The sequence below is a fragment of the Fistularia commersonii genome, chromosome 20 (assembly GCF_037954325.1).
Source record: "Fistularia commersonii isolate RoL2024-O1a breed Wild chromosome 20, RoL_Fcom_v1.0, whole genome shotgun sequence".
NCBI classification, from domain to species: Eukaryota; Metazoa; Chordata; class Actinopteri; order Syngnathiformes; family Fistulariidae; genus Fistularia; species Fistularia commersonii.
The window spans coordinates 10,361,086-10,476,227 of record NC_141303.1 but is presented as its reverse complement, the minus strand read 5'-3'; the positions used below and the strand labels follow the sequence as shown (position 1 = coordinate 10,476,227).

The 115,142-nt window shown below is 40.6% G+C and overlaps 10 protein-coding genes and 1 long non-coding RNA gene across 17 annotated transcripts; 2 read left to right on the top strand and 9 right to left on the bottom strand.

Moving 5' to 3' along the window:
- Positions 1-577: 577 nt before the first annotated feature.
- Positions 578-3,303, bottom strand: LOC147222899 (delayed-rectifier potassium channel regulatory subunit KCNS3-like). Its single transcript, XM_086167117.1, has 2 exons — positions 3,184-3,303; positions 578-2,621 (listed from the first exon to the last, which is right to left on the bottom strand). The coding sequence occupies exon 2, from the start codon at positions 2,615-2,617 to the stop codon at positions 1,106-1,108; it is 1,512 nt and encodes a 503-aa protein (XP_086023243.1). The 5' UTR covers positions 2,618-2,621; positions 3,184-3,303; the 3' UTR covers positions 578-1,105.
- A 954-nt stretch (positions 3,304-4,257) lies between these two features.
- LOC147222898 (uncharacterized) lies at positions 4,258-8,734 on the top strand. Its single transcript, XM_086167601.1, has 21 exons — positions 4,258-4,280; positions 4,354-4,421; positions 4,502-4,588; positions 4,665-4,783; positions 4,859-5,044; positions 5,126-5,224; positions 5,302-5,469; positions 5,544-5,646; positions 5,824-6,044; positions 6,241-6,394; positions 6,463-6,680; positions 6,764-6,878; positions 6,944-7,143; positions 7,216-7,330; positions 7,397-7,566; positions 7,645-7,739; positions 7,811-7,941; positions 8,016-8,205; positions 8,270-8,411; positions 8,484-8,577; positions 8,645-8,734. The coding sequence occupies exons 1-21, from the start codon at positions 4,258-4,260 to the stop codon at positions 8,710-8,712; spliced, it is 2,766 nt and encodes a 921-aa protein (XP_086023727.1). The 3' UTR covers positions 8,713-8,734.
- Positions 8,735-12,871: 4,137 nt separating this feature from the next.
- zpax1 (zona pellucida protein AX 1) lies at positions 12,872-17,144 on the bottom strand. The gene is made up of 20 exons (XM_086167600.1): positions 16,977-17,144; positions 16,807-16,905; positions 16,581-16,705; positions 16,320-16,463; positions 16,136-16,213; positions 15,898-16,062; positions 15,726-15,822; positions 15,444-15,661; positions 15,213-15,369; positions 14,936-15,144; positions 14,747-14,864; positions 14,483-14,682; positions 14,301-14,415; positions 14,064-14,233; positions 13,905-13,996; positions 13,703-13,833; positions 13,448-13,637; positions 13,236-13,377; positions 13,012-13,141; positions 12,872-12,945 (listed from the first exon to the last, which is right to left on the bottom strand). The coding sequence occupies exons 1-20, from the start codon at positions 17,086-17,088 to the stop codon at positions 12,872-12,874; spliced, it is 2,766 nt and encodes a 921-aa protein (XP_086023726.1). The 5' UTR covers positions 17,089-17,144.
- A 1,685-nt stretch (positions 17,145-18,829) lies between these two features.
- Positions 18,830-20,472, bottom strand: ttc32 (tetratricopeptide repeat domain 32). The gene is made up of 3 exons (XM_086167382.1): positions 20,327-20,472; positions 20,038-20,204; positions 18,830-18,962 (listed from the first exon to the last, which is right to left on the bottom strand). Exons 1-3 carry the CDS (start codon positions 20,440-20,442, stop codon positions 18,835-18,837), a joined length of 411 nt encoding a protein of 136 aa, XP_086023508.1. The 5' UTR covers positions 20,443-20,472; the 3' UTR covers positions 18,830-18,834.
- A 3,672-nt stretch (positions 20,473-24,144) lies between these two features.
- Positions 24,145-31,799, bottom strand: LOC147222895 (uncharacterized). Its single transcript, XM_086167330.1, has 8 exons — positions 31,435-31,799; positions 30,740-31,035; positions 28,953-29,483; positions 26,821-27,396; positions 25,776-25,901; positions 25,223-25,321; positions 24,882-24,957; positions 24,145-24,790 (listed from the first exon to the last, which is right to left on the bottom strand). Exons 2-7 carry the CDS (start codon positions 30,909-30,911, stop codon positions 24,902-24,904), a joined length of 1,560 nt encoding a protein of 519 aa, XP_086023456.1. The 5' UTR covers positions 30,912-31,035; positions 31,435-31,799; the 3' UTR covers positions 24,145-24,790; positions 24,882-24,901.
- Positions 31,800-31,918: 119 nt separating this feature from the next.
- On the bottom strand, positions 31,919-40,546 carry laptm4a (lysosomal protein transmembrane 4 alpha). The gene is made up of 7 exons (XM_086167329.1): positions 40,269-40,546; positions 37,205-37,325; positions 34,943-35,019; positions 33,925-34,047; positions 33,504-33,599; positions 33,197-33,295; positions 31,919-32,765 (listed from the first exon to the last, which is right to left on the bottom strand). The coding sequence occupies exons 1-7, from the start codon at positions 40,395-40,397 to the stop codon at positions 32,691-32,693; spliced, it is 720 nt and encodes a 239-aa protein (XP_086023455.1). The 5' UTR covers positions 40,398-40,546; the 3' UTR covers positions 31,919-32,690.
- Positions 40,547-42,335: 1,789 nt separating this feature from the next.
- LOC147222893 (uncharacterized) lies at positions 42,336-45,750 on the bottom strand. The gene is made up of 5 exons (XR_015107694.1): positions 45,604-45,750; positions 43,532-43,607; positions 43,272-43,345; positions 43,074-43,185; positions 42,336-42,983 (listed from the first exon to the last, which is right to left on the bottom strand). It is a non-coding gene; the product is annotated as an uncharacterized LOC147222893 (long non-coding RNA).
- Positions 45,751-48,607: 2,857 nt separating this feature from the next.
- pum2 (pumilio RNA-binding family member 2) lies at positions 48,608-64,754 on the bottom strand. 6 transcript variants are annotated; one of them, XM_086166715.1, is made up of 23 exons: positions 64,613-64,754; positions 62,575-62,938; positions 60,888-60,956; positions 59,113-59,218; positions 58,754-58,941; positions 58,471-58,643; positions 57,925-58,219; positions 57,742-57,838; positions 57,499-57,600; positions 57,210-57,355; positions 56,098-56,218; positions 55,875-56,015; positions 55,225-55,530; positions 54,760-54,984; positions 54,355-54,622; positions 53,390-53,519; positions 53,140-53,274; positions 52,891-53,028; positions 52,231-52,356; positions 51,921-51,992; positions 50,898-51,019; positions 49,234-49,426; positions 48,608-48,880 (listed from the first exon to the last, which is right to left on the bottom strand). In XM_086166715.1, the coding sequence occupies exons 1-23, from the start codon at positions 64,636-64,638 to the stop codon at positions 48,749-48,751; spliced, it is 3,675 nt and encodes a 1,224-aa protein (XP_086022841.1). In that variant the 5' UTR covers positions 64,639-64,754; the 3' UTR covers positions 48,608-48,748. The 6 variants fall into 6 exon arrangements, with proteins under 6 accessions (XP_086022841.1, XP_086022843.1, XP_086022842.1 ...); XM_086166717.1 differs by having other exon boundaries at positions 53,146-53,274; XM_086166716.1 differs by having other exon boundaries at positions 55,225-55,527.
- Positions 64,755-64,802: 48 nt separating this feature from the next.
- On the top strand, positions 64,803-66,684 carry LOC147222891 (rho-related GTP-binding protein RhoB). The gene has a single exon (XM_086166722.1). It carries the CDS (start codon positions 65,230-65,232, stop codon positions 65,818-65,820), a length of 591 nt encoding a protein of 196 aa, XP_086022848.1. The 5' UTR covers positions 64,803-65,229; the 3' UTR covers positions 65,821-66,684.
- Positions 66,685-69,888: 3,204 nt separating this feature from the next.
- LOC147222890 (apolipoprotein B-100-like) lies at positions 69,889-84,216 on the bottom strand. The gene is given in 27 exon segments (XM_086167599.1): positions 69,889-71,031; positions 71,217-71,726; positions 72,021-75,904; positions 76,037-76,410; positions 76,555-76,670; positions 76,757-76,932; positions 77,049-77,221; positions 77,382-77,583; positions 77,689-77,819; positions 78,270-78,422; positions 78,676-78,881; positions 79,167-79,334; positions 79,446-79,649; positions 79,734-79,907; positions 79,986-80,202; positions 80,333-80,544; positions 80,645-80,791; positions 80,878-80,992; positions 81,085-81,535; positions 81,611-81,696; positions 81,924-82,048; positions 82,314-82,466; positions 82,857-83,004; positions 83,140-83,285; positions 83,389-83,501; positions 83,713-83,748; positions 84,162-84,216. Coding segments are annotated over 27 exon segments (9,618 nt in total).
- Positions 84,217-88,598: 4,382 nt separating this feature from the next.
- On the bottom strand, positions 88,599-104,979 carry apobb.1 (apolipoprotein Bb, tandem duplicate 1). Of its 2 annotated transcripts, none has more exons than XM_086167327.1 (29): positions 104,916-104,979; positions 104,052-104,264; positions 103,249-103,281; positions 103,036-103,148; positions 102,789-102,934; positions 102,539-102,686; positions 102,274-102,426; positions 101,851-101,975; positions 101,645-101,730; positions 101,117-101,561; positions 100,919-101,033; positions 100,600-100,746; positions 100,298-100,509; positions 99,804-100,020; positions 99,537-99,716; positions 99,213-99,407; positions 98,928-99,095; positions 98,628-98,833; positions 98,240-98,422; positions 98,028-98,158; positions 97,721-97,931; positions 97,452-97,624; positions 97,121-97,281; positions 96,932-97,041; positions 96,464-96,837; positions 90,262-96,288; positions 90,069-90,180; positions 89,788-89,974; positions 88,599-89,700 (listed from the first exon to the last, which is right to left on the bottom strand). In XM_086167327.1, the coding sequence occupies exons 2-29, from the start codon at positions 104,104-104,106 to the stop codon at positions 88,705-88,707; spliced, it is 11,409 nt and encodes a 3,802-aa protein (XP_086023453.1). In that variant the 5' UTR covers positions 104,107-104,264; positions 104,916-104,979; the 3' UTR covers positions 88,599-88,704. The 2 variants fall into 2 exon arrangements, with proteins under 2 accessions (XP_086023453.1, XP_086023454.1); XM_086167328.1 differs by having other exon boundaries at positions 99,804-99,999.
- Between the last annotated feature and the right edge of the window lie 10,163 nt (positions 104,980-115,142).

The window sequence follows — 115,142 nt, the reverse complement described above, 5'->3', positions numbered from 1 at the left end:
GATTTCAAGTGTAAATGACTTCTCCGTCCGCTGTGTGTAAAAAAAAAAAAAAACAAAACTGGACTCCGAGTAGGAAACACCGGGTCCTCATGGACTCCCATCTACTAAAATCCTAAGCTATTAAATTAAAACTGTAGGTATTAAACCAAAAGGAACCAAGTCCACCAAAGAAATGGCTTCACATAAAACATTTCAGTGCACTCAGGGAGGGAATGGTGAACCGCATCAAAACCTCCAGGTCCCCTGCGGATAAATTCTATTTCCACATTGTTCCTTCTGGTAGGACAGCGGTTCAGCCAAGCAGAGACAATAATACCGGACAGAAAATCAATTACTTTTAAGATCCGCACTGACTATACAGGTAACATTTCTCTGGGTTTTCGGGACATTCAAATTCAAAGAAAACATCAACAGTCATTTTTATCAAAAGTTTAGAGTAACACTCCTTATTATTCCATCCATCTTCCACCGCTTATCCAGAACTCATAATCATTGTCTGCAAAACACACGAGAGGTACTTTATGTTTCCTTTCACTGGGTCAGTTTTATTATAACGTACATAGATTACCCCCCTATAAGGTACATTGCATGCCAAAACAACTGTCAAAGACACGGTGAGCGAAAAGGGCCTCGGCTCATGTCCATCAGCAGTATTTCACAACTGGTTATATTACCCTCTTGTAAAATGCACTCGGTTTTCATGCAGTTTGTGGACCAGTCAACTTCCAGTTCACAGTGTTATTGTCATTTTAGACTTTTGCATTTGCTGAACTCCCTCTCTAAACTTTCAGCAGGCGGACGAATCAATACAGGACATTACTTTGAAAAACATTAACATTATGGCCTCCTACATGCATCATTGCAGTTTTCTCGAGCGGAAAATGGGCTTTCAAACCTTTGAGCAAGGTTTAGGTTATTCCCTTTAGATCTCGGAGTTTTAGCAACGCTATAAATTTCAAAGGCTATTCCCTTGTAGAAAAAAAAAAAAAAAAAAAGTATGGCGAGAAAGAGATCGGTCTATGAAATTTCAGGAGGAAGACGGTGCAGGGAAAGATGGTCCGAGATCGCCCTGAGCAGCGCACGAAGACAGGGAACGGAGTTTACTTTAAAAACAGGAATCTGATTTTGCTGCCCCATTTTCACTTGTGTTATTATCGTAGACCTCTATATCCTGGAGACTGGAGGCATCTGTATCGTCTCCATGGCTGCTTGCACTGTTCCTGAAGGCAAGGCCTCCAATGAAAGGATACACACTTTCAGTGAACAAGTCTCTGATGTTATAATGAGGGAGTTCTGGGTCTTGTCTTTCAGGCTTAGTGATACACTTCCCTTCCATGGCTTTGTTTCTTTGATAGTACTTTGAAAACTTATTGAAGATGATCGTGATGGGCAGAGCCACCACTAACAGTCCGCAGATAATACACAATGTGGCCACTATCTTGCCTGCAAATGTCACCGGGCAGGTGTCCCCGTAACCCACCGTTGTCATAGTGATGGTGGCCCACCACCAGCCTGAAGGAATAGTGCCCAAATCTGTGCTTTCCTCCTCCTTCTCTGCAAAGTAGATGAGGGCTGAAAATATGGAGATCCCCACAGAGAGGAAGAGAAGCAGCAGACCCACCTCGTGGTAGCTGTGGCGCACGGTGGCGCCCAGCGCTCTCAGCCCGATGGAATGGCGAGCCAGTTTGAGGATTCGTAGAACCCTCATGAGCCGCAGGACCTGCACCACTTTGCCTACGTTTTCTAAGTCCTCGTTCTCCTCTGCGCTCTCCTCGTCGGCCGTCTCCAGCGCCAAAGTGGCGTAAAACGGCATGATGGAAGCGACGTCGATGATGTTTAAGGGGTTTCCGAGAAACTTCCTGCGGGAGGGAGCCACAATCAGCCGGATGACGAACTCTGCCGAGAAGCAGGCGATGCAGATTTCCTCCAGGATGGCGAGCACGGGGTCCTCGATCGGCCGGTCGTTATCGTCCACGCGCTGGAACTCCGGCATGCTGTGCACGCACATGGCGATGATGGAGGTCAAAACCACACTGAGAGATGCGACAGCAATGACCTTTGAGGCCCGCGAATGACCCGGATCCTCCAGTCTGAGCCAAACGTAGCTCCTAACCTCGCCACACCAGGCCCCCTTAAACATGGCCAAGTCTTTGTCGAGAGCCGACAGCTCCTCAAAGGAGGAGTCGAAGCTGGGCTGCCTGTCGTCGCTTCTGACGTCCCAGTCTCTGTCTTCGATGTACTCCTTCTTCTCGTGGAACCAGTTACTGCAGCAGGAACTGAGGTGGAGCTCCTGGATGCCCCAGTACTCGATCTCTTGACTGAAGGAGAAGACACAGAGCTCCTCCATCATGTGGATGCGTCCTGTGTGGTAGAAGTTGAGCACACAGAGGAAAACCCTGGGATTCCTGTCAAAATAGTACTCCCTTTCTGCAGGGCTGTAATCGTCACACAGCTCCAAGATCGCTGCCTCGCTTTGACAGTGCAGCAGACGTGCCAGGCGGGTGTGAGGAAAGCGCAGCAACGTGTCTTGATCCACCTTATACCGCACCCCTCCCACGTTGAGGTGGACCTGGTCCTCCTCCGTCCCGCGCTGGTGGAGGATTTGTCCATACCCCATGGTCCTGATGACACACCAGGAGACATTACTACAAGAAATGAGGGCGATTTAATGGATTTTTTTTTCTCCTTATTTATTAAAAATGCCCCCTGCAAAACATCTACAGTAACCCTCACAAGTGGAGCTGATACATGGCCAAATGACTCTCCAGATAAATTTGACCGCTCTGTTTGTTGAACACATTAGTCCTCTGAAGGGGGAAAAAAAAATAAAATCAATACCACAAACAGGAAATGGACTGTGCTGTGTGAGAGGAGAGGCTTGCAGTCCTGTCACTTCTCAGACGGCTCAAGTACAGGATTTGTACAAGAGGCATCGCATTACAAGACAAACTAGACGAACTTGGAGGAAATGAGGGGCAACAAGTTGAAACTGGACCTGCGCATCATTCACAGAGCTGTTTAAAGAAAGGGGATCGTTTTCAGACGTGTTTTTTCCCCCCCTTCTTCAAGTATTAAGGACGCGGTAAGCCGACATCCAAGCAACATTTTGTTCCTACCAAATTCTAGTTATCAGCCAATTTTCTAATTTCAATCAAAAGTCTAAATGAAAGGGCTGCGTCCTACCTGCACTTGGGGTCTTGTTTTCCATGAAAATATCCGGGCTTGGAGCTTTTACGTTGTTCTTAAATTGTGCAGAAATGGGTCGGATGGAGGACGGCGCTGCGGCGGCTCCGCGGACGGGACATGAAGAGCAGAGGCGGGACGAACGAGTCGACGGCAGTTCGCTCCCTTTTACAGCGTGCAGGGAGGGGCGGGGGGCTGCAGGGATGTCTGTGCAAAACACGCGCTTCGTGCACTTTTCTTCGGAAATGCATCCGTTTGTTGTGCTTTTTTTTTTTTTTTAATTGAATGCAACTGTGCAGGGTTTGTTGATGTTTCTTTTGAGGAAATCCGGTGCAAAAAGCATTCATTCTTTGGAGGTGAACGCAACAATTTCGCTCTCTTTCGATCTTTTTTCTTATTAAAATGCAAAGATGTTTGGGTGTTTGGTGGCTGCAATACTTCAAAAATATCAGAAGTCGTGGATCTTCTGTTTGTTTGAACTTTCTAACTCGGATGGGCAACTTCTTTGCAAAAAAAAAAAAAAAAAAAACACGGAAAGAAAGAGATAGATCACCTTTTTCTATGTCAGCTGCTCTCTTCACGGATCGCCTGCACTATTTTAAATAATTAAAATCTACCATACCTCTATGTATTTTGTGTTTCTGCAGCTAACCGTCATTCCTCCATCGGCCCCTGGTCTCGCTATAAAACCAGCCTTCACCAACTCCAAAATGCATTTTGGTTTTAATCTATTCAATATTCTCAATTCTTTTCACCCATGTTTCCAAAATAGCTCATTTTTGAGAAGGGATTTCCATACAAAAATGTACAGAGACATATTTTACAAGCATCTTCCTTTGGTTTACTGATTTGTTCAAAGAGGAGCTGAGGCTGACAGAAATGAACATAGAAGTCTCTATTTTTTTTTGTCACTTTTTGGAGATTCTCATCACATCTTAATTGTCTCCACCTGTGCACGGCTGTATTTGATGGGCCGCAACTTTCCTCGGCCATAAAGTCTGTTCCCTTCTCAATCCCCCCTGAACCTTGCTGAATCGGGCAGGCTGAGGTCACTTGGCTCCCGCTGTGTGAACAATGGGACAACTATTTGAACTGAGGTTAGTAAATTTATTTTATTTTTTTTTTTTACATTTGGGTTCTCATTAAAAAGAGAAATTAAATTTCTTTCAGATGGCTTCTTCTCCTGATTGCAATTGTAAACACTGGGGCTCTACAGAATCCCTCCACGCCGCCTTTGGGTGAGTGTTTCCTATTATTTCAATCAACAGTCCTACATGGACAATTGTGACTTTGTTTCTTGGCTTTTGTTTTGTCCCAGATATCCAGTCGCAATGTCTTGGGAATATCTTGCGTGTGGATGTTGGCCCTCTGGAAGGACAACGTCTTGATGTTATGGCTGTCACCAGTAAGTTATGGTGACCTTGCTTTGAATCTTTTTTTTTTTTTTCCACTTTTTCCTAACTACCTGTACTTTTCTTTAGATGACACAAGTATTCCTCTTACATCAAAAGTGGCATCGAAGAATGGCTTCAGCATCCTTTACCAGATGGATAGTGCAGTCATTTATGCCTCCATTCAAAATTGTTTCGCTCACAATGTGGTAAAGAGCAGGTTTAACTTTCAAACAGATGCCCTTTAAAATTTGCAGCGATATCAGCCTTGCTTTCTCAAATAGGATGATAAAGAATTCACAACGGTCTTGCAAATTCGCTTGTATGGCAATCAAGTGGAAGAGGAGGAGGAGGAGGATGATTATGATGATGATGATGAGGAAGATGAAGAAACCTATCAGGTGGCTGAGACCTGTAGTTACAGTGACTGGGCTGCCACAGAAATTCTCTGTACCCCCAACTTTGTGGAGGTAAGGGCTGCAGAAGAGCTTGGTCAAGTATGATCACTACACAAAAGGAAAGCTCAGTTTGAACTCTGGCTGAATTTCTAGGTGTCTGTGGACAAGACGGTTCCAGAAAACTCTATTCTTTTGAAAAACAGTGTCGAGGGGCCTGAATTACAGCTGGATGGCTCTCAACAAGCTGCTGAAGTGAGATGTGTTAATTTATTGCCACAACAGTCCCTTTCCACAGAATTCAACATGATAATTTACAATCTTAAACGCAGGTACGCCTGGATGAAGGATTCCTAATCTCAACATTAGTCTTCTTAACACCTGAAGAACGGGTCATGACTGAGATTGATGCCAAAAGAACTGGTTATGGAGTAGGAAACACACCATCAAGACTGATTCTGAGAAGTTCAATGAACACCCATGAATTAATGACAAAAGTTGTGAGTGAACTGCAGTTTAAAGATTGGGTGTGCAAATGACTAGCTTTCCACTTAAAACCTATAATATGTTGCAGAAAGGAGGCGTGCCTATGACGGTGCTCAGAGCTTCTGTTATCTTTGAGAAGAATCAATTTGTAACGCTAATTGATGCTGCAGCTGCCTGTCCAGTAATGCAGGGTAATGATTTTGTTTGACCTCACAAAAGTGACCACAAGGTGTACAAGAGCTTTTTGACAAAGCCATGGCCACTTGGGCCATAAGTGCATAATTCTCAATCAGTTTGTTAAACTTTTACTGCATGCTGCACTAGAAAAGTCTCTAGTTTCAGAACTCCCTGTGTTTTGTCATGTACAGGAAGTGTGTTCTTCACACAAAACATGATCACCTGGTACTTGCCCCGGCATATTCCCGCACTGATTTCATCCAGCCGCTTCAAACTGTTAGCGGTACATGTGGGCATTAACGGAATGAGGCTTGAACCTGCTGAGCTGAAGGCCAGACGAGTCTCCTTGTATGGGACTGCCCGGCATATCATCCTTGAAATTCCTATTGGTTCAGCTGGTGGCTACTTTAAGGTAACAGGCAACCAGATTTAGCAAAATTAGATTACTAGATCTTGTAACATCAAACTCATACAGCTCCCTTCCACTGGCTTTGACTCTTATGAACATAGGACTTTTGTTAAAACCCTTCAAATGCACTCAGTGCAGCAAGTGTTTCATAAAATGTAACTTCATACACCCAAATGTCTTTTACTGACGTGCCTTGCAGAGTCGTGTTCAGAATGGTCAGTACTACAATACGTACACGATTGAACCCATGCTAGAGCTTTACTGGGTTGAGGACACCGGCAAGGACATGAAATACAAAGTTCTCCTTCCAATTACTACACCCTTACTGTCTCCATCACTGCAAGTTCACGATGGTGAGTCTCTCTGTAACTTTGTCCTTAGACGGTTCAGGTTCCCCCAATTTTCTCCTCTCTCCCCACAGACACTATGCCAGTAGAGCAGAAGTTTAAAGTTCGAATTGGCCCTTTCTGGTCGGATTCGGTAATCCATAAGATTACCTTTCCATTTACCGGAGCAGTCTTATCTGTGGAAGAATGCAACCTCAGAGGCTTTAACGTCCAAGAGCACTGGACCCCTGATGGCACCTCTAAAATGTTCACACTTGAGGTCCCCTTCAAGGACCAAATTGTCAAAAAGGAGGTTTGTGTATTACAGGGGTATCTTGTGTACGGCGAGGTTGCTGCTTAATGCTGGCCGTTTTGTCTTGCCGCTTATCTCGACAGAAAGCTGGGGAGATGACTGTCTACTCTCTTCACCTTACCTTCACCATGCTGGTTTTGCCGGACTTTTCAACCTTTTTCGTCACAGGCTACCTGGAAGCAAAATTGTTGGGCACAGGTCTGGATGTCTTTAATTTGCCAGCTTAATTAAAATCTAGCTAACGCAATTTTCCTCCCCTGCAGTTTCACCTTCGATCACTGGGAACTGTGATCAACAGAACTTCCATGTTCTGGTGAAATCTGGAGCAAAAGGCTTTGACTTCAAAACTCTTGTGGGGACAAGTCTTCTGACCCCAGAACTGGCTCAGCAGTATCGCTTCAAGGAAAATGGAACACACTTCAGTCTCACTGTGCCATCTTCAGCCAACGATGTCGTATTTGTGGTAACGTGCGGAGAATGAGTCTGTGTATATCTAAAACCCTGTCCCTCCCTGACAGTTTCTCAACCCTTCCAGGGAATGGAGTCCTCATCGATCAGGAGCAGAATTGACATCAGCTTGCATAATCTAGAAACCCAAAATCCCATCGCAGACTTCTCTCTGGCTTGCGATTTCCCCTTAAGCTTCACAGGTTGGTGTGAGACAAAGCAGCCTAATATTCAGAGGCTTCCACACGCTGACTTGTGGTTCTGTTCAGAATGTTTACCAAATGGAACCATGACAACACTGGCCGTGAAACTGGAATCTGTTCCCAGTCTGAATACCAGTCAGCTCACACTCAGGGATCCCTCATGTGGTCCTGTATACAGCGACGACCACTTTGCTTATTTCGTCTTCACAGGCCACTCATGCGGGACAACCAGAACGGTAAATATCTGCAATTTTTTTTTTTTTTTTTTTTAGCCATGAAAAGCTTTTTGATCTCACATGTCTTTCTCACCCCAGTTTTCATCCAGTGGCATGCTGTATGAAAATGAAATCTCCCTGCCAGATGAACTTGAAAAACTGCAGGCGGAATCCACAAAAGAGCCTGAATATGTGTAAGTTTTGAAAACGCTGTTTAACTTCAAATACACGCTTGGATCACTAAACTGACTAAACTTTCTTTAAGGATGAAAGTTTCATGCCTCTACGACATAAACACCAACCAGGCTGTAGCCCTCCACATCAGACCCCGCAGGAATGAGCCACATGCTGAAAATGGAAAAGGGGAGCTGCAAGTTGACCTGAGACTCTTTTTAGGTAAGTGACATTTTAAAGGAGACTGTTTTTGGACCTGAACACTTGTGTGCACATGTATGTATTCTCTCTTTTAGATGACTCCTTCAGTGAGTTTTATAACACTGAGGATTACCCTTTGGTGAAGTACCTGCAACAGCCGCTATATTTTGAAGTAGCCATGGCTGGGTTGACAGACCCTGACGTATCCCTGGAGCTGGAGAACTGCTGGGCAACTCTGCAAAATGACAAGACTTCTCAACCCAGATGGAACCTGATCATTAACGGGTACTTTGTCTGCCTAGATTAAAACTTGGTTTCTGCAACAGTTCATTGAAATTGTCTCTTCCAGCTGTGCAAACCCCGTGGATCCATATCCAGTGATCTTCCATCCTGTTTTGGTGGATTCCAGAGTTAAGTCTCCATCCCATTTTAAGCGCTTTGAGATCCAGATGTTTGCTTTTGCTGAAGATGAACAGAATTTGGATCGTCAGGTAACTTAATAGAATAGTTTACTTACAAAGCTCCGATAGTGCCGGGTGAAGTAACATCTGGTCTGTTTGTAGCTTTTCGTCCACTGCGACGTGGTGGTCTGTGACCCCCGAAACCCACTGGCCGACGCTTGTAACGCTCAGTGTTCAGGACCTGACAAGATGAAGGGTAAAATAAAAATTCAACTTTGGGGTTTAAAAACAAACTAACTTTTTTTTTTTTTCCCTCCCCTCAGTGCAGAGACGTGCTGCGGATATGCCTGGATTGTTCCATGTATCTTCAGGACCCATATTTACAAGTTGAACCCTAATAAAGAAGTTTTAAAACTTAATTTCCGTTCCTGATTGCTGAATGTCAGGCATTTATCAGAACAGGTTGAAACTGAGCAGGCTTGAAATGGCCAATACTCAGGCCTTATCCTAGATCAGATGCCATTTAAAGGTAATAGGGGGAACAATTGGTTTTATATAGAAGTTGTAACTGACTATTTGTTCAAGAGTTGCTCCTTAAAAGTCAAATAGCACTTCAAAGATGGAAATTTGTCTTGTGGAAACTCTTAGCCTGCCAAGCTTTGGTAGGTAATGAATCGAACACATAAGGGAACAGTACTTTTGGCTAAAGTACTGCATTTGATGACTGTAACTTAGAGGAGAGCCATTGACAGCCAGCATCTCTTAATCAATGACCTGAATTAACTTTCACATCCACTGGTGAAACCCTTTTAATCTCTCACCCAGAGACACTAAAACAACATGGACTAAGGTTATGTAGTCTATGTTGAGGAAAAGCATAATTTCAGAATCTCCAAAATTATCAGTTTGATTGCTGCTGGAAGTTGTGAATCCTTTCTTGTGTTGTAACAATGCCTGGAAAGCTGTGGTGATGACCATTGTAATAGATGCTGTCCTGAGTAAATGAGCATGACTAAAGATATATCAGTTTGCCTTCAACTGACAGATCTTTACTGTCATGCTCACTTTCCCATAATATCGACTGCAGCATTTTACTGGGGGATGTAGTGGCTGTGGTTGCACTTCAAACATAAGGAATGAAATAGACCAGATGAACAAAATCCAAACTGCAATTAAGATATCAAGGCAAAGATATTTGCAGTATGTAAAGCAGTTTCCCTGACACAGGGCCCGCAACCCATGACTCTTTCATCCTTACACTGCGGCTCTGAGTGGCTTGGGAAAATAAATTATAAATATTTAAGTTATTTAATTTGTGTTAGTTCCTTTTTTTTAATTTGTGTTCTAAGTTGGAAGATTATTGTGATCTTGAAATATTACAATAAAATTATTTTTCGCCACTCATAATAAACATCACACTTGTGGAAGCCGTTAGTTCAGGAGCAGAAGTCCCATTACCCAGGTAAAATATTTATGAAGATATTTTCCAAATATTTCTTTTTTGTTTACTGACAGTGATTTTTTTCCCAATTTATTTTAAAATTCAGGTCAAGGCTACGCTACACGCTCAAAGCTCAAAATGTGTTCATTCCAAAAATAAAATTGAATTTTCTCTGTAGTACTTTGTGGATTTCATAAGCAACACACTACACACTTGTTTATACAAAGTGTAAAGGTAATAAAAAGGAATATATAACAGTGGTACCTCTATTTTAGATGTCAAAAATTATTTCCACCTTGAACTGTCATACCTACTGCAAACCTCACAGCTCTCATACATGTCCTGCACCCATCCAATGTGCTTCTCTACCACTCCAGACATCCTATTGAAAGTAGCAAAGTTCCTCTCTGTGTACCCTATTGTATGCTTTTTCTAGATCTACAGTTAGGCCCAGAAATATTTGGACAGACAAGTTTTATTTTAGCTGTTTGTGAAAACATTCAGGATACAATACTATAATCAATATGGGCTGAAAGTGCAGGCTCACAGCTGTAATCTGAGTATTCACATCCAAATTGGAACAAGGGCTCAGGCATTACAGCTCTTTAATACGTAGCTGTTTCTTTTTCAAGGGACCAAAAGTAGTTGTACAATTGACTCATAAGGCTGCAAAAAAAGGCTGCATGGGCTCTTCCCTCGGTTACCTGTCATCAATAAAGCAGTTAAAAATGCCTTGAGTTGATTCTAGGTCTGATGTTTGCATTTGGAACCTGTTGCTGTGAACATATGCGGTCCAAGAAGCCCTCAATGGAGGTGAAACAGACCAGGTGAAACAGACCATCCTGAGGCTGAAAAAAAAGAAATCCAGACAGATAGCAGAAATGTTAGGAGAGGTCAAATCAACAGTTTGGTACATTCTGATGAGCTTGGACCTCAAAAAGACAGAAGCAGCCGGATGAATTATGAAGTGTATCGGGATGTACTTTCTGCTAAGATTCAGCCAAATGCAGCAAAGTTGATTGGATGGACAATGATCCAAAACATACCGCAAAAGCAACCCAAGAGTTCTTTTAAAGCAAAGAAGTGGAATATTCTGCATTGGCCGAGTTAATCACCAGATCTCAACCCAATCGAGCATGTATTTCACTTGCTCAAGACAAAACTAAAGACACAAGTTTTACACTGGATTCCTGTCACAACCCAGCACATCTATCTGGGCCTCGGACTTGCTCAAGTAGACACTGTCCTGTGCTGCCCCGCGGCTACATTAGATCTGGGTCTATAGATATATATACACAAAACAATGACAGGTTGTCATAAAGGAGTTTTTACACCTTATTTCTTCAAACTTGAGCTGTCGGGTTCCAAATACAGCCTTAAAAAACATTTAATAGATCAATGTCCAGGAAGTAAAAATTGAGGCTAAAATACATTTCTAATGCTACAAATTGACTACAAAGAATGAATGTAACATTGTGAGGCATCAGAAAAAGCAAATGCAGATGTCATTTGGAAATGATGCACTTGAGGTATCCTTGAAAGTTTGTGCAGCATCTTCAACTTTCGACTTTTCCCTTCAGGGGTCACCGCAGCGAATGAACCTTCTCCATCTGACCCTATTCTCTGTATCCTCTTCTCTCACACCAAATATCTTCATATCCTCTCTCACCATGTCCATAAATCTTCTCTTTTGGTCTTCCTCTAAACCTCCTTCTTGACAGCTCCAGCACCAGTCTACCAATATATTCACTATCCCTCCTCTCTACATGACCGAATCAGCTCAGTCTGGCTTCTCTGACTTTCTCTCTTGATCCTATCCATCCACATCCCTTCCAAAGAGAGCCTTAGCACCTTCATCTCTGCGACCTCCTGAAATCCAACTTCTTTCTCCACCTGAAATCTCCACCGTAGCCTTACTGTTCCACCCATGTTCCTCCTCTCATTCACATACATATAATCTGTCTTGCTGCGACTAGCCTTCATTCCTTACCTTTCTAGAGCATACCTCCACTTCTCTAGATTTTCCTCAACCTGTTCTATGTTCTCACCGCAGATCACGTCATCTGTTAACATCACGGTCCATGGAGATTCCTGTTTGACCTCGTCTGTTAGCATGTCCATCACCACTCAAAACAAAAAGGGGCTCAGAGCTGATCCCTGATGAAGTCCCATCTCCACCTTGAACTTCTTTTAAACCTACAACACACTTCACCACTTTCTCAGCTAGCATACATGTCCTGCACCAGTTTACATACTTCTCTGCTATTCCAGACTTCCTTCTCTTGGCACCCTGTCATGCTTTTTTGGCCTTCAAAAACAATGCAGCTCCCTCTGTCAGCATTCTAAAAGCAAATACTGCATCTGTGGCTCGCTTTCTAGGCATGAAGCCATACTGCTGACTTCTGTCTAGTCTACACTACTTTCCCAAAACTTCATTTTGGCTCATTGCAAGATCCCTGTTCAATAATCTAGCCAGAAACTCTACTGCGGCCCCTCCAAGACACTGCCATACCACCAATCATCTTCTGCTTAGCCTACACTCAGGGTAAGGGAGGATGCTGGAGCCTATCCCAGCTGTCTGGCAAGAAACTGTACATCTTGGACTGGAAATTTGTAACATACATGTTAAATTGAGCTTAGAGTATTACCTGATGGTAGGTAACAGTGCTGTTACAAGTTGCAGGAGAATGTTGGGCATTTCACCAGAGTGGAAAAATTGTACCACAAAGACCTTTTCTTGAGTCTGTCCTTACAGTTTCGCTCTTATCTCACATGATTGACTGTGCCCCAAATGAAAAAAGGGTTTGCACAAGCATGGGTAAGAACTACTTGTGCCCCCCCAAAATAAAAAAAATAAAAAACCCGACAAGTGGACTACTTCTAAGGAAGTTTGTGCAACCATCTTTTATACACCACACACACTTTCTTAAAGTATAACCCCCCCCAAAAAAAGGCATTCCAGCCACATAATTAACCTTTCTACCTGACTGTAGACTTTGAAAGTCACAGCTTTTCCTTGCACCATGAACTTCTAACAGTCAAATTTTGAATTTGACAAAGGCTTAATACCCAATGACCAGATAAGGCAGCAAGAGTTGAGTTAAGATATTTATTCAGGTTTCAAAAGAATAATGGGTCCGGAGGAGATGTGCCGTTGCTGACTCAGGTCTGGGTTTCTTCGCTCTGTAAGAGAAACGAAAAAAATTTGGCCGAAAGGTATTTAGTTGCCATGCGCACATGTATACCTACGCCTTTTAGTTCCTTTCATGCCCCGATACTTTTGGTCACTTAAGCCCGAAGGACGTATACACTGGCCACTGCAGGCACCAGTTGCCTGACTGTCTGGGTCACAGATAACCACATCACAGTGGACATAGATCTGTCAATGGAGGCAAAAAAAAAAAAAAAAAAAAAAAAAAAATTATTAAGGGATCTATAGTCCAGCTCTCTGCTGTTGTTGATCTGTAGCAGACCTCATCTTTCAGAACATCTTCTCCTTTGGTGAAGGTGAACATCTTCACAGAAAAGTGTTTGACGTGAGATGGAACATTGATCCTGGCATTTGCAACAACAGGATGGAAGACTGTAACGTAGCTGTCATCAGGGTTCTCACACCTAAGGGGCAGAAGAGTTATGAATCGAATGGTCATTTGAAGCGTTATAAAGACCCTTCCAGGATCATTACTTGTCTATGATCAGATCCCAGCTGGGCAAAGATGCACGGTCCTCATTGAGAGTAGCCCAACAGTTCTCCAAGACAAGTTCCAAGTGAGGGTCTGAAGTCTGCATTAGTGCCACCTCAAAGTAAAGAGGCTGCTGCAGGAACTTTACAACTGGATAGTCCTCAGCTTGATAGAAGAGTTCATATGATGAATCTATAAAGAAAGGGTTTTTTAGTGAGTGTCCAGAACAAAGTACAGTTTAGTCTGACAAGTTTTACCTTGAGCAAGCTGCATTTGTACCACAAGCAGTCCTGAACCAATTTCTGCTGCAGGCTCTGTGCTTCTAGGCTTGTAGCTGAAGCCCACGGACTGAGTGTCATTGACCATGTAGACACAGTAGATGGTTTGCCTAAAACGAGTGCATGTTATTAACGCCCAAGCCATTTATTCCATAAGCAAATTCAAATTAAATCTTCCTACCTATATGCTGGATCAACAGGTGATGTGTAGGACCTTCCTTTGTCATAAGACATGCTAATCTCATTTTTGTACACCATGTAGTTTTCATTGAACTGAAATGGTGAGAGAGAAGTGTGATTTTTTTTTGACTAAGGCGCTTAACTGAGATTTGTTACTTACGGTTCTGGTAGTGCCACAGGAATCTACACTGAAAGCAAAACTTGCGAAGCGAGAGTCACTGAAGTCTGGTGTGCAAGACTTGTCGTTCAGAGTTAGCCAACTTGGAACCAGATTGGGCACAGATGCCACCTTCACAGCCACAGCTGTCACGGTTCCATTTGGGTAGCATGCTAAAGGACACAGTGAGAGTTAGATGGCTGGATAGAGGTCTGTATTTTTTGTCTTTAGATGTCTTACTCGTTGTTGTCAGATGGAAGTTGCAGCTAAGATAAAGGTCCGCAAGCAGCCAGTGATTGTTGGGATCCAAAAGCATCAGGTCAAGCCTGGCTCTTACAGAGTCAGAGGTAATTAGCTGCAATGACAGGAGTAAAGTTACTCAGCTTATAGTTTCAGAGCTTGTGCAAGTCATATTCACTTACCTCATAGGTTACATCTTCAGCAATGTGGGACACAACAAGGCTGAAGTGTGTGTCATTACCCCGAAACCTGTAGGCCTGAGCGAGTTCCGGTGTGAGCTGCTGAGCACCAACCATGGTCTGGAAATTTTTTCCTTGGCTTCCATATCTCACACTGATGTAGAAGTAAGTGTCATCACAAGTACCAGTGATGGCTGGAAGAACTGAAAGGAATCCGATTTAGACCCAAGAAAAGCTTTGGCATCATTCTGTCAGTCAAAATCTTACCAACATCCTGCAGAGACATCTGCAATTCCATGGCATGAGAAAAAGTACTCTCCTCAGGCAGGATGATGAAGCCAAAGACCAGGGGGAGTGTATAGGTGGTGACCAGGAGCTCAGGATTCTGCCAAGTAATATGGCGTAAGACTTTAGTGGCACATGACTTCTAATGGATTAGAGAAAAAAAAAACTTACATGTTTAAGGACTTCTTCTGTGTCAAAGGGAACCTCCAGAGAGAAGCTCTTTGTACCACCAGGTGAGAGGTGCTCCTGGATTAAAAAGCCTCTGGCATTGATTTCCTCAAGATCGAGCACTCCCGTAGAGAAGGTTATGTTCTTGAGTACCACATCATGCAGAAACGTGCCCAAGTGAGTTCTGAAAATCTTATCCTCTATGCTGGTATCTGGGGGGGGGGGAAACTGAAAGTTTAACCTATAGTGTTAAAACTTTTTGTCTAGAACAGAAACTCACAGTCTGTGTCTTTGAGTGGCTGAAGCATCAAAGGTGTGGTAATCGGGAACAAGACTTTGTATCTGGTATCTTCTTGGGTGTTCTCCTCCCTCCACAGCATCTCAAGCATGGGCTCAATAGTGTAGCTTGTATGGTACTGGTAATCTGGGGCATGGCTCTGAAATATTTAAGTTTTTAATGACACGCAGATGCTAACACTCAAAACTTGCATAACCAAGTTAGACGTCAAACCTTGTTGTAACCGTCAGGAGATCCCACTGGTATTTCAATGACTATGTGAAATTCTGTGGCAGAAAGTGTGTAACCCCGCATAGCCATTTGAGATTTATCCAGCCTCTGTCCATTGATGCCCATGTGAGTTTCTATCATTTTAATTTTGCCGTCAATCAAGGGCATCACACGCCGAGGAATGTGCCAGGAGATCAGATCCTCAGTGAAGAGGACGCCATCTATTGCAAGACAGATGTCAGATGATATGCAGTTGAACCAGTGTTTTAAGCCAGTGATACCTACCTGTAGGACAAGCAGCTGCCAAGTTCATGATTGTCAAGCCCTGTGCTGACTTGTAGTAAGTGCTCACTCTGAGGATTTCCATGGGGACACCAGCCACCTAAAAGTAATGATTGTGTTAATTTCATATTCTTTTAAAAAAAAAAAAAAGTTCTCCAGAGTGTGCATAGCTTACATCCTCAGAATAAGTCTCCGCTGTATTGTAGGGGCTTCGCACAACCAGGCGGTTTGAGGTATTCATTGCACTGTATCCAGCTTGTTCAGCCTCCCTCTGGACCATCACCACTGGTTCAGGGGTGTAAAATGTCATCTTCCAGATACCATGCTCTGGACGGGAAGGCTGAAGCCAAAAACACACTTCTTATCCTCAAGTTAAGGAAAGGTGCTAATGCAAGAATTTATAAGTCACATACACCAGGAATGGTTGAGGCGTCAGAAAGCTGTCCCTTCACGTCAGTTTGTACTTCAGGTGAACCTATGTAATGGGATACCTAAAAGGAACAGGTTAATTAGACAGACACCATAGGGTCAGCATGGGTTGATTTTATATCCAAAAAAAAAAAAAAAAAAAAAAAAAAAAAAAAAAAAAAAACTTACTTCCATATAGTTTCGGTCACACAGAATCTCCTTGGAGGCCCATTGAGCATAGGTGCAGGTCTGTGACACATCATGACTGGCAATTTTTGTCTGACCCTGGCTGTATATCTTGAGTCTCAAGTCAACCTTGAATGTTACATCATCCTACAAAGTAGAGTTGCAATAACTATCAGAGCTGGTTTTGTAGTTAGTGCAAAAGTTATTTAACACCATCAAGACTTCTGAAAAATTAAGCTTTGTGATTCTCCCCCCCCTACATACTTTGTTGTTTGTGTAGCAGCCCATCAGAGATGTGTAGATCCTGGTGTTACCCCATGGGTCAGACTCCATGCTGTAGCCACACTGAGCAGCCAAGCTGGGGGTCAAGAGAATGTGTTGTGTGCCATCTAGAGAAAGGAACAATGCAGAGGGGTCAGGGTCACTTTGCCATTACAGTGACTCTAACCTCCTCCCACACCGGGAAAAAAAATAAATAAAAACCCCTCACTGATTGCTTCTACTTCCAGCTGGTTTTCCTCTGCCAAGCCCTTATCCAGTGACAGCCTCATGAGATTACCAATACAATCAGTCTTTAATCCATTGTTGGCTACAAAGAGAGGATATTGTTAAACACATAAAAATGTAGTCTTCTAAAAGTTAAATGTTGTTAAGTCTCACCCATTTGCAAATGGCCCTTTATATTTGGCCTTGCATGGCCCAAGATGATCATTGCAGCCATCAAGTTCCATAATAGACTATAAAGACAAGACAAAGTTAGACAACAAAGCATTTAGTAGCAATTGGGGGGTGGTTTTCCCACTTACATGAAATCCTTTCTCCCCATTTTGGAGGCCATCAAACCTAAAAAAAAACGACAGGTATCCAATCACTATCAGAGGTTGGCACAGGCGTTTAAGCACAATCTCTGAAGTGAAGGAGCTGACTGCTTTAGTGAGATGTTGCCAGCTGTTTTATACGGTGTTTGATTAGAACACACAGGTGATGCTGGTCAGTCCAACCCTGGCAGCAGGTGTGGCCACTGTGTGGGTCTGTGGGTTTTCCACATATCCAGTTATACTGATACCCACTTATTGACCATGTGTTCAAATGATTAATTAAGTAATTCGATAGATGGAGAATGTGTTCAAGAATAAAACAGGATGTTTCATGGCTTCCATTGTTTTGCAACCAAATGAAGAGAGAAATTTTCTGTGATCACTGAATGACCTTATATTTGAACAATGGGTTCATTTTGAAGTTGAGAAAGTCATCATTACTGATTAATTCCAGGCAGTAATTTTGGCTTGTTTATGGTCACAATCCTTCCTAAGTCATTAACAATTTTTATTGAAATTAAAACTCAAGGTTATTCATTATTTTTACCTACTTAGCCCAAGTCCATAAGTTTTCAGTTTTCATGCATACACTCAAAAAGTGATTTATTATTCATAGCCCCCTTTTTCACCACTAAAGGTCAATAAAGGAACAAACGATGAAATGATTCAAAGAGAAATTGGTGGTGGGCCATCAGGGCCTGCAAGGTGTTTTCTGCTGGCCTAAAAAATATCTGAATTACAGACTGATTTTAATATTTTGTCCATGAATACTTATTAAATAATTCCAAAAGGTCTGTCCGCTTCCTTTCATAGCTTTCTCCCTGGCTGTGCTGCTTCCAGACATGCATTTTCATATTAAAGCATTTAACCAATCACATTTCAGCCATTATTTGCCCTTCCAGATAGGGTCAAAGTAAAAGAAATCTGCCTGGAGACCTGTAGAATCAGATTAACAAAAATAAGTGTCGATGAAACTGTTGCTTCAAGCAATCAGATTTTGGGTTGCAACACCTAGAAGGTTACGGTAACGTCGGCGTTTCACATGCCCTTTGATTGGATAGTCAGAGTGTACTAGCCAGAGCTAAAAGGCTGCCTCTGAAAACAGATGCACGCACAACACGTATACAGTTGTGTTAAATGGAGCACTACTTAAGGCCGAGGTGTGAAATGCACGGCCTGCCACTGACAGAAATGAACGTCAGTGTCAGCCATCCTCCCAGCATGGCATTTTGTCTGTTTTAACTCTTGAATTTTTATTGGTCTGTGCTTTGAAAACTAGGAAGTCATTGACTTTTAGCCAGTCATTTTTTTTAACATTTATTGTCTTATAATTTGGTTTACTTCGACCTTTACCATTTGCTGATATGTTTAAATCTCCTTTTTTTCATTTTCCATATTTGATTTCTGAACAAGGTTTACACTGGATACTATTCTTGACACAATCTTCTGCATTTATCCAAGCTTGGGACCAGTTCATAAAGACACTTTATAGGGGCCTGTGCCCCCACGAGGCTGCATTTTGCTAATATGCTTAAATAATTGCATTTATTATTTGACTAAAATTATATTCATTTATTTGACTGAACCTGTTGAATAGCAGTTGTAAAACTAAATAAATAGCATACAAGCTGGGACACCTTTTCTTATCCTACTGCACAGAAGAATACACGAAAATAATGGCTCTACAGTCCGTCAGTTGTTCAGTAACCCCGCTTTATTTTGTTTTGTTGGTCCAGAAGTGTCTGCTGAAGGCTCAATTTGGCATCTTCAAAACCTGGATTAAGTTTTAATGCCTCCTGGAAGTCACTCTTCGCATTTTCAAAGAAACCTGTAAAAATACATAAAGTAAAGACATACATAGACAATGAAGAAGAATTTATGTCAGATACTTCGCTCCAACATCAGTATGATGAGAGACGGCCTGTTGTAAAATTTCAAAGATGTCATTTCGATTTGTACAGGTTCGGCGCCATCCAGTGTCTCATCAGAGAACACATGCAACCAACCCCATTGTATGTACCCTCTTGTCTAATATCCTGAAGGTGTGACAAATATAAACACAGGAAATCTTGGTTGAAATTTGAACACATCTCATTTCTGGGTCTGAAAGAAAGTAAACACATCCGGTGTACAGTGAAAAGTTACAAATCTTGTAACTTCACTGGAGGATTGGACAAGATGATAACGATGCTCAAGATGACACAACATATTTCAAAAAATGGGCACTTGCAGTTGTGTGATTGTGTTAAAAGTGACAACAAAGTTTTTTAATTACTGACTTTGTATACGGGAATTTTATTCTTTACATTATTTCTAATTTGATACATTTATTGCCTACTCTTTAAATGATTTCTTTTGTCATTATATTGAATTACTTACTGAATTAGGAAAAAATAAACAAATTGTTTGCTTAAGATCGACACAAAAAGGAGGCAATCACAAGAAAATTACCTTAAAGAATGAGAAGATATTTAGAAAACAAATTTTGACAGTAAATATTTCAAAAAATATTAAATGTAAATAAGATTAAAGTCAAATAATTTGCACATGGGATGGTAGGGTTGATTTCAATGCCGTATATTGTTACTTGGCATCATTTGAAGTCATAAAAGAGAAAAAAATTTAGATTGAAAAGAAGACGGAAGATTAGAAGATTGGGAATTGTGATAAGAGTAAGAATAAGAACAACTTTATTTATCCTGAAGGAAATTGTTGTGCCAGACTTACAAGAAAAATATAACAATAATAAATAGTAGAAAATTGTATAAACAGTAAGAAAAAAAAATGTCTTCCCTATTTTGCTCTGCTACAAATTAGGTGGCAGAGCAAAGGTGGTCTGTTGCTTTGAATGTTACTTTATTGAATAGCTTTGCTTTCAGCTCTCAAAGCTTGCTAGTCCTTACCAAGTCTATAGTGTATGAGTCCTCTGTTGTAGAGAGGTACTTCAAACTGGCTGTCAGCCTGGATTGCAGAAGTGAAATCTTCTACTGCCTTACGAAAATCCACTCTCAGGTACTTTATTTGTCCGCGGTTGTTATAGGCGGTTGCCAAATTAGTGGCATCACAGACCCTGTGAAAATATCACCCAGTATAAGGTTCTCTTTATCAGTGAATACATGGATAACAACAGTAACACTGAGTTCATTTTCGGAATTGTAACGATCAAAACGTGTCCAGAAACAAAACCTATACCTGGAATTAGTGCAGGAGAGGATAAAATTCGTGTACAATTCTTCTGCCCGTTTGAAGTGTTGTTGTTTGAACTCAGAGTTTGCATCTTGAAGAATTTGTAAATTGTCTTCCGCCATATTGCGCAGCGTCGCAGAGACAGGAAATGACGTTATCCAATCATTACTCAAAACGTCATAACTGGGCGTGGCCTCTATCAGATCGAGGCAAACTTCTCCTCTTGACTTTTCCCTTCAGGGGTCGCCACAGTGAATCAACCCTCTCAATCTAACCCTATTCTCTGTATCCTCCTCTCTTACACCAACTACCTTCATATCTTCTCTCACTACGACCATAAATCTTCTCTTTGGTCTTCCTGGAGACCTCCTGCTTGACAGCTCTAATTCCAGCATTTGTCTACCAATGTATTCTCTATCCCTCCTCTACATGACCCAGCCATCTCAGTCTGGCTTCTCTGACCTTCTTTCCAAAACATCTAACATGTACTGTTCCTCTGATAGACTCATTCCTTATCCTATCCATCCTGGTCACTCTAAAAGAGAACCTTAGCATCTTCATCTCTGCGACCTCTGCCTCCTGTCTCTTCGTCATTGTAACTGTTTCTAGTCCATACAGCATCGCTGGTCTCATCACTGTCTTGTACATCTTTCCTTTCATTCTGGCTGATAGTCTTCTATCGGCCCTGACACTTTTCATCAATCATTCCAACCTGCTTGAACCCATCTCTTCGCCTCTTTTCCACACTCTCCGTTGCTCTTGACTATTGGCCCCAAGTTCCTGAAATCCTCCAATTTGTTGATCTTCACTCCCTGGAGCCTCACCGTTCCTCACCTGGTTCCTCTTATTCACAAACATATACTCTGTCTTGCTGCGACTAACCTTCATTCCTCTCCTTTCCAGAGCATACCTCCACCTCTCTAGATTTTCCTCAACCTGTTCTCTGCTCTCACTGCAGATCCCAGTGTCACCTGTAAACATCATGGTCCATGGAGATTCCATGGATCCACTGCAAATACGAAGGAGCTCAGAGCCGATCCCTGATGGAGTCCCACCTCCACCTTGAACTTCTCTGTTACCCCTACGGGACACCTCACCACTGTCTCACAGCTAGCATACAACCATGTTCTACTTTTGTGAATCTATTTTTAAGAATATAAGGTACGTTACGGCAATATTTTTTTCAAGTTTACATAATCTATATATCGTGAAAATACTGTCTAAGATCTTACCTTTGTGTGGCATTAAAATGAAAAAGGACCAGAGCCGCAAAGAGAAAAAGGATTACTGACCAATTTACAGACTGGGGCGCAATTATTTTGTATATCCCACAGTGCGGTGGTAAAAAAAAAAAAAAAAAAGTGTCCCAGGGTGTAAGTTATTTATTTAGGTTGAAAAAAATCTCAACATCAATGCAGCAGAGGAACATTATTGCAGTTATTAGTATCAGTATTGTTGTTGTTGTTGCTGTTGATGATGGTGATAACAACAGCAACAACAATAATAATAATAATAATGATAGGTAGCAATAGTGATAGAATCACTTCTAGTCTTCTCTGCAGTCGTGGTAGTAGTTGCAATCAAATTTGTGGTTGGTAAAGGGGTCTTAGTAGTACGACCACACTTACTTACTATGTCAGTGTGTACTTACTACCACAGGTAGTAATAGCTGCTAGTGGCAGACTTGGCGGGTGCGTCTTATTTTTAACACGTATATATATTGTGAGTGTGACCACAATACAAATGTGTGAGGAGTTATTGTTGTTGTGTTTTTGTCATAATTATCTATAACTGTGAACAATAAGCATGTACTTTGGACCACAGCAGATCACAGAATGATGCCCACAAGATACTATCATGGAAATGTTTTCTTTTGAATAAAAAGGGGTATTAAGACATCTGTCACATCATTTCTGGGATAATGTTGACACTTGCAGAGGGGTAGTTACACAACAATGACGAGGCTCTAAAGTGGAAAAAGTGAGAAATTCTCCAACACTCTCCCACATGAAGAAGTCAAATGTTCTGGTGAAAAATGACACCTTACGGAACCAGAGGTCATTTGGTGGTCAGGCACTTCCTTTTTGTACCTCATTTGTCCTTTCAGTTTATGGATGATCTGGAACAAATTAAACAGAGTTTGACCTGTGGAAGGTGATGTGGGACATTGACTGTAAACATTCCTGAGAAAACAAGATGGAAAAAGCATTCAAAAACATATAGTGGACATGTGTATATACATAAATATATCAAGTAAAACTGACTCAAATTTTATCCTGCATGACTTCAACACTGAAGGAACTAACTTACCCATAAAGTGTTTTGGATCATTCATTGTTGTCCTAAACAACTTTAACCGGAGTCGCCTGACCAGGAATGCAGTTTTGCACTCTTTATGTGTCCTCTCCATCTCACAGTGGCATGTGAGCCCCATTCATCTTCTTCCATTGACACACCGGTGGGCTCACCTCACTGACCAACTGTGTGTGTGGTAACCATGAAAGCCACTGAAAGAGCAAACAAACATAAAACAGCTGTCTGGTAAAAGGAAGGGAGGGAAAGGATCCAAACCAGACTAGAGGTAAATGTTGGCGTGTTGACTCACTGCCTCACACAGACGTAGCAGACACAGAGACTCTGTTGTCTATGCTTCTTCAGGCAAATAAGCCAACTCATTTCAGAGGGAATATGATGATCTGCTGTTTTTTCTCAAGGATGTAAGGTGGTACTAAGGTATTATCATCACAGTACGTTGTCGTACTGGGAGCCATGGAATAAAATGAGACTGTTAATCTAGTTTAGTCAAATTGCTATCCTTATTACTTATATACTTCCAAGAGCTAAACACCTCCGCGTTAAGAGGGCCAAGGCATGAGGCAGTCGTCTCCCCCTGACCGCCGGTATATGACCTGTTGGACTGTGTTTGTAAGTTCTAACACATTGTTAACAGAAATGTCAAACCTCTACCATCATGTTTACCTTTCTATATTGGCACCCAAATACATATAACATAGAACCTGAAAGTTAAATAGAGAATCTGATATTACACTTCTTCTACAACTACTAAAACATTTTTGTGATATCTCAGACCTTTGAAATCTGTTATAGAATCTGCTATGAAAGAGTGTAACTGAAGGCTACTGTTGTGTCCTATGTTAACTGAATGATAAGAGCACAAAGCGTAAAATGCATTCTGCCACTTAAAAGCATGACAAAAATGTAAAGATGGTAGATTTTGTTGGTGTTGATATTATTTTGTAGTCATTACTCTCAAACTGGTGGTTTTGCGTTCCTGGTACCATTCCCATCATTATCCAAAGTGTTTAGGATTTTAATAATCATAACTATTCAATAATGCATTGACAGCTTTCCAAATGGCTTCAAGTGACTTTCAATTGTAACCGTTTTTTCACATTCTCATTTAAACATTTTCAGATAATAGTTTGAATATGGCAGTTTGTTGTGTCTGCCATTCACAAAAATGTCACAATAAATCTTGCACGATGGTTTACACTAAATATCAGGGATACAACAACTGATAGTTTAAGCTTTTAGGCTTATGAAATAAGACGAGAAAGAATATTTTACATCCCCCTTTTGTTCTGTGATTGGGCCATTACTCATACTTTTCATTGATCAAGAAAGAACTGAAAAATGTATCTAAATTATGAATCACTTGTTCATTTGTCAGTGTTTGGGTATTCCTGCAGAGGGTGTCTAATGTGTGTAACTTATGTGTGTGCAACACCTTCAGAGTTAAGGAGGGTTGCAGTGAAGATTTAATAATGGCAAGCAAACTTCTTTGTAATTATTTTATTGTCACATTTTTATCCTGCAGGAAAAACAATCATCGTCCCCCAAACATTATTGGTCCACTTAAAAGAATCACATACACAAGGAGACAGTTGCCCCTTTTTACCTTAACAATGTTGAATCAACAAAGAAATTATTTATTAAAAAGTGAGTAAATAAAAAGGTTAATATTCAAAATACTTGTTTCTTGTATGGTTTTAATAGCTAGATTCTGAGAATCTCTTCAATATCTATCACTTTTGTGAACTAAATCCTTCTTTTATATACAATATGCCTATTTGAACAAACACCAAGAATAAATGATATATGGCTAAAGAAACCAAGTAACCAAGACAATAAGAAGTAAGTAAAGACAATAACATTTTTTGGTTACTATAAAACATTCACTTCAAGATTGTATAGAGAAAAATGTAGCTTTTACAACAATAAAAAAGTCAGACAGTTGTGCATTTAATGTTAAAAGACCCAGGTGGAGTCTGTAGATACTTCAGTCTCAACTCTGTAACTGGAGGTCACAGAGGTTTGGCTTGGTTTATTCTTCGAGGATTCACTTAATGCACACCTGAATTTTGCAGAATAGAAACAGTAAAGTGAATGAAACACCTCCATGCTGGAAAAGTCCATGTCTCCCTCTGGAAGCAGACCACCTATCTTCCTCTGTAGAAGGAAAACAAACAAGTTGTAAAACTGTGTGGTGGGTGAGAAGGATTTACTACCAGTCCCTTAGAAAGCAACTGTTAGCACTTACCTCTGTCTTCAACTTCAGCTTTAAATTTGGCCCACGATGTTCTCCAGACGCTCCATTCTCCCGGACACATCAGCTAGTGAGTGTAGTTAAGGAAACCCATTTATCTGCACAATTAAACCTCTGGAAACTTTCTCAGAAAAGAAAAAAAAGCATGCACAGATGTTTCAAACTTTACCACCAGGATCGCGGTGCCAGAAGTATTTCAAGAGTAATTTTAAAGCTCTGTCAAACATGCTGAATTTTGTTCCAATATAAATGCCGATATAAATTTTTAAATGATCAATGGAGGTAAAAGGACTGTTTACAGCAAGTGATTTCCATTAAACAACAGAAAAGGATATATTTTGCGTTTAGCTGCTGGAGAGCAGCCTGTGTCTGTTTCTGGAAAGCCAGTCTGGCTTCACATTTACAGGGGTCCTCCACCACTTCTACCTTGACCTCTTTGCAAAGAGAAAACATGTCACATTAATGTAATGGATTATTTAAATTCACAATGTCCCCATGTTCAAAAACGATAAATAATTTAAAAAAAAAAAACCTCCGCTAAGCTGCTTTCCAAGAACAAAGAAAGCCATGAAATATCAAGAACACATTTTCACAAGCTCCTGAAAAGTATCCAAAATGAATTATTATCACAATAACCACTTTGCCACAACTACGTTGGATTTAAATGGATTCAATTCTATAACATTAAACAGTTATTGTCCCTCAAATTCTGAAGTCAACGGTGAATAAGAGATTCAGTGATGATGCACTGATTCGTTGTGATGGTGTGAAAGCACTGTTATTGAAGTAGCACTTGCACATTTCCTTGGAATCTCTGTATACATATTGAGCAGCATTAATATCACAACAGTCAATTTTGCTGCAGGAATCCATACAGTAAGATCTTACGTTTCAGAGAACATGTTTTCTTGTCAGCATTCAAGATATAACCATTCCGGCACTTGCAGTAAAAGGAGGCGTTGCTGTTGATGCATATGTGTTCGCAGTCGTGTCCCATGGCACAGGGGTCCAGACCTAGAATAAGCCGAGATTAAGGGATGATGCTGTCAAGGTGGCAGCATTGGTACAGTTTCATGGGCTGTCATACAGCATTCCATGCTAAGTAAGTTGCGATGGCCAGTTTCGATTCTGTTTGAATTATAACTTGCTCATGAGGTAAAAGAGATACTATTGGGAAACTCTTTTTGCGTTTGATGTCACATACACTGGAAAACCCAGTCAAGTCATACACCTTCACCACATCTCAGCAGAGGTCATATACAAAATGCTTAGGTACACTGTGTTGGATAACAAAGGTAAGATCACAGAACCCTGAACACAACAGATATGGCACAAAAAACAGATAATCCATGAAAAATAAGGTTGTCAAATGGCTACATGTTTGCAAACAGAACCATATTTGTCCAAACCAAAGCAGTTCCATCAAGACTTCAGTCAATCAGAAGAGATATTTCAAGGAGTAAACCGAACAAATTTTACTTGCAACAATGATTTTTGGATGTCCTAGCAATGCAGAATTTGACAAATAATGTTCATCCATCCTTACAACTGTGCTTTCCTAATTTGGTTTGGAAAGAGTCAGGTTCTCATCTGGTTAAACTTGTTGAAATAAAACATTTTCAAAGCAGACTCTGTGGTGATGCTTTGCTGATGGCATTTTTTTTCCCGTTACACACACTGATAAACACTGAAACGTATCCTGCCTCAGGTTTAAATTTGCAGCGACGATCAAGATTATAGTGGTGACATGTGTTGCCTATGTTGGGGCTAAAACATCTGCCACTTAATTTTCCCCCCTGAAATTAGATTTTTAATTCTTTGGTGGTATTTTATGTGGTCCTTACATTGAAAACACCCCCATAAACTGTAGGTGCCTCTTATCAAGGAACATAAACAAGGGTTAATAAAGGGGAAGGTCTCCTCTTTGGCCTACCGCAAAGGGTCTCACGAAACTTGGAGGTGAGCTTCTCGATGACGCCATAAGTCTCTACGTAGAAGACGTGGTCATCCAGGGGCATACTGGCCATCAACTTCAGGGATTGTATGTCAGCACGGTCAACACCAACAGCATAGATCTCTATGCCCGTGGCCCGGGCTGCGGCAGACACCTCCTCCACCTGGTCTTGAGGTCTTCCATCTGTTACGATGATGGCCACCTTGGAGATTTTCCTGGAGCGCGGCCGGGCTCCGGACTCCTCAGTGAAAGCTTCATTCATGGCGGTCTTGATGGCGAGACCCGTCATCGTGCCGGCCGCAAGGGGCTCGATGCGGGTAATAGCCTTCTTCATGTCAAGTTTGTTGAAGTGGTCCTTCAGTAGGAACTCAATCTTGACTGTGCTGGCATAGTTGACCACTGCTACTCTGGTGCCGTCAGAGCCCACATCGAGTGTGTCGACCATGTCAGCCAGGAATATCTTTACCTTCTCAAACTCAACTGGACGCACACTGCGGGAACTGTCAATGATGAAGACCAGGTCCAGGGGACGGCTCCTGCACTGAGAATCTGTCTCTGGTGATCAACCAAACCATGGCAGGATTGAGTCCATTTAGCAGCAGTTCATTACACAAAGAGAAACAATCATGCTTTGAGGAGTGAGGGATACGGTTCACCAGGAACAACTGTATCCAAGGAGAGCTTCTTCACACAGTTTGAGATGCACAGGGAACGTACGAGAGGCAACAGACAAAAATGATTTTGCATCACTGCCATGACATAATCAAAGGTTGGGAGATGATACTGTATGGCTTTAGAAGAAGACATACTGTATTCATTCTGTGGTCAACAGTCCATCAGACTTCTTATTGGATTTATCCTTTCATCGCATTTCCCTGTATGAAAAGGATGCCATACAAGAAAATCCAAGGTGGGAGACAGCGATAGGACTGATCGGACTGACTGGGACACATAGATGTACCAGTGGTTTAGTCTCGGATCTTCATTGCTTTTCAAGAAAAAAAAAAATCAAGTACAAGAATAACCCTCACTTTAATTTTGTTTACAATCTTTTAAGATTTGAAGATTTATGACTTTTAGCTCATGATAAATAATGGCAAATTATTCTAAATAAAAGCCCATTTTTATTCAATATCTATATAATATATCACTGGAACAGAAAGTAGTCATATAATTTATTCCAGTGCTGAAAAGAATAGTTGAGCATTATAGGATAATTGTTTATATGCTTGTTGTTGAAAGATAGACATGCAGACTCATACCACTGTCATATCTATAATCTTTGTTAATCAAAATGCTAGTAACTCATACAAGACTTTTTTTTTTTGCTTACACGCTGGATAGGCATGTAGAGTCAAGAAACAAACCAGCACATTTTCTGATTCCCTGTAAACCCCCAGAATGCTGCTTTTGCACCTTATTACAATTCTTTTCTTGCACAGAAGAAATCAAAATATATGTGTGTAATAAAGTAGTTGGTCATACTACTCGAAGTTAATTTGTAGCCGTCAGATAAAGACTGTTACAGTATCAGATATTGTATTTTAAGGAAAGTAATAAAATGCTAGTCATACTCCTGAATCATCAGTTTACATTGTAATTTTATGGACACTGTGGTACATGATCCACACCCCACAGTCATCGTTACAGTTACATTGGGGGAATACCCAAGTTTCAAAAGTTAGTGATGACTATTAACACCAACATAACCATTGTAAGGAACAAATTAGATGTGAAAGTATTCATGTGTCACAAGATGTGTGGTAGAGGGTCTCTCAGAGGAGTCGGCGTATACAATATATCACAAGTATTACTGAATGGAAATACATGGTGTCTCCCATAAACATCCGATCTTGCTTCATCAACGGACATTTGGCAACATCATACAGCACATGGAGGGGGAAAATATTGTACTATATTTTATGGTACACAATATTTTATCACATATTTAGTACCACTGAGTAGTTTATAAATGGGCTGTATAAATTAGAAAGAAGCATAAGCTCATTGCACGATAGGCACAACTATTTTAGTGGTTCTTTTATAGTTCTAGTCTTTCTCAAGGTAAAACAGAAAGCTCGGTAAAGCAAACCTGACTAGTAATATTCTACCTGTCTCCACAGGACTGATGGTGGTGATGAAGCCGCTTTGGGTACTGACCGGTAGCATCACAGGAGTGGTGGTCTCCACTGCCGGCCCAGTGGTCACCACCACCGGCATGGTGGTAGTCAGGGGTGCCATCGTGGTTGCCGGCAGAGTTGGTGGCGGGACTGGCTCTGTTGTGTGTTGCACAGTTGGAATGGACGTAGGCAAGTATGCCATGGGAGTTGTTGGCACTATGGGATCTGACCTTGGAGGACAAGGGCCTTTCAATTTGTAAGGCAACAAGCCTTTGACCGCATGGTTGTGGGGATGGTAGGGATGGTGTGCTAAAGGTGGAGACAGGCCTTTGTAAATGTAGGGAATTTGTGGTACCACATGCCCTTTGAATCTGTGGTGATAAGGAGGGATGGGCACGGGGGGTCTGTGGTAAGTCACTGGAGGAGATAGAGGAATAGGTCGATACACTACCCGTGGAGGGATCCTTGGTGGCTGGTAGTGGTAGTGAAACCCTCCTCTATACGTGTAATCACTTCTGTGAACTACAGGGCCACCAGAAAGGAAAAGTGATAGAGATCATTAGTAGGTTGAAGGCAGGTAAACAGGAGGACTGTGCAAGGTGATATTGTATACTTTTTGAGTTGCAGAGAAATATACAACAATCACTTCTGCTTTCTTTCGAGCAGAGACACATGATTAGTTGAAGAATGAGTACATGTCTGGTAAATTGGGTTATTTTCAACAAGCTGTTGGCATACAGATCTTGTGAAACACCCAGTCAAGGTATAGAGTTCATGCATTCTGTGGCTGAGGAATGCCTAAAATCTGGTGTTGCATGAGTCAATTACTGAGAGGTGAGAAATACCTACTTAAAATATAATCTGCAAGAATTGGTAACTGGCAATTTATCTATCTTGGTATGATTACCACTGATGACAAGATACCAAGGGTTGGGATGTGAAGCTGTTGTAGACTTAGCTTTTCTGTAGTATTAAAATCCAAAATTTACTTATTTCTTTTAATGTGACTATGTTCTTAAGAAATAAAGTAATTCTATTGGGCTCCACCCTGACAAACTCTGACAGAAAAAAGTTCATCAGTTTAAAAAATGCATCCCATATGGTAATTTTAATCATGAGCCCTTTCTTGTCACATTAATCATGAAAACTTTGCCTGTAAATGAAAACAAGAGAAAAGCAAGGTCTATATCCTGCAATCAGAAATCACCTTTTCAAGTTTTCGAGTAAATAATAACAGACACACACACACACACACACACATTTTATATATATATATATATATATATATATATATATATATATATATATATATATATATATATATATATATTTACACACATATGTGTGTATGTGTGAGTAAATGCATACATGTACTTCTGCTATCATTGCAGCTGCTGCATCTAATTGTTGAGGCTGGTCTAGGAGCTCCTTCTTGCTTCTTTATTTACAAGTATGCATTATTTATGTATTATTGCTTCCTCAAAGATGGGGTCAGACCCACAGGACACATCTTAAAGAGGAAAGAAACCATTAATGGATTTGAAATTGAAATTAAAAAGAAATTAAAAAGCCAAGCTTGTCCATCAAATCATAAGTTCATTGCCTTTGAGATTGTTATCAATTCAGAGATTGTTCTCAACACAGTTATCTCTAAGTAGCATTAATAGGAAAAACTCAAACTAGGACACCTGTATAAGATGTTTTACTATCATATATCAGAGGGAGAAACTGCTCTATCATAAAACATGAACTGGTTGTGAGCTGTTAAAGGGACGTACTTGCTGGGTTGAGGGTCCTGGACTGGGGTCGGCCGTTGCTTCTTCTCTGTGCCAAGCTCTGTTCATTCATGACCTGGGGGTCTCCGGTGTTCAGGTGGTGATAGGTGGCCAGTGCCTCCGCCAGCAGCAGGGAGGTGCTGCACAGTAGGCTCCACACCGAACACTTCATCATTGCTGCAGGCTGCTCCGCTGGTCCAGACTCGCTGGTAGTACCACCACCTCAGCAATATGAGGGAGCCTCAGACCGACACGTCAATCAGGAGGTGGGGCTTGATCTCCGGGTCCCAGGCTGATCCCTATTCGGAGGTGATGGACAGTTACCTCCTTCCCTGCACCCTTTTCTGCTGAGGAGCTGCAACTTGGTTTTCAATTACAACTCAACATTGAGAAATCATAAACAATTTGAACAGGTTGCAAAAAAGAAAAACAAGTTTTACTGGTATTTGCATCACACACTGGCCTTCACATAAGAAGCAAGCCTTCAAAACTTTTAACTGCATTTTTAAAAGTAATGTTTGCTAATTTTCAAGTGATTTTCTTTTAACTTCAGGTAATTTATTGCTAATTTTCAATTCTATAAATTTGCATAACCTTTTCGTAGTCAGGTTTTTGACTAAGACCAATAGAATTATCCAATAACCTGTTTAAATGTTTTTGGTTTTATATAAGCATGGTGATCCTGAGAGACTCCTGACCTGATGCAGACTGTGCTTGTACATGAAAACATCCCACTCAAGTCAGAAATGTGTTTTTCTTCTGTTGAATATTTGAGCTTCACTCTGAAGAATGTTGGAAGGAATTCACTTCCAAGCTGTTGTTTCTCAGTGGGCATGAGTTGTAACTTCACTGGTATTTTGAGGCTTACTGCTGGTGTTAGTTTTTAAAAGATTATCTTATTCATTCCTTTATTGGAGCCATTAGCTGTAATGCATCTGAGAGCCATTGGACATCTCAACAGGGGATATCTTCAGTATTCCGCAAGTGACACCAACACTGTCTAGATGTTAACAAAGAACAGAGGGCAGAGATTTTTATCAAATGTCACAGCAGTCCTTTCACAAAAAACTTTTGACAGGCATATTAAGAATGAATAATAATGGATAATGGATACTGGAATTCATGATATATCACTTAGTGCTCTCTCTTTTGTCGTAAGAAAATGAGCCAAAGCAAGAAAAATGTTCTCAAACATTTATTGGGAGTCAAATGATTTCCCACTAAGATGAAATCATAATACAAGTAAAGTAATGGGCAGGTAAATTAGCATGCATCTACTAAATGCTCACAAGACCTTTGATGCTCCAGATGTTCAGGCAGCATAGAAGCAGAGAGAATGATCCGTTGTCAGCGCCCACTGCTTCCTCTTCCCTTCGTCGTCTCAGCTGGAACTCTAATCATTAGCTTTGCTAAAAAGTGGTGGTCGAACATCAGAGCAGCAGAGTGTGACGAAAATGTCAGAGGCTGTGTTAAACTGATTGACAGCAAAGCTAAATAAATAAGACAAAAAAGTGCAACAAATTCCATTCAAAGGTGAGATGGAATAATCTAAATTCTTAATTACGGGCAGGGAGGACATAACACAATTCAACAATCAGAGCTATAAGAACTGGATTGTCATACATCAATCTAAAGGTAGGATGGTGACAAATTGCTGAAAGCACTTTGAGCAATTTAATTACATGTATCCCTTAATAAACCACAAAAATGCTCCGGTCATTCATTCATTCAGTCATTCATTTCACATGGATCTCTTCAGTCTTCCCCTTGTTTTCCTTTCATGTGTCCTGGATGCTTTACAAAAGCTCTAAACACAGTAAGAGGGTAGAACAAAATATTCAGATGCCTTATACACATACATGTTAGATCAGAGTGGGCATGTTCTGAGAGGGTTATCAAGGGAATGTAGAAATGTAAATGGTTTTGAGTGTGGGAGCGACAAGAGCATAGCACTTTAAGCAGGCATGTAAGGGGGAGGTGGCTCCTTCTCTGGCATCTTCATTGCCATTTCATAAGTAGGCAAGATATACTAGAAAAGAGAAAAGCAGCCAGTGAGAGTAGTGCTGAGCAAGATGAGAATAAGTACAAGGTATTCAACAATATTATGAAAGCAAGCTTTCCATATTAGGTACTTAATTTGGGTACTTAAAATCATATCTCAAGATATATGACAAGTTATTTAATTCCACGTAAATGTAAACGCTTGTATGAAACAAAAATGACTTTTCACCTTTTTGCGACTTATTTTCAGATAAAGCTTTTCCCGCCTTAATTTACAATTACTTTACAAACACGACAGATAGTTAAAAATAAACCACAATAGCGATCATGACCAGAAGACCGACTTAAGTGTCCGGACATACTTTGGTCAATGTGTGGAGGACATGACCTCTGCTGGCCTGATTTTGTCATAACACAGTGCAAGGCCAGACCTATGGTATCTGTGGCACACTTGCATACCTGAGGTGGTGTCTCAAAGGCAGGATAGACCGCAATCTCTGGCATGTTCCTATTGTTGATGTACTTGTAGCAGTTCCAGACGCAGTTGATCAGATATGCCTAGATAGCAAACACAGAGACAGTCTATGAGACTGATCTGCCAGTAATGTTCCTCACTGCTGTCTTCATTGAACAAATAGAAAATACACCAGTCTCAGATAATTCTGTTCATTCAGCCCCTTTACATATGACCGATTTATGAATAATATAATCTAAGAGAATCTTGAGCCAAAATAATGAAGGCAATTCATATATTCAGTACTGTTACCTTAAGGATAATGAGGAAGGCAAAGAAGACAAGCACAAAGAGCAGCAGGCAGCTGGAGTCCAGGGACAGCAGGTTATCTTTGTAGGGGAAATCCGGCTGGGGAAGGTAAGTGAAAAGGGTCATCTAATTAGTGAAGTTTTTTGTGCAAGTTCATCTCCTTGTCATAGTCAAATCTCATTCAAATTATTATGATTTTACAGTATTTTGCAGACCTAAGTGTGAAGCTAACTGAATAGTTTGTTGGGATTTGAATAACTGCTGAAATTACTTTGTGACTATGCCATAAAAGAATGATTCCCAATGTTTTTAACCAAAACAACACTTACGTAAAACACTTGATTAAAACGACACGTTGTTGAACAAGATTCGGTTTCAGAAATGTTTAAGTTTCAGTGACAGCAGAAGCAGGCCGAGGACTAACCAGCTGGTCCAGGTAGTCCTTGATCCGGGGCAGGTAGGTCAGAGAACTGATGGCCACCAGGCAGCTCAGAGCAAAGTCAAACAGTTGGTAGCAAAAAAATGGAATGAGCCACCCATCACGATGCTGGTAAAAACAAGAACATGGGATACAAAGTTTCATGACTCCAACATCTTTAACTGACCAGATGCTGATATTCCAGATTGTTTTGTAAAAAGGACCATGTTGATTGTTTTCAACATAATCTCTACATGTTAGTGATCAGTAAGCAGCTTGTGATTATCTGAACAAATTCTACAACTGGCACAAAGGAGTTGAAGCAAGCACTGTAGTTTTGCTTTGTCTCAATATTGTATTCTCTAAATATGATAAATATTTAAATCATTGCTTAAAAATGCAGAGAATAAGTTGAAAACCAGCTATCAGGTCCTTCACTTGGTTTATTTTTCAAGTCACTACTGGTACACTAGATGTTTCTCCTGCTAAAAGCATTTTTTCATTATCTTGACAAAACGTTACTGTCCATTCTAACATTAGTGGCTCTGTATCCCCACAATACTGTGACCACAGGATTTTCGCTACAGCTGCCTGGCAGCCCTACAGTACAGTGGCACAGCTACAGCGCAACTCTTGCACAGACTGCTAATATACACTTGCACCAGGCTGCATGTAAGTGTAATTCTTTAACTGTGTTGTCATCTTAGCTAGAGGCTTTAAGCAGAACTCCCTCAAAAGCCTATCAAACCTTTCATTCTTGATGCCATCAGACAGGCCTGCGAGGTAAAGACAAAAGGCAGTGAGGACACAACACTGAGTGCTAAAGTCTCAATGAACATTCAGTTTCACTGGCAGTGTAGAAAATAGGGTTAAGCTGCTGTGGTATTTCCTTTCACATCTTATTTTTCTCCAAAGCAACACACAACATTTTCATGTATAGATTTGAAAACAAGAGAATGCTAAAATATAGTTCAAATACAGCAAATAATGTCCAGACAGAAAACAATGCACTATGCATACTTACAGTAATGGCTCCATACACCATCATAGCACTGATAGTGAGCATCAGCAGAGAGATGGCAAATCCAACGCAGGCATTCTCTGTGAGACAATAACAGACATTGGTACATGAAACAAATACAGGCAGATACTTATTACATTTTTAAAAAGTAAATACTTTAGTTACACTGAATTGGTGTAGACGTGTAGTTAAACAGAAAAGCCTGCATTCACTGGAGGCTTTTTGTTTATGCAGTTAACACTGTTTTAAAGGCAGTTCTGGGAAGTGTTAAGCCTTCTAAAGGCTGAGCAGCATCAATAATAAGGTAATGAAAGCTAAACTAGGAAAACTAAAAGTCATGTTTGTCATAACCATTTCATCTCCCCCAACTCAGCCGATAATTTCCAAAATGTTCCTGCCTGGTACACTAGATATGTGTCTTGGAGAATTATGGCAGCACCTAGACACATTTCTATTCCATGTCAGCAAGAAAGTGCCGAAAAGTCAAGTTAGATATCAAAAGGCAAAAAAAATCCAGAAAAGTTAATAAGAAACAATCTGAAAATAAACAAAATTACAATGATAAATATCTAATTGATGCCATAGCTATGATAAGAGAAAATATGACTGGTTATGTTAAAAAATCTAAAGGCATATTTTTAATATTTACAGGCATATTAGTATGTTTGTCTGCATTACATTTGTGTGAGGACACAACTCCTTCCCACCTTTTATGTTTGAGCTGGGACTTGAAGAGCTGAAAGGAGCCCTTCATTTGCCCACTGAAAACACATGCATTTCAATGTTTGACTCCATCAGTGAACTGTCATGCTTACAAACAGTCCACTCGAAGGCAGATGCCAAGCTCACAGGCTCAGATTAATCTTTTCGGGGCAGCCTATAATCCACAAGCCAGTCCAGACTTAGATAACAAAATACCGAGAACCACATTTTTCAGTCTTTTTTTTTTTTTTGATTGACAAAAGTAAATTAATATAGGATTAACCAACCACAGGACCATCTTTAAATATCTATCAAATATTTTGGTGACTTTCCCTTTAGGGTGTTTGGTTTTACTTGCCAGAACATTTTTTTTTTTTAATTTTATTTTTACATGCAACTTCCTCTTTTACGAAATGCACAGGGCTTCTTTCCTTATCACCACAGGGACATACTGCAAGTAGCAGCTGTGAGCAAAGTAAGAAAACAGCACATCCTCAAATTAACACCCATCAGTACACCCTGTGCTATTCACACACTCTTCATGCACACTACAGTTGTCAACCCTTTTTTTCCTGTAAAAAAAATATTACCACACCTGTCATAACTTGGTAGAAGACGGCATAGATTTTCAGTAAAAGTATACAGTGATGTGATTTTATGCTTAAAGACAGCAGCTGGTTATATGCTGTACACAATAACAGGAACACTTTATTTCTTAAATCCTAAATAATACTTAATACTGACTCCAAGAATCAGCCCAGAATTTGTACTTCTAAACCGAACTTCACCACACAATTTGGTCATTTTTATGTAAGCTTTACATGTTATGTAACAAAAACCCTGCTATCCCCCAAGGTCTGACAAATCAACCATAATTGGAGGAAACTACTTTAACTGGATAGAGTAACAAAATAGAATTTACCCACTCTCATAATACAAACATTAAAATATGGTTCTTGGTGGATTAATTACTGGATAGTGAAGTAAAATTAGCACAACTAATAATAGGTAGTAAAAACAAGGCAATGAGGTCACCTGAATGCAAACATTGTGTCTGAGGGGTGTGGACAATCTTCATAACCCTCTGTACTGGTCCTGGAAAAAAGGCCTTGAAATGTTTCTTCATATTGAGTCATTTTTTTCTGACAAATGAAGAAGCCTTTACCAACTCAACAAATAAAGTCATGAGGGAAAAAAAATCCCTCATGTCATCCTGCCTGCCCTGCCCTTACACAAGCACAAACATCTGGGCCCAATAAAGATCCCAGAGGAAACACAACGTGTCATCACACCAAAAACATTTCAAAACACTGGGACACAACAAAGTAGTGTTGAGTTGTTGTCATGGGAAGCTGTGTTCCCTGCAGAGGATGGATCACATGTTCAACCTTAGCATAACCACAACTCAAATGAATGAAAACAGCAAGTCTGTCAATAGTATTAATACCTGATGACTAGGATGGAATGTGACCATCGTCCTAGCACAGGTTTTCACAAGGGCCTAACAAACCAACATGTGAACTCTGTGATGTCTTATTTGCTTGACAAATAAAATAAACTTACCAGACATCCTGTCAGATGCAAAATAATGGTCAATGACTTCATACTGCAAGTCGATTGTTGGGACATTTTCTGGATGGGTCACTGCTACAGTCAGCAGAATACCCATCAAAAGGTTCACCACCTGAGGTGGAAAAAGGGAGCAACTTTTTAAAAATACATTTTCATAGCTGTAATACACGTACTTCAGGTCCAACTAAACATTCTAGTGACAGCTTAAGTATTTCATCACAAAATAGCAATCAAAACTTTTATACTTTTCTACAAGGAGTGGTAGTTTCCTCCCCAAAAGCACACTCAGTTTATAGTCACAACTTTTGGCAATAATCAACGATTAGTTACTTTATCACTGACCACCTTCACATCAACCTGAGATCAGAAACCTGATCATATAGTTTCAGAAAATAAATTATGTGACGCTGAGTATGCTAAAATAAAAATGGTTGCTGTGGCATGACAATATTTCATCTGTGGTTCTGACTTGCAGACTACAGGGCTGGTATAATCTCAGCAAAGCTGCATATTCTAAACATGAAAAACAGGTTAGCAATGATGTGAGATTCAAAATTCTAAATAATTGAGGAAACAGTATTGTATTGCTAACAAAATGATTACATTAGCAGTTAAGACAGACAAAACCACCAGTGGGTTATCTATTAAATTATGTAAAACACACATTACTAGGTTGCAATACAGAGAATCAATTGCTGAAATAAGGTGGATAGGTTTGACCCATAATGGGTGTCGGACAGCAGTACTGCCAAGAACACGCCAGCCTAATATGGGATCATTTTCACTTTTTTTAAGTTGGCAAATTATCTCAAAATAGGTTTATGTATTATGCTGCTGGGATTTACGAAAATCCAGATTCCTATGTGTTCATGTAATCACAATATATCAAATAGGGCTGCAACAAGGCTAAGCAGCCATGCAAGATAATGAAAATGCAGGAAATATCAAGCTTCTAAAGAACCCCCCCCCCCCACACACACACACACACAAATGCACAGAAATTACCATATGGCTGCTATAAATGGCAGAACTGACACATTTTGATACATGTAATCCACAAAACACTTTTCAATACTTGGAAACCTTTACATTATCTGTGGAATTTAATACATGTCATTAAGTTATTTTACAGGCTTGCCCTCCAGCACCTGATGAAACTGCTGTCTGCTTTCACAGCCAGCACAAAGGTGTGGAGGACGTGATCATCTTCCTCTCACTCAAGACCCTGTCTCATCTGGAGAGCGCTAGAAGAACCACGAGTCATTTTTTTTTACTTCTCCAGGGCCTTCAACACCTTCCTACCCAGCCTCTTGAGAGACAAGCAGCTGTCATCAGAATCACCGAGGACTCAACATCAGCAAGACCAAAGAAGTGGTCTACAGGAGGAACTGGAGGAGACCTGACCCAGTCATCATCCAGGGTGAGGAGGTTGAGACTGTGGACAAGTACAAGTACCTTGGGGTCCACATAAACAATGAACAATAAACTGGACTGGATACAGTCTACAAAAAGGACATAGTGGGATGTTCTTCCTGAGGAGACTGGGGTCGTTTGGTTCTCTGTCGTGAGCTCCTCAAGACCTTCTACCAGTCTTAGGTTGCCACGTGCTCTTCTTTGCTGTGGTGTGCTGGTAGGGTGGTGCCATAAATGGTGAGGTCAGCAGGCTCAACAAACGGGTGAGGAAAGCCTGCTCATGGGAGGATTGAACATGGGGCTGTTTGAAAACAATGGCTGAGAAGACAGTGAATGACAAACTTGGTGCACTACTGTACACTCCTTCTCACCTTTTGCACAATGAGCTGTGGCTGATGGGCAATTCATTCAGCCAGCCAATCATCCCACCTTAGTGCAGAACTGAGGACTTTAGACACTCCTTTGTACTCACTCCCATCAGTGTTCTTGTGTGGCAGTTTTTATCTATTTTATCTTTTGTTGTCTCTGTCCTATTCATTTTTTATTGTCCTTTTTATGTCTTTTTGTTACCTGTCTTCTTGCCCTGTGCTGCTGTGGCATTCGAATTTCCCCAATGGGGAATCATTATAGTATTATCTTATTTTATCACACTTTACTTAGGAATTTAATTAACCTGCAATACTATATTGTTGGTATTTTCCAACTGTTCTAACCTGAAATTTCTATGTTGAACAAACACAGGCGAAATTATACTTAAATCCTGAACTTGATGTGGTGTTAAATAGCAAATCCAAGTCTCCGAAGAAGAGCTGGAACATGAGTTTTACTGAAGATCACCTGGATAGCCCCTGAGAAGCTGCTTGATTTTTTGAAAATTTAAGAGGACCCCTAAATGTGAGCTGTAACATTGCATGTGGCAAAGTCACAGTATTCTGAGACACAAGTGAAAACAACCACTGTGATGAGCGGCTTTAATGCGAGTTGTTGCTTGAAAGACAGAATGCGAAGAGAAAATATGAATGTGTCTTTTTTTTCTACATACCAAAGCACAAGGTTTCCTTCTATACTTGGCATTATATTACTAAAATTGTTAACATTCTTGTTCTGAACACAATATGCTAAGAATAAGTAGAAAATTGTGGAGAACACCTTACCATTACAACACGGTGTGATATGAACGGACTCATGTCACTCAGGTTAACGTAATTTATGGGCCAAACATCAAGTTATAGACACACACACACATATATATATATATATATATATATATATATATATATGTGTGTGTGTGTGTGTGTGTGTGTGTGTGTGTGTATTACATAAGTGATCTATTTCCTATCGATGATGTCAAGAGCTAACAAGAGCTAAGCGAAAAAACGAACTGCTGGCCAGACCTGAGACATTAGCAGGCTAATGCTAGCACTGCAGGCTAGCATTAACGTGGCACGTAGCGGTTTTTAGAATTAGTCAAACGTGACTTTTGGTCGTTCAAATCTTACAAACATAAATCGTAACCCCATTAACTATAAGACTTTGGTAAATCTGTCATGTCGACATTCGTTATTCTACTTTCGATTCCAGCAAACTTGATCCAACGGAAGCGAACGTTAGCTTACTAACCCCTTTCAACCATTTTACGTACCATGTACCATGTTCCCAGAATGATGGTCCCCGTTCGGACATGGCAACATCCACAACATCTGGTGGTGTAGAGTCTATCCCGGCTCGGCTTAAAATGATGCATGTCCTCTACTAACGTTGGGAGAAACATCTGGGAACGATGGGGGGGACAAAATATTTTCGGCAGTCAGTGAACGAACACGAAGGAACGCCCACCACCCCTCTAGCCTCACGACTTGGCGGATAAAAACAAAAGCTCTTCCGGTACAGACTTGACGGTGTAGAAACCTGTGGAAATTCGATTAAAAAAATCGCAATTCATTAAGAGACATAATTATGATTATATTATGTCGCACTCAGGGTCGCGAAGGATGCTGGAGCTTATCCCAGCTGTCATCGGGCGAAAGGCGGGGTATACCCCGGACTGGTCCCAGTCAATTGCAGGGCCACATACCAAGGCAGGCTGCATTCACTCACTCATAAGGGGCAGGAGTCTAGGCTGCTGCAGGAACCTGAGAGGTTTCGGCAAGATACACTCTGACTCACCTCAATGCAAGGCTCGGGCTCTCGAACCAGGCTTCTCGAGAGAGCTTGGGTTTATTACCACTCTGGAGTTGCCCCCGATGAGAAGCGCGGGGCAGGTGTGGGGATAGTGATTGCCCCCTTGTCTTGACGCCTGCATCTTGGGGTCAACACGGTGGAAGAGAGTGTAGCCTCGGCTTCCAACTGTTGTGTGTGCCTATGCACCCAACAGCAGTTCAGACTATCCAGCCGTTTTGGGGTCCCTAGAGGGGCTGCGAGAGAGCACCCCAGTCTGGGACTCCCTTGTCTTACAAGGGGACTTCAACGCTCATTTAGGCAGTGACAGCGACCGCTGGAAGGGCGTGATTGTGGGGAGCAATCTGAACCCGAGTGGTGTTCTGTGACTGCTCGTCATGGACTGTCCATAACGAACATCATGTGCAGACAAATAGGTGTGCACGTGTGCACTTGTCACCGGCACACCTTAGCTCGCAGTTCAGTGATCGACTTTGTGGTCGTGAGGCCGCAGATTCTGAACACACGTGTGAAGAGAGGGCCCGGAGCTCTCAACTGATCACCTGGTAGTGAGCTGGCGCAAATGGCAGGGGAGGATGCCAATCAGACCTGGCAGAGCCAAACCTATTGTGAGGGTCTGTTGGGAACCTAACAACCCCTTTGACCTAGTTTCTGCTGATCAACTCTTCCATTTGCATAGCAAGCCATCACTAACTAGACTCGCCCACAACCCTGGCATATACAGTACATGTATATATATTCGGGAACTCCCCACAGCACATTAGAACAGAAGAAGCCTCTTGGATGGGGGGTGAAATGACTTCAAGGGAAGAAATTCAATCTTGTTACAACAACAAGATTTCAAATTTCAAAATGACCTGGATGACTGATAATCTCCACAGATATGTCGCTTCCAAGGTCTCCTCAATCTCAGAGAGACACTTTCTAACAAGATCCAAGGGACTCTGGGGTGTGCTCTCGTATTTCCGGGAGTGATCTTGCCAAGTTAATCACAAAGCTCCTCGGTGGTGGAGGCCCGTGGGTGGATGTGGTGAAGCTGTCATGGCTGACACACCTCTGCAGCATCGCGTGGAAGGAGGGAGGCAGTCCCGCTTGATTGGCCACTACAAGGGGATCACACTCCTCAGCCTCCCTGGAAAAGTCTATGATAATAATAATAATTATTATTATTATAATAATGATAATAATAATTATGATTATATTTTTATAATGATATAATTTCTTCTCTTGACATTATCATTGTTATTATTATTGTTGCTGTTGTTGTTTTTTTATTAGGACGTAGTCTGAAATGTCACTGACATAAACTCCACATACCTGTTTTATCTGTTACTTTGCCATGAAACTGGTGTCCTAAATTTGGCAATGTCATACTGAAAAGCAAATCTCATTTGGAGGATAAAAGTTTCTTGGCTTTTTGCAACAAGGGTTGGTTGTGGAGGGGAAAGGCAAATACAATTAGTGTTCCTGCCGAGGGATGAATGATTCTATGACTGACTCTCTAAATGAACGATGTTCATAGGTAGGAACAGCACCTTTATTATCATCACATACTTACTTCTTCTATGGATTAATTTGAGTATTAGTCACACCAGGTAGTATGATGTAAAATGTCTATTAGAAAAGACATACAATTAAATGAATATTTCAAAGTGTAATTACAATCAGACAAGAAATACAGCAATTTTATCATATTTCAATTATATCTAAGCTTATTTTTAAACCTGGAGAGAGGGTTTGTAGAGTATTTAAGGAACAAAAACAACATTTCAAAGACACACTAGATGAGGATCAATAGTTCAGCAGTACATTTTTTAGATTAATTGTGTTTGAGGGCAGATGAGTCAATAGTCATTCCTCTCATGGGTGAGGCCTCCTCAGAGGCCTCACCAAATCTGTCCAGCTTCTGCTCTCTTCACTTCAATGGCTTATAGGTGTTCTGGCCCCGAAGGCCAAGATCACCCACGTTATCCAGTTGAACACTTCAAAGAAATATTGATGAAGCTGAAAAATCTGCCTTGAAACTGAGCACTCCACACTATGTGTTAGTGACTATAATAAAAAGAGATCTTTTGAGCAAGTATGTGTTCTCTGTTTTTTTTCTTCTGCCACTTGTAGATTAATAATGTTGCCAATAGTACAGCGATTGTCCCTCCAACAACTCCTCCGGCAACAATACCTGAGTACATAGGCATAGATTAGATTGTTTTATCTTGGGAGGAAATATTCACAGTAGGTTCTCTTTTTAAATTAATAATCTGTGGAGTACCTGTGAGAATTTCTTTGTTCTCCAAGAAGCTCTTGCTTTGCGCAAAGATGAGTCTTGATATTAGCTCTTTATTATGCCAGTGAAAACCTTTAGAGACAGAGTCTGAATATCCCTGGGGAATAAAGGAAAAAAATTACAAATTTATTTTGTGCTCTGTGCACTTGTTACATTGCAAAGAAATAATGAGAACCAAGGTACATGTGGAGTCTTCTGGGTTCCACCTCCCTCGCCTGCTGCCAACATTTGGCTGTTCAGAGTTTCTTTGATGTCGACTGAAAAAGAAAACAGCATACTTTTATCAGTTTGATAATGAAAATAATATACCCCCCCCAAAAAAAAACACCCAATGAGCATATTGTGTTTACATTTTTATATAGTTTACATACCCCCTGCACTGTTACATGGGTTATGACAGTATTTTAATTAACAGTATTGTCATAATGCATCGTGCGACTTACCTTTATGTGAATAATTCTTCAAACCAGATGTAGAGTCATTTAGGCCCGGTTCTGCTCCCGTTAACTCTTGCGAAGTCTATGTACATTAAGGGCATTAAAGAGACCAGACTTGGAGAAAACATGTTAAGAAGGAAATTGCTGACAACTTGGATACAATGTCCAGATTAAGTGGTTGTAAAAAATAATGAATGTTATATCATCATAATCAGCAATAAAATGCCAATTGAGAATGCAGCCTTAAAATGAAATGTCTTTATGCAAAATCTTGGCAAGGGAGTAGAAGAAATGATAACTATTGATTAATTAATGCTGAGTTATACCTTATAAGAGCAGAGGTAAGAACATGCAAGGAGACTACATCTACTAGGGATCAGCTCTGAGCCCCTTCTTGTTTGCAGTGGTGATGGACAGGCTGACATATGAGGTTAGACAGGAATCTCCATGGACCATAGTGTTTGCAGATGACATTGTGAACTGTAGTGAGAGCAGGGAACAGGTTGAGGAAAATCTAGAGAGGTGAAAGTATGCTCTGGAAAGGAGAGGAATGAAAGTTAGTCGCAGCAAGACAGAATATATGTGAATGAGAGGAACCTGGGTGGAACAGTGAGGCTACATGAAGTGGAGATCAAGAAGTTTGAGGATTTCAAGTACTCAGGGTCAACAGTCCAGAGCAAAGGAGAGTGTGGAAAATAGGTAAAGAAATGGGTTCAAGCAGGTTGGAATGGGTGGAGAAACGTGTCAGGGGTACAGTGGGATAGAAGACTATCAGCCAGAATGAAAGGAAAGGTGTGCAAGACAGTGGTACGACCAGTAATGCCGTAAAGGCTAGAGACAGTGACATTGATGAAAAGAAGGTAGGCAGAGCTCGAGGTCGCAGAGATGAAAATGCTGAGGTTCTCTTTGGGAGTGATGAGGATGGACAGAATCAGGAATAAGTCCATCAGAGGGACAGCACATGTTCGACGTTTTGGAGAGAATGTTTTGCCATTAGGCATTGCAGGTTTGTTTGTCACAACCTAATATCAGCAAAAATATTGTGCTAAAAAAAACAGAATGAAGAGCAGTGTAATATGCCTGGTGGCAATCATTTTTGTATTCTTATCATTTCAATAAAAGTGTTACTTTTAGACATCGGAAAATTTGTACAATTTTTTTTATGCATTTAATCCATGTTACAGACTTATTTATTAAAAATGTGCAGGAATACATGTTTTTATTTCTGACAGCTGAAGTTCTGGGTACTTTGACGTTTCTGTGGCACCTGCTTCAACCTGGGGGGGAGTCTGTCTACAATTCAGTGTAATTCATTATAATAAAAGGGATGTCTGGTCAAATTTAATTTGTAATTAAGGAAAAACAACAGCTGAATAAATAACAAATTTAAAGACACAAAGATGACAGCATGGAAACTGATGAAACACAGAATGCAGTATAAAGCGTGGAACAACAACAACAACGAAAACAACAATGACAATATTTATGTCACTTATATATATCCTGCTAGTCAACCATGACAGGATGGACACGTTCAACCTTGACACAGGATTGAGTAACTTGTTTTTTTTTATATATATCTGAGACAACATAAATGTGAAAAAAAACATACAGCAGTTGTAGTGGTTGTTTACCTGCAGAATTTTAAAACTGTGGTTACCTACTATCAAATAACATTCCCAGAAATTGCCTTTTAAAATGCGTGTCACTGAATAAAATTCAAAATTTAGTGTTTTATTTGAGAAGTGTCCAGTCGAGTAAAAAAATAGGAGAAAAAAAATATTATGATTGTTTTCTTCATAATTATGGTGAATGCGGACATCGAAGGCGGCACACGGAAAGAAAGAGCGGCTTAATCGCCAGAACTCCGCAGGTGCACGGAAGCGACCCGACCATGGCGTCTCTGCAGAAACCCTTTTTTTTTTGCTTTACTTTTATCTGCATGAACACCCAAGCTGAGGAGTGACGTTTAAAGACCATAGGAAAGGGGTAACTAGGGTAACCTCTACCTTGATAAACACAGAAACAACTGTTTAAAAGTATCAATCGATACAAAACGTAACTTGATAAAGACTTACCGTTTTGTTTAATTTGTACACAAGGGCTGTTATCAAAAATAAACTCTGCAATAGTTTCCCCATGTCTTCAGTCACGAGTTTGTTCGCGTCAAACGCAGAATATCGGTAAGTATAAGGCGAGCCGATGACTAATATGATTGGTGTCTGCACAGGTACATGGGAGAGGAACCCTTAACCGGTGACGCATATGGAAATACTGATATACTAAAGCCACACCCACACTCAACCCATAACTGACTTAAAATACCAAATATTTTCTCTCATTCTTTATGTACATTTTTTTTGTTATACCATAAAGTTGATGCACATGGATTCACACATATACTCAAAGAATAATTTCTCAAGTTTGATTTAAAGCATCCCTGATCAGAAACCTTAGCCGTTGTGCCCTCAGATTTTCCAAGTAATTAGTTTATTGCACTGTCGAGTATCCGTGCTTATGTGGTGTGGATATGCCACTGGGGTCAAAAATGTGTCGACGGCTTGATGCCAACTTTATGAATAGAGCAATGGTAATAAATCATTTAAATATTGACATAGGTGCCCTGCAGAGTTCAACATGACCCGTTTGGCATGGTAAGATTCTAAATAAAAACATTTCTCTTGTATTTTGATGGTGATCCTCACTTCTTGTTGTTGCTGTTGAGTCAAAATGAACTCCTGGGTGGGCAAACTGCATAATGATGTCTTCGCTAACCCCCCCCCCCACCATCCAAATCTCAAAACACAAGTGGTCACATTTGCATATATCTTTTCGGTAGTTTTACCAGTGGTACTTTAACAGTCTCGACCAGATCGAAAACTTAAAAACCAGAGCAACACAAGACAAATGTTAGAAGAACAGTTTAATCATACATCGTCACAATTCTGCTTCCAAAAATGAGTTTGTTTTCTTCATCTAACATCTGGAAATGTACATAAGGCCACCTGAAAATGTACATGACTTTGACAGTGTGACAAAACTCATATGTTCATATTTATATAATTGACAATATTTTACATTGCTTTTGCTTACAAGGTAGTAGCTGTTCCAAAATACAGCACTCTTCTGTACAAAAATAATTCTTGTCTTATCCTGTGAAGTTTCCATTGTAGCAGAGAGGACTCGATGCAGCCTCTTATTTTTTTTCAAATAATTTTTAAACTGTCACACACCAGAAAGACTATTAACAGTGATGGTACAGCTCCCGTACAATAGAGGCTGACCACCCCACAAGAGATTAAAACAAAAACCATGCCAGATTGAGAAGCCATGTTTTTTTTCTTCTTTAAAATAACACTTGATCAAATAAAACTGTATACATTATATTCAAGGGGTAAGGAGTGATGAATATACACACATCAAAATGCACATTTTTGCCTTTTTCTCCCCACAAAGTGTAAAAGACATCCCATTTACAGCATAAACGTTTACAAATGTACAACTGTACAGACGAAGTAAAAGCATCACTACAAAATTTGCAAGGCCTGTCAACACCACAACTAGACATTATTTGAACTAATATTCTTACACTTATTAACTGCACATATACTACATGTATTCTACAATTATTCATATGAAGCAAATAAGCCATCACTACGAGCATTACAGGTGAGTTGTATAGCTTTAGATGGCCCCACCGACCTCCACTGATGCACTTGCACACCCAACAAAATGAAGGGGGGGAGAAAAAAAAAAAAAAGAGGAGGAAAATAAAATAAAATAAAAAATTAACCATTCAAACATCCCTTTCTTCCCCGGTAATCCACTAATAGTAATTCATTCCATCTCAGGTACGCACACAGCAGGGACGAGCACAACTTCACGACATTTTTTTGGACTACTCTGACCTTCAGGCGGTGGGGGTTCCATCATTGCTGTAAGCCCCCAACCCAAAAGCAACATTTTACTAATACATAATGATGCTACACTTCACTAAACTACTTTTATGCAGGAGATGATTATTCAGTACATAATGTTTTCTAGGGCAGTGTTCATCTCAAAACTACAAGACAGATAAGATGTTACACAAAACAGAAAGAAAAAAATAAATCATTCCTAGGATTAAAACCTGTCACAGCATGCCAATGCATACCCCACTCCCACCCACTATCCCACAAAAAAGCCCCACTACAGTCATTTAATAATAATACCAAGATTCAAGCCCACTGTACAACCAAACCTCATGCTCTGCTTGTATAAGTTAATGGAAACTTATCTTGCATAAAACCAGAGTACCTGGATATCATCTGGATGATGGAAGAGTAATACAGCTCAAATAGGAATCTGTGGATGAAGCAGCTCAGGCCATTCAGTCTGTAAAATTTAAGTACCAAAAATTGTTCGGACAGCTAGCTGCTGGCTAACATGGCAATCATGTCATCCACTTAGCCTGGAAATACGAGGCAATTAAAAAGGCAAAAAAGCCACCATTTGAAAACACTAACCAGAACTATTGTATTGATCCCCAAAGGGAAGCTTGCAAAAAGGTCTTCAAAACCCCTGGGTGACTGTGGCACCTGATGTGTATTACTCACATGTGGACGGATGCATTTATATCCATCCATACTATGCAGTGCTATTTGAAAACTAATTCATCAGCTGCTTAGGCATGGCAACGCACTTTTATTGTGCATGGGACAATATACAAATATATATTCAATTACCTGGGATTATTTAGAACAGCTGACATAGTAGGTCTGGTTACAAAAGCAAATGGATTTTTTTAAAGGATCACTCAGTTTAGCCTATAAAGTCACTTGCTGGTGTTAATTGTAAGAATTGTAAATTTTAGCAATTTTCTTTCTACAGAGAATTTACAAGGTAAAAAACTAAATGTACAAGATAATATGAAAACCAGTCAGATACATCAATTACATCATTAACAACGGGCTTGTGCTTTACCCAGGAAAATAGGCCTGCTGACTGTGCCTCCCCTGGGGGCCCACACTAGGGATGTGGGCTAGGGGTGGCAGAGTGGCAGGGATCAGTTGTCACAGCATTCTCAGATGAAGTTGACTTGTCTTTTCTTTTTGGTAATTCCTCAAAAGTGGGTTGACAGAGGGTGTTAAAGACTAACCCCTATGGCTAAGGCGCATCTCTCATAGAACAGAGGGTTTGGGCGTCCAACTCCTCTTCTTCATAGGATCCAGTATGTCAATGCACCTACATGAGGCCATTTGTGGGGCCACCAATTGGACCCAACTCAGATCCACTCTTCATGTAGTATTTTTCAAGCTTGGCAAGAATGTGCTTCCCGTAAGTGTACTTACGCAATGTGGCAATATGAGGTCTAATCTGAGGAGGAGAAAATGAAGGGCATGAGAAACAGGCTCTTACTGGTATGTCAGTCTATTATGAGGGTTGGTGGTGATTACTATCTTGGGGAAAAAATATGCTAATACAGTACAGTTTCAGGTCATATGACTTATTTCTGTTTTAAATCCATTAAGTCCTTTAATATTTTTTCCAATCATTTCATCATTTTCATTAATCAGATTTTCATGTAAAAAAATGAAACCTATAAAAAGATAGCAAGAAATGTTACAAGTATACGCTTTGGGATGAAAAAATACTTTATCTATTTTAATCCATATTATTAGAACTTTTTTGGATTTAAATGTGTCTCTATACTATTCTAGTTCACCAACCTTGTGCATGATGATTTTCCGTTGAGCAGGTTCCGCCATGTCAATCATTCTTTGTACCACATAGTTAGCATACTGGTCCTTCATCATGGTATACAGGGCACTGTGAGGGCCATCTTTCTGGCAGCACACTTCATCTATCAGCAGAGCTCTCTCAGCACGTGAAGAATGGATCACACACTTCTCAACAACGTTACTGAGAGGAGATAAAACAGAGGAGACTTTGATCACAAATTCATAAATGATTAGAGGAATCCTTTCAGTATACTAGAATTATTCTATCTCTCGACTATTTCCACACTGTCTTTGGGGCCCATGAGATTTGTTCTTACTAGTAGCAGTGACTGATTGTAAATATTTTAACAGCAATATATTTCAATGATACGTATTATCTACATACAAAGTCTCTATTAATCAGTGATCAAACCTCAATGACTTAAAAGTGGTTGAGAGCTCTTCTATTGTCATAAAATGTTGTCCTGCAAACAGGAATAATAAGAATAATTGTAAGAAGTATTGAGCATCACCATCGAGTTAATTTATATAATGTGTGCAAATCAAGGCCCATGGGCCACATCTTGCTCATGAATTAAATATTCTTGGCTTGCATAATAATAATACCTCATTTCTATTAGAGCTGGCCCATCGGTATATTGCGCGCACCACCATGATACTACAGGTACCACAATGCACTGCCATTGCGTTGGCATGTCAATCTAAGGCCTGTGAGTAGGAGTAGGAGCTTCAGCAGCCTTATGGACCTACTCACCTGTGTCAACTTTCAAATACCAGTTTCCCCAAAAAATGGCTAAACAAAAGGTAGACTATAAAAACAGAGGTTGTCATTGTCATGAAAACATGTCATTGAAAACTTGTTGAAATGAGGAAGAGCAGTCGTCTCCGGAACCGAACGTTCCCGGCTCCTCCTGGTGTGACGAAGTGTTGTTGAGCAAGAAACTGAACCCCTAACTGCTCCTGTGGCGCTGATGGACAGCAGCCAACTGCTCACGGTTCATCCATGATGGGTTAAATGCATGGAACGAATTTAATAAAATATAAATAGCAATAGCAATAATAACAATAATAGCAATTATTCAAGATTATTATTATAATTATTAGAATATGTTGCATTTGTGGCCAATTGCTATCCCTGCAACTTTCCTCACAGTAAATTCAAATGAAAACATTTTACTACAGGTAAACAACATAGATATAATACCCTTCAAGGAAAAATGTCCTGTCTAATGTCCTGTAATTGCAAGAGAAAAAATAATTATAATTATAATTATTAAAATATGGCTTCAACATTTACCAGTTCTTTAAATTTTGGCCGACTGAGTATTTGAGTTTGACACCCTTGATTTAAATCAATAAATTCTGACCACTTGTCTTTCCCTTCAGACTTCAATTTTAAACACAAATAGCTGATATTTGTTGACTGATTGTCAATATTTCTTCAAGAAATGATCTTTCCAGGAATAAAGTCAAATTTTGTGCTGGGTATATAGTACTCAGAGGTGTGAATAGTATGTGACAAAAAAGGTTTCCAGAGGTAACTTCATTCTCAAAAAAAATGTACATTTACATCCTGTTAATCAAAAAACAACAGCAATAGTTTCACAACCCAGAAGGCCGCAGAACAACCATCAAATTTGTTCTTTAATTACCTTGCAAATTTATGTTGGCTCAGAACAAGGACTTTTCCACGAACTTCTGCAACTATCTTGCTCTTGTCTTCAGGTCTGCCATGCTCCAAAACATGCTGAATAACGTAGTTACCATATTGATCCTGTAGGAGGCAGTGCAGATGTCAACTCAACGAACAATCATGTCATGTTTCTCTACAACAAAGCTCCTGCATGACACCCTTTAGTCTGATTGATTTTCATGCACTACATGTCACTGTTTGACTTGATTGGTGTGAGATAATCATGCATCACTAAAATGATAGGTAGATGAATGAGAGACACCCCCATCTGTAGTCTTACAAATACCATTTACGTCATCACTGCGGAAGGTCAGACAAAACAGATGCTGCTGGTTTGATAAATTACTGACCAGGCAACATAACCAATAGCATCTTTGCCCCTTCAGAAATGGGTGATAGACAGTTAGCGGTGTTTTAATACGACAAGATGGAGACAAGGACTCACCTGACCAAGCAACAAATTACACCACTCTGAACTTATCAAGTGAAAGCAGTCATTTGTTGGGTGGGTGATGAGATCTCCACCTGTATCTTTTAATATTTGCCTTCAAATGCATTTCCTGTCAATCTGTTTTACATGAATGTTTAGAATTTTGCTCTTACGTAAGAATTACAGTCAAGAAAAATTCAAGTGACCTATGAAAAATTAAGTAACCCAAAAACTCTACTATTAGTTAAGCTTCTATGAAATAACTCAGTACAATGTAACGTAGAAAAAAGGGCAGATTAGCTAGGATATGCTGTAGGCAAGGAAGAGGGCTCATCAGACAGCAGGAAAACCTCATTAATCCTTTGAGGCATTAAGCAAGAAAGGGGAAAAGGCAAGAAAGGAGCAGCTCAGTAGGTTAAGGGAAGGCCTGTATAGTTGGGAGGGGGAGAACGACCTAAATGTTAAATCAGATTCTTTACAAAAGAAAAGAGTAAAAAGGAGAGAGGAAGAAAGCACAGGGACATCCGCGAGAGTGAGGCAAATTGCTCTGACCTTGAACAGTGCATCGCGGGACACTGTATAATATGTTTTGGGTGTCATCTCCAATGATACGCCTTGATATTTCTAGATGGAATAAGTGGGGGGGCAGGGTGGATGTTTAATCACATATCAGATGCAATGATAGCTAGCAGTAAAATTACATTATTCTTACACTTGGCAAACCGTGACTACAGTGGAACAATGACAGCATAGAATATGAACAGATGGAAGACACATGCAAATTCACAGGACAAGCACACATTTACAACGACCAGTCACATTTAGTCAACAAAAAACATTCTTAATGGAAGTATGTCCTCACCTGGCCAAGCTGTTCAGAGTGCTGGTGCAGTTCTTCCAGGATTGGCAGAGTCTGCTCTTGGGTGCAGTGCTCCAAAATCCTTTGGATTACTCTACAGCCATAAGGGTGTGTGGATAGCACAAACACCTGCAAAATTTGATGGAACAGCACCAAAAGAATATTATGGCCACACAAAGCAAAAGTACAACATAACCTTGATAATGACAAAACGGGATTTACATGCTTCCTGCAACTAGAGGAGGGTTAGAATTGAAAACAGCATAAAATGTAGAGAAAAATAATTGAATAAAAATATTTTAATAATTAAGAAGGCTTGCTTGAAAAGTGAAATTCTATGACTATATTGACAAGAATGTTACTATCGGCTACAAATGAACAGTAACTGTTTTAAAAAAGAATGTTTTAGCAACAAATAAATAAGTACAACTGGGTCCTCTATTACAGATATGCTTTAACCTTTAAAGCCAACCCTCTAATTGATTATCAAATCATTATCCTTAATTGTTAACATACCCCTAAAAAACATAATATTGCTCTGTTGCATGTGTGAAGCAGTCTGCTATATGAACTCATAACAACTTGTAAAACTTGCAGGAAGTGTGTTGATAGAAAATTCCTTTAGAATGAAAGGCTTCTACTTTTATGTTAGACTATACCAACCTGGCCCTGGAAGGCATCAATAATGAACTGAAGGGCTTGAGGCTGGACACACTCAATGCACTTCTGTACCACATGGTTCCCATTCTGGTCCTTTACACACTTCAACACATGGCCATCCAGCTCACGAACAATGTCACTCTAGGATTAGATAGATGCCACTGGGTTAAAATATGCTTCAATCTGATGGATGGTCAACAGTGTGACAATAGATACAAAAACTCAATTTAAAAGAGAGGAAATCTCACTTACAATTACCTGCTGGTCAGATGAAATTGACTCCAGGGCTTTTTGAATAACTCTACACCCATACATCTGCAAAGCCAGGGGAAGGACGTGACCGCGGATGCGTGTTGCCAGCGCCAGTTTTTGATCTGCGCTTCCAAACTACAAGATGAAAAATAGACAATATAAAGAAAACAAACTGGAACTTAATCTCTTCTTGGGTTAATCTTGCATTGATACTGAAATAACACAAACTTAAACTTTTGACAGCCCAAACCTCAAAGAACTTTTGGATGACATAGTTTCCAAATACATCAGTCATCAACTGGTATGCTGCTTGGAGAATCTCTCCAAACACCATCTGTCTCTCAGCAGGAGTTGCTCTCTCCAGCTTCTGCTGGATAAATCTAGAACAGACAAAGCAAAGGCTTGTTAGAAGATAAAGTAATTATTCAGTTCTCAGTATGCAAATATAGTACTGCTTAGGTTTGGAAATCCATGGTAGACTATTTAAGATGTCAGTCAAAAAGCAATCTCATGACAACCACTAAACATTAACAAGTTAGATTCTAAAGACGGCTTTCAACACCACTGCGAGACTTTGTTCAGTGGTAATAGTTTGAACAAACTTCTGTTTCAGTGGTTTTCTTCCTGCTGGAGGGTGGTTAGAATTGAACAGTTTTAAGTAGTCAAATTTTGCTTTTTCATACACTACATTTCAAATCAATACCGTTTGACTAGAGCTGTGTACATAATTGTTGTTGGGTGTATTCATGATTTTAATATTTGCATTTTTGCATTGAGGACAATAACAATAAATATATTCATAAAGTGCTTTACATCAAAGCGCTGTGCAAAAAAGAAATGAAAGGGACACAATGAAATAAAAAAACATGCTAATTCCACACAGAGAAGACCCCGTCAATTGAACCAGGAACCTTTTTGCCGTTAGGTAGAAGCGCTAACCACTGCACCACTGGATTTTCCATTATGTGAAAGGGTGTGTATTTGCTTCGAGTTAGTTATCAGGTCATATGAGGAAGTAAGCCCAAAACTTGCTATATTGATTGTATGGGTCCATATCCACTATGCACCTTAAACAAGCTGTACATTTCATACACTATGATATCACTGAGCTTAGAATGGCTTGGGTGAGCAATGTTTTGGTTGAAAATAATATGGAGCACCAAAAGATACTCTGTAGGAAAGACAGGCTAAAACAGACTGTATTATCTCAGTAACCTGGATCCGTGCTGATCTTGAGAGAATTCCACCATATGTCCTGGCAAGTCACGGAGTTGTAGGTTTGGAAAGCGGTTGTTCCTAAAATCTTCCAGTAGGCGGCTACGCCCAGACGGCATGACATCAGACCGACTGTAGCGGGGCCGAGATGGAGGGAAAAGTTGACTGCTTGAATTAAAAAGACTGGACGTCCCACCAGTGCTTCGGTACTTTGCTTCAGCACCAGGAGCTGCAGAGATGTAACGACCACTGCCATTTGTCAGGCCACCTAGGATTACAGAATGACAGTAGCTCAAGATACTACACTAAGCAACAGCAGCTGTAGGGAATGGTTTTAAAAGTTTTATTATTATTTAGTATAAAAGACAACCACATACAATTTACAGATTTGGTTACTGAACTTACCAAGATGAAGGCTAGAGGATGATCCATGTGAAGAGGGCAGAGAAGGTGGAGGAGTGAGTGGGGAGTGGCCTGGTGTGAGACCTATAGGGCTGGGTGAAGAAGAGTACCCCAGGCTATTGTAAAAGGGCTGGCCGATGGGAGTCAAACTACTGCCACGTTTGTACAGGTCAGAACTTGCCAACAGGGAGTCCCTGCGAGACACACTGCTACTGGTAGAGCTGGATACTATAAGAAAGCAAAAAAGAGGGAAATTTTTGAGGTACAGTTAAAAAAAAAAAGCACACTCACAAGCAAAAAAAAAAAAATTGGTAGAGAAAGAAAAATGTAATTTCATCTTACTGTTTAGATAGCATCAATAAAAATCTTTTAATCAAAAGCAGTCAATAAAGAAAATAGTATTTCTCATGCAACACACAAATTGAAAGAGTTTGGCCTCCTGATAAAACTTGTGGTTTAACTACTGACCGGAAGACCCAAAGCCTCCAAGTGCAGAGCCAAGGCCGACACCAAGGGAACCACCAGTACTGCTAAAGCCTAGGGAGGAGCTTGGTGGTGGGGGTGCAGCAGAAGTGTGTGAGAAAAGGGAGCTGCTCTGGGAAGTGTTAGGGACTGATCCAGAGCCGTAGAAAGAACTAGATGGCAGGCCGCTACTTGGTGGGGGAGCCTGTTGCTGCTGAGGCTGAGGTTGGGGTTGAGGCATGGAGCGGTACAACCCATTGGCTGGAGGACCAGACATGTTGTTACCAGAGCCAGATGCTGAGACAGCAGCTGCTAGAAAAGGCAAAGAGCAGATAAAATACAGATTTGTATTAATTTGGAAAAACTGCGAAGTGCAGTCGTATTGTGATTGCAAAAACTTCACACACATTCAACTCTAGTGGTCAGAAAAGGCAATGACAATTAGTGTCGTTATACTGGGAAAGTTTGGGATAGAATATTCCTATATCGTTCCTCCGTGGGGAAATTTTAAGCCTGTGCGAATGCACAGAACAGTACATTTAAAGTTGTTAAAGTGCAACCATGTCTCCACACTTTAAAAAAATTAGAAATGTGAAGCTATATGATGAAGAGTGACTCCATACATTTAAAATGATCTTTAAGTAAAAGGTACTCACCTGCTTGTGCTGCTGCTGGGTTAATGAGGAGAGGGGTCTGGACGAGACGAACTGGCCCACCTAGACCAGTTCTGGCACCAGGACCCATCACCAGTGCCCCAGTCTGGTCATAATAAGCTGCAGGGGCCAACACCTGGTAACCTGAAAATGACAAAAAAGACAGATGCTGTTTTGGCACTGATATCTTATTTATTGAATGTATGGGAAAATACAAAGTACAGACCTGGCATCCCTGTGTATGCCAGTGCAGGGTTTGCAGCCGCAGCAGCAGCAAGTGATTCCTGCTGGCTCTGTTGCCCTTGCCCTGGTGTAAGGGGACGCTGGTTGGTTCCTGTGCGCATCACCTGAGGAGCAGGGGGAAACCTTATTTGATGGATAACTAATAAACATTAGCGATTAATAGCGTTTGTTGAAAGGTCCTGCATTTGTTTCAGGGTATTTGTCTACGTCATTAATATCAGAAATATCTCCGCATGCATTCCTTTGGACCACAAAGGACCACACATGCAAAAAAGTTTGTTTTTTTTTTGAATGGGAGGGTCCAATATTTATTTATTAATTTGCACCATCATTACAATGCAGACTATCCACTTGAGAAATGCATTAAAGCTATAAATATACAGAACACATTCTCATCATGTAGGTAAGGCAAAGTAATTTTGAACACCATATAAGTCTTACAAACCTGTAACCACCAATGTAAAGTGTAACAGCGTTAGGTTTTTATGAGTACATGTCACATTGTGAACATGTGTTAGATTACTATAAACCATTGTGAATGGTTAAATTTAAAAAGGTAAAACTAACAAACAAATGAAAAAATGCTGACTTAAAAAACTCTGGAAGAAAGCTAATTTATCATTCAGCCTCAAAGTGGAAACTATATTATGTGAGTTGATAACTCAGTTTGATCAAAATAGTCTTGCAAATGAATGTTAGCATTGATATCATATCATACGTAACTGAGTCCTCATAAGTGGCAATTATTTTTGTTTTAAGGAATTCTGATAATGAAATAAAGAGTGTTTTAATACTTTTAAGGATATTTTTAAACTGCAACTTGGTAGATGGCAGGAATTCCAACTGTATCTTATGACTTTATAAAATAGAAATGACGGAAAAAGCAGTTGATGGGGGTTATAGCTCTTATGCTCTTATACTTTGTTCTGTTTGGCCAAATCAGATTTTAAAAATTTTAGAATAACCACAGGCCAAAAGTTTTATAATGAATCCATTCTAGCTACCCACTCTAAAGAAGAAATTAAGATTGATAAAGGCAACACAAAGACACATTGAGAAAAAAAGAGAGAGCTGTAAATGGAAAACACCTCTTACCTGTGGCTGCCCTGGCCCTGGTCCCTGATTGGATGCCTGCTGGTTAGCTGAGTGATTGGCAGAGGATGCAGCCTGCTGTTGGAAAAGATTGGCTGGATACACACCCCACGGAACACCATAGTATTGTGGTGGAACCACTGTGGGGCCTGAGGGGAAAAATTGATTTATAAATGCAACTAAGTTTGGTAAACCTTTAATTTAACTTTGTACATCAGCATGTTTCAAAAATACCTTAGTGCCTCTTAAAACTTAATAACTGAAGAAGAGTGAACATGTGTGATGTAATCACCTGCAAGCGTGGCTGCCAACCCAGCAGCAGTATAGGGATCAGCTCCAGGGGGGGCCGCATTAATAATGTAAGGATTTGGCACAAAAGCAGGGGCAAGGCCAGCTATATGGCAAAAGATATGGCAATGTATTTCAGTTTTGGTGTTAAAATCAAGTGTAATCATGATGATGGAGGACACAAGTAGTTTAACTGTATTAAACTACAGACAGTACTCCACATGCATTTAAACAAACAGCCACTTACCGAGATGCTGCTGCTGCTGGGCTGCAGCCAGGGCATATTGTTGCTGTTGAGCTGCTGTGAGCTGTTGAACAGTCAGGGGATTAGATCTCTGGAACAACTGGAAACAAACAAAAGAGGATCACAATATGTTTTGCAAACTTACAATTGGAGCTCTTCATGGAAATGGATAGTGGTTAAACAGACCTGTTGCTGAGAATTGTAGTCAAACAACCCTAATGGATTTCCCGAGGGGTCCACCTGAATCTGGTTCCCAGCATAGTCAAATTGAAGAGACTCCACACCAGCTGGCTGCTCCATTCCACCCATGTTTTGGGCCTCCTGGTTCTGATAGTCTTCAGCTGGAGCTTTGCTTTGGGTAGCATTTTGTTGTTGAAGAACATGTGCGTGATGCTGGCTCATTATCTCCAAACTTGCTTGACTGGGACCCAACCTCTCAACTGCCTCAGTGGGAGAAGCTTGACGGCTTCCAGGAGTTGGACTGGGAGGCCAAACCAGTAATGTTAGAAAATTTGTCTTTACAAATGGAAAAAAATCTACCACAAATTCAGTAATGACAAATACACAAAAATCTATGTACATTAATGTACTTATTTTGAAAATAGAAAATATTGTTTTATTTCTTGTCAAGTGAAAAAAAAAACTCATAAAAACAGTAAAGCAAATTGATTACAGAAAAATCCGTTAATCTGATACATTTTTCAAACGATTGAAAAACAAACATACACATACTTGAAGTCTTTGCAGTCTCTGTCCATTCCATTTAGTAGGCCTCTTCCATTGGCTTTTGCAGGATCACCCTCATCACCAACCTTCATCTCTGCACTCTTATCCTCTTCAAAAGGAGACACTTTCTCCTGAACATCATTCTTGTCTCTGCCATCTTGGTCAGCATCTCCTCCGCCCTGCAGTTTCAAGTATGCTTAGTTAGTGAATGTCCCAATCCTTATAGAATAGACAAAAGTGGCCAATTTAATTTAGTGCAAAAGCAAGGAGCTTCTAAGTCTCAACTCACATAGCCACCATTCCTGTAACGACCATCCATCTTATCCCCTGGAGAGGAGCTTAGGACGTACTCCACCATGCTCACCCCGAGACCACCCCCTTCTGAGCGAGGTGAAAGCACAGAATTGGCTTCACCATTCCCATGGAAACTCTGGCCTGGTCGTCGTTGCACCATGATTGGCTGAGACACTGAATGATCTGAACAAAGAGCCATGATCAAATATACAGACAGCTAAGAAGTAGCATATGTATAGCAAAAGCCAAGTGGAGACATTGCACTCACTGGTTGTCACACTGGTAATTACCAATAGACTTAATAATACAGATCGAACTGGAAATCCTACATGGAACGTAAAAACAGTCACTCACGAGATGATCCCCAAGCATTGTCCCTCCACTCTTCTCCAAGGAGCATTCCTTTTCTTCCTTCCTTTGCCAATTCATCAGAATCCCAGAGCTTCTTTGCTGGCAAGAGCTGCAAAGGAACACATTTTCACAGCATCTCTTAGTGAATTGAAACAGCTAAGGCTCAAATAACAAGGGATGTGGTTAACTTTAATCCTACCTACTAAAAATAAATAAATAAAATAAAGGTATTTTAAGTCATTTTAACCAATTTTCTGTTTTGGTGTGTTCAGGTTTATTTCGCTCAGTTGCAGTTTCCTGAACATAATATAGGATTTCAAAATGTGGAGGGCTGTCAGAGCCTGCAAGGCTTTCCCTACTAGCCTAAAAAATCTGAATCAAAGACTAATTTTAATTATATTTTGTCCATGAATGCTTATCAAATAATTCCAAATGGTCTGTCCGCTTCCTTTCATAGCTTTCTCCCTGGTTTATGCTGATTCCAGACATGTATTTTTGTATTTAAGCTTTTAACCAATCATATTTCAGCCATTATTTTGTTGCAAGGCTAAATCTAAGTCAAAGAACTCTGCCTGGAGGCCTGCAGAATCAGATTCACAGGCACGCTGGCAAAAAAATAAGTGTTGAATAAACTGTTGCTTCAACCAATCACATTTTGAGTTACGATACCAAGGCCTTCAAGAGGGGCAAGGTAATGTCAGCGTGTCACACACCCTTTGATTGGTTAGTCAGAGTGTACTAGCCAGAGCAAGAAAGCTGCACCTGCAGCGACCTGCACAAACACGGTTATGGGGATATAATGGCTAATTCATCAACCCATGATGGCTAAAGGAAGAGCAGAAATGCATTTGATTGCAAATTTATTGTTTTAACCATTTTCAAGACAGACTTTCCAAAATGCTGGACATTGTTAAGAAAGTTTGGGCAATTTTGAAGCTAACAAGCTCGTTACAGCAAAGGAAAGGGATTTGTCCGTCACTTTCAGTCTGTTAACTATGAGTGGTACCCCTGGCTTCCAGGCTCCGAGTAATACTGCAAATTCTATCGCTGGGAATGCTTGTTATTTGCTACAGATCAACATAGAGTTTGGAGACACACTGGTTTTATAAATTTGACTTGACTAACCAAGGCAGCAATGACACACCAGAGCACTGCCGGACACTTAAAAGCAACGGTGCCGTCTAAAACTTTTGGGGAAACCAGAGTGGATCTACAGCTGGGTGAGTATGTGCAGAGGGGAATAGAACTCCACAATGAAAAGGTGAAGAAAAATAGGGAAATCTTAAAACGACTAAGAATGTACCATTTTTTTGGCCAAACAAGAACTTTCATTTCAAGGACACAATGAAAGTACTGGATCGCGAGTTATCTCTGCGATGTAAAGGCTCTTTATACTGCATTCCTGCATAATAAGATGTTTTTTCTAGCCAGAACACAGTTATTGAGGGATGGACTGATAAATGGAGCACTACTGAAGGCAGAGTAGTGAAATGCACGTACTGCCACTAGGTTTTCATATCTTTAGTTTAGTACTCTTAATAGTATTAGCTGTTTAACATGAAGTATAATTCCCGGGAAGACAGTGACCAAAACTAACCAGATAATTACATCGATACTAAATTTAAGAAGAAATCAGTTTATACCAAGTGATATTTGTTCCCATAAGCAAGAAAACAGGTAACAACCAATGCAAATAAGCTGTTTTAGATCAGCTGAATCATAAAAGGGGGAAAACACATTAATATGTACAAAAGATAAAATGTAACGCAAACACTTACCTCTCCCATCCCCCTTGACTCCAAAGCAAGAGCTTGAAAGTCATAGTTCATTTCATCAACAGCACGCACCTGAGACAAGTAGTAGAAAAGGACATGATATTATGTTGAAGTTCTGATTCAGCTTTGCGTAAGTTGTTATGGTTAAGAGTAGTGCTAAAACATGTAATGGAAAGCAAAATTAAATCTTGATTTCCATGTTCTATAACTATGCATTTTTTGAAAGGAAAACTTAAGTCAGAAGATTTTATTAAAAGATGATGGAGAAACACAATCTACAAGAACAGAACAAACTGCTTATGCAGCTAGTATAGGCCTTCAACAGGCTCCATAGACTACACACCAAATAGCATTAGATTAACTTAATCTTAACTTGAGAAAAAAAAAATCCCATTCAAAAGTGCAATGATTCTCAGACAATCCACAGCAACAGTGCACTTGAGCCTTTCAATGTACATATAAAACATATAGGGGTGTTGAACATTGGCCTAAGCACAGAGTCTTGACAACTTGAATATTACACTTTAATATTTGATTAGGCTTCAGAAAGGAATAATCAAATATATATTTCTATCCTGTTGTAAACTGTTTTTTGCACTGACAGAAATCCCTGTCTTGGGCTGAGTTTACAACACTGATGCTTTGAGAGAATGCAGGCTAGTGTTAGACCCTGTCAATTTTCTAAGTTGGTTAGGGGATTTTAATGTCAAATTTTGATGTCTTTTTGGTTAATGACCTGACCTATGTAATCAAGAACATCTAAGATCTAATTTTGGCAATTTTAATATTTGAACTTGTCAATCTGACCATCTCTGGTTCTTCACCAGTTTTTGTCAAATTAACATACATTTAAAGTAAGAAAATCTAGCATGTCATTTTTCAGTGTTAAAAATTGTTCTAACTTTGACATTGGAGAAAAGAAGGCTTAAACTTTCCTGTGTTCATTACTTCCCCCTAATCATTAAGTGTTCCAGCTGTGCTCTATCCTCAAAACAGCTGCAAATCCCACCCAGAGGGTGGGAAACAGAGTCCAAACTTCCTACTTTGTTTTTTCAATCTTTTAAGAAAACCTCTTGTTATCCATGGTTAAAATACCCCTGAACAGTATATGTCTGACATTGTCCAGTGAAATATTTGATTTTAAAAGGTTTTTCTTAAGTGTGGTGGCACCATCATCACACAAATCTGAAATAAAGTTAAAAGGTAGCTAAAATTTGTCATATGGTGTAAGTAGTTACTGATCAGCTGCCAGTGAGCAGGTCTCACTATCCATCAGTGCGTGGAGCTAAATATAGTAGACATGGATAAATGACGTTTTATAAAGTGGTTATGTTCAGCTTCCAAGATTTTGCATTATTCTTTGTCTATTTAAATGTATCTATCTCTGTTGTTTATTCAGTCCTTTTATAACAATATTAAATGTTGCATTGGCAATGAAATTACCTGCATAAAAAGAGAAGACTGTCTAAAATTATTGATTGGCATCAACAGCAGATGCTCATGTTTTGTTTACCTCAGTTTTGTTTTGTGAAATTCTATTTCTTAAAGATCTATTCAGCGCTTTCATTCATCAAAAATGACATTTAAAAATACATAAAAACAAAATTCACTTAACCCAATATTTGAGGTTTCCATCAAAATTGCATTAAACTGAAATGTAAATCAGTGTCTGACAATGAAAGTGATTAACCTGATCAACATGATTGGGGTCTCCAGTTGGCCAGCGATGTTTGTTAGGTGTACAACCTCCAAGTTGCTCTCCAGGCTGCCTCTGGAAGAAGTATCCAACTGTGGCATCATCCTGAGATCGTCCACTCAATGGCGGTTGTGGTGTGCCTGGGGTAGCATTTACACCCCTGTCTATGCCCTGTAAATGTGGGCCTCCAGGGGCCTGTCCAGCTCCCCCAACTGTGGCTAGGGGCCCCCCGCTGTGAACCCGGACACCACCAGCCTCAGGAGTACCATTTGCATGCAGCATCCCACCTCTCGTCTCCTGCCAGGCCACGTCATTCATACCTAGGATGCTGCATGGAATGCTCATTCCACGGGAAAACCTAAAGTCAAACATAAAAATAAACAAACATAAAAAAATATATTATTTCTCAGTAAATAGACATCATTCAAGTTCACTTGTAACAAAAAGAGATTAAAGAAGACAGAATTAAGAAATGAGGGGACCCTCTGTACTTCTCTGAATAATGAAGCAAAATGGACTTGATGTCAAACCAGTGTTACCCGTTGGTAAGGGTATTTAGACGTTATGTTAAAAACAAAGCTATGCCGATACGAGACCCATGAATCATTAACCTCTGAATATCCTTTCGCTTTGAGACGAACAAATTACTGAGGTACAGTTGAAGAGATGATGGCGTTACCTCCACCAAAATGGTTACTGTATAACTTGTTCAAGTAACAGTTCTTCGTCGGGATACGGCTAACACCCGTATCGCTAACGTTCACTTCAAGCGATAGCGCTTCTACGGACGTACCAATGGTCAACTGCAGGCATCATAATAATGAATATTCAAATTAAGAGATTTTTAACCAGTCGTTTACCAAGATTAACCGATGAAGCCTGTGTTAAGTTTTACATAATACCAGGACGTGCAAGAAAATAACCGAACAAGGAATGACGATGGATTGCAGCAACAAGAATGCTAGTTAACGTTGCCATTAACCTTTTAGCTAGGAGCCATACAGCTATCGTAACTTTGCCAACGTAACAACGACAAACTCATATAAATCACATCATCCAGTGTTCTACATAAGCACGATTCGAGGCTGAAAATATTATACGGCATAATGATATACCCAAGATTACTGCTCATTGTGAAGAACTGATGTCCAAGTCTTAGCATGCTAAAGAGCGCTAGCCATTATTGAAAGCTAGTCCGCTGCTAATGGGATGGCTTGTTTTAGACTGTACATTAAAGATGATCTTGAAGTGCGTCGTTTATGGGAACTCGTGTCGCTGACTGTTGAACTGAACGGTGTCTGTGATGATTAGGGTTCCCGGAACGCCTATGAAAAGGATCCGTGTCGGGGTAAATCAAACATGTTAGCCATAGCCGACGTTACTACACTGAAGAGAGGCTAGCCAGCTCCCGAGCTAACCACCTCACGCTAGTCGCAGCTGGCCTGTTTATTGTTGATTGGAGGACCTTGGCATCAACGCAGAATTCGCCACTGACATTATAAGGAACGGAGAGCTATATATGTACATAGTAATCGATTTCACTTGTATGTAATATCGATTCTCAATCTCAAAGCCGCTAGGCACATGAACCAAGAAGCTAAGCGGCTGCTAACGCTACTTGCCAAAGTAGTGTTGTGTGAGCTAAACCATCAACCAAACACTGGTGGCTAAACAACATGGCCCCCCTTCAAGTTACAAACAGAGGGGCCTTAACTGCTAAACAAAAGGGGAAATACTCACATCACGGCAGTCGAGCTCCAACCATATATTTGCCCAGCTTTGGTTGCAAAAGTGAACAAAGAAAGAGGAGATACTTACGCACTGTCGTGTCGTGAGAGGGTCTATGCTTGTTGCACGCCGCCAACCCAATTCTATATTGTTTTGTTTCCTTGGAGAGAGCGCTGGTTTTCCTAAGCTTGATAGTCACAGCTAAGAGTTTGCCTATGCTGCTGCCCCCTCCCTGTAAATAGTGTGAACTACGTAGACATGCGTACAACAATGTAAAAAATGTAACGTTACCTTTATAACCTACCTTTTGATTAACATCTCAAACAACATAAATCTGTGACAGCGTTAATTGTTGACTGATATCTTTTGACGCTGACTTGGTGATGGACTCCCCTCCACAGAAAAAAAGAAAAACAAAAATCAATACTTTCCAGTATACAGCTAGAAATATGTTGTTTGAATTGCTGTTTTTGTTCATTTGGTTTTGTGGGCAGGGTTGGTGAGAAATAAGCGACTGAATTGTTGCGGGATGTGTGTTAATATCATGTGGCTCCGTCGTAAACGAGTAAACGCATAACTACAGCAAAGCTGTGAATACATCATCCCTTTTCAGTTGGGTCTGGCTGATCCAGGGTCGGCTGGTTCCTGGGCGCTCCGTGACCCTCCTCTGAATAAGGAAGGCCGATGGGATCCAATCACCTCCTGTTTTACACACTGTGATCTTCCTTCCCTATTTCCGATTGGGTTGCTATATTTAGGAAACCTCCCTACGCTTTATAAAGAGATCGCTGTTGTTGCTGGTAAAGGTTGCGTTACCCGAAGTTAAGTGGAGGTAGCCGTACCGCCTCACGGGGGATAACAAACCGGGGCAGCGGACAGGACGGGACCCACGTTGAGCGGAGGGCTCCGGTAACGGCACCGATGGCAGACATACGCAAGAAACTGGTGGTGGTGGGAGACGGCGCATGTGGGAAAACATGTCTACTGATTGTGTTCAGCAAAGACGAGTTTCCGGAGGTGTATGTCCCGACTGTCTTTGAGACGTACGTGGCGGACATCGAGGTGGACAACAAGCAAGTCCAGTTAGCCTTGTGGGACACCGCCGGACAGGAGGACTACGACCGGCTGCGCCCCTTGTCCTACCCGGACACTGATGTCATCCTCATGTGCTTCTCCGTGGACAGCCCGGACTCGCTAGAAAACATCCCGGAAAAGTGGGTCCCCGAAGTCAAACACTTTTGCCCGAATGTGCCCATCTTGCTAGTCGCTAACAAGAAAGACCTCCGCAACGACGACAACGTGAGGACCGAGCTGTCCCGGTTAAAGCTGGAGCCGGTAAAGGCGGAGGACGGCCGCGCCATGGCCTTGCGCATTGGCGCATATGACTATCTGGAGTGTTCCGCTAAAACCAAGGAAGGCATCTGGGAAGTATTCGAGACTGCCACACGAGCAGCGCTGCAAAAACGCACTACACCGCCGGGGAGTTGTTTAAAATGCTGTGTTCTGATGTGAGTCACCAACGGCGCGCAGTGGGAACATTCCCGGTCGGTCGGATCTGTGAACGTTTACAAGCGTTGACCCGGGGGTCGTCATACCCCGGTGGAATCATCGGCGTTTGGCTGCCACGAAGTTGTTCGGAACACGCCCATCATCTGATGTCTGGCTGCGTGAATGCACTGACAGTAGCCATATTCTTTGGCGGTCACATGATCTTAGTCTGGCGGGTATGGTGGGGGCAGCAAAAGTACAAAAATCTCTTCACTTCATCGGAGGCCTTACTTGACGCCTCTATTGTGGACTCGGTCGCTCTAAAGGCCTGTTTTCAAGCCGATTTCTTTCACTCACTTTATATAGTGTGTTACGTTTGCGTTGGTCACTGCCTAATTGCCAAGGTTATGCAATGTAATAAGCAAATTGGAAACATTTGCACTTGTTATTTATGTCCACCTTTATTGTAAAATGTTTTATATTCAGAAAGCACTGCACACTTCAGTATTTCACAAACGTGTGTATACGTATATACACACACATATGTATGTATGTGTATATGTAAATATGCATGTGTGTGTACACACACACATATCCATCTATATATACATATATCTCTAAATATATGTATATATAATACGTGTGTGTGTATATATGTATGTATAAACCAATTGATGGATCAACACAATAATGCCCAGTTGCTCTCCTGATGCTTTGCCTACTTAATTGCATATTTTACAATAATTGAAGGCAGTTCTCATCTGTTAAGTATGTTTGGTACCATAGTATTTAATGCAATGATCAATGGTCGGCTAAATTCAGTATTTTGTGCTTTAAAGCAATGCCAGAATTGTATTTTCAAATGAGTACTAAAGGCCATCGACAAATGTTGCATTTGCTTGTTTTCAGTGGGGAGAACATTGAAGTTTTGACCTTTTTTTTTTGCCCAGCATGAAGTGAACACATACATACATCGCACCCTACAACCAGTGCAGTCAGTTCGTAAGGGGGTGCCTCTACCTACAGTTCATCTGAACCAAACTAATTCAAGCACATATAGTATTCCACTAGTTATGCAATCATTTTTCATATTAAGCTATTACTTATGTCTTTTTTTCTTCCAGTGGTACTGCAAAGGGAGTGGGCAGAGTTGTAATTGTTTTTGTATGTGAAAGAAGACAGGGGATAAAAAGTGTGCTTCATCAAAGCTCTATGAGTCAATAGTGCACACCCTAATTGGACTAAGCCATGGATGGCAGCTAAACTTTTCAACATTTCAACACTCATAATAATGTTATTATATTCACAATCTTCTAATTAATTGTCCCTTAGTTGAAGGGTGTCTGTCTTACAGACCAAATGAGGCAAAATAATGTAATTTTTCCCCCCTTATTTTGTGCAATTTAACTTGAATTAGCCGAGAAATACACAAATACATGCTTTTCAAGTTAAGACAGTGAATGTACCTCAGATTTATTCTTGCACAAAAATATTCTTGTGACCTTGAAGTTTGCACCAAATGTCTTAGGGTATAATTTTCCTGACTATTTGAATAACTTCAACTCAAGTTTGATATGTAGCTCCAGAAGATGTAACAGTCCTACAAGGCAACAGTGGGAGTGCTTGTTTACTTGATGGCTATGGTCGTAAGTTATAGGGAGTGGGGGTGCAGGGGTAAGTCCCTTGAGATCTACTAAAGAAGTGTTCATTTTTTTAGCAATTGCAAAATCTTAAAGCCCAGTTCTACTTCTGCCTTGTAATATTTCTGTATTGCAACAAGTACCTAATATAAATTGATTGATGTAAATCCACCCAGGGTGTTGATGGTGTAAAAGTCTAATTCCTCGCTGCCTTCGTTGCTGGGCTTTTTGCTGACTTACAGACCAGGAATGCATTGTGCTGGACTAGTTAATTTTCCCACACTGGCTCCCCTCTTGTGCCTCGAGTACCAATTGCTGTTAAATAAATCGCCAAGACAGTCAAGTTTTTATCTTTCTTCTTTTTTAAATTACTTTGTAGGAAAATGTATTGTTGAGAAGAGGAATATCAAAACTGTGCCAAAATAATGTGATCCTCAGACTTCAATTTCCATATATTAAATATCATTGGAGTTGAATAATATTGAAGTTAAAAATGGTAGTGTGGAAACAACCAGGAGACACAAAACAGAATATAAGGGATAAAAGCTTACTGTTCTGGGAAAGTTAATAAAATCAATGTGTTGAATGACTTGATTTTCGTCTACCTTTTTTGGGGTGGGGGCACTTGAAGTTAGTGTGTTTGGGGATCACATCCAGTGTTTTGTACAAGTCTATTAAATTTTATCACACTGCATACCCACGCAACAAAACGTTTTACATGACAAGAACCAGATGAAGGAAGCTGGCTGCAGTGTTACTGGGAAGAAAATATTTAAGAAAAAAAGACATTGCACCATGAGAAACTAGCAGTCACATTATTGTATACATTTCCTGGCAACAGTTAGGAAACCAAAGCATCGATACCCTGAAGAAAATAAGACTGCACTTACTGCTTGCAGTATCGCAAGCAGAACACAATAAGAACATTTACAGATCAAAGGTGAAGTCAGCTTTTGCACTTATTCATACATACAGATATTTTTTACATAACAGTCACATTTTGACCATAAGCCAGTAATGCAACAATGTATAGGTCAATAAGATTCAGATGATAATGTCGATAGTAGATACAGAATGATCAAAGCAGTTGTAAATTATAATAAACCATTAGAAGAAGAAGAAGTGAAAAACTACTTACACTTGCAATGTCTTCTTTTTACTCTTGGCTTTTCCCCTCAGGGGTCACCACAGCGAATCAGCCATTTAACCTTATTCTCTGTATTGCATGCAGTGCAACATTACTACAATAAATTTGTATACAACAACAGTAAATGTGCATTGACTGACAGTTGAAAAACTTGAAGGCCCACGGTGTGATCACAAGGAAAACCTCTGACATTCAAGCAATTGCATCTTCATCGGGATTGCCTCCAAAACAATACTGTCTATATATCCCTTTTGGTATTTTCTGCTATGTACTAGTTACAAGAAGGAAGGAGGTGAAACTCTTTGAGTCCAGGTGATACATAGGCCTGTAGCAATGTTGCTTTCCTGTTTCCCCATCCTGAATATTCAGGTCATGAAGTCTCCCTGTAAGCCAAGAACCATGTTTTTTTGTTTCTGCAAGCATGACGATTACTCAGGTGTTGTCTGCTCCATCTGGTGGATGGATACGTAGACAGCAGACACTATTAATTCCATATTTCCAACTATTGTACAGTATATTGAATTAGATGACCATAGCCTGAAGAAGGATGGCGTTCCGCAAAGTTTATCATCTATTTGGTATTTCAGTTAATTTTTCTGAGTTGTATTGTCACTAGGTTTCCTTCAGCTCAGGTTGACCTCAGGGATGGTAGAGTTGTTCCAAACAGACAAAATCTACACAAATGCAGATTTTCCTGTGTCCCTTTTCATGAAAGTTTTGCATAATGTAGTACTTCACCTCGCTGACTACATCATCCACCGATCTGTGAGCAGTTGGGCAGATGGGATGTCATGGAGTGCAGGTTGTTGAATGACACTGTTAGAGGATGGAAGGCGCTTTGGGCCCAAACACCTTGGACTCATTTTTCCCCTCAGTTTTTCTATTGCCGTTTATATTTCCATATATCCACTTGTATCTCAGCTGAACTCTGATCTGACAATAGAAATGACTGATCTTTACTTGACAGGGATGTGTATAGAGTGTCTTTACTATATTTAATGTTTTGTAGTTGCATCTCATAATGTGTTCAGTCTCTGAGTCATCAATAGTGTATGGAAGAAATTTACAAAGCCGAAGACTGCAATACAAACTGTTTTATTGTTTTAAATAGTCAATAAACAAAGTGAGCACAGTAGCAGGTTAGTCAGCTGTAAAATAATGAAAACAATTGAGGAGACACAAATAATGGTAGAAACTACATCTGTTAGTGTACAGTTTTGTATTTTGGTATGAGAATGGATGCACCGTAGACAGATATTGTTTAGTTACACAAAACATAAAGTCATTGCAAACAGTTTAGTAGGCCTAAAGCCCAGGTAGACATGGAACTTGGTTAAATTAGGCAAAAAATGGTAAAGGAATGTCAACATCCATCTGCTTATCACTTACTCTCACAAATGGTTCAAGAGCTCTGCTTTTTTCCTTGAGGGTCTCAATGACATTGTTGTGGAAAGCATTCATACGTTTCAGCAATGTGTCGGTCGAGGACTGGATGTCAGCTTGAAGTTGTTCAGTGGAGATGTCACTCACAATATTCTGGAATTTAGCTCTTGCATCTTTTAGATACTCCATAACAATTCTGCAGACCTCATCTATTTGTTGGACAACATCATTCAAGATAGGAGAATTGACTGCATCATTATACATTTCTTGCATGAAGGTAAAGAGAGAGTCTACATTCTGTGATTTTAAGGTTTGGAGTAGTTTCTCGCTCTGCTCAATGATGAACTGTGTGAATGGGGAGATTTTCCTGATGACATCCTCCAACTGAATATCTCCTATTTTCCTCACTGTAATGATAACCTGGTCTTGGATTTTCCTCAAAGCCACTGACAAGTCATCAATAATTTCTCTCCCGCTGACAATGTGGTTAGAGCCAGGAATGGTGAATTCAATGGCTTTAAAATAATCAAGAGCTGCAGTGAACACGGGGGAAATGTACTTTGGAACTGTCTGAATTGCCTCTTCAGTTACATCAACAACAAAAGCGCTGACTATCTGGTAGGCCTCAAGTCCTGATAGTCTTTGTTCATAGCCAGGGATCTGGAACCTGGTTTCTCTCAGGAATTTCACAACAGCATCAAGAACAATTTCAAATTTGTTTTGGTACTCTTTCAGTATCACAATGGCCCTATCTATTGCTGTTGTCATAATGTTAGAAGGATCCACTGCCACAAGACCATCAACAGCCCTCTTGAACATTGATTTCCCATGCGCTCTAGCCTGTTCAAAGGATTCTTCCAGGTATCTAGTTCTGTGGTACATCTCATTATATGTCCTGACAGCGGGATCAGAGACCATTTCCACAACTGCTGGCACTTTTTCCTTTAGTCCCAGCATCATCTCATATGGCATCTCCATATTCCAGGATGCCTGAAGGTTCAACTTCTCTGAGGTCATCACAGACATCTTCAGACCCAAGATATCAATATCTGTTGTTGGCTCAGACTGTAAAGAAAAATAAAAAAATGTTGTACTAAAACCATAAATACATTTCAATGTTTGTAAGTACATTTACAGGTACATGTACAAATACATTTGTAAGTCGCTTTGCATCTGCCTTAGACTGTAATGTAATGTAATGTTATTCAATAGTTAATTTGAAATTTAAAAATCAAGCAATGTTGACTTACAGGGTAGCGACCGTAGAGTCTTCCTTTTACTTGCATTGGCTGCTTGGCCTGGAGCTGAACCGCAATGAGTCCAGCAGATGGTGTAGACACAGAGACAACAAGACCCTCCTCTTGATTTCCAGTTGTTTCTTGATAGATTTCCATTGCCAGATCATAAACATTAACCTTTGCTGAATTAGTGATGGCGACATCCATGTTATCATAACTTAACATAATTGAACCCTCATGATTTCCCTCTACCATGGGATGTTTCACAGACCAGAGAGAGGCCATTTTAAATCCATTAGTCGTGTCCACATTGGAGCTGCCTACAATTTTTCCAGCCAGAAAATCATATTCAGAAGATGAGGAAGCATCGAACTTGAGGATCATGCTGTCCTGGTTGAGGATGCTGGCATCGGTTTTGAGAATGATTACTGGTGTTTTCATGAAGAACTCATAGGTCAAATCACCCATTACTGGGATATTAATACTTTGAATTCTGGGCAGCGTGAATTTTGGGAGAGTCAACTTGCTCAGAGCTGATGGAATACGCAGAGAGGGTATGGTCATGTGAGTGAAGTCAGGCAGGGGAATGGTGAAAGTAGAAACTTCAACATTCAACCCTGGAACTCTGTAGGGAGGGATTGTAAGTGTCTTAGGTAGATCCGAGCTAATTTTTTCATACTCTGCCTTGGCTTTGTCATATGATGAAGCAACGATGTAAGCAGCTTTATCCTTGCCATTCAGCATCTGGTTTTGGAGAGTCATGATATTGGTATTAACAAAATCAAGGATTGGATCCATGTTGATGTTAATAGTGACTGTCTCAGGGTTCTTCATGTATGTCAGCTTGGCTCTCATGTCAATTGACTGTTGAGTTGTGGCAAGGAGATAACTGAGGCCAGTGTCTTCCCACAGTGTGTAACCTTCCACTCTTGGCGTGGTTATACCCAAAAACTGCACTGTTTTTTCAGGAATGTTGATGGGATTTTTTAGAAAATCAAGATTTGCCTCTCCGTTAATCTGGTAAAACATGCTAATTTCATTCTCACCATTATCCATGTTGAAGTAATGGGAGTATTTGTGCTGGTTCAATTTGGCCATTCCTGTCCAGCTTGCTTGCTGAACCTCAGAATTCAAGGTAAGTGCCAGGTCATTCTGGAAATCCAATTTACCAGATGTTGAGACTGGAAGGAAGACCTTGGCATTTCCCTTATTCTTGGTGTCAAAGATAAGCCCATTTGGTGCCAGCGAAGCAACAAGAGAGTTTGAGAGGGACCCCTCACTTAGCTTTGCATTGTGAGTGGCGGTGATATCAATTTTCATGTCTTCGGCCTTAGCTTGGAATTTCATCTCGGCAACACTAGTGTCCATGAAACCGGTTATCGTCTCAACTTTGGCATCAACAATTGCATGATTGAAAATGCAAATTTCAGTTGCCACATTTTGATTCATTTTAAAATAGTCACAGGCTGTTGCCCCAGTGAATGTCATCTTGGCCGTATGCAGGTCCATGACCAGTTCCAAATCACTCTTGTGAGTTCCCTCATCTCTCAAATCCTTTACTCCATATTTTCCATTTGCCAAATTGTTGATCGTCAGACGAGCATTGCCATCCTCAAGAGCAAACACTGCCTTTTGATTCATTGATACGGAAGAGAAAATGTTGAGGAATCCTGAGGTGACATCATGTTTGTAGTTTGTATCTGCAGTGGCAGAAACTCCATTTTCCATGGCAAAGAAGAGATTATTGACAAACTCTCCAGCATAGTTTTCAACGGTGATCTTTGCTGTAGTTTCAGCAGAAGCCTGGGTTGGCAAACCATAGAGTGTCATTGTTCCCTTGTGGTCGAGAGTAAAAGATGACTGCTCAACATTGATGTTCTCAGAGATGGATAGACGACGCATCTTGGGCATGGCAACATGTGCACTGGCATCCATGGTGAAGTCAAGGGCTTTCAGGGTAGATGAAGCCTGTGAGTTAAGGTTAATTTTGAACTCTGGTGTGACTGATGTGGTTGTGGTGTTCTCCAGGTCGACAGTTGTCCTGAGATTGTAATGAGGTGAGGCAACTCTGAACTCTCCGTAGAGTTTTCCAAAGCAAGGAATCTTGCTCATGTCTGTCAGTTTTTCTTTCAACTCCATGGTAAATGTGTCATAATCAAAAGATTTCACTTTCTGAATCATTCTCACGAAGTAGCTGCTTATGTCATTAACTAGCTGTTTAAAGTCAAACAAATACAGCTCATTCACAAGTTCTTGAGCCGGCATCGTGATCTTTTTGAGCAAAGGCTGGAAGTCAATTGATTTTATAGCATTTAATACAGACTGAATCTTTTCCCTCACCTGATATTCCTTCATGATTTTAACTACCTGATCCATAATAGCTCCTATCATCTTCTCAACCTCGTAGTTTGCAAGACTCTCCTCTATTTTTCCATAGATTACATTAAACTTATTCACAAAGTTATGTTTCTTCATCCAGGCCATGACACTATCTATGACTGATTTCAGTGAACTGATGATCTTCTCTGTTGGAAACCTGGATGTAAGATTGGTCATGAAATTTTCAATTGAGTTCACAAATTTTCTAATGTCCTGAACAAAGAGGTTGAAGTCAAAGTTGTCAATGACCTCTTTCAGTTCAGAGACTTTGTTCTGAAACTTGGTACTTATCTCATACTTGATGTTGATGTCTCTCAGCATCTCAATGCCCTGGTCCATCAGTGTCATCACAGTGGTCTTAACACCTTCGATTACTGCTGGCAAGTTCTCAATGAACGGGATCTGAATGAAGTGGCTGTCCTGATTCTTGTCATATTTCATGAATCCAGAGATAGTGTAGTCCTGACTGTCGTCACTGAAGAAAGCAGTTGAGACCACTCCTTTCATTTCAATGCCCATTCTTTCCGCATTGTTGTTGGCACCCATCTCATGGTTAAACATGTGGTCATTTATGCTGGACTTCATTGTCCAAGACATACTTTGCTCTTGGAGGCTCAGTTCACTGGCGGACTTGCTGTCCATATTGGTTTTAATTGTAGATCCATCTTCCAATTCATGAGAGGTTGAGGCTCTGCACTCAAATGAATGAGTGAGCATTAGGGGTTCTGCTTTCAGGAGGATTTTACCGTATACTTCACCACTCTGCTGTCCATACAGGTACAATGCACCATTTGAGTTGAACATACCATCAATGTTCAGAGTGAAGGGCTCGGCCAAAGCCTTAATTGTGCTGTCAAAGAGAAGAGATTTTGATTTCATGTTTGCAGCATTGTTGAACTTCAGGGAAAGACCATTAATCTCCACATCTGTGCTATGTGTTATCTGCGATCCCAGGAATCGGCCATCAGTATTGAACTTTTTGGACAGAATCATGTCAACAAACTTGATTTCATAGGTGTGCTTGAGCTCCTCTTCTGATAAAACTCCCATCATTGCTCCAGTAATTTCCAGGTTGTAGGGTTGTGCCTTGAACTGGGCATCATTCACAAAGATGATGTCCATAACCTTCAGATCATTCTTCATTACAGCAGAGGCAATGAAACGATCCACAGTGATGGTAATGTCATGCATGTAGGAGTTTCTCTTGTCAAGGACGTTGTCAGTCTTGGAGTGGAGAGTGAAGGATCTCAGTGTAAGAGACAGCGAGTGGGAATTTTCTGCCCGCATCTCATTGAAAGACCCAACCATATTGTTGGAAAGGATCAGGCCATCTTCATTCAGCCTTAGGTTCACTCTGCTTCTGGTATTTGCATCAAAAAGGTTTGCCTTGAATATGCCATTCAGGTAGACATCTGAGCTTGCCATTTTTCCCTCAACGTTGAGTTCAGCTTTGTTTTCTTTAATGCCTCCCTTGGTAGTTAGAGACAGGGTGGCTCCAGCAGCATCAATTCCTCCATGGAAAACATTTTCAAATGTCATTGGGCTATACTGACCAGTTGTTGTGCAGCTGGTGGTCAGGCCATCTGCATTCAAACCCAAGGTTGCTTTGTGAGAGGCAAGGCTTGAAAAGATGTTGATGGAGGCATCAGCATTCAGCTCCAAACCGGATGGATTAACGGAGCCTGTGAACAGAGTATAAGCGCGGTTCTCGGTGTCATCCGCCTGATTCTCGATTCGGAGGCTGGCTTGTGCTTGTGCAAGAGAGAACTCGATTTGGCTGCGTAGAATCTTCTCATTGGCCTTGGTCACGGAGTTTGAATGGATAGTGAGTATGACATCCTTGTAGGTGAGGCTAATCTTTGTGGTATGCTTGATGGGGTCGATGTTCACGTTGGTGTTTGACTCAACCAGAAGTTCATTATTTGCATATGATGCCTTGATCTTGTTTACAATCTTCAACATTTCAGAGGTCACTCTCAGCGTGCTCTCCAATTTTGCTTCTTTCTTTGCCGGCTCAACCGTAAATGTATGGAGATAGGTGGTGCCAGCAGTCAAGGTTCCAATGGACACACTTCCGTCCATGTTAACATCGCCAAATAGTATGTTTGAGTCGAGATTGAACTGGTTGGTCAAAGTCAGGGAAGTCTGCAGACCCAATGGGCTAACAGCATTAATGTTGTAACTTCCTGATGACTTTACATTGTCTGAGACAGAGAGGGTTTCCATCACTTTTACATTTGTATTTATCAAGTCATGCTCCAGGGAACCGTCCATGATGAATTTCATCGATTCGTCTTCTGTGTCAGACATTTCTGTTACTCCTTTAAAACAAGCAAATCAGGAAAAATATGAGTCAGTATCAGTGATGTGTGAATGTGTACAATAAGAAGTATTTCAAACATTTTATAGAGTAACAGAAAATGACAGTAAGTAATGTTTACTTGAAAAAATACCTTCAGCTTTGAATGATAGAAGTTTGATTGGGCTGTCAGCCATGACTTTAAATTTGGCCAGGTATTTGGGAAAATCAATTGTGTTGTTGCCAGTAGACATTGTTGTCTCCAAGTTATAATAGTTGCTGTTGATCTTGGTTGACATTTCTACCATTCCAATGAGAGGCAGGGTAACTTCACGTTCTGTAGGGATAGTAAAAGTGGGGATTTGGATCTCTTTCGGGGCAAGCTCCATGCTCAGTTGTGGCACAGACATGTGAGGGGAGGTGACCATGCGAGGGATTCCTAACTCCTCAGATGATCTGCCCCCAAGAGGCAGTGGGATAGTGATAATCAAATCATCCTGGTTGAACTGGTATCTGACTGTGCTTTCCCTGGATAAAGGATAAAACAAACAAACAAACAAACATTTCTTACTGTAAGATCGATTGTTTGCGTTTAATCCTAAATTTTTAATTTCACCATAATAAACATTAAACTATTCTGAATTCCCTGTAAATCGTATTTGGATTTCTTACACATTCATGAACAGGTTGTCAGGCATGGAAGGAAGTTCCATTCTTGCAATGCTGTTCTTCAGAGTTTCAACGTATGGAACCTCAGCTGATATCTTGTCCATCCAGATATTACTAGCCTGATGGAGAAACACAGCATTTATCATTTGTGAATCTCGGAGAATTCATTTTCTGATTAACGAAGATTTGCAAACAGTCTATTCACCTCAAGCGCCTTGTTGATGATATGACGCAATTTCATGTCAGTCTTAACAACCTGCTGATCCATGACATCTTCCAAAAACTGGCTGGACCAGACCTTGAGGTCTTCAGTGTACGGCACCAACATCTTGGTCTCGGCATTCATGTTGGACATGAGTTGAATCTCAACATTGTCTTCTCCTGGGAAGCGAAGCAATATGGCATTTTACTTTTACAATGAAAGCAAGGCGTGGGAAACCCCTTTAAAATGTGCAAACTTGGAAGTCTATCGGTTTGATTTTTAAAAACTGGCATACCATATCTGAATGTTACTCCCTGAATGGAAGAGGTCTCTAGGAGCTTAACATCGCTTTTAATTTCCATGGCCAGCCCTTTATCCTTGCTCATAGTAGCAGTGATGGAGGCATCAGTCTTAAGTGAGGGGACCAAGAGCTGAAGTTGGACCATGCCTTTAGTCATAGCCTGAACCCTGTTAATAAAATAATGTGGTCAGTTAAATTATTTAAGGAACCCAAGAAGTAAACAATGTTTAACGTATGCGTTTTGTCAAGTTGCTAAGCTTTAGGTCAAGTGCAATATTTTTCTGAAATATTTTAGGTTGATCAAAAATTGTGGTTTAGTTGACTCACTGTGCGCGGCCGATCAGGGACACCTGGGGTACATTTTTGTTGGAGATCTCGAGGATAAATGATTTTCCTTTGGCACTGCTGTCTGTCATGCCAACCTTGACTCCAGCTTCAACGTCAAAGTCAGGTGCTTGAACCTCAGCGGTGAGGATGTTCCTATTCCTGTTGTATTTGACTGTGGCTGTTGCTTCGGTGGGCTGAGCACCTAAAGTCATAATACAGTTGATATTTCATGTTTTCAGTAGTTAGTGATGTACATATACAAATGATATTGAAAGAGAACGGTCTTTTCCACTTAAGACCCTCATACCCTCAGCTCTCAGGGTCATCTTCACTGAGTCAACATTTTGGCTGCCATCGTCTCCTTCACTGAGCAGTCTATATGCAACAGTAGCTGTGTACTCAGATACACTTCCGCTAGGCATCAGGTCCAAAGCGAACCTAAGGTTAATGGTGATTAAGATGATCAGAAAAGAATGGGATGCCGAATCCTCTGGAGACATTCAAACTTCTTTCTCAGAACAGTATTAGACTATTTTTTCACCACCATACATAAAAAAATGCAACGAATCGTGCTTCAGGCATGCATTGGGATGGTTAATGTTTTCCCATACAGTCTATTACTTTATAATATATACTGTTAAGTAGATCATAGTCATATTACACTATGTATTTACACATTTAATTTTAGGTATGTGCTTTTTATCACATTATCCAAATTAAAAATTCTCTATAGAAGAGCTACATAATATATAAATGTAAAGTAGAAATAAGACAAGATAGACACCACAAAATTTGACCTGTGCATGAAAGAATGCAGTTGGCGAAACAGAATATTGAAATTAATAACACTACACTGACGAAAAAATACATTCTCATAATACAACTTACATAGTCTCTCCATTTAGGGGGAAGAAACCCCGAGTGTCAGCCTGACGAGTTTCAATACAATATTGGAATCCAGCGATGGGTTTGCAGTTCCTTTCACCTGCCTTGTGTGGGAGACTTTGAGTTTTGCCGTTACCCACAATCATGACTTTATTTCTATTTCAAAAGAAAAAACAATAGAGTAAGACTCAATGTGGTAACAATTTTGAATAATAATTAAATAATAAAATTGATGGCAAAATGTACAGGAACTTAAGTAAATTATGATATTATTTCTGAGCGTATTTACTGATGCGTGTGTATAGCGACTTTTCAAGTTACAATGTAATGAGCGATTTTTTTTTTCCCCATCGGCCATTAAAACATTAATTACTTGAATAATATGCGTTTATGATATAGTATACCTTACCTAATTCTGAAGACTTCTGTAGTTTCCTCTGGGGCAGGGAAGGAGAGCTTGAGCTCGCTTGCTTTCATTGTAAGCTTAGCATTGTGCACGCTCTTGTGGTGCATGCTGGTGCTCATCTTAACCGTGGAGGCAACAAATTCAGGGACACTGACTCCCATCTGTGTCATGAACTCAATTCCAACAGATGGAATGAACAAAAACTCCTTCTGTAGATAAAAGAGGTACAAAAAAGATATGATTTGATTATAGAATCATTAGAAAAATGGATCAGTACCATTCTATTACATGCATACTTTCTCAGTCTCATAAAAGCATTGTATTTTGACCAATATTCATTACAATACTCTCAAAAATGATATCAGAATTTCGAAGGACATTTGGTCAGATGAAAACTAATTAATAACATGATAACATGGTAACATGATACTGAAAAAGTACCCGAAATGTCTAATAAAGCCCAGAGGATCAAGGCTCAGGTTAGAAATATTTACCATGTCTCGAGTCATGCGAAGGCCTCCTTTTACACCAGGAGCAAAGGTACCAGAGAAAGCAAATGTCAGCGGCAAGCCAGTTGCTGTTGGTAAGTTGAATTTGTTGTCCATGAAGATGTAGTGGACAAATAACTCATTGGACATGCTTGACATCATCTTAGACATGGCCTGATGAAAAAACAAAGATTCAACAATCATTTTGAGTGCTCTCTCTGTTACAAAGGGAAGAAAAAAACAATGATTTATGGGGCAGATATTTTATCAGTCGTAAAGGTGTACCTGCATAGGCAAGTCCTTGAACAATATGCTGGCATACATCATTGCATTGGCAGCAATATTCTTCAGTTCACTAGCCCTAATGTAGCCAAGCTCAGCTCCCATAATCTTAAGGTAGGCCATGGTCTCTGGTGTTTCTTGATTCTGCAGTTCTTTAATCATTTTGTTGAAATTGCGGACAATTTCTCTCACAAGATTCTCAGGAGCCTTAAAGAAAGAAATTCATTGAGTTATTGAGTTGATGAGCCTGGACATCGTGACCATGTTCATCAAAATTGGTACAAAGCATACTTGCTGTCCTTGTGTTTTCAGAGGAGCAACCCATTTCTCCAGAACTTCTTTGATCTTCATCGGCATGTTGTCCTCAGCCCAGTAAACAGCCTTGGAGATGGTGTCTGGGAAGAACCCATTCTTTCCAAACAAAGCATCAATGGTTGGCTCAAAGCCTTTTCCTTCCATACCAATCTACCGTTGGAAAAAAGAAATCACATTAAAAACCTATTTTGTTAGAGGCATATTGTGACAAGATGCAGCTGCACAAACCTCCCAAATATCCATGTTGTAGCCGAATGCTTTCAGAGTAGTTTCAAGCAAAACCTCTCTTGGCAGCTGGCTGCTGGGGTCAAAGATGACGTTGCCTTGCATCATTCCGAGCTTGTAGTTTCGAGATTTTGTGGCGTAATCACTATAAGTGCCATCATTACTGTCCTCCAGGGAAGCGTCAATGTCCTGCAAGGCACTCTTAATCTGATCTCCAACTCTGGAGTAAAAGTAAAATAATAGTAAATTTACATTGTTGTATCTCTTTCTAAATTCTAGACTTTATCTGCATGAGTATTGCTGGATTTAATATTGAGTGGCATTTCAATGCAAGCGTGCCCCAGCCTCACTTTTTGGTTTCTGGATCCGTGGATGTAATGATGTTGTAGATGTGGGAGGTCACAAATTTCTTGACTTGCATGTTCTGTTCTTGCATCACAAGCTTCTTCACCATCTCAATTTCATTGCTTTGGGGAGACCTCATCAACATGAGATAAGCTGCCAGACGTTTCTGCACAGCACCCTTGGGATACTGGCTGACCCTTTGAAGGTTAGAGCGAACCTTGATAGAAAAACAACAGCAAAGAGTTTTTTTTAAGAAAATGTACCCAATAAAAAGGTGCACGAGACTAATTATTTACTAGTGGGGGTGTTTTAGTTACCTCATCGGTCAAAGACATGCGTCTAAAAGCCTGGATTGCAGCCAGCTGCACAGACAGTGTAGTTGCAGGCTGTCTCATGCACTTCAGCAGGGTGTTCTTGATAGCAGCATCAGCAGCCTCAATAGCATCTCCCATGTTACCAACCACCTGCGTAGAATAGAAGATAACTTGATTTAAAAATAGCTATAAATGGTTGTATTGTAAATGCTGTAACCACAAAGTATGCCACATACCCTCAAAGTAAGGAAGGTTATATCTTTCTCTCCAGCACAGTCTGCACCCAGAAGGGAAGCCATGAACTCATACACAGCATTGATTTCTGGGGTGACTCCCTCAGCCTGGTACAGTCTAAAGACAAAATTCAACATTGCTTTCTTTACATACTGGACCAGTGCTACATCATTTATTAAACCTTTATATACAAAAATAGGCTTACTTACTTCCTGACTGCATTACTCAACCCATACATGATGGGTTTGCTCTGCTTGTACTCAGCCATAGCCAGCATGTCTTTGACCATGAGGCGGGAGGGGTTAGAGAGCAGTCCCAGGGCATAGACAATGGCATCTACTTCAAGAGCCGATTTGTCAAAGGTCCTGAGAACCCTCAGTATTGCACTGGTGCACTCTGGAGTACCACACTGAACTAGAGCTTGCATAGCCAGAGATTCAGACACGGACATCATCTCAATGGCAGCAGTTTCGAGCACGTCAACCTTCAGGCCACGAAGCTCTGACACTAGTTTGTTAAAAAGGCCGGCGCGGTCTTCACTCTGAGAGGTCTCTGACAAGCTGTTCAACAGTTTGATTGTGGAAGTGGCAGTTTCTTTGGTGTGCACAGGTGACTTGTCATCAACCACATCCATTGGTAAGCGCTTGAGATTGGCCTCATCTGGACAGACAGACATATAACTTATAACTTTCCATTTTGATTTTAACAGCATATCCTAAAAATTGTAACACTCACTGCGGTCAAAGATTCTGTCATTGATCTTTGCAGTCTCTCTCAGAGTCAAAGTCTGTTTCACCAGAGTAGAAATTCCAGCTTCATTCCTATTTCAGGACAAATTAAGTTCACATGGTCACTCATTTCACAAAATTCCCTCTAGACCATCTACAAAAGCTCAATCAGATTTGTCTGAAAGTCAAAGAAATTCTAAGTTATTACAAAAAATAAAATGATTGTAAAAAATGTCTTTTAAAGGACAGTTAACATCCCTCATTGTGGAAGGCCATAAATTATTTTGATGGGGCTCTTCTTTGGAAAAAAATGAACTTACTGGCTGGAGAGGGGAAGAAAGAGATGTTTCTCTATGCAGGTACCACTGGTCATGTGCTTCCTCTGGTTGTCAAAGTTATAGTTGCAAGTCTGGCTGCTGCTAATCAATTTGGACAGGGGATAGTGCTAATGGTGGAGAGAAAACAAAACACCATGAGCTATGTTTCTCAAAAAAGGAAGAGCAAGAGTCCTGGAAAACAGTCAGTATGGTAAACATGCATATGATTTTTTTTCTTTAATTTCACTGGACCTGCCTTTGTACATCGCATCATGAAAATATGCTTTTTCAGAAATTCAAAGAAGGGATTATAATATCTAACTTCCGTAGTTCTGGTTAATGTTTGCAATGGCAGCAACAATTATGTACTATATATTTCTTTTGTGTCTTTACCATTCCAGAGATGAGTGCCAGGGGACTTGTGTTCTGCCTGCGGGGTGTGAACCAGTCACATTTGGAAAGATCTCTGTTGACAGTTACGCTGGTAGCTATGTCTTCTCTTGAGTTGACCGTGAATTCGGTAGCGCATACTCCATGCACGGTGGCCTGAAAATGGTGAGAACGTCATAAGATTGAGAAAAGTCAATCCATAAAATCTGGGGTAGAGCCCTAAAGGTAAAGTTGCTTTTATGAATATAGCAATCAGCCTGAATCCTATTATCAATTGACCTGAAACATGAACTTTTATTATGAGAGCAAGTGATTCTATTAACAACATAAAGTTATCTAGGACTTCGATCCTCCGTTTAAGATTGCTAGCATGAGAACATGATGTGTTCAGTGTCCTTTTATCACCAGTGAGACAGGGCACCTTATCTAGTCATTGTGCAACTTGTTTATCACAGCACCACAAACAGTATCAAATTCATAATGGTGCCTCTGACCTGCACTGATTAGATCAAAAATAAGGTAATAAAAAAGTGGATAATTTATTACCATCTCCTTATTCTTCTCTTCTTCCATAGATGGCACAAGAAGAGCAGAGATGATTCCCCTCTTGATGTTCAAAATGTTGACAGGCTCATCATCCTCAGGGAAGAGTTTGACATCAGTCTGTCCCTCAGCTGAAATCTTCAAGGAGTTCCTGTTTGCATAAACAGATTCATAAGAGGATTTCACGCCATCTCATAATTTCACGTCTTCATTCATGGTCAATTTACTGAATGAATACTGAGATGTTTTAAATATAAAAAAGAAGTAGTCTATTGAGTTAACATACACAGCCATGGCAGTTTTGAAATCTTCGGCTCCAGCAGCAGGACTGTATTGTGCATTACCCTCTGCATCCACACCAGTTACTTCGCTCAGAGAGCACTCGGTGGTGCGGAGGATGAAGCTGCACATCTGGGGCACATCAATCTCAACCTGCACGGTAGATTAGATGTTGTTATTAGGAATACTGTTTTTTTCCTCTTTTTCTCTGAATCAGAAGACTGTAGACAGTAATTAACCAAATTGTAAGACTTACTTTGCATGCAACTTTGTGACCACTTTTTTGGTTGGTAGCTCCATTCACGCCATTAAAGGTCTCAGCTTCATAGTCATAAACAAACCTCCTGAAGTTCTTGAATCGCTTAGCCACTAAAAAAAGAATTATATGTATGTATTATTTTTACCATTATTGCATCCAGGAATTTCCACAAAGTGATTGAACTCCAAGCCTTCATTAAATTATAATTTTGACTGCATAACTACAATAGCGGTGAAACAAGGCTATGACTTTGTTCATTAATCTATACCTTGCAAGTAATTTAAGAATGAATACAATACTGCAAATGAAGTAGAAACTCACAGAAGCATGGTGGAGATTGCTCATCAACATCTTGCTCTGCAATGGAAGAAAAATATTTTTGCTTGCCATTCAATAAACACCCACCAACTGCTATGAAACTTGTCTTCAGTAGGTTTTTTGGTCAGTTGGTCAGTTTATTGTACATGATGTAGTAATATATGCTCATAAGAAAGTAGAAATTAAATGTAGATCATTCAAAATCAGTGTGACAAAAAAACAGGTCATGACATGACAAAAAATAAAACACAACTAAATACAAGTGATTTAGTGAATTTATAAATTGCAGAACAGAAGCTTATAGAAGACTATATCTTATACACCGAACAGTGTCTAGTAATATTCGTACTTATGCTTGTAATCTAAAATATTCTAGAAATGAAGAAAAAAAACCGAAAGGTTTGAAAAAAATCGGCTTAAAAAAACAGACATCAACAAATATCAATACTTACGGGCCAGAGCGCAGGTGCCCAGCACCAGCAAAAGGCAGAGCTTGGCACCCCCCATGATGGGCTTCACAAAGCTGCCAAAGGCAAAAAGGAAAGGAGAGTCCCCCTGTTTCAGTGAAGACTGATTATTGGTCTCCGCTGTTTGGCTTTTATAGTCCTCCTGTCTTATTGTATGACATTACCAGGACCTGTAAATGTGTTGCCCTGGTTCCAAAGTCTGACCAGTCCTTGTGGCAGGCCAAAGGTACAATATTTCACAAACGAAGACTTGTCTATCAGCACGGCGCTGGGTGGGGGATGTCTGTGTGATACTTAATCACTTATTTGACTCCTGTTTCTTGAGAAATTAGACCAATCTTCCTGTGTTTTTTACATAGGGAAGAGGATATAAATGGGTGATAGCTATTGGTCTGATGCTATATTTATTGACAGCATCATGTAAATTGGAGTGTGCATTGAGGATTATACTGTTCTCAATTTTCTTTTTGTAGTGTGAAATAGGTAATCTATGAATAATTTGTTGATGTCTTGAGAACAAGAATTTTTTAAATACATTTTGTTAATCCAGTGATTGTTCTTGATCAATCAAAATGATCATCTTTAACTTTATCTTAAACAGATTTTTATCAGGTTTGAACACTGATTTTTGGTGCAAACCTATAAAATATTAAGTCTATTTATTACAGTGTGAAATAAAATCTTTTGAAAACAAGTTGTAATACTGACTACCTCCCATAAACGCGAATGGATATCGTGTCCCTCATACAGTGAAGCAAACTTTGCCTGTTGACTGCCAAACAATCAGCTAAACAATCTGATCAGCTCAAGGATTTTGTTACATTGCCTATTTTACCACCACATATTAGAGCATATACTAAACTGATTCATTACCAATGGATTCATTTCTATCCTACAAATATGAATATTAACAAATGTGGATAAACAATGAAATCATCCCTCGCCCATTGTGTGAGATTTGATGTATACATTATTTCTTATTACCGTCAATCAAGATTGGTGTTCATAAAAAAACACTTATTAGAGATCAAAAATCTTGTCTGGGAACATTTGTAACAGCTAAGATGACCTTTGACATCGACCCCTTGTCTCGCTAGTGCTGGTGTCTTCATGTTCATTCCTGTCCAACCCTTCACCTACTTAGAAATATCGAGGTTGTTTGATCAGGAGAAGTGTACTCAAGATAAGTTAATCTGACAGAGGAAGACACCTGAGTTATATAAAAATGAGCAATAATCCCATAGAATATTTGAATGGGATTTAGTGCTGCTGGCACTAAATCCCAGTGAAATTATTAAATTATTCATTCATTATCCCCTGTTTACCAGTATGAAGCAGAGCAGCGCCTAGATTGTTTTTATTTCGCTGTGGGATATTGATATACACAAATAATTTATGTTTAATAAGCTGTTTAACGTGGGCAATTAAAACATTTTTCAAATACTTCCAGGGAAACTCAAATTTTGAAAAACTGTGCTGTAGTTGGATCCAATTGTTAAATGAATGATCTTTCTTAAATTGAGGGAAATGTTCATCCAATCATTCCTGGTGGACTCCGTGACTCACCATGGGTCTGCTGGCACACACAGCATGGCTGCTGATTAGAGATAAGGAGGGTCAGTACAAGGTGCTGCTCAGCAACGAGGAAGTTTGTGACATAATTGACGATGGCCATTGCAGGCACACCTTACACGGCTCCTGTGGTTAACATGGAGTAATGAGTTTTTAAATCTCAATTAATTTCAGCATAAAATATTAAAAGTGAACGGGGCACAGTGGTTACTGCCTCCGTCTCACAGCACAAAGGACCCTGATTCAATTCTAACAGAGGGCTTTTCTGTGTGGCGTGTGCATGGAGTTTGCATTTCTACCATAGTCCAAAAACAAGCAGGGAAACATTGGAAAAAATTGCCTCGACACCTCGTGTGTCAGCAAGCAAATGGTTGTTTGACTATAAGTGACTGATGACTGGTCCAAGATGTACCCTGCCTCTTGCCCAAAGACAGCTGGGATAGATTCCAGCATTCCCACCTCCCTGACTGCAGGATAAGTGGGAAATAATGAAAGGCTTGATGTTAAAAGTAAAATATTCAAAGTGAAAGACAAAACAATGTCAAAAAGTATTGCAAAGTTATAGTTGGTATAGTCTATGTATCATTGTTGAAATCTTCTTGTTGTGGCAACTGGACTTGAATTTCTTCACTTGAAGATGTTTCACCCCTCATCTGAGAGGCTTCTTCCGTTCTAATAACCTATGGAGAGTTTCTGAATGTAAATGCCAGAGTTTTGGGTGGGTCTAGATTATGGGGGCTTGTTATGTAAATGGAGGAGTTGATCGTTAGAAAAAAGGTCTAAGGGAGTTGTTATGCTAATGATAATGGGGCAATAGCGTGCTGCTCTTTGTTCATATCAATTACTGCTTTCAAATATGAAAATGAGAAAATATAAATAAATCAAATCAGTTTTATTCTTTCTGATAGCTCCTATCTCCAATTAGTCCATTAACTGAAAAATAAATCCATTAACTGAAAAATAAATATAAATAAATAAAATACAATAAATTAAAATACAAAAAATCTATGGCACACAGACAAAACAATACTTTCTTCGAAGAAAAATAACATGTCTTGTAGAAACAAATGTAAAAATATAACTGAATTAAACTAAAAATACGTTCATGCTCTGTGATGATCACTTGTCTGAGGCTGAGCCTGATACCTGGTGGTGTCATCCTTTGTACAAGTTCATCAAAATTCGGGGTCAGGCTCTGAGATGAGGAAATCCTCAGCATTGAGTGAAGGTGCTCATCACTTTGACGGCTCCGGTATGATGTTTTGTTTCGTCAGAAGTCGGCAGCAAGTATGTTAACTTTATCGGCAAACTGTGCACTCGGGAACACAGCGGTAGAGAGCTTCTCTTTCATGGTCTGGCAGCTGGGAAAGTGGCTCAAGTTTTCTACCCGCAGCCAAACTTTCTCCACATAAACGACACACAAGTTTGCCTTTTACCTCAGTGAACATGTACTCTGCCTCCCAACTGCCTTGAAATCCGTTGTTATCACCGTCCACCTTTCGTTTAGCCATTTTTGGGGAGATATAGCTAAAATTTGACATCTGCTCTGACTGCTGATGAAGAATGAAATCAAAGCCTGCTTGCTGCGCTGCAGTGAGTTCGCGGGGTACCGTTGCATTGTGGGAAATGTAGTATTGGTACGTTCAAAACACCAGCAGGCGGCTGCGGCCTGCGGGATGTTTCTAATAATGATCAATTTCATCCCATGGGACAGAGATAATTTGTTCACGGTTTTAATACGGGCCGCGGGCCTTGACTTTGACATGTGTGTCCAAGGATAACTGGGACAGATAAGAAGCTGGCTTGAGGAGGGGGCTGCAATCACAGCACTCTAGATATCTAAATAAGAATGACATATCTGAGCACTGCAATTTTTCTCCATTCTTCCTTGCAAAACAACTCAAGCTCTGTCAGATTACTCAGGGATCTGGCATGAACAGTTTTTTTTTCAAGTCCAGTCACAAATTGTTTGGATTCAGATCTATCTGTATAATTGTGCCATTGTCTTGCTGGACAATAAACATTCTCCCATGGCTTAGTCTGGCGATTGAATCAGATTATTCTCTAGGATATGGCAATATTTTTCTTCATTCAGGTTCCCCTTCAACCTTTAAAAGCCTTTCAGGACCATCTTCTGAGAAACAACCACATAGCTTGATTTTGCTACCACCATGTTTTATACTTCGTCTCATCAGACTAAAGAACCTTTGTCCATTTGACAGTCTCTCCGTTATGGCTTTGGACAAACTCCACGTGAGAGTCCACTCAAGCTCTCTTCCACAGTGGCTTTCTCTTTGTCACCGTTCCACACAGGTTGGACTAGGGAAGAACAGGGGCAGGAGTTGTATGTTCATTAAATCGTCTCCCATCTGGGGCACTGAAGCTCTTACCTCCCTCAGAGAGGTTGTCTTGGTGGCCACCTTCAGGTTTAGTGTTCTTCTTGCCCAGTCATTCAGTTTCTGAGGATGGGCAGCACTGGATTTAGGCAAGTGCCATACTCCCTGCATTTATTTATATGATTGGTTTAACTGAGTTCCACTGGATGCCCATTCAGTTTGAAATCTAGAAGGCCTGAATGTCAACATCAACTGTCTCATACACACACTGATGTCCCTCATGCAAGAAGACTGGACTTCTTAGCTACACCCAGTCCAATGAGAGAAGACAATCTGTGTACAAAAATCTTTGATCTCAATCCTCCTGACAGCCCCAAACCCAATGATTCCCTCTAAGGAAACACCTTTCTTTTCATCTTTTCAATTACAAGGTGTGTTTCTTGTGGTGAATGCCTAGCAGGCTTCTATGTCATGTATGAAATGATTTCAAACACACAAAACAGGAAATTGAGCATTTGGAGATTTATCAAATGTATTTTATTGATGTTTCTCAAAGGGAAGGTGACCCTTGTATAATGTTACATTTTCAGTGCTGGTACTTAACAGTCTGTTAGATTGTCTTACTTCAGTAAGGTAAATGGAAGATCAATCTCAAGCTTTCCGTCACTGATTTTCATGTATGCCTGAGCCTCTTCTGATGCTTGCTGCAGGAATCCATTAGCAGCATTATTAAATTGCTCCACGGCATAAATGAACATGTCCAAAATGTATTCAGATGTTTTCTTGATCTGTTCAATATTGAGGTCAGAGATCTGAACAGCAGCTTCCTTCATGATAGTGACAAAATTGAGATATAATCTGTTGAAGTAAATCAACACATCATCTAAGTAGTCAGACGTGACTGTGTCAACAAACTCCTGAGTCTTCTCAACTACAGCTTTAAAGGTCTCACCTATCTTTGCTAGCATTGTGTCAAGACTCTCCATGTTTTTCACAAAGTCCACCAGTTCATCAGAAAACATCCTGATAGCTATTTTCACCTGATCAAAGATCTGGCTCACAGAGACGACATCACTGATCGGCATGCGCAATTTCACATTGTTAACTGTCTCAATAAAAGAGTTAAAGAAGACCTCTGCATTAGCAGAAATAATCTGAACAGTTCTACCTAGCATTGCAGCAACGCTACTGGTCAGCTGTTTTAGGACCTCAGGAAGAGTGGTCATTTCTGCAGATCCTGGCAGTGTAAACTTTGTTTCCCTCAAGATCTTGATCAGTGCGTCAAGGAAGACCTGGACAGTTTTCTGGTACTGGACAATTATGTTTCTGAAGAAGATTGACAGCTGGCTCATTTGAACATCATAATTGATAGCAGCATTGTAGGCTTCGATAATGCAGTCAAAAACGGTGTTCATGAACATCTTCATGTTTCTTGTGATCTGATACTTGTCAGCAAACTCTGTGAAAGTGGAGATTATGGCTGGGAGTCTTGTCTTGAGTTCAGAGAGCGCTACTTTGGGCGCTTCCATGTTGTAGGCAATCTGCAGGTTCATTTTGTCAGCATCTTTGGACGATGATCTGATGCTCAAGAGGTCAACATCAACATCTGGACTAGACTGTTGAGTGACAGAAGTATATCAGTTATATATTAGCTATGGTATTTCATTGTTAATTTGAGCAAGAAATTTCATAATTATACTCACAGGATAACGGCCATAGATCCGTGCGCTAATTTGGGATGCAACTCTGCTATTGACCTGCAAACCCAAGAAGCCAGTGGATGGGGTAGATACTGAGGCACTAATACTATCTTTGCCACAAGCGTAGCGAAGGTTCATATCAGTGAAAGTAGGGCTGGTGATGTCAACATTAAGGATATGGCGGGAATCACTGAAAGAGAAGAATAAAACCCATGTAAAATTCATTTTGGGGCCTGGAAAAATATAATCAAGCAATCATTTGACTTAGCAAAACAGAACATTACCTCAAAGATTGAGTAATGGCATCGTTTACTTCCATATTGATGTCTGTATGTGCCAGAACAGCCTTGCTGATAACAGTCAGTACATCATTTTCCAACTTTGCCGTAGATGATGCTATTAAAAGAAATTTACGTAAGGTTAATCACTTAAAAACTAAGCATTAACAAAAAATAAAGAGGATTTACAACCACTCACCGTCCATGTCATACTCCAAAAACAAAATGGCAGAGGTAGCAGAGGACTTCACAACAACTTTGATGACAGGAACATTTCCTTCAGCATCAATCACCAAGTTTGTGGTGTACAGAGGGCTGGAGAACTTAGCATTGCTTGAAATCTTCAGAGAAGTGGTTGTTACTTCAGCTACTGTTTTTTCATTGATGATGAAGTCACCCAGGTTAGTTGGCTGAGAAACATCAATCTCAATATCGGCAGTGAGGACACCAGTTGGTGCCAGCTCAACGGTTGCCTGGGCAATATGCTTCCCATTGGTGTTCAAACCCAAAAGATTTGCTTCGTTATTGCCAGTGTACTTATACACAGCATATACTCGGCTCAGGGAGGCCTCAACCATAATATTTTCATTGATATCCATGCCGATGATTTTCGTGGTGGCTTGGTTAAGCTTGGTGTCAGCAATAAATTTGGCAGTAGAGCGTAGGCCGTCTTTGTTGAGGTACAGATTGAGCTCATTATCCAGGATTCCCACCATAAGGTAGTCATCCAGCATTGTGCCGTCCATGTTTGCTCTGGTAAATGACTCCATGGAAACATCCTCAAAGGTTCCCTCCAGCTTCAGACTATATTCAGCATCTGCCTTTCCTACAGCTTTGACCACAGGGATGTTGAAGTCACCTTTCATGTTCCAGGTGGAAACAGCATTTGCTTTGGATTTGGTGTCTGCAACCAGATTTTGGTTCACCTCCAGATTGAGAATGGGCAGAGCAATCTTTGCCATAGTAGCCACAGAAACAGCGGTTGTCAGAGACTCAGTGCTCATACTGATGGTGCTGTCATGAGTACCCTCAATGTGAAGATTTTCCAATGACAGGGAATTGGCCAGCTTGATTCCTCTCCTGGTGGTCAGACTGGCAGTTCCATCAAGTTTAGCTTTTAGGCTCTCAAATTCAGAGGTTGTGGTAGCTCCCAGACGGAATACAAGATCATCCTCTGCGTATAGTCCAGCATTGACATTCAGATTAATGAAAGCAGACTTAAAGGTCAGCTCTGAAATCATGTTGCCTACTGGGGGGATATAGATCAGATCCATCACGTTAAGAATTGGGACACCTGCTTTTTTCTGGTAAACCATCATGGCATCTACATCAACAGACTGCTCCGTTGTCATCAAAAGGTTATTCAGTCCGGTCTGCTCATACAAGTTCAAATCACTGATTGCTGGGGTTTGGAAGTCCACAAAGGGTAGATCAATCTCAGGAATACTGATGGGGCTTGTGAGGAAGTCAAGATTGGCATCACCCTCCATGCCAACAAACACACCAAGTGCATTTTTATTGTTGGCAACAGTGAAGTTGTAGAACATTTTGTACTGATTAATCCGAGCCAAAGTTACGGTGTTCATCTGCTGGCTATCAGGTCTGAGAAGGGCAGAGTAATCATTCTGCAGATCTATTTTAGCAGTCAGGCTTTCAAAGATGCTCACCTTCGCATTTCCTTTGTTTTGGAATTCAAAGACCAATTCATTTGGACTGGCTATAAAGTTGATTCCATTGGACACGACTCCACTGAGTTCACCATACAATTCTGCATCGTGGTTTGCTTTCAGTTCAGCTTTCATATCGTAGAGGTTAAATTGTCCAGATGCAACAACAAGACTGTTCTTAATGAAAGGTGCCTCTACCTCATTGCGGAGATTCATCATGAAGTCCATGGCACCAGATGTAGCGGTGATCCGTTGCTTCATCTTCAAAACTGGAGAATCTGTTTCACCAATGAAAGTTAGCTCCACAGTTGTGGGACTGAGTGACAGCTGCAGGTTGCTCTTGTGGTTTCCTTCTTCATCATTATACTTCCCCTTGCCTGTATTTTCAACTGTAACAATAAAGGTATAGTCTTCTTGGCGTACTATTGCTTTCTGGACCATATTGGCTTCACCTTTGACATTGATAATTGGAAGGTCAACAGCATGATTGTAGACTGTTTCAAGGGAAGCTGACATTCCTTCTTCCATAGCAATAAAGGCAGTGTTTGTAAATTCAGAAGCATAAGGTGCAGTATCAAACTTCATTGTGGTCTTTGCTTGAGCCTGGCCTGATAAGCCATAGAGACTCAGCGATGCCTGATGGTCAAATCCAAAGGCCATATGATTCAGCTTAAGAGTCTCCCCAATGACAATACGACTCCTTTTTGGAAGTGCAATCTGAGCAGTGGATTCAAATCGGTAATTAAGGAATTCAATGTTGTCAGATAAGCCTTGTGAATTTAAGAGTCCAGTGAATTGGGGCGTGAGTTCAGTCTCAGTGGAGTTTTGGAATTCGGCAGATGTCTTGACAGTGTAGATGGGAGAGGTAAAGCTGATTTCACCATAGAGTTTTCCAAAGCACGGAACCATGATCTCCCTTGGAATTGTTGGCAGTTTGATCTCAGGAACCTGAAGAGATTTCACAAGCTTTTCTAGGGGAACTGCTGGGATCTCAGGGAATGAGAGCTGAGGGAGCACGATAACTGGGAGATTTATATCGGGCATGGCAGGAAGGTTGTTCAATGCCAGGTCTCCAAAGAAGGCATCAACATCAAACATATTGATTTCATAGTTTATAATGAAATCAATAAAGTCAATGAGCATTTGTTTGACGTCATTAAAGGATATTGTTGTGGCTTTCATTGTGTAGAGATCCAAGATTCTGAATTCAGGAATATCCAGTTGTGTTGGGATTTCGATCTGTTGAAGGTTATTCATGTTGATCTTAAGGGAAGGTACAACAAGATCCGTGAGAGGAAGAGTGAAGGATGGCGTCTTAAACTCAAAATTCTGTAGTTCACGAATGAGGCCATCGATGATTTGCTTAATTTCGCCCACAATCTTTTGCTCAGGCATCATAGAACTGATGAGCTCTACCCAAATGGACAAATACTCGGTGACAGAAGCCATGACCATACTGTAAACGTTGCTCACCATTTCAAGATTGGAAACAATTTGAGCTTTGATATCCATATTAGTAATCTGTTGTTTTGCAGATTCCCAAAAGTTCTTTAGGTCATCATTTACAAGCTGGTTGATTTTGTCCTTTGCATTGTTGATGAATTCTGCAATTTTAATTTCTCTAAGTTGTTCCATAGAGCTTTTTGCAGAAGATGTGACAATGTTAACAAAGTTGCTTACTGCCTCAAGTTTCTGGGGAATTTCAAGAGCTGTGATCAACTCATTCAGGTAAGTTGTATATTCAGCGATGATGCCATTAGCATATACCACAAAGTCATTATAATCCACTGACTTCAGTCTCTGCTCAAAAGCACTAATTCCCATATTCAGCTGTTCAATCATATCTGTAACCTCAGTTGTTTTCACATAGTTGATGCTGTCCTCAAAGGCCTGAGTGAATTTAGCGGGGATATCTGCATCTGTCACCATCTGGATGGCAGCCATGATGGTTTTTTCAATTTGAAGCTGCCTGACAAAATCTGCAACACTCTCCAAGATGGCTTGAATCTTTTTGTCAGCCTCAAACTTCACAGTCAGATCTCTAAGCATTGCGTAGAATGTGTTGATCTTGCCAATAATATCAAAGTACTCAATCTGTTGCTTAATGTAATCCAGCATGTCATTGAATGCCTTTGAAGGGAACTTGTTTATCATCTCATCAATGAAGTATCTGAAGTTCAAAGATAAATAGAAACGTTTAATTTCATTGAGGGCCGTAGTTATGTTGGTGTTCACAATAATACCTCTAATCTCATACACGATCCTCTTTAGAGTGCGGATGACGTCATATTTTTGATCAACATCACTCAAGAATGCAATGCTGGTCCCTTTCAATTTTTCCATGTCAATTTGTTGGATCATCTCCGTCATTGCATCAAGTACATACAAAAATATTTCCTTGATGTCGTACGCTTCATTAAAGGCATAGACCTGTTCCTGGACCTTCTGAAGCAGAGTATCCGGGAAAATGCCGCTAACCAAGATGTCTTTTATCATGTTAACAAAGTGATTGACGTAAACAGAGATATTAGCCATCATGGTCTCAAAAGAACTCCTGAGGTTTCTCAGATATGCATCAAAATCCTCCTCAGAGATGACATACTGTTGGGTAAAATCACTCAAATACTTCTTCGGCAGAATGACCATTCCTTCGATGTTCATTTCAGAAACAAATTCACCAACACTCTGACGAAGAGTCTCAAGTTTAGCTCTTACCTCAGCATTGTTGATGAAGTTCTGAACTACCTCTGCAATTTCTACAAGAACTCCCTTGATGCTCTCCAAGAACATGGGTACATTCGAGATGAAAGGAAGCTGGATGATCTGACTCTGGGTGTGTTTGTCATACTTGAGATAACCAGAGAGGGAAAATTTCTGATTCTCCTCAGATTCTGCATTTAGGATGTTTGTCAGAATAGCAGATGAAACCTCTATTCCAAGTTTCTCAGCATTGTTGTAGGCACTCATCTCATTATTGAAGGCATGCTGATTCATTCTAGAATGCAGCCTAAAACTGGTCTTCTGTTCTTCAATGGAAACAGCAGTGTCCATACTGTTGTCCAATGTGGTCTCCAGGGAAAAGTCATTATCCAGTTTGTGGTTAATTGCTGCCCTGCAATCATGGGAGCTTGCAAAAGCCAGGGGTTGTGCTTTGAGGAGGAATTTGCCGTAGAGCTGGGCACTATGCTTTCCATACATTGTCATGTCTCCCTCGGCATTGAAGATTGCATCAAGGTTGAAATCAAAAGGAATGATGCTGGAACGGATGGTGTGATCAAAGCGCAACGCTTGGGAGTTGAAGCGGGCATCGTTGGAAAACCTCGCAGCAAGACCGATGATTTCAAGCTCGGTGTTTTGTCTCATCTGGGTGCCAAAAATTTTTCCATTGGTGTTGCACTTTGCGTTAGCAGTCATATCACCATAATTGACCTGATAGGTGTGCTGGATCTCTTCCACATCATAGGTGGCTTTGAGGTTTCCGCTCAAGTCCATCTTGTAAAGCTCTGCTTGCAGCTGAGCTTCATTAATGAATTTAGCATCGAAAAATTTCAGGTTGTTATTTACATTTGCAGAGGCGGTAAAGGGTTTCAGGTCAATGGTAATGTCATGGTCATAAGATGTAAAGTCACTCAAGCTGACATCAGCCTTTGAGTTGAAGTTGAGGCTTGAAAGAGTGACGATCATGTCTTGTGTGTTATCGAGCCTGAAGTCAGCAATTGCACCATTGTTTGTGATGGATAAGGTTGCCCTTGAAGCATCAAGTTGAGCATTGAAGGTGTTTTCCAGGGACAGAGGGCTCTGGAGGGCAGTTTTTCCACTTGCAGTCAAACCATCCTTGTTCATCCTCAGAGAAGCTTTGTGAGTAGCTTCATTCTCAAGAAGCTTCACAGAAGCATCACTGCTCACAACCAGACCATTGGCATCAAAAGAGCCAGTCAGCAGAGAGTAAACACGGTTTTCAGAGTAGTCTGCATTAGTCTCCACCCTCATGACAACTTCGCCTGCTCCAGCTGAGGCTGCAGCCTGGTTGCGGATCTTCAAACCCAGAGCCATAGCATTAGCATTGCACTGAAGTGACAGCTTGTTATCTTTGAAGGAAAGATCAGCGGAATGTGTTAAGACATCTTCAAAAGCATTGGTGTTTGACAGAAGAGAAAACTCTCCATTAGCAAGGTTTGCTGCAATTGTGTTCTGGGCTTTAAGGAGTGTTGAATCAATAGTGACAGAAGAATCCATCTTTGCTTCTGGTTTGAATGGGAAGATGGCAAAGGACTGGGTGGAAATGGTTTTGCCAAATATTGGTCCAGCTCTGAACATCCCCTCAAAGTTGCTATCAGTAGAGATTTCTTGGGTACTGATTCCTGCCATTCCATTGTGCACTGCTTCAATGTTTAGACCAAATGGGCTACTGGCATCAATCTTACTGACTGATCTCACATTTATCTTGTCCGTGATGGATGCATCCTCAGCAATGCTGAAACTGGCTTCAATGAATTTATGAGCCAAAGAGGCTTTCAATTCGGCTTTGGTTGAGTCAGTGTTGGCGATCATTCCAGAGCCTTGACACAGAAGAAAGAGCAAGAAAAATAAATATAAATATGTGCATTAGCTCGATTTTTTTTGGAAATGTGCCAAATTACGAACTCCAATATAGCATAGTACCAAAGTTAAATTCTTTCAACTTTTGGTTATGGAGAATAAATGATGAGTTGTTAATTTATGACCAAAAGATACCTTCAAAGTTAATGGACAGGATATCAACTGGAGAGGTTCCTTTCACATCAAACTTTGCAGAGTAGCTTGGTGTGTCCACAATATCTTTGCCAACAGCCATGGAGGCCTCCATGTTATAAAGGTTGCTCCTCATCAGATGGAAAACTTCAGCTTTACCAAAGAAAGGAATTGTCAGAGTAAGGCTCTTGGGCACAACAAGCTCTGGGACTGGGATCTCCATGGAGACGATTTCAAGTCCAAACTCGGGCAGAGACAGGGACGGTGTAGTGAAAGCTGGTGGGAAGTTGAGGTCCACTGTTGACTTTCCTCCAAGAGGGAGAGGAATGGCTAAGTTGAAGCGGCCATTGTTGAAATAGTAGACAGCCTTTGTCTCCCTTTTATAACCAAAAGAGTAGCACACATTAATAAATTTCAACTGCCGACTAATTTGAGAACATTTTGTTTCCTTTCGATTTGAACCACACTTACACATTCATGAAGAGTGTTTCTGGCAAAGTCAGCTCAGGCATGTCAGGCAGTCTGAAGTTCTGAATGTAGGGCATATCGGCACCGTACATTTCCATGTAGTTGTTAGCTGCCTAATAAGAAAAAATTCCTTGTTTGGTTTTCCTGTTAGATTTGAGAAATATTCACCATTAAGAAGTGCAAGAGTCCTACCTCCACAAACTTCTTGAAGACTTCACGGACTTTCATGTCAGTCTGTGCCACCTGTAAATCAAGAAGCTGGTTTCCATACTTGTCAATTAGGTCAGAAATTGGAAAGATGCTGGTGTCAGTATTGACATCGGAGTTGAAGTCAAACTGAATCTTGCTGGAATCTGCAAAGAAGATGAACAAATTAATCCTAAATCTGGAATTTCTCTCAGAGATCTTTTGAGCGCTCTCGAGGTTTGACAAAAAAAAAACAATGGTTGGTTCCTCAGATGTATGTTACCCCTGAATAAAAGAAATAATATTGTGAGAAAGGTGTCATTGGAAAATACATTACCATATTTCATGATGAGTTTCTGCTCGGACATGGTCTCCATGACCTTGATTTCACTCTTTAGCTCCATGACCGATTCATCATTACGCTTCATTTTAGCTGTGAAAGTAGCGTCAGTGCTGAGGGATGGGACAAGGAGTTGGATCTGCAGCATGCCTTTCTTCATGGCCTCAAGACTGAAAGATAAACCAGTGAGTATGAATCATCTGAAATATGATGAATATGTTATGAGTCCTGGATTTGCCCACCCCAGAACCGTGGTTGTATCTTACTTGGCACGGCCAACTAGGGAGAGCTGAGGGATATTTTTGTGGATGAGATCAAGAGAGATGGAATGAGTTCCTTTCCCTTTGGTGTTTCCGTCAACAATGCCCAGCCTGAGTCCTGCCTCCACATCATAGTCAGGGATCTGGAAGTCAGCTGTGATGACATTCTTCCTTCTGTTGTATTTCATGACTGCTCTAGCCTCAGTGGGCTCTGCACCTGTTGTTGCCCAACAAATACAGGAATGCTGCTGAACTTTGCAAAATTTAAGCAGTGTGAAATAGAGGTTATTTAAAAAAAAAAATCACAAATTACCTTCAGCTCTCAGAATGAAATTCACAGAGTCAACTTTCTGCCTGCCATCCTCTCCCTCCTTAAGGAGAGCATAGGCAACAGTGGCAGTGTACTCAGTAACTTCACCAGTGGGATGGAGCTCCACGGCAAATCTGTTATCATAATTGATTTTGTTAAATAAGAATTCTGAGGTCATCCTATTCAGTATTGTTATTTGCTGGAAGTTTGCTCACTTGCTGTCTCCAGTGAAGGGGAAATAAGGTGAGTTCTCTTGAGTGAAAGCGTCAGTGTACTGAAGAGCACTGCAGTACTTCATCCCAGCAAAGAATGGAGTGCATTCACTGGAATCAACCTTGTCCATCACCATAGGGGGGAGTGCCCTCTTGTTTGGTCCAATTACTGCCACAAGGCTGTTCCTAAATTATAAAAATTGAAAAGATAAAATGTTACACTCTTAGTGCTAAAACCATAGCTATACGTAAAGACATCTTATTCAGTGATGTTGTTGCTTTTGTGGCAGTTATAATTAACTCCTGCATCACAATGAGAAGTGCCTGTTATTTCCTGGTTTTGCCTGTTTTATGATGTACATGCTACATCAGCGTGACATTTTGAACTTACGTCATCTTGATGAGCTTGGTAGGGCTTGCAGGGGCGGGGATGGTCAGCTTGATTTGGTCACGTCCCATGGAGATTTTGGCACTGAGCCCACTCTCGTGGAAAATACTTGAGTGCATTTCCAATCCAGAGTCGACATATTCTGGGATGTGGGAGCCAATTTGAGTGACAAACTCAATGCCAGCAGAGGGCATGAAGGCAATTTCACTCTGTGTAGGAGAATGGAGAAAACACAAACAGTTCGTCACAGGATATATAAAGACAATGTGCACAGTTAATTACAAGATATTTCGGGTTAATTACCATGTCCCGAGCAATCTTAAGCCCCCCCTTGATGCCAGGGGTGAAGGTTCCAGACAGTGCAATCCTCAGAGGCACGCCAGTGACAGTGGGCAGGAAGAACTCATTGTCCATGAAGATGTAGTGGGCAAAGATTGTGTTGTCAGCATTTGTCATCAGTCCCTTCATGATCTAGGAAAATAAAAAGTACATGATTTACATGATTGAATCTCACCAGGGGCATTTTAAAAACACTCCAACTTTCACAGTGAATTATGTGACTGGAAAAGACTAATATTGTGCCCCAACCTCAGTAGGGAACATCTTGAACATGCTATCAATCATCATGGCAACAGAGTAAGCCATCTCCTCCATTTCGTTTGTCCTTAGGTATCCCAGCTCATTTCCCAGGAGCCTAAGATACATCATTGCCTCCGGAGACTCTGTGGTCCTTAGTTCTTTCACCAGTTTGTTGAGGTTCCGCCCAAGCTCCCTCATGATGTTCTGAGAAGTCAAAGCAGAGGTGTTCAGTGTTCAGTGTTGTTTTTACGCAGTCATTCCTAGATATGAAAATGAAGATGATAGATCATAAGAGGAACAGAGTTTTGAGAGAAACGAGATTTCTCTGAATACCTGTCGCTTCATTTCGTCCTTCTTCAGAGCAGGCACTATGCTCTGCAGGATCTCTTTCACTCTGAGTGGCATGTTATCAGAGACAAAGTACATAGACTTCAAGGCGGTGTTGGGGAAGAATCCGTTCTCTCCAAAGAGCGCATCAACTGTTGGTTCAAATCCTTTGCCCTCCATGCCAATCTGAGAAAATGACAACAGTTCTACAAATTTAACCACATATCAATAAAGATATGCATAACTCCAACATGAACTTGGGACATTTGTTACCTCCATCATGTTAATGTCAAAGCCAAATGCCTTAAGAGTCATTTCAAGCATGAGTTCTTTGGGCAGATAGCTGGTGCCCTCAAAGATCATATTGCCCTTCAAAGATCCCATCTTGTAGTTGCGAGAAAACTTGGTGGGGTCCATAGTTGGTCCAATCTCATTACCCTGCAGGGCATCACGTATTCTCTGTCTCAGTCTTTGGAAAAAAGAATAAACACTTCATTAGAAATATTTTTCCCATTCCATCTTTGTCATTTTCACGCCTGCAACACTTGAAGAGACATCCATTCTACATTGTTCTACATTGTACGTACAATGTTTCAGCTTTGTGTTTTAGCTTATTTAATTAGGTTTCAACTCCAATGTCTTTAATACAAACTTCAACAAGCACTTGTCACTGGTGCTGTACTACCCATTGTAATCTCAATGAAACAATGAATACGAGAAAGTAAAGAAGAAACAAAACTGCAAATCAGTAACGGCTGTACACTTACTCTTCAGTCTCAGGCTCAGTTGAGGATAAAATGTTGGTCATGTGTGAGATCACAAAGCTCTTGAACTGTTGATCCTGCTCATTGGCCAAGGCATCGACCATTTGTTGCATTTCACTATCAAGTGGGCTCTTCATCAGTACCAGGTATGCCGCAATACGCTTTTGCAAGGGGCTTGTATTATCCAAAACCACCTGCATCAGCACCTCCCTTCCCTGTGATTAACATTCATTGATACATTTGATTATTTTGGTGACAAATAGTAGCTGCAATATTCAGTCTAACAATCTCCTAATTGTACTGGCCTCATCAGGGATGGGGGTCAGTCTGAAGACTTGGATGGCGGCCTGCTGCACGGTGGGAGAAGCTGCGGGTTGGTTCACACACTGGATCACTGCTGATCTGAGTGCAGGTCCAGCAGACAGCACAGCTGGAGCCATGTTTCCAATAACCTGGGGTTATAGCAGTCATTATTCTCCAACATCTGGCCAATGTTAATTTAGAAAGACTGGAATTTGAGAAATTGTCCAGTAAAGTGGAAAATACACAAACAAAACTGAGGAAGCTTTTCCGATTTCTTGCCCATTCAGGCCAAAGTTCTCCAACCTTTTGACGGATACCTACCCTCAATGTCATGAATGTGTTTTCCTTATCACCAGAGCAGTCACCCAACTGAGCAGCCATGAAGTTAGCAACTGAGAAAATCTCAGGAATAAGTTTTCCTTCAGCTTTGTAAAACCTGTCGAGGAAAAAAACATGTGTTATTTATTTTCTATTCATGTAAATCCCTTCTGTCATGAAAGCAGGTTTGTCCTTACTGACCTCTTGACAACATTGCTCAGGGCATACATGATGGACTTGCTGGGCTTGTATTTGGCCATTTCAAGCATATCATTGATCAGGAGGTCAGAGGGATTGGACACCATCCCCAGAGCAAAAACAGTGGCATCAACCTCAAGGGATGAGCTGTCAAAGCTCCTGAGGATCTGCATGATGGCACTGCTGCATTCAGGAGTTCCACACTGTGCCAGAACCTGGTATGTCAGGACACGGGAAACGCCAAGCGCTTCAGGGATGCTGGAGCTCAGGGTTTCGGTCTTCATGCCACGGACCATTGTGACAAGCTTATGGAACAGGAAGGCTCTTCTGTCACCGTCAGACTCTGGAAGAGCAGCCAACTCTCTCAGGAGAGCCAGACCTGCATCTTTATCCTGAACGACACTCTTGTCCTTTACAGTGTCCATTTGAAGATCTTTAACAATGTCACCTACGATACATAACACAGTTGCAGTTAATTTTTTTTAATTCCTGAAAGAAATTAAAAAAAAAACAACTATGCAACATTCTTACTTCGATCGAAGATTCTGTCATTGTGAGGAGACACCTGAACCAGGGTCAGTTCTTGTTTTCCAACATTAGTGACTCCATACTCTCCCCTGAAAAAACAACCATGATTTATGATTTCACAAAATATTTGGTTAAATCATAACTTAACCGCCCAGAAAACTTTCCTCTCATCTGTTGATACAAGTGATATGTTGTAGGTGCAGACTTACTTGTGGGAGAAGGGGATCAAGATGTGTTTCTCTGTGCAGGAACCAGCGGTCATGTGTTTCTTCTCATTGTCAAACTTGTAGTTGCAAGTCTGAGAGCTTCTTATCAATTGGGCAAGAGGATAATGCTGAAAATAGGCAAATTAACATTTGGGCATGGGTTATTGGACATTCAACATAGCTATTATCGTGCTATCAGCAAAGCAAGCATGAAACCCTTATGTGACATATTACTCATAATTTAACTAAGCAATTTTGTGATTTTCAAAAGCCATTTATCATGCAAATTCTGTCTGCTATGGGATCTGAGAATCATTAGAGAGGAGGAAAGTAAACAAAAGACATCACTAGCTGTAGTACCTACAGTTACTCTATGTTTCTATTCACGTTACTGATAACATTCAAAATGTCTGTCAGTTATCTCACCATGCCAGAGATGAGCGCCAGGGGGCTGGTGTGGTCTCTCAGAGGGACAAATCTGTCACACCTGGACAGATCTCTGTTGAGGGTGATGTCAGTTGCGATATCCTCCCGAGCATTGACAGTGTAATAAGTCTTGCACATTCCATGGATTGTTGGCTGAAAGACATAATAAGGAGAAAAGCAATATGATGTTATATATCACTGTTCCATTAAAGAGAACCAGCTCTGGGTACATATTTTGGTGTATTTTTTTAGGAAATCACTTTACCATGTTCTTGTTCTTTTCCTCCTCCACAAGAGGCACAGCCAGGGCAGAGATGATTCCCCTCTTGATGTTCAGGATGGTTTCTGTCTCGCCTTCCTCAGGATACAGTTTCACATCATACTCACCCTCAACCACAACCTTCAGAGGGTATCTAGAAAATATGTGAATATTTTAATGGAATTCACCGGGCAACACCTTGAAAATGTTAATTGTTGTTGTGATATGTCTTTGGAGCTCTTAATGAGAAAACTACCTCTCCATCTCAGCAGCAAAGTCAGCAGAGGTGGTTGCAGGACTGAAAATGGGGTTGCCATCAGCGTCCATGTCAGCAGACTCACTCAAGCTGCAGTCAGTGGTGCGTACGATGAAACTGCATGTTTGCGGTACTTCAATTTCAACCTGTGACAGAGTAAGCGCTTGTTATTTTTCATGTCTAATCAACTCAACTTGCAAATTTAAATCTAATGAACGAGGGTAATCATAAAATAAATTGCTAATACCTTGCATGAGGCCATGGGTCCACCTTTGAACAGTGAAGCTCCATTGATGGAATTCAGAGACTGAGCTTCATATCTGTATTCATACTTGTGCAGGGTCTTGTACCTTTGGGCCACTAGAATGGCAATAAATCATGTCGAAAAATAAAGTTAATTTAATTAAACAATTATACCTACAAAATTACAAGCTCATCAAAGGTGGCTTATCCAACTTACGCAAGCAGGTGGGCTGATCTCCATCTTGGGCCACTATTGAAAAACAATTAAACAAAGACATTTATTTAAATAAATTGCTAAAACATCCATTGAAAATAGGAATTGTGGTGTCCCAATTCTAATTTTAGGTGTTAGACTTGGAGGTACATTTACATATACATTTCATTTGTGTTGTTTTGTTAAATTTTGATGTTTATATACTCCACTATATCCATTTTAATGTGTAACTTTGCACTCAACAATTATTATCAATCAGGTTGTTGGATCTGTAAAGATTTTTCACCCAATAACCTGAATATTTTCTTGTTTGAATTGCCAGGCTTTAGATTTTCATTTGTTTTTCCTGCCTTTAGGAAGGTATATTAAATTGAGACATACTACAGTACAATACACTTCAATATAATACAATATGATACGATACAATACAAAACAACGCAGAATATAATTTGCTCTGCATCATTTTCAGTGCATCATAAGTACTCGGGTCTTGCTTTGTACGACATACTTTAAATGAAGGTGAAAATTTCAATACTTTGCTGATGATATTTGCCATGTTTCTAATGGCATAGCATATTGGTTGGATGCATTTAATTTTATGACTAAAACCTTACATTTTTTTTTGCAAACTTTGGGGTTTTGTAAAATTTAGTTCATTAATTCATTCAAATTATTTATATAATAAATGGAATGTCAATGAAAAAAGAACATGCACTGATTCTCAAATTACTTAATTTGAAACAATGGACTCTTCAAAAGAACAATGTGAGAAGATATTTTTAAAGATGACTCAAAGAGGGACTCACCAGCCAATGAAGGTGTGATCAGGAGCAGCAGTAGGCAGAGCTTTGAGTCCCCCATGATGGGTTCGTGAAGCTCTGTCCCCTTGAAATTGGCGAGTACTCAGACGAGACTGATCACTGAAATGAAGTAAGAGATTTTATACCCTCAGCTGAGCTTCGTCAGAGGACTGGGAGGCACTGACAGTCCTTCAAATGCTCAAAGTCCACCCAAGACTCCTGTGTGGAAGGACAAAGGCAAAAGGTTTAAAAGGATAGCCATTGGTAAAATGCAAGCTTACAAAATCCATCAGTTTTCAGATATATTTTGAACATTGTTATACTAAATTGATGAGATGTTTGTTAATATTGTTTAGCTTTATACATGTAGATTTATATGGCCTAAGTCCCTTTTACATAGCATTGATAAAGCAGCTTGTGGTCAGAAAGACACAACAGTACACCAATCAGTCATGATCTAACCCTTCTTTTGTTTTTTTCACTGAACAAATGATATATTCCCCTTTTTAAATGTAGCTTAATGAAAGTCTTCACTAGATTCTGTGTGAATTGGGGCACTGATACAATTACAAAGGCACTCGTTTTTGATAAGTGACTGATCAAGGCATGCTCTAAACACAAAGTCCCTCTGGTCTTCCAAGGATGATAAACTTATCAGTGGCTTTATCGGATGATGGCATTGAGAAAAAAAAATACCCACACCATTGTGGTGACATTTTCTGGATTTACATATTTGATAAATCAATATGAGTTGAATTTAAAAAGTTTCAAATACTTTACATGGTAGTTAAAACCAAATACTTTACTGTACTTGTTAACATCACTGGAAGCAGTCTTTTCCAATATAATAATTTTGATATTGGTACTTACAGAATATTATCTTGTATTACACTTAGATGCGTGTTCTGCTTCCCCCATCACAAAGCCAACTGAAAACGTAGAAAACATTTGCCAAACTCCCAAATTGTGTAGTTGATGAACTTTGATCCTCAAATATACAGAGGTTCATGCGGAGCTTTGTTTGATCACCTTGGATGAGCAAAACAGCTCCCTTATGGTTTTGTCATTAGTCATCATTAGCATTAGAATATTTAGCACAGAGTATATTGTTAGGATTTTATTTTCATTTTCTACATTGGTCATGTTAATTGAAGTTAACATGGTCATGCTGTGTTGCAATACCTCCCCATCAGCACCTTTCTAGAAATTTGTCTGATAGTGAGTGTTTGCACTGACAGATAGTGCCCGAAAAGGGCTTTTAAACCCCATCTTATAAGTGTGTGTACGTGCACACACGTGTTTTTGAATGTCCCTTTTTGTGTACTTTTGTGTGTGTGTGTGTGTGTGTGTGTGTGTGTGTGTGTCACATTATTCTAATATTTCTTGCTGGTGTGTCAATGTTTCTTTTCTTATTATGGACCCTTACACTAATTTCTCTCAAACAGATGGCGGAGTATAATAAGTGCACCGAGACTCACAAGAAAAAAGGTTTCAAAAAGGAAAAATAAAATTAACAAGAGCAGTACTTTAATATCCATGGCAACTTTGGTAATCACAAGGCAAAGAAATTGTTCCACTCTCCCACTCATGAGGCCAATGAGATGGACTTGAAACGTTGATCACAGCAATCTTCGACTTCTGTGGGTCCACTGTTGGTTCTGTTGCTTCATCAGTCATTCGGGTAAAGGTCAGCTGTTTTGTCCAGTGCGAACACTGGAGACGAGTAAAGATACCGGTCAAGTCTTGACCAACTATTCCATTTGCTGTTTGATAGTGTGAGACCCTGTGGCAAATTACTGTTGTTTAGGATCTAACCGTACAGGAAGAACTGCAAGAAACACTACTGCTTTGCTCTGTGAAACAGTTAAGTTGAGAAGACTCCTAATCACAATTCCCTAAAAACACGATTGTCAGCCGTCTCAACATCTGTGCTTTGAGTGCGGCTGCAAGGAATCATCTGAGAAGTGACTGAATCAGAAAAAGATTACATAATTAATAAATTGTCTTTACAATGTTTTGAATTCTCGTGATTTCCATTTTAGTTTTTCGCTAAATTAATTCTCCACATCATTTCAGATAGTATTTTTATTTTTCTAACAGGTCTGCAATGTTCTACCTAGCTATGAAAAGTCCTTTGAGTTCCACAGTCGCAATAACTTGGAATCCTTTACATAATTTACCTTAATTACTGAGTGCATTTTGCTAATGCAACATTTTTTAATTCAGGTTTCCTGCAAAATACCCTGTCTGGCAATCAATAATTTTTTTGTGTGCTAAAAATTGTGCAGAGGAGGTTTAGCATGGAGTCTTGCATTGACTACATTTCCAAAAAAAAAAAAAGGGCATGAACATACAAATCCTCTAACTACATAACACAGAGTACAATACGTTGTCCAGAAGTTTGCCAATAGATTAGTCAATCTAGTTTAGCAAACATTGTCAGAAAGTCCAGATATAATGAAGTCATACGCTGGGTATCAATGTATCATAAACCACCATGTGAACCCATGGTAAGACTGCTTTATCAGGTTCTGAAAGATAGCACTCTCCATACCTAATAAAAAAAAACTTCACTGATGAGAGCTTTGGGGGCAGGTCAAAGGTTATCGTGTACTGCACAGCACAGAAAATGCAAGGCAGTTTTGTATGCTCGTGTATTACATACATTTTGAAATCCTAAGGCATAAGATCCATTCAAAAAATATCAGAAACACCAGTTAGTAGATTTATCGATATTCCCTGACTTAGGTTTTGTTTTTTCTCAATTTGCAAAATTTACAAGAGTAGTTCCGAAGAAATTAGTAATGTCTCTTTTTTTCAGTTCTTGACAAAGTATGCACATTAAATTGGGAAATAAATATTTAAGCATGCAATTTATTACCATTGTTATCAACCAAATATTTCAAGCAATGTGTTTTACAAGAAGTCTTTGTCTTGCATTGTGCCCTCTTCAGAAAGGTATCACAGATTGTATGTCAACACTGGCATTATGTAGTAAAATACTTCAGTACCATAATATCATGCAATCCTAACCTTTGCAGTTTTCTAAAGGGAGTGCATCAAAGGAATTGTATTTTCTAATCACCAACTTTAAGTATACTTCAAAAACTCAAATCATTTTCCACAACAGACACATAAGTATAGACAGCTAATGGCTGTCACGTGTCATGACCTCCCTCTGTCTCACATGCACACGCACACGCACACACAAGCAGATATAGATGTACCCTCCTGCACAGAACATTCTGTACACTTTACCTTTACACTACTTCATGTATGCTGGCCATTTTGGCACCCCTCCAGACATACAGAGATATACTATGTGTACACATCATGTACACAGACTGATTGAACTTTGATTGACAGAATTGAGCTCAAAACAACCTTTGTTCTGTCTGACTGACTGCGTGCTGCCATGGCAATATTCTTCTGTGTGACAGCCTAAAAGGCACTGATTGTAGACATACTGTTATACATAAACTGGTCAAGTTCTTCTTAACAGTAGCTATCAAGTAGTTGTTGGACCTTATAAGGAGAAGATCAACTTCAAATCTAATTTTAAAGAGGTTGGAGGTTTATATGTATATGTATGTATATATATATATATATATGTGTGTGTGTGTGTGTGTGTGTATATATGACATACACGATTCAGTTTTCAAGATAATACATTAGAATTAAATTAAACAAAGATAAATTAAATCAAAATGGGTTCTTAGGACTTTTGGCTGTCAGTTTGACAGATGTTTCTTTTTCATCTGTATATCCATCTTCCTTGTTCTATGATTTAAACCATTGCACAATATTTAAACGAAACTGCCAGGTTTTACCTTTGGCAGACAGACAGTGGAGTTTGTGTCATCAGCAAATATATTAAGTAAACTGTATTGCAAACTGTATTGCAAACTGTATTGCACCCTCTTTTTGTCTGTGTCCCAATTTAGTTTACTGGATACTGCAATTATTCTTTTAGCATTGCAATGCATATTGTGAAATTTCTAAAACAGCATGATCACAACAATTTGTTAAACTCCAACAAAAGATTCTCTCCAATAATGATTCGTCCACCAATATTCTCTATTGGAAGTTTTGAAATGTATGATGCTAAAAAGTTTCAGGGTTCACGACTGCAATGAAATCCATCAATAAGCTATCAATTGCTATGATATGCAATATATATTGAATCTGTTCAATAGGTGTTGATCATTATTTACTCAGTTTTAAAGGCTGTTCTTTACAGGTGTTGAAACACAGAGTTACAGTGATGTTATTCTTACGTTTTGTATGCAGTAGTTTAAGTTTTATATTCCTGATCTTACCAATTTTATAACCCATCAGTTGGGTCATTGCTACCCTCTGATCAAGTACAAGGCTTTTATTTCTGAGGTTTGACATTTAAGCTCCATTCATAGGAAGTACATAAGTTTAAGGTCAATCAAACAGTCATGTAATATTATCTGTCTAATTCTGATATTTCTGTACATAGGAGGTGGAGACTTGAGTCCAGTCACATGGCTTGGGTCTATCTCTGACTGAAGTGTCAGACTCAGTTCGTGCATGCTCCGAGCTCCTCTCGAATGACCGAACTTCTCACCCTAAGGGAGAATCTGGCCACCCTGCAAAGAAAACTCATTTCCATAATCTTGTCTTTCCCACAGCTCGTGATCATAGGTGAGAGTGGGAACGTAGATCGACCGATAAATTGAGAGCTTCGCCTTCTGGCTGAGCTCCCCTCTTCACCAAGACGGGCCGGCACACAGTCTGCATCACTTCAGGCGCCTTGCTGATCTGGTTGCCCATCTCCCGCTCCATCCTTCCCTCATTTGTGAACAAGACCCCAAGATACTTGAACTCCTCCACTTGGGGTAGGACCTCTTCCCTGACCCAGAGCGAGCATTCCACCCATTTCCGGTTGAGCATCATAGTCTTGGATTTGGAGGTGCTGATCCTCATTCCGGCCGCATCACACTTGGCTGTGAGAGATGGACATCATGGCCTGATGAAGCCAACAGAACCACATCATCTGCAAAAAGCAGAGACTCGATCCTGTGCCCACCAAACCAGATCCCCTTGATGCCCTGGCTGCGCTGACAAATTCTGTCCATAAAAGTCATAAACAGAATTGGTAACAAAGGGCAGCCCTGGCAGAGTCCGACTCTCACCGGCCCAACTTACAACCGGCAATGCGGACAAAGCTCTGCACTGCTTCCACTTGGGCCAGAATCTCCTTGATGCCCACCAGAAAATATTCTCCATGGTCTCCCCAAACTCCTCCCACACCAAGGTTTCTGCCTCGGCAACTACTGATGCCAGTACCTGTCAGCTGCCTCTGGAGCCCCACTGGCCAGAAAGGCCTGATAGAACTCTTTCTTTAGTTTGACGGCATCCCTCACTGTGGGGGTCCACCAGCAGATTAGTTGAGAGCTCTGCCGCCTTTTCACCCGAGTGTCCAGGACATGCGGACACAAGGCTTACAACACAACCGCAAGGTTGATCAAAGAACTGCGGCCTACCGTGTGTTGGTGCCAAGAGCATATATGGACACTTTTTATGCCTGAACATGGTGTTTGTTATGGACAATCTGTAACAAGCACAGAAGTACAATTACAAAACATTACTTGGGCTCAGATGAGGGGGGACATTCCTCCCAATCACTCCCTTCCAAGTTGCACTGTCATTGCGCACATTAGCAATGAAGTCTCCCTATAGAATTAGGGAGTCCCCAGTAGGAGCGCTCTCTAGCAGCCCCTCTTGGATCCCCAAGAATGTTGGGTAAACTGAACTGTTGTTGGGTGCATAGCCACAAACAACAGTCAGAACCAATCCCCCGACGTGAAGGCGGAGGGAGGCTACGCTCTCGTCCATCGGGTTGAACCCCAATGTACAGGCGCCGAGTCGGGGGGCAATCAATATGCTCACACCTCTGCCCGGTGCCTCTCACCGGGGGCAACTCCAGAGTAAAAAACAGCCCAGCCCCTCTCAAGAGGCCTGATTCCAGAACCCACGCTGTGTGTCTATATATATCCAACTATATCTAGTCGGAATCTTTCAGCCTTGTAAACCAGCTTGGGCTTCCTCCCTGCCAGAGAGGTGACAGTTCACATCCCAACAGCCAGCTACTGCGGCCGAGAAGCAAGGTCCCCCGCACCGGCCATCACCCAGCTCACACTGCTACTGACCCCTTGGCCCTCCCTGTGGGTGTTGAGCCCAGGGGAAGAGGGACCTATGTCAATCCTTTGGGCAGCGCTTGCCTGAATCCCATAGGTGAAGGGCCAGCCCCCACGCACTCACCATCGAACCTTGCCCCCGGGCCTGGCTCCAGACAGGCGCCGATGACCTCGATCTAATTATTTCAGGCATTTACAGTTGAAACCCTCAAACTTGAAGTGTCTCATGTAGATTGTTGTTTCTGTATAATCAATAAAATCAAATCTTGATTATTTTAGGTAAATCACAGCAAATGGTAAAAATGACTCCTTTTGTGCGTGAAGTGTGTGTTCACCATTTCTTGGTTTATTTTGTTATAAAACAAGAACATATGGGCAAGAGTTGATGCGGTCATGTCAAGGACAAAAAATAGAGATTCCTCATGGTGTATCATGACAGACAATGTTTTGAGGGAAGAAAGAAAATTATATATGAAAAAGCGTACTTAATTCCCCGTGTCTAATAGGGGGCTGCACTTTCCTGATTGTCCCTATAGTTTCAGATGGGCATTTTCACTGCTTGGTGCCGATACCTCAACGAAGAATGGTCTAAATGATTATCGGAAAAATGAGAGGACACGAGATGACCAAATGAGATGCTTTCCTTATGGTGAACCAGACTTGTTTGTCATCTGGTTGGAGTATCACATAGTTGAATGGACACACAAATTGGATTGGCTCAGGGTGTTAATTACAGCTTGTAACAGCAACAACTGTTTTCAGGACTTTGATTGCCTGTACAATGTGACAGGTTTGAGTGACAAAACATAAAAGCATGTGAGAATTAAACTTTTTTTTACAACATCCAAAAAGAGAGGGTTGCCAATGTCCAAAAGATGTATGATTAGGGCAGCTCATTTGTTCTCAATAGACCAAATGGTTCTGTGCATAATCCAGGGTTGCAGCAATACAAGACCCCTTGTATATTAGGACTTCCCTTCCATTGTGTGTTAGACCTATGGAGGAACACACTTGCCTTTCCAGGGGGGACCCACAGTTGAAATGATGCACCCATCTCAGGCTTCAAGAGCACTCCCATGAGCCTTGTGAGCGGCAGTGGTACATCATGGGTCAGACTGCCCATGCCAGCAGGAGTGGAAATGATGTTTGGCAGACCCCTGGATACAACAGCGGTGCCACAAGAACCAGAATACGCCAGGAGACTCCAGGATGGTGGCTGCTCATGCCTTTGCTCGTGACCAGCTGCAGAAAGCAGGCATAAAGCAGAAAAAAAAACTATTACATGTGGGCCAGGGGGGAAGAATTTCATGGCTGGGGACCTGGTGTGGGTGTACAGTACAAAGAGGAAGAAGGCTTGAAGCCCTAAGCTGGAGATGGAGTGGGTGGGGCCTTGTGAGATATTAGAAAAGCTAGGGGAGATAGTATATAAGGGTGCCAAACTCATTTCTCATGACGGGCCACATATGGCCTAGGTAGATGTGTGTGGGGCGAACCATTAAAATAATGGCATGCTCTGCAATAAATAACCAAAATATAATGTCTTTCCTCTGTTTTGGTGTAAAGAAGTACGAGGACATTAGGAAAATCTTGGCATTTAATGAACAATCCCTTTACAAAACATTTCATGAAACATCTCATATTTCCTTTGACAAAAGTACAATTGACTTCTATCATTCACATTGATGCATTGCAATCATGTGATCATGCGATCCCACTGATCGTACAAAGGCACAAAACTTTAACAAGTAATTGGTATTGAAAAATATAGTAATGAACCTCAGGATTAAATGAGACTTATAAAGAAAGGAATTTTGAAACCATTTACACATGTGCATATAAAATCTGAATTGAATCACTGCCTACACCCTACAAACTAAAAAGAGTGCTATTAAATGTGTAAGGAAGAAAGTTTTCGCATGTCCTGTAAATGTGTAAACTTCATACCTGAAACATGCATACACATACAATACATACTGAAAATGTATGGAGTTGCATGAAAATTGAATTCCACCATACTAGTTTGTAGTGAAGCTGGTGACTAACTTTAAATTGCACATTTTCGCTAGCAATTGGCTAGCTGGCTTTTACCGCTGCTTTGCTGATTTCTCGGCTATGGGAGAAAGTGGACCGCTGTTTCCTCAGACCCGCCAACAATTCGTTGATCTTATCTCTTCTCAGTTGTCTTTGCAAGCTATCACATTTTTCGCTGTGATGAGTCTCGTAGTGGCGCCGAATATTATATTCCTTACATAACGAAACTTGTTGCAAACACGCCAAGCACGAAGGTTTCCCATGCGTCTCCGTAAATAAATAGGATGTATTCAATTTTTCTTTGAAAATTCTACACTCTTTAACTACTTTTCTCTGTTTTGATAACGACATTTCGGCTAATGAGGGCGTAGCGGGGAGGTAGAGAACGGGGTAGAAAAAACGTCATAACAAGCAGCAGGTGGTGCATTGATAACGTCTGCTGATTGGTCCGTCTCAGTGATGCTGATTGTCGTCTACTCTGATCAAAATAGTGCGCCCCCTAGCGGAATTTTTTTGAATTGCATTTAATCAAAATAAATAAATCCTTGTCTTATAAGCATTTTTTCACTTTCAAATTATCCTGCGGGCCTGATCGAACCCCCCTTGCGAACCGGTTCCGGCCCGCGGGCCGTATGTTTGACACCCCTGGTATATAGGGTCCAGCTGCCTCCTAGAGGAAGGTGCTTGGTCCCCAACAGGGATAGGTTGACCCCATACAGAGGTGTCGCACATCTACATCGGAACCCTGGACCCTACACACCTGCTCAGAGAAGTAAAGCAGCCACAACTCCAGGTTCAAGGACTGTTCTTCTTAACAACTAACCTCCCTGCCTTCTCCATCCCAAAACTCACCCCCTGCTCATCAGCAGGCAGTTCCAAGACTGCAGGTGCAGCCAGTTTTGTTCCCTCCAAGGCGGCCATGAAGACGAAGAAGGCTTCCGGCCCATTTAAAGGTTAAAGGATTTTTTTCTGTGATCCCAAGCGAGGGTTTTCGTGAGGAGGGGACAGTGTAGCGACCCTGCAGTACTGTTTGGAGGAATTTTTGGAGTTCTGGAATTTCCTACTAGTTGTGAATGTGTTTTGGGATGAGCAAGAGTGAGGGAAAAGAGATTGTGAGAGGCGCAGAAGGTTAGGTTGAGCTGCTGTTGCTTAAGTGTGGCATAATTGTTCATAATCAAAATAATGTTGTGTTAACCAGCAACCCATCATCGTTGGACATATCTGCTCAGACATTACAGTACATAAACACATACACATATACTCATATGTCTTACAGGCTCATTACATTTGTTTTGAAATCATTCTCATTTTCTAAAATGCATTCAGTCCATTGCTACCAATGCAATAAGTATGTCACCAAATATGGTTTCTTTAATAACAAGAAAAAAAAATTAAGAAGTACGGAGTAATTGACTTTTACTGATAAGCCTGTGCTGCACATTATGCCGAAATGAACAAGCAGCGAGTAGAAATGGCACGATATGCCCCGGCTGGAGGATCCGGGACAGAAACAAGCACCCTGAACACGAATAAAAAACCTGTCTCAGCCCACTATTGCGCCCTCTGGGCTAAATGGCCTGGTTTTGGATCAACAATGACAGCAATCAGGGCCGTTACTGGCATCTAGTGGACAATTCTATTACTGCACAATATCAGACTTGAAACGTGTTGACTCTAAAAACCAACTGTGATACAAAATATTCCAATCAGTCTTGTTTCTTGGCAAAAGTCCCCTGCGTTGCTTACTCGAGCTAAACCTTTCTTCTGGATTAGACTATCGTCTACAACACTAAAGTGTACGTTAACAGGTAATATCAGATGATTGCAATAATGTGATGATTCACATGAAAAATCTGCTCACAATCAAAAAATCCAGGACTGTTTCCAAGACTCCACCAACAGCAGGAACATGTGGAAAGCATATGGGCTATCCCTAACCACAGGGTAGCCCCCCTTTCCGTGGGTGAAAATGACACCGACTTCCTCAACGAATTAAAAAGCTTTTTGGAGGTTCAAGTGACTAAATATCTGTGGAGGTTCTCAGTCATCCAGGTCATGGTGAATTATTGTCAAAATCTTCAACTCGACTTGAATTTCTTCACTTGAATATGTTTTATCCCTCATCCGAGAGGCTCCTTCAGTTCTAATGACCTATGGGGAGTTTCCAAATATAACTGCCAGTTTTTTTGGCGGGTCTAGATTATGGTGGCCTGTTGTGTAAGTGGAAGAGTTGATCTGCGGAAACTAGGTGTAACGGGGTTGTTATGCTAATGGAGTGCTGTTTGTTGGCACAGAAGAGCAATTTAGTGGGATTACCTGGATTGGAATGTGAAGAGGTCAAGCTACACAAAAGAGTGAAACCTGTTGGATCACACGAACTACGGCTCATGTGGACAGTGCCGGGGGCTGGTTCTGGTGGTGGGTCTTTCCTGGTTGTTTGGAGGTGCAGATGGGCCTGGTTCGTGTGTGCAAATACGTCTTGGTATTGATCCCAGTATGGCGTTGTATGTTTGTGAAAGGTTGTGTCTGAGGACCCCTCCTGTGTTCAGAGATATTTCTTCTGTTTTGACAAAGATGGCTTCTTTGACTCCTCCCTCGAACCAACCTTACACACCGGCAAAGAAGCTGATGACCCATTTCCAGCTTAACCACCGGCTCATCCAGTGGATCATGAGCTTCCTCACCAATGGATCCTAGACGGTTCTGGTGAACAATGTCCTCACAGACAATCTCTTCACCTCCACCAGCTCACCCCAAGGCTGCATCCTGTCTCCCCTGCTCTTCGTCCCCTACACTGACGACTGTAGGTCCACCCAACAGGGCTGCCACCTGGTGAGGTACGCCGATGACACTGTCCTCCCGTTTCTACTGTCTGGTCCCGCACTCCCACCACGGCTCA

Coding starts and splice junctions, on each gene's coding strand:
- LOC147222899 (XM_086167117.1), bottom strand. CDS start 2,617: ATGGGGTATGGACAAATCCTCCACCAGCGCGGGACGGAGGAGGACCAG.
- LOC147222898 (XM_086167601.1), top strand. CDS start 4,258: ATGGGACAACTATTTGAACTGAG. Junction 6,395..6,462: donor ATCACTGCAAGTTCACGATG/GTGAGTCTCTCT, acceptor CTCTCCCCACAG/ACACTATGCCAGTAGAGCAG. Junction 8,412..8,483: donor AACAGAATTTGGATCGTCAG/GTAACTTAATAG, acceptor GTCTGTTTGTAG/CTTTTCGTCCACTGCGACGT.
- zpax1 (XM_086167600.1), bottom strand. CDS start 17,088: ATGCTTTGTTGTCTAACTTTGTCTTGTCTTTATAGTCTATTATGGAAC. Junction 15,145..15,212: donor GCCACTCAAAGACACAGACT/GTGAGTTTCTGT, acceptor CCCCCCCCCCAG/ATACCAGCATAGAGGATAAG. Junction 13,638..13,702: donor ACAAATGCAGCTTGCTCAAG/GTAAAACTTGTC, acceptor CTTTCTTTATAG/ATTCATCATATGAACTCTTC.
- ttc32 (XM_086167382.1), bottom strand. CDS start 20,442: ATGGCGGAAGACAATTTACAAATTCTTCAAGATGCAAACTCTGAGTTC. Junction 20,205..20,326: donor CTCTCCTGCACTAATTCCAG/GTATAGGTTTTG, acceptor ATATTTTCACAG/GGTCTGTGATGCCACTAATT. Junction 18,963..20,037: donor ACTCATACACTATAGACTTG/GTAAGGACTAGC, acceptor GTATTTTTACAG/GTTTCTTTGAAAATGCGAAG.
- LOC147222895 (XM_086167330.1), bottom strand. CDS start 30,911: ATGATGAAGTGTTCGGTGTGGAGCCTACTGTGCAGCACCTCCCTGCTG. Junction 25,322..25,775: donor GAAAACATGTTCTCTGAAAC/GTAAGATCTTAC, acceptor CTCTTTGCAAAG/AGGTCAAGGTAGAAGTGGTG. Junction 24,958..25,222: donor CCAGCAGCTAAACGCAAAAT/ATATCCTTTTCT, acceptor AACTACACTCAC/TAGCTGATGTGTCCGGGAGA.
- laptm4a (XM_086167329.1), bottom strand. CDS start 40,397: ATGTTTCTCCCAACGTTAGTAGAGGACATGCATCATTTTAAGCCGAGC. Junction 37,326..40,268: donor TTCTGGGAACATGGTACATG/GTACGTAAAATG, acceptor TTTCCACCTCAG/GTGGTGAACCTTTTGATGGG. Junction 32,766..33,196: donor CCTTTGAGACACCACCTCAG/GTATGCAAGTGT, acceptor TCTCTTTTCTAG/TATATCTTGCCTACTTATGA.
- pum2 (XM_086166715.1), bottom strand. CDS start 64,638: ATGTTGTTTGAGATGTTAATCAAAAG. Junction 55,531..55,874: donor CCCAGCAGCAGCACAAGCAG/GTGAGTACCTTT, acceptor TGCCTTTTCTAG/CAGCTGCTGTCTCAGCATCT. Junction 48,881..49,233: donor GGAAAATCATCATGCACAAG/GTTGGTGAACTA, acceptor TCTCCTCCTCAG/ATTAGACCTCATATTGCCAC.
- LOC147222891 (XM_086166722.1), top strand. CDS start 65,230: ATGGCAGACATACGCAAGAAACTGGTGGTGGTGGGAGACGGCGCATGT.
- apobb.1 (XM_086167327.1), bottom strand. CDS start 104,106: ATGGGGGACTCAAAGCTCTGCCTACTGCTGCTCCTGATCACACCTTCA. Junction 99,408..99,536: donor AGGACGAAATGAAGCGACAG/GTATTCAGAGAA, acceptor TTGACTTCTCAG/AACATCATGAGGGAGCTTGG. Junction 98,159..98,239: donor CCCTTCACTGGAGACAGCAA/GTGAGCAAACTT, acceptor TTATGATAACAG/ATTTGCCGTGGAGCTCCATC.